This window comes from Pimephales promelas, chromosome 2 (assembly GCF_988280905.1).
Source record: "Pimephales promelas chromosome 2, fPimPro1.hap1.1, whole genome shotgun sequence".
NCBI lineage: Eukaryota > Metazoa > Chordata > Actinopteri > Cypriniformes > Leuciscidae > Pimephales > Pimephales promelas.
Window position 1 is genome coordinate 20,770,793 of NC_142770.1, and position 144,179 is coordinate 20,914,971.

Below are 144,179 nucleotides of genomic sequence, written 5' to 3' on the forward strand. Positions count from 1 at the left end.
GATAGATAGATAGATAGATAGATAGATAGATAGATAGATAGATAGATAGATAGATAGACAAAAATGATAGATAGATAGATAGATAGATAGATAGATAGATAGATAGATAGATAGATAGATAGATAGATAGATAGACAAAAAGATAGATAGATAGATAGACAGACATACATACATCCAGACAGACAGACAGACAGACAGACAGACAGACAGACAGACAGACAGATAGATAGATAGATAGATAGATAGATAGATAGATAGATAGATAGATAGATAGATAGATAGATAGATAGATAGATAGACAGACAGACAGACAGACAGACAGACAGACATCCAGACAGACAGACAGACAGACAGACAGACAGACAGACAGACAGACAGATAGATAGATAGATAGATAGATAGATAGATAGATAGATAGATAGATAGATAGATAGATAGATAGATAGATAGATAGATAGATAGATAGATATTTTTCATTAAAAGTTACATTAATGTATTAAATAAATATAACACGACTGCATGGCATTCAAACACAAAGACGTGAATCGTTTTATTTCTGTTCTAAAAAAGTTCTAAAAAATGATTATCATGAAAAAGTCGTGATTATCATGAATGAAATCAAATGTGATTGTTCTTTTCTCACCGGTATTTAAGTGTTCACAGCAACCGATAACTAAACTAAACACCCAGTCCGCCTCTCCTCCGGTCACTGAGGCGATGCGCGGTAACCTGTGACGCACACACACACACACAGCGGACAATCTGGCAAAGGTAAACCACGGGAGGAGGAGGGGGTGTGACGTCACATGAGTGATGTCATATCGCCTATAAAACCATGAGCCGAAATGACATCGAGTAAGAGTTGAGCTCGACACACCTCTGGGAGTAAATGAAGGCTTGTGATTGAGACACACTTAAACAACTGATCTTCTCCACTGACATCAGCTGCACTGAAGCATCCTCACGATGATCATCTCGCATTTGGTGGCTTGTGGACTTATTCTGACTCTTCTCTCAGTCCGCGCGGAGGCAAAACCACTAACGCTGGAAGAACAGAGGGTGAGTCTCATATTTAGACCTACTTAACAAATGATACAGTTTTTAATATAAAAAAAAAACTTTATTACAGTCTTTACAACTTGTGGAAAAGACGCTCTGCAGCTCAGACATGCAGTTACGCGCAAATTTACGCATTTAAATCCAGTGCGTAAAATGCGAGTGTTTGATTTTTGTTTTTAAATAATCATCTAAATTATTATTTTTTTTGTTTCTTTTTCCACATCTCATCAGTACTACATAATCATCACTATTATCATGCAAAAAAAGAGCAGATCGTTATTAGACCGCAGAAGTCTGAACACTTGTCTGGACGCAATGTTTGCCGCAAGACTTCTTTAGCCAAACTTTTTATTCCCTAATTTCCGCGACTTACATCATGGCATATCAACAGGTTCTCGTTCTCAAAATTAAAAAACAAAGCAAACGCGCTTTTGAGACGCATTGCGCACTGAATGTCATTCACATACAGACTTGTGTTAAATTCAGAGCGAATTTCAACTTTTAACTCTCACACTTTTCAGAATGTTCTCGTTTCTGAAAAAAGTGTGGGAAGAATGTGCCAAGAAGAGATAACAAAACTGATTGAGATTTTAATTTCGACTCAAACATTTAATCAAAATCATCAAATAAAGCTTCCAAAAGTGTGTGTTTTCCTTTGACGCGTTTGAAGAACTTCCATAAAGAGCCTTTCAGTGAAGCCTTCTTAAAATAAGCCCTTTTTTCTTTAGTGTGAAGGTTTAAATAATCGAAAGAACCTTTTGTGGAATGGAAAGATTCCATGGATGTTAAAGATTCTTTATAGAACCAAATATGCAAATAAGCTTTATTTTTAAAGAATGTTTTACTTACAGTACTTAGAAATCTCCTAAATTCTGAAATAACCGCATAGAAGCCATGATAAATACATTGTAATATAAAATATTTTGGACCTTCTCCGAGTAACCTGTTAGTCCAGACAGTGCTTGTGTTACTGAAGATGCTCCACTTTAAAACTTCTGTAATGATATTAATAAATAATATTGGATATTTGTGTATGAATTTAAAGGAACTTAAATGAAAAATCGTGTGAATAAAAGCACATTTTAAGGGTCTCTGTAAGTGAACAGTTTGACATTGACATTGATTAATAGTGTGATGTGAGGACGAGCGTGAGTACGGAGGTGTTTATCTGAGCGTCCTGTGTCCCCCAGTCCCTGCGGATGTTGCTGGGAGAGGAGCTGTCCGAGTTCCTGGCATCGGACGAGAGCCAGAGGCGGCTGGAGAGCCGGGCTCGGCTCCTGAGGGACCTGCGCATGGACACGAGGGCCCGGGGCCCCTGGGCCCGCATGCTGAACGAGCAGCCCGGCTCCCGCAGACTCAGAGCCGGGTCTAAGAAGGGCGGGGCCACGGCCAGGAGCGGATGCTTCGGACTCAAGATGGACAGGATAGGGATCATGAGCGGGATGGGCTGCCAGCCGTCTAACCCCTCCGTCAATAACCTCTCCTGGTGAGTGTCTGAGAGAGCCGCTACTGGGAGAACATACAGATGTGTGTTCCATCAATATTAGTACTAATGGAAATAGTTATTATAGAGTATTTGTGCACTGTAAAAAATATTTTCAACATTTGTTATCATTTTCTTTTGTCAAATCAACTTAAATAATTTATTTAGTTCAGATAACATATAATTTCGAGTTTCTGATGATTAAATTAATCTCCTTCATTGTATTATCTCACTTTTTCCAGTTCAATCAACTTAAAATATTAAGGCAACCCGGTTACTTACTTTTTTAAGTTAAACCATCAATATTTTTTACAATGTAGATATACTCGCTTTGAAAATATCATTTCAATTTATGATTACCGCTACACTTTGAATCAATATTTCATGCAAATACTGATAGAAATTATATATGATATCAAAGAATATATATACTGTAAATATATATATATATATATATATATATATATATATATATATATATATATATATATATATATATTATGTATTATATTATGTATATATTAGGGCTGTAAAACGATTAATCACATCCAAAATAAAAGTTTGTGTTTATGTGTGTGTAGTGTGTATAATAATTTCATATATATAAATATACAAATATGCATGTATATATTTAAGAAAATGTGCTATTAATATATAAAATATTTATATTTATATATAATGTTAATATTGTATAAATATATTTAAAGTATATACATGCAAATATTTCTTAAATATATACATCCATGTGTGTATTTATATATACAAAATAATTATACACACTACACACACACATATATTATATAAACACAAACTTTTATTTTGGAGTGATGTATACGTATATATATATATATTGTGTCCATAATAATTTAATATAAACCATAATAATTTAATTTATGGAAAATAATTAAAAATAAAAAACATTTATTAAATTATTATTTCATAAATAAATCTGTAGACATCTAAATATTAGTTATTTGTATGGGGTATGTTTTTTTTTTTTTTCAAATGACATGTTTTAAAATTGAAATAATTTATTACATGAAATCATTTATATATATATATATATATATATATATATATATATATATATATATATATATATATATAATTAGTTGTCTATTTATTTATTTTTTTAATATGTTTATTTCTGTAAAGTCTAAAACATTAGCAGATGTAATCTTTGGAAATCACATATGCATTTTAACAGTTAAATAAATGAATATACTTTTAATGATTGTTAATGAATGTTATATTTATATAATATTTAATATAAAATATATATTTGCATATAAACTCCTTGGGAATTTCATGGAATTAAACCAATTAAACAAATTAATGAAGCAAAACAAACGCATCTCTCTGATTTTGGCATTGCATTTGATGCATATCCTCTTATTTATGCCTATATTTATCATCTGTCATATAAATGAATGACTGACAATTACTGAGTTTCATGATGCCGAAGGCTTTATGATGTTTTTACAGGTGCTATATTATTACAGGGAGCTTTATAAGTGTGTCAAACTGTAATGTGTGTGTGTGTAGATAACTAACAGAGGAGCAGCAAGGTTTAGTTTGAATGAGTCATGTGTCAAACTGATGCGAAGGATATCTGACTCTGTGATGCAGGACTGTTGTCAAAGAATCTGACGTCAGTCTCACACACCCGTGTGTGTGACGCTGCGGTGACGTCACAGATGTCGGACCGAATCCGTCTAACCATATGCCGTCTTTTTTTCCCAGAGCGCATCACGAACGTCATGGATTATGGATAGAATGGACTTGGTTGCTCTTCTTCCATGGGAAACCTTAAAGAATCGGACTAATGGTACGAAGCCACTACGAGAACCATGTGTGGGGACAATGACACGTACAACTGAAATAAAGTAATTAGATAAAACATGTACAAAACAACAACAACAACAACATGATGTGGATAAAAGCTGTATATTGTTGCTGCTGCTGCTGTACATTCATGTATTTCATTCTCGCATAAATGTATTTATGTTTAAAAACCTATTTATATGTTTATAAAAGAGATATTTATAAATATGAGTTTTATTTATGTAACATTTTGAAATGAATGCAAACTGCAGGTCAATTCTGTTTGTAACTATTTTGTCTTTAATAGTTGTAAATGTTTTAAAAATCATTAAAACAAATGCACAAATGCAAAAAAGGTTTTAAATGTTACTTTTCAATAACAGATTATATTACTTAAATGGGTCTGAATGTCAAATCAATTAATGGTGATTAACCACATCTAACACAAAGGTTTGTAAATATATATTCACATACACAAATATATATATAGCCTATAAATAATCCGCACAGAAATCCTTGCCCTTCAAAAAGTTTAAATCAGTATTTTTGTCAACTTCATTTGTTTTCTTCATGTAAAAAAGAAGACAAAATAACAAATGTTATCTGAAGAGTTTTCAGATAACAATTAAGAAAGTTTTTTCTCTAGTTTTAAGTGCCAATTTAGCTTACTTGCGCTAATTCAACATATTCTCTGAAAATATTGCCGTAAATGCTGTCGGTTTAATGGGCTATATGCACGTATAAGTTCCGCATTTGACGCAAGGATGCTCGTCCATTTCCGGTTGTGGAGATTAAAGCGGAGGAAAACCGAGGAAAACGGGATTATGGCAGAATCTTCAAAATTTACTGTCCTCCCGTCTTTGAAACGAAACGTACATACGTTTAGATGTAATTTTATATATGTTTATTTAATATAATTTTAAAAAGAAGCACAAACACAACGAGGGGTGTCTGTTTTATCCGTTTTTGTGACTAACGTTTCTTTAGTTAGTTGGAGTATAAAATTCAATATAAATTCTTGGTATTGCATTGGATTCTACGATCGGCGGAAGTTATCGAGCATCCTTACACCTTCACCGGAAATACCGCCGTGCATAGCCCATTAAATGCATCTTGTTTTGAGGATGTTTGGATATTTCTTCTAGAAACACAGAATGAGCAAATGGGACACCCTGCGCCTCATGGGCTGTGTCGAAATCGCCCCCCTATATTGCCTACTACATTACTCCACTTATAGTCCACTTGAAGGAGTGAGTGAAAACGAGTGAGCGAATTCGGACACTTGAGTGCCGGATTTTTGTATTTTTGTGAAACTTGCAGCAATAGTGAGTTGAAAATATTTATCCTTAACTCTGTCATTGAAACTATCTACAAACCTAATCAAACAGTATAATAATCATTTTAAAAAAGGAATGTAAATGGATGGTTCGGCTGCGGCGCCATCTTATGGTCTGACGCGGGAATTCATTCAGTGCGCGAGCGCGACTCTCACAGACCATTGTGGGAAATCTCTAGCCGTTGAGCGCAAGTTCCAGACGCAAAGTGGGCATCCACATGCCCTATTCGTAGGGCAGAGTAGAGCCCCTGAAGTGGAGACTTTGGTTTGGAGTGAGCACGGCACGTGTGTGTTTGTACCATTAGAGTAGCCTATGAAGCCGTTTGAAACGCACTCTGTGAAGGGAACAACGAAAGACAACGTCATTTCCTCATCTTCACCTAATGTTCTCATCATCCCATGACATCGCACGGTGTCCATCAGCTGTAGGATATATCACAACATAAATGTCTTATTATTGCTGTTAACATAACTGTTGCAAATAAATAAACATTTATATACATTAATAAGTTCTTAAAATATGCTTTATGCGTGTGTGAGAGTGTAGGTTATTTCTCTGCTCTCAACTTTAAAACTTGCCGTCTCATCTTTGGACCCGCATTATTTTACGAATTTCAACTTATCTATTCATAACATGACAAAAAAAAATTGTAAAATATAACGGACAAAACAAAACAAATTGAATTGCTCGGTTTGTAAATTAGCAACTCTCCCGCCATCTAGCTTTAAAATGAATCACAGGTGGCCTATATTCACTGGGTCACATGACCATAAATCATCAAATTTCTTCCTTTAAGTGACCATCGCATGTATACCTTGTGGAAGGGCCTTTCGTGAAGGGATCCAGTTGTTCACTTTCGTTTGGAAAACCCCCACAAATGGCGTCCCCTTCCCGAAGAGCCCTCCGGAGCAGAAATAGCCTACTGTTTGGAATTTGCCCCGTTTTTCATTTAATGAGTGCACTTGATAATGTCCATTATGGTATCAAACACTACTAAAGGCTGTTCCCTCAAATTTAAGAGTATAGGGTGGGATTTGGGGCACAGCCGTGGACTTCACGGTAGCTGAGTCCAGTGTAAGTCTATGAAGTACATATAAGAGCCATGAAGACTTGGACACACCGTTCAGATAAATCTCTGAAAGTATTTTGCAGAATTTTATCTAAATCCGAAATGGCAAAAGGGAGTTTAAGAGCATTGCGTGCCACAATTAAGTTTGACCCACTAAGTGGGTAAAATACCAGATGTATTACACCGAATTAATGCAGTATACATGTGTGTGTGTAGAGTGCTTTTAAAGGAGAATTACACAAGGAAAGAAAAAAAAACAGTTTTGTCCTTGAAAGCCAGTTTCCTATGACTCACACTGGGTCATTTGGGTCTATTTATTGCAAAGGAAAGCAAGGGACGCTGTGACAGATAATTCAGTTAAAATAAATGAAGAGAAAAGCAACGTCTGATCATTGAACTTACCAAACAACCTGGGAGAGCAAGATTCAAGCACAGAGAATATATCAAAAATCAATATTTGTAATTTTAATGTTTAAATACCCATTTTAAACAAGAAACCCTTTCAGAGGGTACTATACCATTTGTAGTAATTTAAAATTAAAAGATAAAAATAAACAGGTAAAAATATATATAAAAAATAAGCTACAGAGAAGAAATGAGAAGAAATAAGGGCGATGATGTCTAAAAAAATGACAAGTTATAGTGCTGCAGAGATATCAACCTGAATTAAATTACCGTGGCCCGACAGGTGTCATAATAGTTTCGGCCATGGGGGGGCGGTATGCGGGAAACATAACCACCAGCCAAACTGCAATACACGAATAACTTGCACGACTTGTGGGTGGGTGTACTTGAACCTAATGTCAATCGTGTGGAAAGTACAGCCCACTACTACATTTCAGTTCAAGGAAGAGTTTTAAAAAAATGATTGGTCGATATTATGCATGAGGAATACATTTTGGTAAGTTGTACTGTATCTTTCAACAGTGTTTGTGTTCTTTTACCATTAGCTAGTAGAGATGATCGGTTCATTTGCGCTAGGGATCTGTCGTGCAACATTTACAAGTGCCAAAATGGTTTTTGTTGTTTGAATTGCGTACTAAAATTGACAGAATCTGAGAGCTGAGATTGTTTTAGGCCTATATCATAACTAACCTGCTCTGTCTAGTCTGTCGGTCTCCGTGTCCTCTTTGATTTGCAATTTTTCTGTGCGTGACAAAATTGATGTGTGGCGTGAGTGAGAGCGTGTGAAAAGTGTCAATTGCGTGTCTCCAGACACAATTAATATAGAGACATGCCACTTCCTAAATCCTCAATACATCTATAAAGGGAAAACCTGTAACACCAAAGATGGCGGTTGTACTCCCAGCTGGGAAGCCAATCGTCTGCTTTTAACAGTCAAGCCGGGAAACATTTAAGCCTATCGTCTGGTTCCACTGACGCATGTGCACAGTTGAGGTCTGCGACAGCGGAGACGAGAATCCTTGTGCATGCTTAGTAAAAGTATAACCTGTGGGGAAAAAGGCGTTTTAAACCTTGTTTTGGAGCAAAGGCATCAAAGTTTTTCAGCGATTTTTTTTAAATCATATTTTACTGCTGTTTCTATACATGCAGTTTTTATGTCCCGGTGACCAGTGAAAGTGCAGTTCTGACTCTCTGCCCATTCATTTAGATAGGAGCCTGGTCTTGTTAGTCCGAAATAGCTGCCCGGAGGCGTTGCCAAGATGGCGCCCGAGTGGCAGGACTTGCCTAAAAGGACTTTGGTGTCTCTCGCGGTGAATTCGTGAGAGTTGGCAGCTCTGAATGGCGCTAGCTTGGTCAACATCAGCAACGTCTGTCAAATTAATGTAATTCAAACTAATAATAAAAATGTAATATGAACAAAACAAATATGAACATAATCACTGGTAGGTAAATGGTCCATTTACCATTTAACGTTCCTCTGGAGTCAAAATGTCTTCTATTAGGAGTTGGCTCGGCTTCGGCTATGGCTCTAGGGTTGTTGTGAAGGTAGGGGTGGAGCATAGAGACTTTGTCGTTTCTCGTTTGTTACTCTAGAGTAGACCAACTCACTTTCTGGAGGTATACTGCCCCCATCTGGTTTGGAGTATGAATTGATTTTTGGCAGGCATTACACAAGGCACCTTTAATATATATCAAAACTTCATCAAAACTACAGTAAAAACAGTAATATTGTGTCTGAAATGTCTCCTCTGTCATGTGGAGTTCCCCAGGGCTCGGTTTTAGGTCCTATTTCGTTTTTATTGTTTAATAGCCCTCTTAGTGAAATAATTTGTCATTTTAAAAGTGTGTCTTATAACTTTTATCCTGATGACATTCAGTAGTACTGTTCATTCAAACAGTCAGAATTAATTAAGTCTGGAATTAAGAAACTGGTTAAACAACATTAACTACTTACAAATGAATACAAAAAAGGCTGAAACCTTAATCATTGCTCAAGATCAAAAACTACCTCAAATCAAACAGTTCGGTCAGAAACTGTTTCTATCGTTTGAGAAATATTTCTAAATTGAGAGCATTAAAGCTGACACGGAGATGATTATTCATGCCTTTATTTCTTCTCGTTTAGATAGTAATTGTCTTTTTACTTGTTTTAACAGATCTTCTCTGAGTCGTCTCCAAATGGGACAAAACGCTGCCGCCAGGCTTTTAACTGAAACCAACAGAAGGACACACATTACACCAGTTTCATCCACACTCCATTGGCTTCCAGTCAGAATTAATTGTGAAATTTGAGTTTTGACTGCATGGGCATCACAGACCTGTTGACCCCGTACTCCTCCTCTCGCACTCTCCGGACCGGTCCTCGGGTCAAAACCTCCTGATGGTCCCCAAAACACACTTTGAAAATCTGGAACAAATGAGTTTGTGTGTGGTCCAATCTGTTGATTCTTTTAAAAAGCAGCTGAAGACACTTTTATTTAGACAAGATTTAGTGGATTGGGCTTTTATGTTTTACGTTTTGTTTTACGCTCTGATAGTCTTATCTGTGTTTTATTGTTCTTTTATTTAAATTGTTGCACTTTGTAAAGCACTTTGTGAGTTTCTATCTGTGATAGGTGCTGTTTACTAAAGTTTACTTACTTAAAATAGCTGTTTTCTCAATATAGCCTACTATAAAATGTAATTTATTCCTGTGATCAAAGTTGTATTTTCAGCATCATTACTCCAGTCTTCAGTGTCACTCAATCCTTCGGAAATGATGCTCAAGAAACATTTTTTTTTTTTGTAGAAACCATTGGGTTTCATAACCCAACAAAGGGTTGATGACCCAATATGTTGAACCCAGATATTGGTACCGTAAACAACCTAAGTATACAAACATACAGAATAAGTGTATGAAGAATGGCATGCTTGATCCGATCTGCACCTTCACTGAATTCCTGAGAAACATGAATTTAAAACGCAATGATGCCATCTTGTGGTGATTGATAATCTCCTCATTGCCACAAAACCTGTGTTTTGGGATTTTTTTGAAGTCCACTAGGAAAGTCTAATTGCTTAAAAACTGAATAGCAGCATGATCTGAACTAATGTTGAGAGTTCGGCGATTGATCCAAGTGATTGATCCGATTGATCCAAGATGGCTGCTGGTTGGGAGGGCTGTGCAGTTCAGCTTTGCAATCTGTTGAATATCTTAAAGTTAACTTGACATCCAAGTGTTTGCTTATGATCTGCACATTGATGTCCAAGTAATGCTTAAAATTGCTGTATTATTTCTGCGGGTTTTGACCTTCTAAGCACTTACAGCATGTGCTTGGGTAACCAGGATATTACCTGAAGTCTCAGCAACTAGCAATCAGCAGAAATGGCTCCAAGTTTGGCAAAATAAATGGAAGAAGTTAAGCTGTCACTGAATGTCATATCAGAGGAGCTTAGTAAAGTGCAGACAAGCCTAATGCATCTGATTGGAGATATACAAACAACTGAAAGCCAGACAAACAAAGCCAGAGTGACATTTCAGTTTTTATCTTCCAAAAATCAGTATGATTAAAATGTGACATTAACAGTTTAATAAACAATAACTTAATTACAACTACAAAATGTTGCAAAATAATGTAACATATGAATGAATAATGGTCTAAAAAAACCTTTGTGGCAAAAGGGTTCTTTCTTGTCCTTATAGAACATTTTTTAGCATAAAAGTTCCTTTGGAGTTGAGTAAAGAACCCATATGCTGCATATATAGAACCCCAATGAACCTTTTTTTCTAAGACTGTACACTAGCTAAAGCTTACGAGATAGCCCACCGTCATGACACTACCAAGAGAGCTGCTTCCTATGTCACCAGCATCATGCAGCCAGGGGCCAGCAACCTCACTGAACGCAGACCCTGTGCCGCTGTTGTCAGAGAAAGGGACAAAAATGAGACTGTGACTATTACTACCTCTGCAGTTAGCCCATCCTCCAATCACTTTGTCCCACGCACACCTGCAAAAGCACTAAAGCAGCACAAGAACTTTAAAAGGGGTGACATTCGCTGCTATAACTGTAATGGTTGGGGTCGCAAACAAAGCCAGTGCTCGTCCCCTCAAAGAAACACAGAGACTTTCTTCTCAAAGGCCGCCAAAGAAAGCCCGCTGACCACCGTGTTCCACCTTAAAAGCCAGAGTCGTGAAATGAACATTCACATGCGCATATCTGAGCTGGAGGTATGTGCAGTCCTGGACAGTGGAGCACCACTCCACCACCACTCCAGTCATCCATTGTAGAGAATTTGCTCAGGGTGAACCAGGAGAAGTGTCAGTGCTTGGTGAGGCCAAGGTACCAGTCAGTATTAACAACTGTCAAGTTGAAGTGGACTTCCTGGTAGCAGACATAGAGGGCAATGAGGTGCTGCATGGCCATCCTTTCCTCACCCAAGCTGAGGCCCGCCTGGATTTCGGTAAGCACCGCATGGTTCTGTTTGGAGAAGAAGTGCCCTACTTTCACCCAGAGACTGTTCCAAAGTCACACGCTGTAAGAGTAGCCAGAACTGTTGTGGTTGAAGCGGGACAAGAGTACCTAGCCAAAGGCAAAGTGTATTTTTGCAGAGAAGCTCAGGGAGACATGATGCTTAGCCCTACAAAAGGCTTTGTTGAAAAGCATAGAGTACTCATTGCCAGAGCCCTAGTCAATGCACAGGCCACCAACATCATTCCATTACGTTTGCAGGCCTCCTCCAGCAAGCGGAAGCCTTGTCCCCGTCCAGTGTCCCCACCGCGGCAGACTTTCCAGCCAGCCCCCTGCAGTTCCAGAGCACTTCCAGGAGCTCTATGCCCAGAGTTCCACTAGTTTTAATGGCAAGGAAAAACTTGAATTATTGAACCTGTTGTGTGCCTATGAAAGAGTCTTTTCCAAGGGACCTGGTGATCTAGGCCGGACCAGTCTTGTGCAGCATGACATCATAACCCGGCCGGGACCTCCAGTGAACAGCGGATCAGTGAGGGCCTTCAGAGCGGCATTGCCACAAGCAGCCACAGCAGTTGGGTCTCGCCAATCGTTATGGTGCATAAAAGGGATGGGACTTATCGCTTTTGTATAGACTAGGGCACTCAACAACCTCACCATCACTGACGCGTACCCACTAAATCACATCCAAGAAACGCTGGACACCCTCGCCACTGCCAAATGGTTCAGCACTCTGGATCTTGCTGCAGGTTACTGGCAAGTTGAGCTAACACCAAGGGCCCGCCGCACAGCTGCCTTTTGCACCCGTAATGGACTATTTGAATGGAACGTTATGCCGTTCGGGTTATGTAACGCGCCGGCGACATTCCAACGCCTGATGGACGCATCCTTGCTGGCCTGCAGTGGGAGACCTGCCTCGTCTACCTGGACGACATCATCGTGCTGGCCAAGGATGTGCCCGAGATGCTGCAGCGACTAAGCCAAGTGTTCCAGAGACTTAAACAGGCAAATCTCAAACTGAAACCAGCCAAATGCTGCCTGTTCCGCCGTCAAGTTGTCTATCTAGGTCATGTTGTGTCTGAGCATGGTGTGGCCACTGACCCCAATAAAGTCAGCAAAGTCCAAGCCTGGCCCACTCCCACATCAGTCCACGTTTCATTGGCCTCGCTTCCTACTATCGCAGGTTTGTGAAAGACTTTGCCTCCATTGCTGAGCCATTACATAATCTGACTAAGAAGAATGCCCACTTCCAGTGGCACACTGAACACCAAGCTGCCTTTGACGCGCTCAAGCGCCACCTTACCCAAGCCCCTGTCTTAGGCTATTCACTGGCCCATGGTGGAATGATCCTGGACACCGATGCCAGCGACATCGGTATTGGCGCGGTCTTGTCACAAATGCAGGGTGGCACAGAACGTGTGTTGGTGTACGGCAGCCGCAAACTAACCAAAGCGGAGCAGAACTATTGCACAAGTTGCAAGCCATTGTCGATTTCACATCATGTTTTCGGCAGTACCTACTTGGGAGGCTTTTCCAGGTACGAACTGATCACAGTAGCCTGCGCTGGCTCACACGAATGAAAGAGCCGGAAGGTCAGTTAGCTCAACTTGGTCTCTCCCACAGGCCCTCCCACACAAGATGCAACCCGATGTTATGCGCCAAATGCACGAAGGACCAGTAGGTGGACATTTTGGTATTGAAAGGACTGTAGCTAGACTTCAAACCAGATACTACTGGTACCACATGAGAGAAGATGTGGCCCTCTGGTGCCGGACTTGTACAAACTGCGCATGCAGAGCCAGACCCCACAAGACTCCACAAGCACCCATGGGAACTGTCAGAGTTGGAGCCACCATGGAGCACATTGCACTGGACATTATGGACCCACTCAATGAGACAGAACATAAAAACAGTTATATACTCATAATACAGGAGTATTTCACCAAATGGACTGAAGCATTTGCAATCTCTGACGAAAAGGCTGTGACAGTGGCAAACGTGTCGCTTTGGAATGCCTCACTCTTTGCACGGTGATCAAGGGCACAATTTTGAATCAGAGGTATTCCAAGAAATGTACCGTTTGTTTGGCATTGACAAAACCCACACTATACCATCCAGACCACAGTCCAACGGTCAAGTTGAGCGTTTTAATGCCACACTACAAAAGATCCTGACCTCCACTTCCGAACACTGTCACTGGAATTGGGACCTGATGATCCCATATGCAGTTATGGCCTACAGAGTGACCAAGCACAGCGCTACTGGTTTCACCCCCCACTTCATGATGTTCGGCCGTGAAATAAGTGAGCCAGTGGACCAGCTACCGGACTCTGACTATGCAACCTCAGCACCCAAGTATGTGCAACAAATGAGCGGTTGGAACTGGCCCATAACATCACCCGAGAAGCCCTCAGTAAGTCAGTCACGCGCTCAAAAAGACAATACAACAAAAATGCTTGCCACACACAGTACAAAGTCGGCCATGCGGTGTGGTATCTTATCAAAGGAACACGTCATGTTCCTCCCCTCATACGAAGGACCTTACTTTGTTATGGGACATTTAGATGATCTAGTCTACTGGATTCAGAAAAGCCCCAGAGCTAAGGTCAAAGTCATCCAACATGATCAACTCAAAGCTTCCCGCAGTCATGAGCCCCTGGACAACGCTTGGGTCCTGGACCAATCCCAGAACTGGACACCTTCTGAGATCATGCCACCAGCTGTGGATGGGCACCCAGCAGACCGGGAGGATCTCGGTCTACACAGCCTCTACTCTACTGCCTTGGGTGATGGCCCCTTCTGGCTGTCTGCTCCACCTGCTACTAATTCTCACATTATCGGGTCTCTTCCACCCACTCCTTCCCATGTAATACTTGACTATTGGTGGGGGTGTGGTGGGAGAGCCACAACACCAGTCTCCGCGCGAACCTCGGCCCCAACGTCAGTGCCGGGGACCGCTCCAGTTTGGGGACTGGGTCACTGAAGCGCCTTTTCCACCAAAGCATTTTGAGAGCCGGTTCGGAGCCGGTGCCTACGCGCGAACCAGTTCTTTGTGTTTCGACAGCCAAAGAACCGGTTCGCGGCCGGGAAAACTGGTTCCAAAGCGGCACCAACTCTTTGCTTGACTAGAACCGTTCTTTTAGCACGTCATGTTTACGTCGGTGTCTGGGGCGGGTTTAAACATCTTTTCTGACCATCGCAAAGCCAGGAGAAACTGCAGAAACACGCAAGTGTTTTTATTTATTTATTTATTTTTAATTTGAAACATAAGCAAAGAAGAAAACAGTCACGATATAGAACAAATAAATGGAAAGAAAAAAGACACAAGACAGGGGTACATATCAGACAAGATTACATATCAAACGAAAAGATTAAAAGACTTACATATTTCAATTGTTTTTAAAGTTTTCTTGGTACATGAGTTAGAGATAATCCCAAAGCAATGTACTTGCAAGCGTTTTTAGGGACGTGCACAGTGACGTAACGACATCGTTCCCTGGGCGCTTTAGTCATACAGACATAGAGAGTGTGTGCTAGTATATTTAGATGGAATGGAATTAGTGGTAATTGCCAGTCCATGGTGGGGGTAGTGTTGTGGGATGTGTCTCCGATGTGTTTAGTTCAGGACAGCAACAAAAGAAAATTAAAAAGAAAATTAATTTTAAAGTGAGAAGAAAGTGGCAGATAAACTACACGTGGTAACAGCTAAGTTCAAGCCAGATAGCGAGTGAGAAAAAAGACAGTCAAAAAAAAAAAAAAAAAAAACCTTCTCAAATAAATTATAGACCCATCCATTAATATATAGAAATGAATTGATATACAGTATATATATATATATATATATATATATATATATATATATATATATATATATATATATATATATGAAGAGTTCAGATGCAAAAGCCTCTAAGTGCCATTTGAAATTTTCTTCTAGAATGATAATTTTTATCAAGCTTATATATTCTAGTTCAGTAATTTCACTTAAATGGCAATGATAATTACCTATTAATTGTTATTTAAGTCAAATTACTGAACTTAAATATACAAGTTTGATAAAAATCATCATTAAAGAAGAAAATTTCAAATGGCATTTAGAGGCTTTTGCATCTGAACTCTTCATATATATATATATATATATATGTAATCATATTAATATTAATTAATGTATATATATTTTACACCGCTTTCTTTATTTATTTATTTATTTAGTTAGGTTAGTTAGTTGTTGTTTTTCACTACATAATAGTCCATGTAAATGTCAACCTTACTTAACTATTCAGTAACTTTCATGTCGTTCGCGCGGGATGTGGGCATATGTGGGCCACGGTCATCTGCTGAGAAAAAGAATGACTGAATCGAAACGAACTGTTCAAACGAACCGAAGCTCGGAATCGAGTACTACGGATGACGTCACTGGGCGGAGTTCGCGGGACGTACTAAAAGCAAATCCGCTCGCGCTCCTCTGTCCTGTAGAGAGAAGAACCACGTGTGACTGAACGCTTTCAACCTGCGCCACTCTCACAGCTAAACCAGCTTTACAGCACAAACAGCATTCAGTCATGGTCAAGCTCGCTAAGGTAAGATTTCTGCAAACACGCAGTAACAATTCAACGCTCCACGTTAAGGGGCTCAAAATGCGAAAAAAACAACAACAAAAAAACATATATTTGTTGTACTGCTTGTAACAGGAAGGCCCACATGTGCGACACGCTTATTTCCATTGTAGGTATTTATAGCGTTGCGATGTAAACACAAAAGTGCAAATTGTGATTTAATGATAAAGCGTGACGTCTGAAACGATGTAATTTATATGTAATCGGTTTTTGTTTTTTTACCCGTTTTCCCGGGCTGACCATGCTTCTCCAGATTTGGTAGGCCTCAGCTGATAACTCATTAACAATAACGTTATGTGTTAGTTTTTAATATTACACGGCTTCTACACGTGTTGAGCGAGTAAATAAATCTTTCCGCGCCGGTCAACGATGTTTGCAGCGCTTTTATCGTGTCGTGGTTTTGCTGTAACTCGTGTGTTAGCCATGTGGAGCGATGCAGCTTGATGCTAAACGCCTCCATTTTGGCTCTTTGAAGTCAACGAGCAGACATTTAACACTGCATTAAACCGCATCGCGTTGTTCATGCATATTTACGCGACTCATACCAGTATTATATGTGAGCACGACCCGAGTTTTGCTTAATCTTGCATGTTAAACGAGAAAATGTGTATATATATATTTACTCTTCTGGTAGTGCGCATGTGGGTTTTCCACGTGTAACGCGAAACCACGTGGGTTTGTTCACGAGCGGAATTTCCACACGCAGGTTTTTGCTGTTTAAATAGTACTTTCAAACCCTAACTTTAAATTTCTTTTTCTTTATTTTAATTTTATGTATTATCTAAGGGTGTTAAGTTTAATTTAATTACGCACACAAACGTGTGCAAAATAAATAGACGCTTCGCGAGAGAAGCACGTGGTACTTAAATGATCCACAGAATATACAAAAATGTTTTGGCCATTTTGTTCGTTTTGTATGCATCCCATTCACCATTTTCTTTGTTTTTGATTTTGCTGCATCTCCGATCATTTGGACATTTGCGTGCACAACATATGTATAATTTTTTTTGACGTTTGTTGCGTAAACATTAAGTTAAATGTTTTTTTCATCAGTTATCTAAACCAATGTTTTCACCTCTAAATATGTTGTATTTCAAACGCCATTGCTGGATTTGCATTTTGAATATCTCTGTTTTTATGCAGTAGTGTTTGACTTTTTAGGAATTAGACCGCAGCATGAAATGTCTTTTATTATTATTAATTTGAAGCCTAAATTAAAGTGAAACTGAAACTGCCAGCATGTGATATGCACTTTACATATACACTGCTACATTTCTCATTCAGCAGGAAATGCACGCTGTGGTTTGCACGTTTTGTGTGCTTGACTTTGATCGCATTTTATGTCCTTCTAAATCCTTTTCACCCAGCTTTTACTTTGATTTAACGATTCTGTTAAATGTTAGTAATCAAAAAGCATCTCTAATTAATGTAATGAAACCTGTCAAATTTGTCAGTCCATTAAAGGGATACTTCACCTGGAAAGATGAATGTGTTTTTCAAATGGGTCATTTATGTAGAAGAAATAATTTTTAGACTGAAAAAAGCCAGAAATGTTTTTTGGGTTATGTGGATGAAAGACAACAACTCCCAGAATGCACTTACGCTGCCCTAGGAGGCCACGCCTACCGGTAACAGAGCGCAGTAGTTAAACTACAAGTCTAGGCTACTAGTGAGTCTTTGTGATGAGTCAGCCCGAAAATGTAAAGATTGGCCAAAATGTCCGAGATTCAGCTTTTGCGTTCTACCGTCACCATTCATTATGTTTACCGGGGCGAGTGAGGCCCGCGGGAGAACCGATGAGCGTCACCTGTGAGCAATCTCGTATCTCTCACGGAGGAGCGGGAATTTTCTAAGCAATGTTAAAACACACATCAACCGATCACTTGTTTAGTGTTCATGTAAACACTAAATTCAGATTCACCAATCGGAATGAATTCAGTTAGATTGAAACAAAAGCTGTACATGTAAACAATAATTGGCGACTGCAGAAAGCAAAAGCTGAATCCCGACATCGACGGCCGGACATATCCGAGAAAAAGAGGATGGCAACTCCTACTACTCCGCTTTCTCCACAGAACAAGAGCCTGCTAGCTTAGCTTCCAAACAAAGATGGCCGACACTATGCGTTCATTCTGTGAGTGAGATCGCCCTCTATGGGCGGGTTGAGAACATGCGGGACAGACCCGACTACTGACTGTAGTCTTTAGCCTCTGGACAAAAAAATCTTCCAATGATGCAATGATTTTGTGGAAAGCACGGTAATTTAAAAATACTGTAGCTTTTCTACTAATATAAAGCTCAATACTAAATCCTGAAGTATCCCTTTAAAAAAAGCGGCCCTATGAAGTGCTGTGTTTTTCATTTAATTGCCATTTTAAGGATTTAATCAACAGATTAGTGCTTTTGTCTTACATTTTGATTCATAATGTAGTCACTTAAAAGATATTTAATACAAAAATTAGTCAAATTTTCAAAATTAAATTTGTCAACTGAACTCGTGTTTTTGGTGGGTTGTCAATCCTTTTGAGATCTTTAACGGCGGACTTTCCAAGTGGTTACAGTAAATGCTGATTTCTATGTTTGCAGGCAGCGAAGAAAGAAGCGCCACTGAAGAAAAAGGCACCTCCACCTCCCAAAGATGTGGAAGAGGAATCCAGCGAGGAGGAGGACAGCGACGATGAGGAAGAGGTGACGACTCGACTGTGAATCTGCAACCGCTACTTTATTTGCAGCGTGATTCATAACCAACTTTAATTTCAGCAGGCTCCACCAGTCAAAGCTGCAGCAAAGAAAAATGCAGCTCCGGTAAAGGCGGTGAAGAACGGCAAAGCTGCGGCCAAACAGGAGAGCGAGGATGACGACGATGATGATGATGACGACGACGACGACTCTGGTACGCAAATCTTTCCTCAACTTTACAGTGCGCTTTGATCCCAAGCCTGACGTCTAACTAGTATTTGTCTCTTCTTTCTTCCCATTAGAAGAGGAAGCTCCTCCCCCCCCAAAGAAGGCCACCCCTGCTAAGGCCACCCCTGCTAAAGCGACCCCGGCTAAGAAAGCAGCGCCCGCTGAGGAGTCTAGTGACGAGGATGATGATGGTATGAAAACACTGGCGAAGAACAGTATGTTTAATCTATTTTCATTTTGGAGAGCAGATATCGATTCTTACATCCCAAGAATCGTTATTTGTTCAGTGTTTGATGTGTGAAAGTTCTCTAGCCATCATTTGTGGCGCACCTTCCATCTGATAGATCGCGATAAGCGTTATGCTTTTGTTTATATGAAAGTGTCTTGTTTCAAAATGTCAATTTTATTCTGAAATTCATTGTGATGTTGTATGATCAGCTCTTTACTACTAGTTATAGCACCAAATAGACATGAATGAACATCTGAAGGATTGTTCAAATACACTGAACCACTTAGTAAAAACACCAACTTTATTGAAGACGTCAAAGCGGCTTGTAAACTAAGTCGTGTAACGCTTTACTCGACCTAGAGCCGTTCAATGAGCAAACTTGTTAGTCTGCTATAAGAATGAAAAATATAAACTATTGCACTGTCATTCTGTGTTTACTTAACCCTAAAACTGTATTCTGGACAAATGTGGGCTAAATAGTTTTGACTTATTTTTAAAAAATACTTCCCTTGATCTGAGCGGTACAAGACTTGCAACTCAAGACTCAATTCTACAATGTTAAGTGGGTGGAAAAAAAACTCCTTAATCTTGTATTTGGGTCAAAAATGGGCACCCATAGAAATGAATGGGAAAAACTAATTTAGATCACTCTAAAATAAGCCAAAACAAGACACCAGGTGACAGCAAAGTCACTTCATCTTTAGGTTTTAGCTCTAAGAACTTGTTAGAATGATATTTTAAAATAGTTAAACAAATAAAACATAAATAAGCATAATTTACATTGAAGATAATATGGTACTTTTTGAAGTAAATAAATTTAAAAATACCCCCAAATAATAAAAAAAACCCATAAATGGATAGACAAAACTTTATCGAAGACAGTGATGTAACATTTATAATAAATAAAAATTAGGATCAGGTCTCTGTGCCCCGAGTCATTTGTCCACAATTACAGGATTAAGGGCTATAAAGTGAATACGGTTTGAGGGCTTAAATTAAGTGTGCATTTAAAAAGCAATTTGGGAGTAAAAACCAATTAAATCACTACTGTTTGTATACTAAAACATCGAAGGTTTAAACAATTGGTTTGTAATGTACAACTTTTATATATACATGTATTGCACATTTGATAATGACTTTGTTGGCCGTGGTGCTTGACAATTTGGTGTATAAACAGTTTAGAGCAGTACACCATAGTTTTACATTATGCATCTGAATATCAAACGTGTGCCGATGCACAACCCTCGTGTTCTGTGATTTCAAGACGATGTGACCTAACAACTCTATTTGCACCATTTCCTGTCTTGTGCAGAAGAGTCAGAGGAAGAGGCCCCCCCACCCAAGAAAGCTGCACCCGCCAAAGCCACGCCGGCCAAGAAAGCGGCTCCTGCGGCCAAAGCGGCTCCTGCCGAGGAGTCCGATGATGAAGACGACGACGATGGTATGAAACACTGACATCAGACTGCCTTAGGATCTTCACTCTTAATGCCCCTGTGTTGTAAATCCCAGTCTAAACTTGTGTTCCTGTTTAGATGAATCTGAAGAGGAAGAAACCCCACCTCCTAAAAAGGCGGCTAAACCCGCAGCGAAAGCTCCCGCAGCCAAAGCCAAAGCCCCCGCACCCAAGGAGGAATCAGATGATGACGACGATGAAGATGATGGTGAGAATGGCTTTTCTTTTATTATATATGTGTGTATGTTGCACATGATGAACCACAAGGGACTTAATGCTGAGTGATTTGGATGATTCTGTGGAGCTGATGTGTCTTTTTTTTGTTTTGTTTTACATCAACTTTTTTTTTGCTTTTCTCAAATGATTTTGGTTTTCTCAGATTCAGAAGAGGAGGAAATGGACACAACTCCTGCGCCCAAGGCCAAAAAGGCAGGAATGGTGAAAGCAAAGGAGGAATCTGAAGATGACGACGATGATGATGATGATGATGAAGACGATGATGATGAGGAAGAAGGTATGAGCGCAACACTGTTATTGTATTTTTGCAGATTGGCAGACGTTCGTTTCTAAAACGCCCATGTTTTGTTGTCCAGAACCCCCAGTCACTCCAGGGAAGAGGAAAGCGGAGGCTAAAAAAGATAAGGCGACACCACCTGCTAAGAAAGCTAAAACTGATGGCGAAGGTGAGACTTGCGCTCTATCTTCTTTAGTTCTTGCGCATTTAACTACATATGATGATCAAAAGGGACTTAATACTGATGAATGTGATGTCACCTTTTTTATCAATTCTGATGCTAGTTGACGGAAAAGTGTGTATGTCCTTGTCGTGGAATTGTGAAGTAACTTTGGTGTAAACTTTCAGGTTTCAGTCTCTATTTGGGCAACTTGAACTGCAATAAGGACTTTGACGAAATTAAATCTGCGATCTCCAAGTTCTTCTCAAAGGAAGGTCTTGAAATTCAGGATGTGCGACTTGGTGGGACCAAGTAAGGAGAATTAATTTTTTTTAAATCGTTGAATGTTGATTTGACTCTTGAATGTTGATTTGACTGTTAATTTGACTCTTGAATGTTGATTTGGCTGTTGATTTGACTCTTGAATGTTGATTTGACTCTTGAATGTTGATTTGACTGTTAATTTGACTCTTGAATGTTGATTTGGCTGTTGATTTGACTCTTGAATGTTGATTTGACTCTTGAACTTTTATTTGACTCTTGAATGTTGATTTGACTCTTAAATTAATCTTCCAAATGTCTTTTTGCAGGAAATTTGGCTACGTTGACTTTGCATCTGAAGAGGATTTGCAGAAGGCTTTGGCCCTCAACGGCAAGAAGCTGATGGGCCAGCCGCTGAAAATCGACCGCGCCAGGAGCAAGGAGGACTCCCAGGAAAGCAAAAAAGGTAATGTCCTTCAGCCGACACTTCAAACGCCAATCCAACCGAGTCTAGAAAGGATGTCAGCTTATCAAACACCTGAACTCTCATGTGGATACCATGATGGTCAAGTACTGATCTGGATCCGTCGGCGTGCTATACATGGTAACTTTCAGTTTCCAGAAGCCAATGTTTTACCGTCTTTCTCCCCTCAGAGAGAGATGCACGCACTTTATTCGTAAAGAACCTCCCCTACTCCGTAACGCAAGACGATCTGAAGGAACTCTTCGACCAGGCTGTTGATATTAGAGTACCGATGGGCAACAACGGTTCAAGCAGAGGGTAAGCTTAACCTGTGACTGTTTGTGTTGACGCAACTTGTTTTGAGCAAACGGTTGACTGACATCCTCCACTTTGGTGACAGAATCGCTTACGTTGAGTTCAAGACCGAGGAGATCGCAGAGAAGATGCTGGAGGAGGCACAAGGTGCCGATGTTCAGGGCCGCTCCATCACGGTAGACTTCACCGGGGAAAAGAGCCGGCAGAGCGGGAGATGTGAGCAACAATGCCATCTAGTGGTCTTAAGTTCCTGTTTTAGATTTGTTTTTATCAATGCTAATTAAATGCGTTTCTTGTTTTCTAGCTCAATCAACCGGTGGTGCTTCAAGCAAAGTCCTTGTCGTAAACAATCTGGCGTTCAGCGCAAGTGAAGATTCACTCCAGAGTGTGTTTGAGAAGGCCGTGTCCATCAGGATACCCCAGAACAACGGCAGGCCGAAGGGGTACGTCCAGCACTTCACTAGTGTCTTTGAGGATGTGTTGGAGTAGGCTCATATTACAACTCCCCCAGAGTTAAACAGTTGAGTTTTACCGTTTTCGAATCCATTCAGCCGATTTTCTGATATTTAGACTATCAGTAACCAGACAGTTTCTGGTCTCATTGACTTCCACCATAGTAGGAAAAAACCATACTATGGAAGTCAATGGGACCAGAAACTGTCTGGTTACTCATCGTCTTCTAAATATCAGAAAATCAGCTGAATGGATTCGAAAACAGTAAAACTCAACTGTTTAACTCTGGGGGAGTGTTAAAATGAGCCTATTTCCCCAAAAAAGTGGAGTATCACTTTAATATGGCTATCAAACTAAAGTTTAGAGTCTACAATGACGCCTAAATATTTAAATTCTTCCACTCCCTTGGTTTCATTTAGGTCAATTTTGATGCACTTTCTTTTCTGAAAGCACATAGAAACTGTTTTGTTATAATTTAAAGTTCAACGGTTATCCGCAGCCACTGGGAAACGCTGACCATTTGTCTAGTTAACATTTCTGCAGCCAAATGAGAGGTTTCTGCTGTTAAATAAATAGCGTCATCTACATACATTTGACAACCGACCTCCTTGCAACTTTCAGGTAGATCATTTATATACAGACAAAAAAAAAGCAAAGGGCCCAATATTGAACCTTGTGGTACACCTAGTTTGCATTTTTGAACTGATGACTTTAGACCACTCATTTTAACATATTGCTGTCTACAATCCAGGTATGATCTAAACCAGTTTGTTGAGAAAACAATGGAGTGTGCTTTGGAAGGCTATACCATTAACATCCATTTCCTGTGCATGTGTGACTTAATTTCAAAATCAATGGCTGTGCGCCATATTCTTAAGCCATTTGTTCTACAAAACGTTCATATTGTAAACAAGTTTGTCAAATCAAGCAGCATTTTTTTTTTCCTGATATTTTTCAGGAGAATTTAATTTTCTCTTGCTCTTACACTAAATAAAGCTGGTCATCATTTTACCGTATTTACGGTGCTAAGAATGTCTATCTGTAAAGGAGTGGTGTGTTGGGCAAGTTTTCGCATCACTAATGAATGGCGGTTAATGTCTATTGAGAAAGTAAAATGTTTTAATTTTGGCTCTAAACATTTGTGTGAAGCATCTTGGACTGGTCTAATGTCTTGTTTTGTTTTTCTAGATATGCATTTTTGGAGTTTGAAAATGTGGAGGATGCCAAGGAGGCGCTGGAGAATTGCAACAACACAGAAATTGAGGGCAGAAGCATCAGATTAGAGTTCAGTCAGAGCGACCGAGAGCGAGGAGGAAGAGGAAACTCTGGTTTGTGGATTTGCTGCTAAAGTTTTATCAGCTTAATATTGTTTGCAAACGCTTGGTAAGAATCAAAGCTCTAACCATTTCCACCCTTTGTAGGGCCTACAAAAACCCTGTTTGTCAAAGGTTTGTCAGAAGACACCACAGATCAGTCTCTGAGAGACTCTTTTGAAGGAGCCATTGGTGCCAGAGTCGCCATGGACAGAGACACCGGATCATCAAAAGGGTACGGATGTGTTCGATTCCCTCAAACCGATGTTTGTGCTTCTCATGAGCTCCTCTCTGTCAGTTCAGTGGCGTTGTATGGATTCGCACGAGAAGTAGATTCAAAGTCACACTCAAACAGGTGTTTCCAAGCGTTTCATTGGAAAGCACCCATGTCTGATGTGAGACATCTTTAGCCATTTCGATCCAGAAACTGTTTTTACCCCCTTGAATGTTCACTGAATATGGATTCGTCCCCCAGATTCGGCTTCGTAGACTTCGATAGTGAAGAAGACTGCAAATCCGCAAAAGAAGCCATGGATGACGGAGAGATCGACGGCAGCAAAGTGACCCTGGACTACGCCAGGCCCAAGGGCGAGGGCGGCCGAGGCGGGGGCTTCGGCGGCAGAGGAGGGTTTGGAGGACGAGGCGGCGGACGCGGGGGTTTCGGAGGCCGAGGGGGTGGCGGTAGAGGAGGTGGATTCAGGGGCGGACGAGGACGAGGCGGCGGAGGAGGCTTCAGAGGAGGGAGAGGAGGAGGTAGGTGTCAACTACCCAAAACATGATTCGTAACGAGACACAAACGCATTGTAATTAATGATTAGAGCACCAAATAGCTTGATTACAGAATATTTGAAAGTTCCTCTTACCCTACCTTTCAGTGGGATTGTGTAACATCTACAAAACTAACCATTTCCAGGCGTCATACATAAACTGTCCTAGAGTTTTAATTCGATCAACATCACATTTGGTGCATCTCTTCTAGAGCCCGACCGATAAAGGATTTTAAAGGCTGATACCGATACAAATATTGTTTGGTTTTAAAATCCAATACTTCGATATATCAGCCTTTTTTTTTATTTATTTATTTTTTTTATTTCAGAAACGCTCAACAAAACATGAACAGATTTCCCTAACATTAGTTATTTTTAGTTATTTATGAGTTTTAACTAAAATAATATGATAATGCATTTTAAAGCTACACTCTGTGATTTTTATCCCCATCTAGCGGTAAAAAGGTATATGACCATCCAGTGAATATTAGTTTCTGTTCCTCTCTATTCCGATTTCGTTTTAACTCCTACGGTGGCCAATGTAGTCCAAGATTATCATGGCTTCCAGTTCGACCTCGTCCATGAGTGTTAACTCAAACGTAAACGTGAAGCTTGAATAAACGGGTATGTCCCTCTTTGGCTAATGTACTTTCAAGATGGAGGGTCAACATGGCGACCGACATTAGAACCCCTTACCCCAATGTATTTTTCAATGGCATATTATACACTCACGAGAATACTTTATTACTTGAACGAAGTAAATATACATTAATGAGCACATATATTTTTGTAAGAACTAAGTGTTTTTAACTAAGAATAAACTAAAAGAGTTACACAGTGTAGCTTTAAAAAGAAACTTGTTAGCTAGTCTATGATGAGCCATAATTTAGCAATGGATAACGTCATACTGCAAATTGTAAAACATACATTTTCAATATAACAGGCCAAGGAGAGATGATTCGTCTCATTGCTATAACGGTCACGCGCTATTAAAGAAATACTTCAGTCACATTGTCAAAAGTTAAAATGACAGTCAGTCAACTACACTAACAACGTAACGTAACTATTGCTAAATAATTCCACTTCACTTTCGGCTTATTTAACAGCAGCAAAACTGGACATGATGGTCACAAATTTTGTGATTCTTATTTGAGTTAAGAGAACTGATGTGGATGTTCTTTTAATTGTTATTCAAGCAATGTCTGTATCGTGACCAACTCAACGAGTTGCCCTCTGGTGGACAAACTATACAACTCCAACGCTCGTGACATGGTTCAAGCGTGTTTCGTCCGTTTTTATTTTATTTTTGAAATATTCACTCTTCGGCCATTTTAACTACCGATAGTTTGGAAAATGCCTAATATCGGCCTGTCGATATATCGTTCTGGCTCTTCTAAAGGCATTTGTGGAGATCGAGTTTTCATGGCGGCTTTACGGAGTTTGTTTCGCCATGAAACTGGAAGCTGTAGTTACTCAAGCATATTCTGCAAGTGGTTGAAAGTAGAAAAGCTTTTTACACCCCGTTTACACCTGTATTAATGGTGCGGTCTATTATAGCCAACGAACCGACTCGGACTTCGGATATGACGTCACGTCCACACTTCAAGCGTTCTATTATGTTTTGCGTGTCAGAGATAAAAATGGACGCCACCCAGAAAGCTGTTGTAATGGTAGCGCTGGCCGAGTACCAGGCGCTTCAAAATAAGAAATTTTCATGTTAATCTTCTGTTAGCAACCTTAGTGATTGCACTCAAAACAACCGATTCCCATACCAACAGGGGACGCAGTGATACGAGTGATTATAATCGTCATTTAAAATACCAAAGCGATTTAAAAACAATGAAAACAATTCATACTTACAAGTCACCCAGGGCGCAGCCATCTTGAATTCTGAAACAATGCTTGCTCTGTGTCATTCGAGAGGAGAAATCCGTGGAAAGGGGGTGTTGCTAGGCAACATCTGTCTTCCGATTCGGAACTCTGAGACGGATGAATAATAGAACGCACCATAACGTCATCCACTTTTGATCCGATCAAACAAAGCATCTAAGGCTGTGTTTATACAGAAACGATTCTGAAGAGAAAACGCGAAAGTGGCGTTGCGTTATCACTTTATTCTGCGTTTACACGGCGTTTTGTGTGGGGAATCCGTGTGCAAATGGTGACGCAAAAGTGTGTGAAATTCAATGTAGTATGCACTTCAGGCGGCTAGGAGTGCATCCTACAACAACACCAAGTCCATGCGTCTGCGTACAACCTTCACGGTCAAGCAGACTTCTGTGTTTTCATGCTTTACACGGGAACGTGGCGGTGTTTTCGCTTCTTTGCGTTTTTAAGCCTCAAAAACGCAGTCGCCGTGTAAACGAAAGGCACATCCGATAAAATATTTTTACGTTTTCACCTGCGAGCGTTCTCGTATAAACAGGGCCTTGTATACCAGCTGTAAACGGCCATGCATGCCATCATTCAGAGTCATGGCGCCACCTACTGGTTGCAGAAGCTGTGGCACACGGTCATAATCCACCTATATTTACCGCTTTAAAAGCGTATTGCTGTTTTCTTCACTTTTTTCCTGAGGCCGCCTGGAGTTACAACAGCTTCCCGTTCATGGCGAAACAGACTTTGAAGATCTTGAAAAGCCTTCAGATGAGATTCACTAAATATGATGTTGATTAGATTAAAACTCTAGAATGGTTTAAGTACGACACCTAGAAATGCGACCAGTTCATTGATGTTTGCAGCTTTATTCCACTTAACTGCAATTTAAATGTTTTTCCCTGTCAGTTTTTATTAATGTTAGTCACTACATATACCAACAAACTATTGAATTATAAATTGAAACTTTTCTTTTCTCCCCCTCAGGTGGACGAGGAGGATTTGGGGACAGGCCACAAGGAAAGAAGATTAAGTTTGATGATTAAGTCTGTAATTGAATGAACTGTTTTCATTGCTTAAATCCACTTTTGTCAGAGCATTTCTAGGACATTCCAGAAAGCGTCAGTAACTGTACAGTGACCCCCGACCCCACGCTCCCCATGAACTGAGTTCTGAGAGGTCCCAACCATCCGAGTAAAAATGAAATGTGAATGTTGTAATTATGCTCTGCTGGTTTAGGTACATGTTGTACATGCTACGGTTTGTTTTGTTTCTTTTGTTAGTGTGTTTTCCATTTCTCCCTCAATTTTTATTTAATTTCATCAACTTTTTTTTTAGTTGCCTTTTAGGTGCAAGTTTAATGTGCAGTACCTTTTTAATGTGCAAAGCATATTGTAACGTATACATGGATTGACACCTATTTAGTAGTAATTAGAGATAAATCTATATGAGAGTTTTGAATGTTGAGGTTGGACAACAGCTCTGTGAGGATAATGTCAAATTTATATGTCCATTAAATTTGGCTTTTGTGACTTGAGGTTTTCTTTTTCCAGTTCAGATTTTTCATAATGTAAAGAACCATTTTGATTAAATATGGTTTTTAAACTGTTTGGTTGTGGTTTTTGAAAGGTGTGTATGTGTTGCAAATAAGATCTACAACTGTAATTTTAGGCTTTTTCCTAAATTTGAAAATCCAATTGACTTCATGCACAGCTGCACTACTTCCTGAACTTCAGCCAGCTCCTGGTTTCCTGTCTGCCATTATTGGATAAATTGATTAATTCAGGTGTGCCTGACCTCAGTCACACGGCAACAATAATTAGACACACCTGAATTAATCAATTTGTCCAATAATGGTAGAAAGGAAACCAGGAGCTGGCTGAAGTTCAGGAAGTAGTGGTGCAGCTGCATTCTTAAAAAAAGGGTACATTGGGGTTATATGAAGCACAGGTTTCTTTCCTCAACTCCAAAGGCACTTTCATGCTAAAAAAAAGGTTCTGTAATGACAAGAAAGAACCAAAAAAGGTTCATTGGGGTTCTATATATGAAGCACTGGTTTCTTTTCTCAACTCCAAAGGAACTTTTATGCTAAAAAAAGGTTCTGTAATGACCAGAAAAAACCCTTTGACACAAAGGTTCTTTATAGGCTATTATTCATTCATATATTACATTATACTGCAACATTTAGTAGATGCAATTAAGTTATTGTTTATTAAACTGTTGTAACTTAATATCACATTTTAATCATGCTGATTTTTGGAGGATAAAAACTGAAATGTCACTTGTGATATTGATTAATTGCATTTTTTTTACTCCCATATCTTGAATTTTGTTATCATTCACATGCATTGCATTTTATGGATTCCAAATACGTAGCGCTAGAACCTTTTACGGTTTTATATAGAACCTTTTCTTCTAAGAGTGTGTGCATAAAACCTATTAAAAGCCAAACTGGTGACATTTCCCTAGTCTGCCAATCAGAACAATGGAAGTGTAATGCATACCGTAAAGCCAACTAACGTTGATTAAACTTACTTTTAATGCTATTTACTCTCAACTATGAGAACAATGCCACAACATCAGAGAAGTACCGGAAAAACAACCTGTGTGAGACATTGAGTCCTTCAGACTACTAGAAACACTTGCCAGAAAACGCTGTGTTTGTTACAGATAAAACACATTAACATCAAATTGTTTGCTAGTTCAACATGACGGTTTTCAATGGCTGTGAGAGTTTTAACATCTTATAAATATGAGTTAATGATGACAAACGCAAACTAATGTTTCCAATGGTGGAGCTGCCTGCCGTTTAGTTTGTAGAGCGACTCAAGATGGCGCCACCGCTCCTGTTGGTCGAAGAGCGGAAATATCTTTGAGAATCGGTCGGACTCGGGCGTCTTCCACTACTTCGCTAGTTATTTATTTTTGTTTTTCTTTTAATGACGACAATTATGAACTAATTGACACACAGAAAGTCTAGAGGCAACTTGAGTTATAAAGTCATAAAAAAAGTGTTTTTAGAGCAGTCTTGGCCATAATCCCCTACTGTAATGCTAGTCACGTCCAAATGAGGGCAGTCTCCCCGAGAAAGAAGATCACGCGTTAATGTTTTTTTTTATTTTTTAACTACAGCAGGGAGATACTTCCAAAAAACAGTAATTGAACATTTAAAGACGGTCCCTGTGGCTTGTCTGAAAGGTAAATTAAGCTTATTTCCCCACAAGTTATCTGTTTATTAAGCTGCTTTGAGGTGGTTTATTTATCAAATCAGGCAGCGACCTGCTAAAGTGATGGTCTGGGTTTTTGTGTGTGAAATGTTTGCTAGTGCTAGTGCAAGTAAATGAAAATTGTTCCCTTAAAAAAATCTTTTGAATATAAGACAACAACGTTCACACCACATGTAAGTGTCAGCTCTGAGAATACATTTCGGGGTAAATGAGATGTTGTGTGGAATAGGCTACTATTTAACTTACTTAGGCCTACACAATAATTATTGATGACGTGCTAGCTCGAAATTTTGACATAGCCTACAAAAGTCAATATATGACATGCCGAGACAAAAAGTCATGTTTATATGTCCATGCTATGACATCATAGAAAGTTTAGGATATGACTTTCATTTATAACATTAACGTTTTGTCATAAATTCACCTTTCTGATTCTTACTCATTGCTCAGTGTGTCATAATTTGGCTAAGTGTGTTATAAGTTAGAACTTTTCTAATGTCATAATTTTGATTTGGTGTGTCAATTAAGATTTAGCAAGTCATAATTTCGATGTTTTTAAATCCATTTTATGACGTTTTAATTTCAATTTTCTGATCTGAATTATGACTGTATGTCATTATTTCGACTTTTTATGTCAATTCCTATTTCGTATGCCGTAATTGGAATTTTTTTTATCATAATTTTGACGTTTTTTTAATCCCATAGACCCATAATTATGATTTAGTATGCCATAATTGTTACTTTTATGTAATAATTACAAAATTTTTGCTATTATTTATTTTGGTCCATTTTGACTTGCATAATGATCACTTTTTGATTTATAATTTTGTCTTTTTGTCATAATTTAGATTCTTTTGTCGATTTCAACTTTTTGTCAATTTAGACTTTTTAATCTCATAATTTGACTAGTAATTTACATTTTTTGTCGAAATTTTGACTTTTTATTCTCATTATTTGACTTTTTGTCATAATTTAGATTTTTTTTTTTTTTGTCAATTTCAACTTTTTGGTCTCATTGTGACTTTATGTCATAATTGCGAGTTTTGTCAGTTTAGACTTTTTAATCCAATTATTATGATTTAGTATATCATAAATATGACTGATAACTTTTTGTCATAATTTCGATTTAGTATGCTATGTTATAACTATAACTAAGCATGTTTTGCTTGTTTGGCTTCCATAAGGATTGTTTAATGAAGTTTAATATCTCTTCGTTTTATTAAGGTGAACTTCTTTGATACTCTGTTCTGTCATGTCATTGTTCATTTTTATAACCATACTTAATTGGACATCGACACGTACGCAGAGTGCTGAAATAGCCCATGGTGATGACACTTGACACTTGGGCCCAGTAAGATGTTTTCAAAGAAATGAATACTCTTATTCAGGAAAAATGACATTTATATCTATTTCAAATAAATGTCATCGCTACTCCTCAAGAAACAAACTCACAGAATCAGAATCAGAATCAGAGAGAGCTTTATTGCCAAGCCACTTTTCACAGTATGGACACAATTGACTGAATATTATTTTCTCAATGGATAATGAATGAATAATTTGGTCCATGCCAAACCCAGTCATTCCTAACTTTAAAGATTAGATTTCAGTAACGGAAAGCTGCATTGCTTCATTCCTGTGTTTGATTTCATTCTCAGTCATGTGACGTGGCTTTGTGATATAACCGGCAGAGTCACCATCTAGATACTACAGTGTCTTATCTACAGTAGAAGTCAAAAACTCTGCTGGGAAGTGCCAAGATGTCTATGTCTGTGTAGCAGTTTATAGAATAGACCAACAGTTTATCTATGTTCTTTTCCAGATGTTTGATGTTCACTTTTTTTGTGTGGGTTCTTCAATAGTGTTTTGATTTTTGATTTTTTTTTACTGGGTATACCATCCTAAAAACATATACAGTGAACTTTCACATTTTTTTCTATCTTAGTATTCTAGACAATCTCGTTTGTTGACTTCTATCTACTTTAAAGGGATAGTTCACTTTGAAATACATTTTTGATACGTTTTATCTTACCTCAAGGGCATCCGAGAGGTGTCTTTGTTTCCGCAGTATTTTCAATTTTTATATTTTTAGGTCAAACCGTTCTTGTCTGTCAGTCGTACAGATACTCGTACTCGTAAATGTAAGTACACATTGATGGCCCAAGACACGAAACGAGCGGTTTGTGTGAGAAAACTAACAGTATTTATATAGTTTTTACATCTTGTAACCACAGCCACAAAGCGCCCGCGCCCTCAGATCACTTGGACGTGGCTGTGGTTTCAAGAGGTAAAAACAATATAAATACTGTTCGTTTTCTCACACAAACCGCCCGTTTAATGTCTTAGGCCATCAGTGTGTACTTAGATTTACGAGTCAATAAATCATGTTTAATCTGGACTTCTCTGTGCATGCTCTTTGAGGTGGTGACCATAGACCTCCATTATATGACTGACAGACAAGAACGGCTTGACCTAAAAATATCAAAATTGAAAATACTGTGGAAACAAAGACACCTACATCTTGGATGCCCTTGAGGTAAGATAAAACATTTATTTCAAAGTGAACTATCCCTTTAAACACTGTTTAGTTGCTATAGTACATCTTGTTCTAGAAAAATATGCAAAATAATACCATCTATTGTGGGATTTGTTTTAAAGGGTCAGAAGGTGGAAATCTTTTTACACATTAAATATATTGTACATTTTATATCAATACCTTTAAATCAAACCTTTGACAAAATATTGTGTATTTCATATATGAAATATATGCTATAGATTATTGTATTTTAAATATTTGAATTGTTTTGTAATGTGTACATTATGAATTCACAAAATCCCAAGTAGAGACAACATATTAGGCCTATAAATACATTTATATATTCTTATGTTATATTGTGCTATGTGTCCGTGTGTATTTGTGCGTGCATATATTTAAAATGTATGTTATATTATTATATTTTAAATATATATTTGAATTATGTTGAAATGTACTCATTATTAGAAGCTTTGAAAACAACTTTGAAAATCAAACCAAACTTGTTGAAATACAATAAAATACACTTACACATACAATTTTCTAACTAATGCTATTTTTTTTTTTACTTGACGTCTTGAGGAAGACTAAAAATGCTTACTTTCCCCCTTTTAGTTCACTTCGGACACTTCAAAGGATATACAATCAAACTAAAAAAAATTTTTTTTGAAGAAATGTTTATTTACAAATAATAATCCATGTTCATTCTAGTCATATTCTACACAATCAGACCTTGTAGTTCTGATTACAAATGTAAGTGTTTTGCGTAACTTTCAAGTACAGTTAAATATCATACACCAGACTCCGCCCCCTCTGATCCATGGATGTACCAGACAGTTTGCTGTTTCACAGTTTTAAAGTAAACCCTCTACCAAACGCATCTCAAGTCTATGGGAAAATCAAACAATGCCAATGTGTAAAGCACACAACAATACGCTCTAAATGATGCAACCTCTCGAACAGTAAGATATATGTAAATTATGTTATATTAGAAATGTACATCATCGCAGTAACACATGTAATGAATCCACTCTGAAAACACGTGAAGGTAACATTCATCCACAGAGGGGAAGATTAAAACAAAAACACTGAGGTAGAGACTAGTTTCCTTTTATTTTGGACAATTACATTTTGTCTTTGATGTATGACTTAAAAGTAATTGTTCACTTAACAATGAGAATTATGTCCTTTTTCTTGTCTATACATTGAATGTCAATGGGATCCAAAACAAAGAGCACTTTGGCGTTCTTGAAAATAATTTTGGGTTCCACAGACGAGTCAAACGAGGGTTGTAAATGTTTTGCATTTCAGGTCTCTGTAGCCTAAAGGCCTGTTCACACCGGGAAGAATTTTGCGTGCGATATTCACCGACGTTTAACGCCTCGTGACTAAACAAAGGGGGCCAATGTGAGTGTGCACACCGACGCGTAAAAAACCACATGTAAAAGCGTCATTTAAAAAAAAAAACGCCTCAGATTCGTTTTTTTTTTTTAGTTTGATGCGCAGTGTCAAACTATCCGACCAATGAGATTGCCGTTTTTGCTCACGTGTTTCGAGCTTCTGAAGTTACAGTAAAACACAACTTGGGGGCACTCAAACACAAAGCGGTCTTGGCAAGCACACATATACGTAACGGCGAAGAAGATCTACGCCATCTACACAGCCAGGAATAAATAAGACGAGGAAGATGAGAGGCAAGATGAATGTAGAGCTGCTGTTCTCGTTGGTGCTGGAACATAACGAACTATTTGACAAACGCGACAGCGACTACTAACATCTTGATAAAAGAAATTGATATGGAGTGGTATTGCAGAGTAAATCGGCGCCATCTAATGTCAGGGAATGAATTGGCATGTTCATTTGGCCCATCGTCAGTGAAAATCGCTGGGTGTGAACACAAAAAACACGTTGAAAAAACGCGCTGATATTCATCCCGGTGTGTACGGGCCTTAAAGATTCCCAAAAAAATCTAGGTTACCAAAAAAAAAGAAGAAAAAAAGACCTCTCACATTATTTACACTATCCACATTACATACTATGTCATTTGGTACATAAATTAAAAAAAATTGTCCAGAAATCTCCTCAAAAAAGGAGTACTTTATCTTCGAGTCGCCTCAAAGTTCTCTCTCCGCAGATCCTTCATTTCATTTCCTCCAATGGTGGATGAAGATCCTTCGGATTCAGAAACGACAGCAAAGTCTCAGATTATAGGAACTCCGATTTCTGCGAACAGATCAAGTCACTGTTGACCAGTTTCCACATGTTTATTAGATCCGGCGGAAGCAACTTATGTACCACTATCATGCTCTTAAAGAAGCACGGCTCCCTGTTCAGCCGACTGGTTTTGTTCTTCACGAGCCCGAACGTTTTGAAGGCGTCGTGTTTTACCGGAGTCACCTGAAGCACCTCCAGGCACATTCCCAGGAACACGTCGTCGATGGGATAAAGCTCCAGAGTCTCGCAAGCTTCGTAGAGTTTCCGTGCCAAAGGACCGTCCATCAGGAAACCCCCTCCGCCGGCGTACGGCGGGTACAGCGTCTTGTTATACAAGGCCTGCGGGATGTAGTACTTGTTCTGCTTCTTGCGAATAGGCTTGGCTTTGAAGAGAACGTCTCCGACAAAGAGGTCCTTCAAGTCTTTGCTGACTTCCAGATACTCCAAGATGTTGGGAACGCTGACAAACACGTCGTCGTCTCCTTTAAAGATGTATTGGGTTTTTCCACAGTACGTGGAGAACCATTTCAAGAAGTGGATCTCCTTGAGGGTCAGGTTGAAGAAGCTATCCATGAAGTCCCATTGCAGGATGTCTCCGTAAATGTAATCCTCGTATTCCAGGAGCTTCTGATGATTTGCCCGTTCTTCAATGTTGGAAGACGTTCCGAGAAGGAAAATGGTCTTGATTCGCTTTCCGTTGATCACTTGTTCTTTGCCCCAAGTTTGCCGAATCACCTCCCGCCGGTCGTGCTGCGTTATGACCGACTTGATGACCATGAGCAGGTCCACGTCTCCGGCGCACTTCTCCGGGTGGTTCATGAGGATCGGGAAGTAGCGGCAGTGCCTGTAGACCAGGAACTCCTTGAAGTTGGCTTCGAGACCCGTGAACCAGTCCTCTGAGGAGAAGTTGAGGTTGATGCTGCAGTTGGAGGAGGTGACGTCCCATGTGGTGGGCCTCTGCTTTTTGGTTGTGCTCGGACCGTTGGTGCTCAACCCGAGCCGTTCCTCGCTCTTCCAGAATTTGACAGCAACCGAGGCGTTTCTCTGCAGCTCGCTGTCCGCCATGAGCTCCATGCGCGTCTGCCTCGCGATGTGGTCCGCCTGGAGGTCCTGCAGCGAGGTGAGGTTCCCTCTCTGGACCACGGTGAGCGTGACCACGGCCAGGAAGAACATCAGGCAGATGCGCTTGTAAACTCGCCATCGCTCTCTGGTCGTCATCCTAGAGTCGAGAAAACGAGAACTGTGATCTCCTTCTAATACATTATAGACAAACAGCTTCGGCATAAAGCAAACTCTTAAAGGAGTGGTTGACTTTTAAAAAAAAACTTTTGCTGATAATTTACTCACCCCCATGTCATCCAAGATCAGATGTCCATGTCATTCTTTCTTCAGTCGAAAAGAAATTAAGGTTTTTGATGAAAACATTCCAGCATTTTCTCCATATAATGGACTTCAATGGGGACCAAACGGTTCAAAGTCCAAATGACAGTTTCAGTGCAAACTGTTCAAAGGGCTTTAAACGATTCCAGACAAACAATAAGGGTCTTATCTAGCGAAATGATCACTCATTTAATAAATAAATAACAAAGTTTAAGTTTTATAAGCACACATGGTCTGTTCTGTGATGAGCGTTCGTGACTCTCCTGTTCGAACTCGTTTATCAAAATCAACAAATCTTTTTTCGAGTCATGACTTGAAGGGGCCTAAGACCCTTATTCATCGTCTGGTGTCGTTTAAAGACATTTGAAGCTGCACTGAAACTCTCATTTGGACTTTGAACCGTTTGGTTCCCATTGAAGTCCATTATATGGAGAAAATCCCGGAATGTTTTCATCAAAAACCTTAATTTCTTTTCGACTAAAGAAAGAATGACATGGACATCCTGGATGACATGCGGGTGAGTAAATTATCAGCAAAAGTTTTTTTTTTTTTTTTAAGTGAACTACTCCTTTAATGTAACACCTTATTGTAAAGGTTTACCGTTTTGTTTATTTTCTATTCACTTAATTTTGCAGTCATTGTTAAATATGTTGCATGTACTTACCATAGCAATAACAGTATGTTATGCACAATTACATGCAACAAGCCCTCAACCAAACCCTAACCCTATAAGCACATGTAGCTGATTAACATCAGCACTGAAGTATAAAATTACACTGTAACAATGACACCTTACAATAAAGTTAAACCGTTGAAGGTGTCATTGTTACAGCATTATACATGGAGTTACTGAGTAATATTAATGAACAATATGCACTTATTATAGAGTTAGGCTTTGGTTTATGGAAAGTTGTTATAACTTCATTAAGTACACGTTATATATGTAACAAGGACACTAGAATAGTGTTACCTGCTTCTTTCCTTTTTGTTAGATGAACTTAATCGATATTAGATTTAGTATTTTAATATTATAGACCAACTCTCTCATGTGCATGTTGTTAATTAATGTTATCCAGTAATTACATGTATAATCAATAAAGCAATATTTAAAGGCTTGAAACATAAGCAAATTATACTGAGTTCCATTGAAATGTAGATTTCCATCCAAACAATGGAAATATTGTTATCTCCGATGATCAAGTGCATAAACAAATGTTTAGATTATTTTCCGTGGAATAAAATTATGTCTTTGTTTTTTTCAAAGGGTTTCAGGTTTATTACAGATATGTGATATCCTGTGAGCATTTGATAGTTTAGTTTTAAAAATGACAAAAACACAATAATGTAATCTGAATATTTGAATTCCACTATGACTGAAATGTGTAAAAATCAATTGTGTTACGTTTATTTCACATTATTTTTTTTTACAACACATCATAAGGCATGAGTTAATCAGTTATTTGAATATTATATTATAATGGTCACTATTTAACATGTTAATGTACCATTTCATGGCATCATTGAATGAAGTGTATTTACATATTTCATAATATTTTGCAGTAATGAATGCGGTGTGATTTGAATATGGCAAACCACAGATGCTGTTGCTAACCCATATCCCGTTGCCAAAGCCTATATTTTATAATATTAATATGGTTTTCTAAATATAATATCGATTTCTAAAGAAAAAAAGCAGGTAACACTTTATTTTAGTGTCTTTGTTAGTTACATGTACTTAGCTATAACAACTAACCATGAATCAAACCCTAACTCTAAAATAAGTGCAAGTTGTTACTTATTATTTCTCAATAATTAAATGTATAGACTAATCAACTGTAAAACGGACGCCTTAAAATAAAGTGTAACCAACTATAATATTAACAAAACGGTAGACTACTTTATAATAACGTCGGATAGGTTAACACTATTAAATGCATCGGTTAACAAAAACAATATCGATTTAAAGCATTTATTAACCTCTGTTAATGTTATTGAACATATAATTGTCCATCGATTGTTCACAGTAGCCTACAGTACATTAACTAATGTTAACAAATACAACTTCTGACATAATAATATAGGCTACTAGTAAATTATGAAATTAACATTAAGTAAGATTAATAACTGCTATTGTTCAGTGTTAATTCGTGTTTCCTAATAACAAATGAAACCGTATTGGAAAGTGTTACTAACAACACAACAAACAAACACTTCACGATCAGATACTCACATTTTTGAAAGTTTGTCGTATATGATAGCTTCTGCTAATTGAAAAAGGTCTGCTGTTCTTCAGATGAATGACAGGGTCTCTTTAGACAATCCGGTAAATAGTTTCAATAAAGACAGAAAAGAAACGCAACAAAACTCCGAAGCAAAGAGTTCACATGAAGACGCGAGAGCAAAGCGCAACATCCCCGAAGCGCAGCCGGTTTCTTTTAAAGCGTGCGTGACTTATGCAAATGAGGGCAGGGATGACTCCGCCCACCGCCCACGCGGTGATTTACATTGAAAATAAAATATAGTTGCTTTCACCTCAGACACAATAGAGATAGCTCAAAATGATGTGAAGTTTATTTTGTTATATATAGCCTATAACTCTCAAGGGTGAATTTTTTTCTTGGAAGTCTTAAGAAAAGCAAAAGTGGATGTTACATCTGATGTATGTGTTTATACTTAATCCCAAATTCAACCCCAGCGGTCTGACGTAAAACTACGAGCATGTCTCTAATATCCACCATGCTTCGGTCTGGATTTATGAATTGACATAATATGTCAATAAATTGGCAAACAATTGTGCGTCAAACACTCCTCCTTCAGGCTTGCTTTGTGTGTGTGCAAATCCAAATGGTTGAATCAACAACAGTCAGAATAATAAAAGAGTTGTCTATATACACTTACTCTGATGCAAAATCCTGCGTCATTTTCCTTCTGGCACAGTGGAGTAACTTTGTCATTTTTGATGCTGTAAACCTTTTCTGTCTTCTTAAAAGAAATTCTGAAATCACATTTAAACAATTTTCCATTTCTTGTGAGATAGTACAGGACTGTTGGGATTTGCTTTGCCTTTGAGCTCTTTAAAAGACATTTGTTTGTGATGTAATGGCCCTCTTTAACTCTCTTTCTTATATTTATTTTTATTTCTCTTTTTTTGTGCTGTTGTCCCCTGCTATTATGGTTGATTTTATGTGATGTATGCTTACTCTTTTGTATGTTCCTGTTCTGTGCAAATAAAAAAAAAACTTGTTTATATTACATTAAATTCATACTAAAGCTGAATAAAACTTATGGTTTATACGTTTATCAAATGCACACATTTTACCATAATATCTCTCTTTCAATATGTAAGAATTTTTTTGATCATCATATATTTGGAACGGAAGTGTATTGCATTCACTTTAAGAAAACAAATCTACTCTGTTTTTCTGAATTCTCAAAATTTCATGGAAAAAAGTTTTGGCTCTGTTTTTCTGAATTAACGCGTTAATTATCTCAGAATTACAAGATGATTTTTCATGGAAAAAAGGTTTTGCTCTGTTTTTCTGAATTTACAAGTTAATGATCTCAGAATTACAAAATTATTTTTCATGGAAAAAAGTTTTTGTTCTGTTTTTCTGAAATAATGGGTTAATTATCTCAGAATTACGAGATAATTTTTCATGGAAAATGTTTTTGCTCGTTTTCTGAATTAACGAGTTACTTATCTCAGAATTACAAGATCATTTCTCATGGAAAAAAGTTTTTGCTCTGTTTTTCTGAAATAATGAGTTATTTATCAGAATTACAAGATCATTTTCATGTAAAAAAAGTTTTTGCTCTGTTTTTCTGATTTAACGAGTTAATTATCTCAGAATTACGAGATAATTTTTCATGGAAAAAAGTTTTTGCACTGTTTTTTGAATTAACGAGTTAATTATCTCAGAATTACGAGATAATTTTTCATTTAAAAAAGTTTTTGCTCTGTTTTTTTCTGAAATAACGAGTTAATTATCTCAGAATTACGAGATAATTTTTCATGGAAAAAGTTTTTGTTCTGTTTCTCTGAATTAACAAGTTAATTATCTCAGAATTACGAGATCATTTTCCATGGAAAAAATTTTTCGCTGTGTTTTTCTGAATTAACGAGTTAATATCTCAGAATTACGAGATAATTTTTCATGTAAACAAGTTTTGCTCTGTTTTTCTGAATTAACAAGTTAATTATCTTAGAATTACGAGATAATTTTTCATGTAAGTTTTTGCTCTTTTTTCTGAATTAAGGGGTTAATTATCTGAGAATTACAAGATGCTCTGTTTTTCAAGATGCTCTGTTTTTCTGAATTAGCAAATTAATTATCTCAGAATTATGAGATAATTTTTCATGTAAAAATGTTTTTGCTCTGTTTTTCTGAATTAACGAGTTAATTATCTCAGAATTACAAGATAAAAAAGTTTTTGCTCTGTTTTTCTGAATTAACAAGTTAATTATCTCAGAATTACGAGATCATTTTTCATGGGAAAAAGTTTTTCTGAATTAATGACTTTATCTCAAAAACTCTTTTTTTCAAGAAAAAATATCTCTGAGATAATCTGATCTGAATAATTTTGAGATAATTAATTCGTTAATTCAGAAAAACAGAGTAGATTTTGCAAATACACTGTGTAAGATATGTGTATGCAATATGTGTATGCACTGTGTATACACTGTGTATGCAATACACTTCCGTAATTTGATATAATGAAAAAACAAAACATCGTAAAGTATCTTTTTCTAGTTCCCTAAACGCAATGATCAAGGCTTGGCTAAACACAGATTGTCCTCCGTGCATCAAGTGCGTTTAGCTGTTTAGTCAAGGAAATAAAGTCAAAGGACAATATGAGGAAACCAGCTGGACATAGTGAGTCACTGTGCAGGTGTGCGTATCTGCCCGGCATGGGAAAGAGTACAAAATGCAACAGTGATCAGATGTGTATTCATTTTACAAATCAAGTGTCACTGTGTTTTCACTGAAGTGCACTGCAGGCTTGAGATCAGGTCTCAGTGTCGCGGGGAAGGGCCCTCAATGTCAGTGTGGTGGAGGACAATCCATCAGCCGTGTTTATCTGAGCCGGCGGTGTACTTTACTGATAACACACACGTCCCAACGTGGCTTTACTTTCTCCAAACGTTTCTTTGGGTGCTTTTGTGTTCCTTGGATGATGTCCATTTTTTTCCGGTTTGTTGCGCGAAGGTCACATTAACGTGAAATCTTTTGCTTTCATCATTGCAGTAATCGCCTTTTATGTTTAGATTTTATGGTTTAACGATTGACCCAGAATCCATCATAAAAATGTTCTGCAACACTTTTGGAAACTGAATGCTGCAGCAGAAATCGAAACTCATCTCGCTCAGTTTGAACTTCAGCAGATCACGTCTACATGCCAATTCACACGACACCTGTTTCAACTAAAAACGTAAAAAAGTTATGCATTTTGGCCGTTCGTTTAAATGAAAACTTTTGAAAACGGGTTTCCGTGTAAACAACAAAAACGTGGATCTCTGAAGGCGGTGATGTCATGCACATATTGCGTGTACAGTGTTTCATCGCCATCTACTGGCCTGGAGCAGAATACAGCGTTTTTAGTCGTTTTTGCATTTCGTGTAAACATGCCCTAAATGCATGGAGTTGCTGCAATATGATTGGCTGATTAGATATTTGCGTTATTGAGCAGCTGAACAGGTGTACCTATAAAGTGTCCCGTGAGTATGTGTGTGTGTGTGTATATAAAGTAGGCATAAAGATCTACCCCTAAAACTAACACATCAGTGTACATATTCATATGTACTTCGATTCAAATTCATATGTACTTCGCCCAAGGCGTAAAATAGTCACTTACACTTTCTTCTATTATACAGATGTTGCATACAGACGTTGAGGTTGCCATCTCGTAAGAGAGAATCTGGAAGACTTTGGTCTGTGTTTCACAAAGGAAGAAGATAACACTTGGCATTTGCACTTATACAGCATGGATGCCTTCCTCTGGTCCTTCCTGAGCAGTCTCTGGCTGACGTAAGCGCGCTCAAACTCACACATACACACACACACACACACACACACACACATATTTCAGAAATATAGATGTCCTGCAGTCATAGTACGAAGCAACATTAAGCCTAAAAGCCTAATCTAAAGCAGTATTTGTCTATTTTTCCCAGACAATAAATTATGAATTGTTTTCCAGACAGTAATAATTAAAGGAGTAGTTCACTTTAAAAACAAAAACAAAAAAACAAAAAACGAACGTTTGCTGATAATTTGCTCACCCCCATGTCATCCAGGATGTCCATGTCATTCTTTCTTCAGTCGAAAAGAAATTAAGGTTTTTGATGAAAACATCAAATAGCGACACAATTGGTCATTTAAACAATCGGCGACCATTTGAGCTTATAAAACTTAAACTTTATTATTTTTTTTATATATATCCAATCGTTTCGCTAGATAAGACCCTTATTCATCGTCTGGAGTCGTTTAAAGCCCTTTGAACAGTTTGCACTGAAACTCTCATTTGGACCTTGAACCGTTTGGTTCCCATTGAAGTCCATTATATGGAGAAAAATCCTGGATGTTTTCATCAAAAACCTTAATTTCTTTTCGACTGAAGAAAGAAAGACATGGATATCTTGGATCACATGGGGGTGAGTAAATTAACAGCAAATGTTGAACTACTCTTTTAATTTCACATAAGTTTCACATGATAGATGTAAATTAGTAATGACTGACATGATTCATTGACATTAAACATCCAGGCTTGAAACTCAAGAGGGTTTCTCACACTTTATAGAGTGAAAACTGGGCCATTCTACATCCGGGTAAACAGAAACCTGGCTTCACGTTTCACACTGCACGTAACTGACCTGGGGTTAACATTGTACATTTCTAAAGCCTGTGTTAACGTCCTAATTTGCTGTGTCAGTGTCATTTACTCGATGAACGCCGCATGCGTTTCCCCATGAGCAAACGCAATGTCACGTTCCCTCATATTAGTTAACAGAAGTGCGTAACCAGAGACGATATGTTTACATAAATGCTTTGAATACTGATATTACATGTGACCGCCTATACTATCAAGTTTAACCTGGGGCTGGTTGCATTAATCACTAAGACTAGTCTTGCAAGACTGTTTTTTAAATACACAAAAACATAGATTGGCCTACTTTCATACAGAAAAGTCAGACTGACTGCCCCTGTTTTTGCAACCGGCACCAGAATGCTCTTTTCAGACTATAAAGGTGAGAATGAAAATATCTATTCTTCACCCCAATTGTCATGCCTTTTGTCACCATTTGATATTATTTCCCCTCTCATGCTGACATTAAAGGAGTAGTTAACTTTTCAAAAAACTTTGCTGATAATTTACTCACCCCCATGTCATCAAAGATGTCCATGTCTTTCTTTCTTCAGTCGAAAAGAAATTAAGGTTTTTGATGAAAACATTCCAGGATTTTTCTCCATATAATGGACTTCAATGGGAACCAAACGGTTCAAGGTCCAAATGAGAGTTTCAGTGCAAACTGTTCAAAGGGCTTTAAACGATTCCAGACGATGAATAAGGGTCTTATCAAGCGAAACGATCGCTCATTTAAAAAATAAATAACAAAGTTTAAGTTTTATAAGCTCAAATGCTCGCCTTGCTCTGGTCTGAGATGCACGTTTGTGACTCTCCTGTTCGAACTCGTTCATCAAAATGAACAAATCTTTTTGTCATGACTCGAAGGGGCCTTGATAAGACCCTTATTCATCGTCTGGAATCGTTTAAAGCCCTTTGAACATTTTGCACTGAAACTATCATTTGGACCTTGAACCGTTTGGTTCCCATTGAAGTCCATTATATGGAGAAAATCCTGGAATGTTTTCATCAAAAACCTCAATTTCTTTTCGACTGAAGAAAGAAAGACATGGACATCTTGGATGACATGGGGGTGAGTAAATTATCAACAAAAGCTTTTTTTTTAAAGTGTACTACTCCTTTAACACCAGAGGTGGAAAGAGTATTAAAATATTCTAAAAGTATAATACTACTAATTAAAATTAAAATTAATACTACTAATTATAAATTATAAACTACTAATAATACTACTAATTTAAATTAAATTTGACTTAAATACAAATAAAATTACTGGTCTAAAATGTAAAATTTAATCAGTGTAAAAATTACTGAGTTACTTTTTTAACAGCATATTATTAAATAAATAAACGGTATTATTCAATATGGTTATTATTATTATTATCATCATCAGTTAAATTGGAAACAGATTAATGAAAACAGGTTTTTTTTTTGCTATAACAAACTTGAAACCATTTGTTTGTTTTGTTTATTAAAATTTCAATAAATCATGTCTAATCAATTCAATTCGATAATTGATAATGAATTAGATTAACAACTTATTTTTAACATGAATAATTTATTAAAATGAATAATAAATAATATGAATAATATAGTCCTATAAAATGTATTTTATTCTGAAAATTAATGTTTCTTTTTATGATTTAAATATCCAAATATATGATCAAAAACGGTGTTATTTTAAACATGTGTCCTTTTATTTTGGGGGGAAGCGCTGCAAAAACAGATTTTCTGAATTAAACTTTGGACAAAAAATTATATTCCTTTAAATAATGTTTTAAAATGTTGTTATTATTATTATTTTGAGAAGTACATTCTATTTTATGCCCAATATATTTCTGAATTTCTCCTAAAACCAAACTTTTATTTTGACAGGTTGTAGTGAAGACCTGTTTCAAAAGTGTATTTGACATTTTTTTTTCTCAAATAAAATTATGAAAATGAACATTTCCAGAGCTGCTCTGAGAGAACACTTAATGAGCATGTATTCATATCCTCAAATTGTTAGAGAGACGCTGAGAAGACCATGAACGTCACGCGTACTTGAGTATGTAGTAGACTTGTGCTTAAATATTCTCAGACCATGTTGTGATTGGATTTATTGCACAGTACTTTCCATGTATTCATCCATCCATTATTTTGCGTGTTTTACATGACATCTGCTTTTTTTCTTTTAAGTTTGTGTATTCATTCACAAATAATACCACTACCAGCAAATTCTAATACAGCGGGGGTACTGAATCAGAATTTGGTATAGTGAATGGGTCCCCCAAAGAAGCTAAAAAAAGCTTGTGGATTTCAAAATTCTGCTTTCCCCTTGTTGTTGATTAATTTCATGAAAAGAGACACTAGTGATTTTGCCAAGAGATCTCTCGTATATATTTATAGAAGACATAGGAGGAAGAGACTACAGACAGAGGTCTTCATTCTGCATCGTTGTCATCTCTTCTTGCTTTTCGGACAAAAGGGTTCAGTCTTTATAAGAAAAAAAAAACTATATCACCATAGTAACCCATACATTACCACAAAAACATGCGTTTCCCATTAACAATGAAATGTACTGTATATCCAATCCCAGTGGAAACTGTACACTGCATTTACTTTCAGTCTCTAACTCCAACATACATTCAAACATTATAATTCACAAAATGCAATGATTACAAATGATTATGTATGTATACAAAAAGTAATAAAACAGATACATAATCTGATTATGAATATTAATTAAAAAAATAATAACTAAGAACAACATTAAATTGAGAGATTTTCAATCTTCAAAGCTTCTAGATAGGGCCCATAATTTATGAAAAGGAATGGTACAGACATGGTACACCGTTACCACCTGCAACCAAACAACCAATGTAAGAACTGAAAAGCAGAACTGAAAGCATGCAAAGCAAACCAGTACATACATAAAAATACATACACATACAATCATACACATACATCCCAGTAGTCCATTAAAAGACAGTTATATTATATTAAATATAGGTTGATGGATAATATATTTTTTAGTTGTCTTTTAAAGGTGGAGATAAGGGGCAACACCCTAAAGCCATCATCAATCCCGTTCCCAATCTGCAGCCCCCTACAGACAATGCTCATACTGGCACGAACATGTCAGCGATATTTTCCAGATATGAGTGGTTTGGTTCTCGTTTGGTATATGTGCTGGGGGCTGGATTGATGTAGGTTTCAAAGGTTTTTAAAAGCGGTGCTAACTCTACCCTAGAGCAGGGTTTCATTAGCCTGGGTTAAAAGCGGTGCTAACTATGCCCCAGAGTAGGGTTTGATTACCCTGGGTTAAAAGCGGTGCTAACTCTTCTCCAGAGTAGGGTTTCATTACCCTGGGTTAAAAGCGGTGCTAACTCTTCTCCAGAGTAGGGTTTCATTACCCTGGGTTAAAAGCGGTGCTAACTCTTCTCCAGAGTAGGGTTTCATTACCCTGGGTTAAAGGCGGTGCTAACTCTTCTCCAGAGTAGGGTTTCATTACCCTGGGTTAAAAGCGGTGCTAACTCTTCTCTAGAGTAGGGTTTCATTACCCTGGGTTAAAGGCGGTGCTAACTCTGCTCTAGAGTAGGGTTTCATTACCCTGGGTTAAAAGCGGTGCTAACTCTTCTCCAGAGTAGGGTTTCATTACCCTGGGTTAAAAGCGGTGCTAACTCTTCTCCAGAGTAGGGTTTCATTACCCTGGGTTAAAAGCGGTGCTTACTCTTCTCCAGAGTAGGGTTTCATTACCCTGGGTTAAAAGCGGTGCTAACTCTTCTCCAGAGTAGGGTTTCATTACCCTGGGTTAAAAGCGGTGCTAACTCTTCTCCAGAGTAGGGTTTCATTACCCTGGGTTAAAGGCGGTGCTAACTCTTCTCCAGAGTAGGGTTTCATTACCCTGGGTTAAAAGCGGTGCTAACTCTTCTCTAGAGTAGGGTTTCATTACCCTGGGTTAAAAGCGGTGCTAACTCTTCTCTAGAGTAGGGTTTCATTACCCTGGGTTAAAGGCGGTGCTAACTCTTCTCTAGAGTAGGGTTTCATTAACCCTGGGTTAAAAGCGGTGCTAACTCTGCTCTAGAGTAGGGTTTCATTAACCCTGGGTTAAAAGCGGTGCTAACTCTGCTCTAGAGTAGGGTTTCATTAACCCTGGGTTAAAAGCGGTGCTAACTCTGCTCCAGAGTAGGGTTTCATTACCCTGGGTTAAAAGCGGTGCTAACTCTGCTCTAGAGTAGGGTTTCATTAACCCTGGGTTAAAAGCGGTGCTAACTCTGCTCCAGAGTAGGGTTTCATTACCCTGGGTTAAAAGCTATGCTAACTATGCTCTAGAGCAGGGTTTCATTAGCCTGGGTTAAAAGCGGTGCTAACTCTGCTCTAGAGTAGGGTTTCATTACCCTGGATTAAAAGCGGTGCTAACTCTGCTCTAGACTAGGGTTTCATTAACCCTGGGTTAAGAGCGGTGCTAACTCTGCTCTAGAGTAGGGTTACATTACCCTGGGTTAAAAGCGGTGCTAACTCTGCTCTAGAGTAGGGTTTCATTACCCTGGGTTAAAAGCGGTGCTAACTCTGCTCTAGAGTAGGGTTACATTACCCTGGGTTAAAAGCGGTGCTAACTCTGCTCTAGAGTAAGGTTTCATTGCCTCGAGTTAAAAGCAATTTTAACTCTGCTCTAGAGTAGGGTTACATTACCCTGGGTTAAAAGCGGTGCTAACTCTGCTCTAGAGTAGGGTTTCATTACCCTGGGTTAAAAGCGGTGCTAACTCTGCTCTAGCGTCATACTCAGATTCTAGTCAGAATGTGAGTCTAATACTGCTCCATTGGGCTGTGATTATGGGGCGTGTTTAACCGAACCAGGAAAGAAAATACCTCTGCACTCAATTGGATCGACAAATGCCTTGATTGCAGTTCTCTGTTCCTCTTTTAAAATGAATTCGCTTTCTACATCTTCTATAACAAACACGATGGCTGAATCTACACATCTAAATTCTCCAGCGGTAGCCATTCTTTGTTGTAAATGAATTCAACCCAAGCGCTCTTTGGTGACTTGGATGATTACGTTACGGTTCATCATCTGTCCATCATCGTTTAAATCCCGGCCTGACAATTTGATTGGTCTGAACAGCTCTTTGGTTCAGGCATATTTGCCTCACAACGGACCAAGTCCAGACCGGACTTCCCCTCCTCAAATGGTGTGGGCGTGGCTAAGTTCGGCTGGCATCCAGGGGTGCGTTTTCCGAAAGCATCGTTAGCCAACTACGTTAGTCACAAGTTCCGTCGTTATCTGCATAGTTCAACGAGTCGGTGTTTCCCGAAACCAACGTTCCAACGAACATTCGCAAACAGCATCGCAAAGTTGGGTGATTTGAACGACAGCTCTCGACCTGTGGTTAGAGGCATCGTTTCTATATTGCGTGACATTTGGAGGTAATAAATCCTTATCTTGAGCAAAATAAGCAAGCTGACATTCAGTACAACCGGTGCCTTTTTTTTAGAATACATACAAATGTAATTTACGTCTTTTAGTTTGTCAAACGATTTAAAGTACCGTGTTTGAAGAGTGCGCATGTGCGAACGTGCTCGACTATGTAAGAACGAGCCAAATATTGAGTCTGGTAATAAAGCACAATAACTGAGAACAATTAGAAAAACTCCTCAGATGACATGTCTGTAATTTATATGAAAAAATTTACCGTTAAATGAATCTCAAACAGTTTCATTAAAAGTAGTTATTACTCCACTACGTGCGAAACCAACGTGGTTGAACGATACTTTGCGACAATGGGTTTCGGGAAACAGTCGTGACGAGCTAGTTGATTTTTCCAACGATGCATCGCACTACGGTAGTGAAGCAGCGAACTACGTCGTTGTATATACGGGAAACACATTCCAGGCTAGGGTTTCATTACCCTGGGTAAAAAGCGGTGCCAACTCTGCTCCAGAGCAGGGTTTTTTTCATTACTGTGGGTGAAAATCCCTAATTTGTGATTCCATTCTTAGTACAACACTTTTTTTGGAAGATAAAAAACTGCATTGATAATTAAACAAAAGTTTAACATAAATGATCAGAATTACAGGTTGATCAGCTGCTTAATTTTTTTTCGAGCTTTTGTCTGTAGAGTTGTCACAATGCCAAGGCCTGCAGGAAATCTGCAAATGCAAGGTACAACACAGCTGAGGACTCAGATGTTTGGTACTCCATCATGCCGAGCTCAGCTTGAGCTCATAAAAACATGTCCAGAGGGCTCGTCTCCTGTGGACAAGTGCAACCTTACCAGGAATTCTGTTCCAAAGAGCATAGCGCTCCGTAAGCAGGACAGTTTCCGCTAAAAGGACACTGCCATTCTTACCCTAACTTGTCATCTCCTGATCTAGTAACTCGGCAACCTTGCTTTGGGATCTGCTAAGACAAGCCCAGTTTGTCCATCATTAACAAATAACTTTCATTTGGATTTCCTCATTCCCAAGAGGCCGCAGGTCAGATTGGACAATATAATCTGTAGGGCACACTTGTCTGCCAAAAACTGGTGGCAAAGGATTTGTTGTTTTAGGAGACAGAAACAGAGGGACCTAAATGGTCCATTTTCAGGTCAAAGGTTGGGGATGGGGGGATACAGGAAAAATCCCCCTGAAGCACAGGATGCACATGGACGGACCATGACAGGCAGAATCCAGCAGGAAATGGAGAGAGAACGAAAGGAAGAGAGGATTGTGGGACACAGCTGAAGTTAGATTAAATAATTCCTGTTTTTCAGTGCTGTTTTTGTGCCCAGTTTGTGTAGCGCACTATGCAGGAAGCTGGAGACACAGTGCTGTCGTCACAACTGTTGGGTTTACACTTGTTGACGGTTAGATAGCAAAGCACTGCCAAATAAAACACATTAGTCACTTTACTTAAACTGCATTTACTGAAGAAAATGTGAGTGGTGTATGCTTTGAAACTCACTGCCACTCTCAACTACAGTTGGTGTTTGCCAAGTGCGTTGCATTGAGTTTGCTCGGGTGTCCTGGGTGATTGCTATAAACAACGCATCGGTCTGTTACCTCTGGGTGGATTTTAACATCACTCCAGTGTTCTGAATGGTTGCCGGCCCGTGTTAAAATTATTGGCCCATGTCAAAAGAGCCCACAGGGAAGTCTCTAGGTATGGTTCAGATCCCTCCTTGACTATGTCGAAAGAACTTTTGGCATGTTTTCTATGTACTCACATTGACTTCAGGAAATGACAGTGTCATTGTGGACCTTTGATGTTATATTCAAACAAGTCAGTTATTTATAGTGCCATCCTCTCTTCTAGAGAAGGCTGCTTAACATTTACTTGCCATTTATTCAAATCAGGTTCTTTTATTACTCACACTTCAATTCATTTCTATTCAAAATTATTTGTGTAGCGCTTTTCACATTACATATTGTTTCAAAGCAGCTTTACAGAAAGTGACAGAAATAATACAGTTAATCATGTATTAATTTAGGGCAAAACATATCGCCGGCGTTTAATCATCTCATCACAGGTGTTGGGGCATCTGAAGTCTCCGTGAGAGGCTGGATACAAAACTGGAGCTGACGAACGCTATTTACCTCGGGACTAGCGTCCCAAGATAACAGCAGAAAAGCAGATAGGAAATAATTAGCATAGCTGCTGTTCATAATATTAAATGTATTCGATCTGATTCAACAGAGGAACAAAAGGTATAGCATTGTGTGAATGCTTGGCTAAAGAGATGCGTCTTTAATCTAGTTTTAGACTGGGACAGCGAGTTTGAGCCTCGAACAATATCAGGAAGGCTATTCCAGAGTTTAGGAGCTAAATGCGAGAACGCCCTCCCTCCTTTAGTGGACCTAGATATCCTAGGAATGACCAGAAGCCTTGAATTTAGTGATCTTAAAGATTGTAGGGTGATAGAAGGTCCATTAAATACACAGGGCTTTATATGTCAGTTACTTTGTAATTTACACTGAACTTTAAAAGGTAACCGGTGATAAAATTGGTGTTATATGATCACATAAGAACTTTCCCAGCCACATTTTGTAGTACTGTAGCTATTAAAACTGCAGCTTGTTTATTGAGGATGAAGGACAACCAGCTAATAAAGCATTACAGTAATATAGTCTCAAGGTTACTTCATAAACAAGATATTTTATGGGCAAATGGGTAACTCAATATGTGGAATAATAGAAGAAAAGACAGAAAGTGGATTAATGAATCCAAAATAGAAGCATTTCAGACATGTGTTGGTGTTCGCTTGAGGTTTCAACACTGTTATGATTTGCGCAGATGTTCAGACCAACTGGGGAAAGACGTGACACACAGTAGGACTTCTCATCTGCTGTCAGTTGAGATCAAAATATTATGGGGAAAAAAAACTGTCTGGTAGGAGCGTTTTACACAACATAACCAATGTAACAATTTTGACATCTCAATAAGCCTTTTGCCTTTAATATCTTTAAACGATATAAAAAACACAGTCAAAAGTGCAAATTTGTTGGCTGCTCATCCATGATGGGAATCTCCCATTCCATCACATCCTAAAGCTGCTACTGGGTTGAGACTTGAGACAGATTGGTGACGTTTAGTAAACTGTGTATATTTTCAATATATTTTGTAATTATTTTCTTGTGGTTGTAAGGAGGCCCAACAAATGTATCAATCTGAAATGTTTTTTTCTGGTCCCTACATCTCAGGTCAATAATATCATTGTCATTGAATCTATGTGAATTTGATGTCAGGAAATACGATATAAAATTGATGTGAAATTTATGTCAAAACAATGTCTTAAATGTCTGGATTTTTTTTTTTAATTTTATTTATTACCCGGTGTAAATTAATGAGATGCATTTTCAACAGCTAAAAGACTTTGACTTTTAGATGACAATTTCTTGAAAAAATTAGGCATAGGTCTATGTATTTTGCTAAGGAGAACTCCGGCAAACAATGAACCTTTGGTCTAATAAAACATCTGTACCTATTAGTCAATCGTTCTCTAAAATTTGTTTTCATGATAATCGAATGTAAAGAGTTTTATCTCTAAAAACTGTTTAGTGTATAACGCTAGTAATGGGGGCATTGATTAAGTAAAAAGAAATTTAACTAGTTTATACCACTAACAAGGCTCAAAATAGCCCCACACTAACACAGTAACATAATGAGGCTCCATACATGCATAACGAAGCATTGAGAACTTTGTAAGTGTACAGACCGTTCGTGTATACAGACAGGAGCCATCTTAGAAAATAGTCTCGATAAGTCAAACCACGAACGTCGTGCTGAGTGATCTGAACTGTATGAAGTTCAGCGAACTTCTGAACTGTATGGCGTTCAGGGATCGTCTTATCGAGACTATTTTCTAAGATGCCTCCTGCTGTGTATACACGAAGTGGACTGTCTTTATAAAGTATCTTCTTATTAAATGGTCTGTACACTCACAAAGTTCTCAATGCTTGTATGTATGGAGCCTCGTTATGTTACTGTGTTAGTGTGGGGCTATTTTGAGCCTTGTTAGTGGTATAAACTAGCGATTTCTTTTTACTTAGTCAATGCCCCCATTACTAGCGTTATACGCTAAACAGTTTTTAGAGATAAAACTCTTTACATTCGATTATCATGAAAACAAATCTCAGAGAACGGTTGACTAGGTACCGATGTTTTATTAGAACAAAGGTTCATTGATCGCCGGAGTTCTCCTTCAAAGTTTGATGTGTTGAGCATTCAGAGATGCTCTTCTGCTTAAAGGGGTCATATAATGCCATTTTTGTACAAGCTAATATGAATGTTTAAACTTTGAAATATACTTTTATTAAAAATTCTCATTAGTATTTTAAGAAAACACCATTTTACCTGGTGAAAATCAGCTTTGTTTTCAGCACTCCGTTTCAGTGCATATGCCTTTAAATAATAAACCCCGCCCCTCTGTTCTGCAGGCGTGAACGCGTGGAGTGTTGTCTTGACAACAGTTGAAGGTTTTGGAGAGAGAATGGCAGCGGGAGGACTCATCTGTGGAACCGTATCAGTTTGAACCGGTGTCGCACCAGAACAAGATGGCGGCCGCAAAGAAGTTCGACAATTAAGGTTTGAGGACGTTTCTGAATAGTTGGTTTACGAACGCTGTGTTTACTCATGTAATGTTACGTAAGTTCATTGACAGATTGACGTGGTCATTAAAAACTTTTTCCCGCGATTTGTAAAGATTAATATAAAGATTAATAAAACTTTAGTTGCAGAGGGAACGTAAATAGTTGGTACCGATTAGTTTTTTCAGGAGCAGCTTCTTAGCAAAACCAGCTTTATACTGATCTTCCTCGTTTATAAAGCAGTCTGGTGAGAAATGATTTGCGCAAACAATAAAGTATTGATCGTTGACCGTGGGGAATAATCCCTTCGTAAACAAAACTCAGCCACTGCGTCTTCAGCGGTTCAAATTTAGGAACATCAGAATGATTTCTATGTTTGTTATTGCACTGAAGAACAGAACAACACAATCGCTTAGACGCAATTCTGCTCCAGTGTATCAACAATGACGGACTATAGTCTGTGATGACAGCTCGCTCAGGGCGGGTCTGTGTTGAAACACTGCTGTCAATCAACAACCGCGGGAGGGGCGTGCGACCGTGTGACGTCACACGGTCGAACGGCTCGATTCGAGGCAGGGGAAAACATATAAGGAGATTAAAACAAAACCACTGGATGGATTTTTATCATTAAATGATGGTTGTGTACAGGCACCGACAACACACATTGCAGTACAATCAACTTGTAAAAGTGCATGTACCATTATATGACCCCTTTAACGTTTGGTGTGTTGAGTGTTCAGAGATGCTCTTCTTCAAGGTTTGGTTTGTTGCGTGTTCAGAGATGCTCTTCTGCTTCAAGGTTTGATGTTTTGAGTGTTCAGAGATGCTCTTCTTCTTCAAGGATTGATGTGTTGAGTGTTCAGAGATGCTCTTCTGCTTCAAGGTTTGATGTGTTGAGTGTTCAGAGATGCTCTTCTGCTTCAAGGTTTGGTGTGTTGAGTGTTCAGAGATGCTCTTCTGCTTCAAGGTTTGATGTGTTGAGTGTTCAGAGATGCTCTTCTGCTTCAAGGTTTGGTGTGTTGAGTGTTCAGAGATGCTCTTCTGCTTCAAGGTTTGATGTGTTGAGTGTTCAGAGATGCTCTTCTGCTTCAAGGTTTGGTGTGTTGAGTGTTCAGAGATGCTCTTCTGCTTCAAGGTTTGGTGTGTTGAGTGTTCAGAGATGCTCTTCTGCTTCAAGGTTTGATGTGTTGAGTGTTCAGAGATGCTCTTCTGCTTCAAGGTTTGATGTGTTGAGTGTTCAGAGATGCTCTTCTGCTTCAAGGTTTGATGTGTTGAGTGTTCAGAGATGCTCTTCTTCTTCAAGGTTTGATGTGTTGAGTGTTCAGAGATGCTCTTCTGCTTCAAGGTTTGATGTGTTGAGTGTTCAGAGATGCTCTTCTGCTTCAAGGTTTGATGTGTTGAGTGTTCAGAGATGCTCTTCTTCTTCAAGGTTTGGTGTGTTGAGTGTTCAGAGATGCTCTTCTGCTTCAAGGTTTGGTGTGTTGAGTGTTCAGAGATGCTCTTCTGCTTCAAGGTTTGATGTGTTGAGTGTTCAGAGATGCTCTTCTGCTTCAAGGTTTGATGTGTTGAGTGTTCAGAGATGCTCTTCTGCTTCAAGGTTTGATGTGTTGAGTGTTCAGAGATGCTCTTCTGCTTCAAGGTTTGATGTGTTGAGTGTTCAGAGATGCTCTTCTGCTTCAAGGTTTGATGTTTTGAGTGTTCAGAGATGCTCTACTTCTTTAAGGTTTGGTGTGTTGAGTGTTCAGAGATGCTCTTCTGATTCAAGGTTTGATGTGTTGAGGGTTCAGAGATGCTCTTCTGCTTCAAGGTTTGATATGTTGAGTGTTCAGAGATGCTCTTCTGCTTCAAGGTTTGATATGTTGAGTGTTCAGAGATGCTCTTCTGCTTCAAGGTTTGATGTGTTGAGTGTTCAGAGATGCTCTTCTGCTTCAAGGTTTGATGTGTTGAGTGTTCAGAGATGCTCTTCTGCTTCAAGGTTTGATGTGTTGAGTGTTCAGAGATGCTCTTCTTCTTCAAGGTTTGGTGTGTTGAGTGTTCAGAGATGCTCTTCTGCTTCAAGGTTTGATATGTTGAGTGTTCAGAGATGCTCTTCTGCTTCAAGGTTTGATATGTTGAGTGTTCAGAGATGCTCTTCTGCTTCAAGGTTTGATGTGTTGAGTGTTCAGAGATGCTCTTCTTCTTCAAGGTTTGATGTGTTGAGTGTTCAGAGATGCTCTTCTGCTTCAAGGTTTGATGTGTTGAGTGTTCAGAGATGCTCTTCTGCTTCAAGGTTTGATATGTTGAGTGTTCAGAGATGCTCTTCTGCTTCAAGGTTTGATGTGTTGAGCGTTCAGAGATGCTCTTCTGCTTCAAGGTTTGGTGTGTTGAGTGTTCAGAGATGCTCTTCTTCTTCAAGGTTTGATGTGTTGAGTGTTCAGAGATGCTCTTCTTCTTCAAGGTTTGGTGTGTTGAGTGTTCAGAGATGCTCTTCTTCTTCAAGGTTTGATGTGTTGAGTGTTCAGAGATGCTCTTCTGCTTCAAGGTTTGATATGTTGAGTGTTCAGAGATGCTCTTCTGCTTCAAGGTTTGATGTGTTGAGCGTTCAGAGATGCTCTTCTGCTTCAAGGTTTGGTGTGTTGAGTGTTCAGAGATGCTCTTCTTCTTCAAGGTTTGATGTGTTGAGTGTTCAGAGATGCTCTTCTGCTTCAAGGTTTGATGTGTTGAGTGTTCAGAGATGCTCTTCTTCTTCAAGGTTTGGTGTGTTGAGTGTTCAGAGATGCTCTTCTTCTTCAAGGTTTGATATGTTGAGTGTTCAGAGATGCTCTTCTGCTTCAAGGTTTGATGTGTTGAGTGTTCAGAGATGCTCTTCTGCTTCAAGGTTTGATGTGTTGAGCGTTCAGAGATGCTCTTCTGCTTCAAGGTTTGATGTGTTGAGTGTTCAGAGATGCTCTTCTTCTTTAAGGTTTGATGTGTTGAGTGTTCAGAGATGCTCTTCTTCTTCAAGGTTTGATGTGTTGAGTGTTCAGAGATGCTCTTCTGCTTCAAGGTTTGATATGTTGAGTGTTCAGAGATGCTCTTCTGCTTCAAGGTTTGATATGTTGAGTGTTCAGAGATGCTCTTCTGCTTTAACGTTTGATGTGTTGAGTGTTCAGAGATGCTCTTCTGCTTCAAGGTTTGGTGTGTTGAGTGTTCAGAGATGCTCTTCTTCTTAAGGTTTGGTTTGTTGAGAGATGGTTGTGCGTGAAAATCCCAGTAGAGCATCAGTTTCTGAAGTACTTAATACAACAATCATGCCACGTTCAAAGTCAGTTAAATCACTTTTATTCTCTACTCTTATGCTCTGTTTGAACTTCAGCAGATATTAGTGATAATGTCTACGTCTAAATCCATTGAGTTGCTGGCATGTGATTAACTGATTAAATATTTGCGTAAACAAGAAGGTGAACAGATGTACCTAATAAAATATCCAGTGTGTGTGTGTGTGTGTGTGTTACATTGCTGGTTATATTATGACATAATATGACACAAAAGGACCTTTCTTTTTATATAAAATTTATTATATTTAATGTAAAAAAAATATTCACAATCTATGACTTCAAAACACTTTAAAGCACAAAGCATAATTTTAAATGGCAAAATACATATCCAAACATCAACCTGGTAGTTCAAAGTTACCTGTGTTAGTTTCCTCCATCAGGTTTATTTTACACAGCACAATCATGCAAAACAAACTACAAGTGAATTCAAAGTTTTACGACTCTGCAAGCTAGCTGAAACAAGGTTACATAAGCTGCGATACAAACGACTGGGATACAGAAAACACAAATCAACATTGACTGAAAACATCTTCATTCTTCTATGTTTTTAAATACATCTGCTTCCTCTGAGAGAGGGTGGTCGAGGTTCATGAGTAACAAAGCCGGCGTGGATCACCAGGCGTTTGCAAGGTTGTGGGATAAAGAAAGTACTTGTTGTGATGATTGCTGAAGTGTGTTGTGTTACACAAGCGCTCTGTGGCAGGGGCTGAAAGGTCCTTAGGAGCCACAATCCTCAGCTTTGTTCCACAGGCCCACGGCCTGATAAGCAATTTGGATGCTGTTACAGGATGCTCCTCTGCCGGTAGGCTTCTGCTGAAAGCTTCCCTTTTTCACTTTCTGTTCGACTGGCTGCCTGGAAGGGGAAAAGGAGATGTGGAGTAGAATAAACATGTGTGTCATGTTTATAACTAATCACTTGAATTAGACATTAATGCATTCTTTGGCAAAGTTGTAATCTCTTTAAATCTAATATTTCAGGTGAAAAGAATAAGAACAGTATTAAATGTAAAAGACGATTGGATTTCTGGGTAAACCCCTAGACGCGGGCTGTGAAGAAATAAATCATCATCATATTTCAGACAGTTATTTAAATACCAAATACAGAGTCTTTCATACTATGGCAAATGCAAAACAGCATGGAATCAGGATCATACAGTGAATTACAACATGCATAAGAAATATCCTAAATAAAAATAAATTAATATATATTATAAATAAATTATATATATATATATATATATATATATATATATATATATATATATTTATTTGAATTTGTATTATTTAAAAAATGTATCACTGTTTTAATGTTATTGAGAATTGAAATGTTGGCTTGGCAATAAACTGAAATAAGCATAAGTTGAAGCACAAAAATTATTAATTGGAAATAAATAAAAACTAAAACTGAAATACAAATAAAATTTTACCCAAATAGAAATATATATATATATATATATATATATCCCTAATAAAATGAAAAAAGCATGTTACGTGGAGACGGAAATGATAAAAATAACAATACATTAATTGGTGCAATAGAAATGAGTGCAAATATAATGCTTTTTGACCTGTACATAAGAAAAGGTAATTTTTTTTTTCTACAATCAGAACAATGACAGAACGGACCACAATGGGCCTGCAGATTTTTTTCATCTGCTACAATCATGCAATGTCTTTGAATCGTTTTTATCTGAGGGCTTTTCTTAATAAAAATGCATGTGTATATTTTATGACTTGAATTGGCATTTTATGTAATTATGATAAAAATAAAAAAGCCATAATTTTGAGACAAAATATGACCCATAAATGTTCTTGACAGGTTTTGTAAGCTTCAGCCTTCTAGCAGTGATCTTATCTTGTACTGTTGTATTCTTAGTTCAATAGCCATATTTCCTGATGTCTTAACTGATCAGATTGTGGTCGGAACAGACACACTGAGTGCCCTTTTCCAATTTGTAATACTAAGATCGGTGAAATGAAAAGATCTTAAAGCCCTTAACAGGAACTAAATATAATGTGGAGCTTTGACCATGTGTGCATTATGGAGGATAATTGATTTTCCAGTAATGCATCAGGCAGGAAGGAGTCACCGTCAAATACACTCAGACCTCATAGTGGAATGGATATAAAATGTTTGATATGGCCTTATATATATATATAAATACAACCAGATTTCTCTAAAAACGCATACCAACAACACAAACACCTAGCAGCCATCCAAAACACTCTACAAATCAACCAGATTTCTGTAGAAACCACCTACCAACAACCCAAACATTTAGCAACCACCCAAAAACACTGTATCAATCACCCAGAATGCCCTAGAAATCACCTACCAACAACCAAAACACAGCAACCACCCATGGCACTCTATAAATCAACCAGATTTCTCTAGAAACCACCTACCAACAACCAAAACACCTAGCAACCACCCAGAACACTCTATAAATCAACCAGATTTCTCTAGAAACCACCTACCAAACAACCAAAACACCTAGCAACCACCCAGAACACTCTATAAATCAAGCAGATTTCTCTAGAAACCACCTACCAACAACCAAAACACCTAGCAACCACCCAGAACACTCTATAAATCAACCAGATTTCTCTAGAAACCACCTACCAACAACCAAAACACCTAGCAACCACCCAGAACACTCTATAAATCAACCAGATTTCTCTAGAAACCACCTACCAACAACCCAAACTCCTAGCAACCACCCATAACACTGTATCAATCCCCCAGAATGCCCTAGAAACCACCTAGCAACAACGCAAACACCTAGCAACCACATAGCAACAACCCAAACACATGGCAACCACCCAGAACACTCTATAAATCAACCAGATTTCTCTAGCAACCACATACCAACAACCCAAACACATAGCAACCACCCAGAACACTCTATAAATCAACCAGAATTCTATAGAAACCACCTACCAACAACCCAAACACTTAGCAACCACATACCAACAACCCAAACACATAGCAACCACCCAGAACACTCTATAAATCAACCAGATTTCTCTAGAATCCACCTGACAACCCAAACTCCTAGCAACCACATACAGGGCTGTCGCGGTTATGGAATTTCCCTTGCGGTAATGTTAAGTGGCTCAATAGCGCGATATGCGGTATTACCGCCATTTATTTATTTATTTATTTAATTTATATGTATTTGTTGCTATATAAATAAAGTTTACGATGTGGACAAAAACGAGGACATTTTCAGTAACCAATGTAACCGAAACTAAACAGCGTCTACAGTATATGCGCATTGAAAGACTTTCACTCAGCGCGCATATTGTTATGACAACAGACTTCGAGCGAGTCATTGAACCGTTCATTAAACGAAGACGTTTAAAATAGCTGATTCATTAAAAGAGATCTAAAGAAACAAGATGTTAATTATTTTTAACTTTGAGGTTCAACTTTTCAAGGCTCAGCTGAGTAGCAATGCGTCGCATGGGCAACGCTGAAGCTGATGCTTCACTTATTAGACACCCATATAGCATTGATTTAATGCGTGACTCACTGATTTTATTTCCCCGCGGCTTCCTTGTGCTGTTGAATGCTGACCAGCGCTGCTGCTGACGCGCATTTATGGGAAAATACCCGTGAAGCGAACATTAAAATGATGATGCGACAAATATTTCGCTTCCCTTTGACACGACAAGCTTTCCACGACTTCAAAGACAGACGCAGGTAATTGCACGCGCCCTGCCGATCTCTCTCATTCACTGTCTGTGTGAAGCCTGTAGGCTACACATCACCATGATAAACAGTCTTGTTATCATTAGGAACTTGTTTAACATTCAATACACATGCATTAAGTTCAAAACAAGGAAAAAAACTTGAATATCGCGGTTGCTGCGGTTACGTGCAATCCTCTGCGGTTGACATGTCAGAAGCGCGGTACTACAATATTGCGGTTACCGCGACAGCCCTAACCACATACCAACAACCCAAACACATAGCAACCACCCAGAACACTATAAATCAACCAGATTTCTCTAGAAACCACCTACCAACAACTCAAACACATAGCAACCACCCAGAAAGCTATATCAATCCCCAGAAAGACCCTAGAAACCACCTACCAACAACACAAACTCCTAGCAACCACACAGAACGCTGTATCAATCACCCAGAATGCCCTAGAAACCACCTACCAAAAACACAAACACCTAGCAACCACACAGAATGCTGTATCAATCACCCAGAACCCACCTACCAACAACGCAAACATATCTAATATAAGAACACCTTTGTCAATCTTCAAGACGCACTGTCCTTTGACGTCATAAAACACTGTTTCGCAGCTGTGGTTCATACTGCTTGACATCTGTTCCAGTAAAAACAAGAACAAACGACTGAATGAGAGAGCAAATAAATAAAGACACTTTAAGTGTTCTCTTTACGTCAAGTCAAATATCTCCATATTTGCATTTATAGAAATTTCTCTTTTTTTCTAATATAATCTCCAATGACTGTCCTTCAACAATTTACTTCACTTTATTATTTACTTATCATGATTGTACTTTATCACTTCATGTAAAAAACAAAAACAAAACCTGAGCTTAAACAGTAAAAACCATTGTAGACTCAAATGTAGAAATCAAATTCTCAGGGGAACACCGGTCAACCTAAACTTGTTCAATGAAACTCTTTTCATTGTTCAAATGGGATTTCTATGAGGATCACGTTTAGTATAAGGAAAAGCACGTTTTATGAAGAATGAAAGAGAAAAAAACCTAGCAAGAAAAATAGAAGTTTTGGCTATCAGACAAAGTGGCACTTTAAACTTTATTACATATTTTCTGTTTGTAAATAGTTTTAAGTGAATGTTGTATATCACAACACTTATAAAAAATATATTTATCTTCAACAGTTTTTTGTGTGTGTGTTCTTGTTTAACCAACAGTGAGAAAACCAAATGTCCTTACAAATATAGAGCAATGTGTAAATGTTGACATTGTGGAGGCATCCGCATGAGCAAAACCACTTATAAATCATCACAAGTGATGTTTTTTAAAAAAAAGTAAAAATGCAGAGAGTTTGTGTCTGTGGTGAGGCGGTATAGTAGGGGGATAAAATCTACAGTTTTAACATTTTTTAACAGTAATAAAAAATTACGTCTATGGAAAGTCTACATAAAGATTTAAAAACAAGTTTGTGTGTGTAGTTAATATATAATACTGTAATTAATTTATAGTGTTATGAGGCAGTTCAGTGAATCACAAGTGTGCAGCACAACCAAAGAATGACTCTTATGAGCCGGCCCTGTTTAATGAACCAAACACATTCAACACCGTCAGTGTAATCTAATCTGAACAAATTAATTTTAGTGAATCACATGCATACATTATTGCAACCTATGCAGTTTGATTCCTAAACAAATTACACACGATTCATTTTGTATGTATGTTACATTTACATTTAAAGAAAAACACTAATTAAATATTGATAATTTAAAATATTGTAAAGGCCAGTGACTGGATTGCATTTATTTTGCATCTTTAAACACAGCAATTAACAAATTAGAGTATACAACTTATAAATTAAACTCAAATGTAATTTTCTCCCTAATTAGTTCTTAGAAGTATTAAAATAATCGTTAACACACCTAATAAATTAAGGAAAACACTTAATGCGCCTGTTAAAGAATTATAGGGTAATCTGAAACGGAAATGTTAACACTCTTTGACCATAGTAAAATCACAGTGAGCAATGGCCTGCCATCAGTGTATTTGCTTTATAAGAGCTCACAATGATGTTGCACAACATATGGTACACACGAGAGTAAAAGTATATAACAAAGGCGTTTTCTTTTTTATACTGCACACATACAAAATGCCAAGTAGCCATTTATATTACATAATGTACATTAAAAAGGGATTCACAGGGATAGTCCTCAAACATGGGTGGGGGATTGGTGACTGATCATATAGATAAGATAAATGCACACAAGTTTTGTTTGAGAGACAACTTAAGAGTGTTGATTTTGATGGTAAAGTTGTGTGCATGACTCACTTAGTTGGCCGGGCCGCCCCCCGGAGCTCCCCGTGGACCCGGGCCGGCTGGCGCTCTGCTGGGGCTCGCTGTTGGAGAACTGGGGGGCCAGGCGAGACCTGCCAGTGCTGCCTGCGTCACTGTCAGGGGTGCGAGGAATCTTTGGCCGGCATGCAAAGCCCACGGTCTGGCCACTAGAAAGAAGAGAAGAGAACGAAAGAGAAGCCAATAAGTGTTCATTTGCAATTTGCCTTTTGTCCAGTGCTGCTCAGAGTGACTAGCAGGCTCATTTGAATCCATTTGGATTTGCCTCTCAATCAAATGTTTCTAGCTGAGGGATTTTCTTTTTACTGTAAAATTAGAGTTTTTAATGACATAGTGGGCTTTGTATAAACCAGATTTCGTTAAAAACAAAGAAATAGCATGTTAGCTTAGCATACAGCTAAATGTTGATGACAATTTAAAGGAATACTCCACTTTTTTTTTGGAAATAGGCTCATTTTACAACTCCCCCAGAGTTAAACATATGAGTTTTACCGTTTTCGACTCCATCCAGCCAATTTTCTGATATTTATAAGAAAATCAGTTACCAGACAGTTTCTGGTCTCATTGACTTCCATAGTATATTTGTCCTACTATGGAAGTCAATGAGACCAGAAACTGTCTGGTTACTGTTATTCTTCGAAATATCAGAAAATCATCTGAATGGATTAGAAAACGGTAAAACTCAAACGTTTAACCCTGAGGGAGTTGTAAAATGAGCCTATTTCCCAAAAAAGTGGAGTATCCCGTTAAACAAGTTACTATTTACACTACTCAAAGTTTGCTTCAACAACCAACTGAGTGTAAAAAAAACAACTTTAAATGATGATATGTGGATTAGTTATGAGCGAAATTATATCTTTGTACTGATTTAAACTAGATTTGCGCGTATCATTTAAAGCGTTCGTCAGCGTTGGTGTCTGTTGTTGTGTCTCCAGTAGTTTGTTGCAGTGATGTTCGACTCTTGAACGAATCGTTCTTTGAAGCTGGTAAACATTTGAGCCGGTTCACAGAATCAATCTGAATTGTGCTTTAGTTCCGGGCTGATGGCGGTAGATGAGGATCTGAAGTAGCGTGCACAGCACCGAATCAGCCAATGAGCATGCAGTAATGCAGAAGGATGGAAGTCCAATTCACACTGGACCGACTCGGACGATTGAACATGTTCGATTGTCAAACAAGCAGTGAGCAACAACAACAAATGCTGATGGGTAACGCACTGATCCGACAGAACTCGACAAAGCGTCTGTTGCTGTTGGTCAGTGTCTATTGGTGCAGTGTGTATTGGCCTATAGAATTGTTTGCATTCTGTTTTGATGTTTCCACCGCAGGAACTGGGGACTTCGGGGTGTTGATTAGTGTGTTTCCACCTCAGGGATCAGGGTCTAAATGAAGTTCTGGGTAAAAATGTCCTCTGCAGAAAATCCCTGCTCGAGAGGTAGTACTTATTTTAGGGATAAGTTCACCTCAAAATGAAAATTTCCTGATACTTTACTCACCCCAATGTCATCTTTCTTCTTTCTTCAGTGGACAGAAAGTTTTTTGAGAAAAATTTCAGGATTTTTCTCCACACAATGGACTTCAACGGTAACCAAATTGTCCAAATCAATGGAAGTACCACCCCATTGTTTTAAACTTCCAGGATACACACACAGAATGACCATTTTAAACATTTTAAACATTAAACTGACACAAAGACATAAATATGTTATTCAACATAAAATATAATTGAATGATCCACGCTTGTAAACAATGAGGTGGTACCGCCTACGGCCACCATGACAGCGTGACGTTTCCAACATGATCACGTAATGCCTGGCGCTTCGCAGACCAGCACAAGATGAACAAATGTGGTTAATAAGTATAATTTTTTTTTTTTAAATGACCGATGGTTTGGATAGATAAGACCCTATTCCGCAGCTGGGGTCGTGGAGAGCCGTTTGAAGCTCTTCATGGCCCTTCGTAACTGCATTAATTTGGACTTCAACAAGAACTTCAACAGTCCATTGTGTGGAGAAAAATCCTAAAATGTTTCCCTCAAAAAAACTTAATTTCTCCACTGAAGAAAGACATGAACATCTTGCATGGCATTGGGTGAGTTAATTATTAGGAAAAATGGGGGGCAATTTTGGTGGAAACACGGCTGTGAGTGTCTCAAAAATAAATGAGATGATGAATATTTCAGCTCATACTCTTGATTGGAAGTTTTCCTGTTGAACGAAAGTGTAATTATAGCTTCACACAAGAGAATGTGGTGCACGTGTGTTCAAAGAGTCATTACACACAGGTCTCCAGGAGTCAGGTTGGACAGGGATTTGGGAAGAAAGGTACCTGAATAAGCCCTTTGTTTAGCAGTTGTTGGATTCTCATGACAAACTCTGTCCTGTGGCAATGCAGACTCAAGGTTCGATGCCTTGCACCCACCCCAAATTCCTTTGGTCTCTCTCTAGCTCGCTGCCTTTCAGAGCTGAGTTACAGCCTGCGACATGCTTGATAACACTGGATCCTGTGGACCTTTACATTTTAGATGTGCCATGCCACAGTGAGCATGGAATGTCGCACCCGGATCCTTAAACCTCTTGTTAATGTAAACCTGGTGTGGAAGATCCCAAGATGAGTAACGTTGGGCTAAAAATACGCTGAATGGGCAGCAAACCCACCTGTAGGATTGGCCGTTGGTGTTGTCCTCGCCTGGTGGAGGCACACGTCTCTCCGGGGACCCCGCGAGCCCCGATTCCACAGAGGAACGCCAGCATTCAGAATCAGAGGCTGGTTGGAGAAAGACTAGAAGACGTCACACACACCTCACATGCGGCTGACATTATTAACACACTCGTGTCACAGTGAAGAACTTAAGGGGTGTTCACTTTCACAGGGAAATGCAAAGTGGTCTAGGAGAGATGTGCAATATGGTTGCTGTTCGAAAGGAAATTGAATAGGAATAACTACTAAGAGAGAAAAAGTAGGTGAGAAATAAATTAAACAGGTGTCCCGTATTTTGATGATACACTAGAACCACTACAAAGACAAATGCTAAAAAAGAGAGGAAATTAAGTAATTTTGACCAAGTTTTGGTAGAAATGTGAGATGAGAAGCTGATTTTTACAAAACAGTATTTTTACAGTATTACACTAGTTAGTTGGAAACTGTACAACAGTTCAACAGCTTTGAACATGGCTCATCCAATCAGATTGTAGAACCAGAACCATACATGTTATGGTGATTTCCAAAAATTGGGTACACATTGACATCAAATGACTTGAAAGCAAGGGACAGATCCCATATGTTGACCAAGTTCAAGCATTTAACCATGTTACTAAAGTTATCAAGCATTCAACTCTTACTAAAGTTATCAATGATTCAACCATTTTACTAAAGTTATCAAGCATCCAACTCTGCTACTAAAGTTATAAAGCATTCAACTCAGTTCCTAAAGTTATCAAGCATTCAACTCTGTCACTAAAGTTATCCATGATTCAACCATTTTACTAAAGTTATCAAGCATTCAACTCTGCTACTAGTTATCAAGCATTCAACTTTGCTACTAAAGTTATAAAGCATTCAACTCAGTTCCTAAAGTTATCAAGCATTCAACTCTGTTACTAAAGTTATAAAGCATTCAACTCAGTTCCTAAAGTTATCAAGCATTCAACTCTGTCACTAAAGTTATCCATGATTCAACCGTGTTACTAAAGTTATCAATGATTCAACCGTGTTACTAAAGTTATCAATCATTCAACTCGGTCACTAAAGTTATCAATCATTCAACCATGTTACTAAAGTTATCAGTCATTCAACTCTGTCACTTAAGTTATCAATGATTCAACCATGTTACTAAAGTTATCAATGATTCAACCGTGTTACTAAAGTTATCAATCATTCAACTCGGTCACTAAAGTTATCAATGATTCAACCATGTTACTAAAGTTATCAATGATTCTACCCTGTTGCTAAAGTTATCAAGCATTCAACTTTTACTAAAGTTATCAATGATTCAACCATGTTACTCAAGTTAACAATGATTCAACCCTGTTACTAAAGTTATCAATGAATCAACCCTGTAACTAAAGTTATCAATGATTCAACCCTGTTACTAAAGTTATCAATGATTCAACTCTGTCACTAAAGTTATCAGGCATTCAACCCTGTTACTAAAATTATCAAAATGATTAAACATTTAACTGCCACATCAACCTGCCACATTTTGATTGAAATCCACATCAAAATGATTTCATAAGGCTGTGCATTTGGAACGCATTCATGAAACACTGAATCATGGAAATTAAATATCAGGTATTTTTATTCAGAGAAAAAAACAATACAAAAACAATAAAATAACGCAAGACATTCTGGAGCACATTTGTAATTTATGACAGTGGTCGGCACACGTACCCAGTGTCTGGTGCATGGATTCAGCAGTGCTGGGCCGACTGCCGCTGCGAGTGGGGGGGCGGGAACTGAAGCGAGAGTGGGCGGGGCTTTCTTCACTTCTCAGTCGGGTAATGGGGTACGCTCCGTCCCCACCAGCTCTGCATAGGCAAACACATAAACACACACACATGAAGACCTCCGATGTGAAAGCCACCCGTGTCAAAAACAAGATTAATAAAATTGAGTGAATGCTCTCTGCACATTGGTTCATCAAATACTTTCACTTCAATCTCACTAAATCCCAGCCTCGGGTCATTCAGAAATGTCAGTACTTGGGTAGAAACCTATACACGGGAGCCTAATAAAAATGTTTATATTAAAGAAAAGCGTTAGACAGTTATTTTACATTTTCATAATATTTAACAATATTACTCACAATATTACTTTTTTGTTGTAATCTTTTTCTTTTAAAATCGTACCGATCCAAAACTTTTGACTGGTAGTGTATGTAGGTTAATATTAATGTTTACAGTATGCATTGTTTGCATACATTTGTGCTTATAAATTAACAGAAATAAATATACTGGTGGTCAAAAGATGGGAATAATTACAATATTTTAATGTTTTTGAAAGAAGTCTCTTCTGCTCACCAAAGATGAATTTATTTGATCAAACAAACAAACAAACAGTAAAAACAGTAATATTGTAAAATGTTAGTAACATTTAAATAACCGTGTTAAATTTGAATATATTTTAAAATGCAATTTATTCCTGTATGTCACAGCTGAATTTTCAGCATCATTACTCCAGTCGTCAGTGTCAAATGATCCTTCAGAAATCATTCTTAAATTGGTCTACTCCAAGCGGCCTTTGGAGATGCTAGTAAATATTATCTTAACAAACACGCACTGATGAATTCAATTCACACTATTTTCCAAAACAGCAAGGTCATTGACAGTCACGCAACCAATTGTCTATGATTGTTCCCATCACCGATCCTTATGCTTCATTCAGTAGAAACAATGAGGATATACCCAACTGAGGAAGGAGTCTTGTATATCCTGCTTGCACCTTAACACACTATTTGACTTGAGGGCAGAACTATTGACTTCTCCGTCATTGACGACAAGCCCGTAGGTGAATCTAGACACATTTGCAATTCATATGTGAGCGAGAGTCACAATGTTTGTGGTATTCTGTATAATCATCTATTACAATATATTAAACGCCTTCAATGATAACACTTTAATAACTATGATAAGAAAAATAACTATTTGTGGACCAAATACCAACTAGGAAGCATAGAACTTATTAAACACACATAGAACTTACTAAAGTAACAACCACAACCACATAGAACCATATCTGGGTGTGCGTTAAAATTGCACACAGCTTGTAAAAATTCATAAGATTTGTGATGGCTAGAGGAAGATTTCCGAAGAATAATTGCACCAAATTTCATGATAGTATCACCATTTGAAAAAATACTATGTACACATGTAGTTATCATGTTAGTTCACAGGTATTAGGGCCACCATAAAGTGGGACCGTTAAGGTCAACCTTGTTTCCAAATTTATTAAAATGAATACTTTGCAACCAAAGTTATCGTAAGTAATCAATCTTTCACTGCTACCAAAGTAATCTAAAACTATCAAATTATCAGTCCTGTTTTCAAAATGATCAAAGAAGTACTTAACCCTGTTACTAACTGAGACGGTCTGAACAGACGCATTAACAGCCGTCGATTTATTTTAAATTGATGTTAATCGCAGCGAATTTTGACACCAAATATCCACCTTATTATGATCAGGCGTTCAGAATGAGGCTCTTACATGGAGTTTTTGTGAGAACTGGGCGTAACCGGCCGCTGGAGGGGCTCGTCTATGTTGTGAGATGATGCAGGATAGGATCTTCTCTTTATCTTCACCAAGTTGGTCATTATCTACAAAGCACCAGAGAGACACTTATCACACAGAATACAGCTGACACATCTCAAATTAATCGCAAAACCACAGTTTCTCAATAACTAATGCACATGCACCAGTTCATCTTTTGCTTTGACTACCGTGAATATGTTGATTTCCTACAAGAGTTTGCGGATTTTCAATGTGAGATTTTAACATTCAGGTACAAAATAAAAATGATGCATTAGGGGCTGTGTTTACAGATTTACTTAACTACTCTGGGAAAACGAAAAGCAAAACTCATCATTTTAATCATACACTAGATTTAATTATATTGCATGGAAGTTGAACCAGTCCTACTGATGTAGATATTCAACGCAAAGTGATGATGTCACTGATCACTACCTTGTAACGTGCATACTGTGATATTTGTCATATTGTGGCATGTTATTGTCCAGGTAAAAAAAATCTGATCTTATCTGTCTCAGCTTCTCAGTGTACCCACACACACACAACTGAACTAGAGGAAATGACACAGTTTTTGCACCATTTTCTCTAGTACATTATAAACTATTGCACCAATCATATTGCACTGTGGTACAGCAGTATTACTCACGCTATCAAGAGAGAAACTCGTAATGTAGAGCGCAAATGAAGACAGGCATCAAGGTGGTTTAGATCGTACCTATCAGACGTTACCATTTTTGTCTATTTAAATGGGGAACAATCTAAGATAATATCAGTAAATTATGGAGTGCCGCAAGGATCTGTGTTAGGTCCTCTGCTATTTTCAATATATAAGAAAACATGGGATATATAAATGTATTATGTACTTCATCACGACTAGATGAATTCTCTAAATGTAAAGTTGATGAGTGTGTTTAAGATATACAAATATTAGATGACTTTTTCTTCATTTTCTTGAAGACTGAGGTATTACTTATTGGACCAAAAACCTATACAAAGAATCTCTTAAATACAATTTGCATTTGGAAGGATGTAGTGTAACTTCATCCTCTACAGTTAAAGACCTGGGTGTTATTAGACAATATGGTATGAGCTTCTGATGCAGAAAATTTAGTTCATGCATTCATGACCTCTAGACTAGATTACTAGCTGGTTGTCCATTATATGATCACTTCGTCCTCAATAAACAAGCAACAGTTAGTCCAAAATGCACCTTCTTCAGTTTTTAATGTCATTAAAATATGATCATATGACACCAATCATGTCTATAACTGGTCACCTATTAAGTTATGTTTCTGAGTATTGCTACAGACCCTTGGTCTCAGCCTTGGTGGTCTCAGTCTTGGTGGTCTTGGTCTCGGTCTTGTTCTTGGTGGTCTTGGTCTTGGTGGTCTCAGCCTTGATGGTCTCGGTCTTGGTGGTCTCAGTCTTGGTGGTCTTGGTCTTGTTCTTGGTGGTCTCGGCCTTGGTCTCAGTCTTTGTGGTCTTGGTCTCGGTGGTCTCAGTCTTGGTGGTCTCGGCTAGGGCTGCGCGATATTGGTAAAAAATGGCATTGCGATATTTTATATTTCCGCGATATATATTGCGATATTACAACACTTTCTCCAGATGACTTGAATAGCTCTATTTGGAAAGAATGAATCATTCTAGAATGACTGGGGTGGTTTTGTCATGGATTAAATCAGCATAGAAACTAATATTAATTGAATGTTTACTAATGTTGTTAACAGGACGCAGCACATTAGTGGTGGTTGAGGAGAGTCCCCTTCCCCCTATATAAAGCACTTTGAGTGCAGAGAAAAGTGCTATATAAATGTAATGAATTATTATTATTAATGTAGTTTACTAGACTTTAATAAATGGAACCGTATTGTAAAGTGTTTCCGATTTATGTATCTTGAGTTCAGTGTTGAATAGATCAGTTGTTTTAACCATTCATTAAAGTGAATCGGTTCAAATGAGTCATTAGTTCGCGAATCAGACGTGTCATTAACGGACCACGCCACACGTTGTGTGATTATCCAGGCAGGTTAGAACATCGCACAAGATTTGTGTCAACACAGAAAACATTTCATCACTCGATAGCATTTTTTTTTAAATCAAAGTGTGGTTTATGTAATGTCATCTGAATGTGTGGAACGGCAAATCACAACCAGTGGTAGATTAGAAAAAAGAAAAAACTTGTCTTCCGACCTTTTACCGTCATGTATTCTCAAAGATATTCAGTCAACTCAAATCATTGATATGTGCGAGGGCGGGAGAAAGATCAAGACAGATTGAAGACGGTGAGAATGCATGCGCGACCGGGACTTTCTCTCTCTCATTTAAACGAGCGCAGAAGTCACTCATCGTCATCTGCATCACACATCTACAGTGCATCATTCACTGGTCAAGCTTTGGCGGGACAAAAATGCGCTTTAGTAAGACTGACAGAAAACTGCGCGCAAGTTCCAGTCTTCATGCACTTGATGTTTAAACTGACAGGACTTGCAAATTGATAAACTCGCACATTATGATGGTTAAACTTTGCATTTAATCTGCGAATCACAAGCCTTACGGGCCAGGGAGCTGCTGGCACGTAGCCTACTGATCACGAATCACAGATTAACTACGATCCCTATAAGTGACATCACACATCCTTGCGATGTGACTATCTTGGATTCGCACATCGCGATATCGATGTTAAAGTGATACATCGTGCAGCCCTAGTCTCGGCCTTGGTGGTCTCTGCGTTGGTGGTCTCAGCCTTGGTCTTGGTGGTCACAGTCTTGGTGGTCTCGGCCTTCGTCACGGTCTTGGTCTCGGTGGTCTAGGTCTCGCTCTTAGTCTTGGTGGTCTTGGCCTTGGTCTCAGTCTTGGAGGTCTCGGCCTTGGTCTCGGTCTTGGAGGTCTCGGCCTTGGTCTCGGTCTTGGTGGTCTCGGTCTTGGTGGGCACAGTCTTGGTGGTCTCGGTCTTGGTCTCGTGGTCTCAGTCTCGATACCCTCTGGTCTTGGTAGTGTCTTGGTCTCGGTTTAGGAGGTCTTGACTACAGGTCTAACTATCAGTACTTGCAAGTATATATAAAAAAATATTACAATTTTGTATATAACTTGCAAGTACTGATAGTGTGCAGGAGTTCCTAATTTGCAGATTTGTCAACCAACCTATTTGGTCCTCTTTTTCTACGCACCTGCAGGTGTGCGATGGTGTTTGTTCGTAGAGCAGTGTACTAATAATTGCTGCTGTAAAGTCACTAAAGATGCGTAACTGCTTTCAGATTTTTGATATCTTAAATGTTGTTTCCTTTGCGAGGAATTTAATTAATGACAAAAACGGAGGTGTGACTCTTGACCAACAAGACCCTTAAGTTCTTAGCCTGGATTTGGTTTCTATCGTCATATAAATGTTGTGTGATGTTTTACCCCAAGATACTCGGTTGTGAGTAAAGACTCTCCACTAAGCTCTTTTGGCTGAGACTGCAAAACTTCTTCTTTATCTAGGTCTGCCTCCATAACATCTTCCTGTTAACAAGATTAAAGAATTACAGACAAATCAAGTGACTGGGCAGTAAATTACATGAACACCGCCAATACCAATAAAATACAAATAGCAGTGATAGCCTTTTCTGTAGATTATAGCAAACAAGAAATCGTGTTGAGCAATAATCTTTCTCAGAAGACAAAATCAAAGTGAATTACTGTACCTCGTCATCATCGTCGTCATCATCCTCTTCATCACCTGACTCAGGTTCTTGCTCGGGAATGTCCGCTGTGTACGACAGTATTATGAGGCAAAAGAATCACTGAAATCCGTCCCATCTAAACCCGTAAGACATCCATGGAACACAACATATTAATTGTTAAATGTGACAAAAAAGCAACGTAGAAGCGTTGTAAAAGTCCGAATGACTCATATCCTTTATTCCATGACACATGGACTGCGTTTATGATGCATTTATGGTCAATTATTTATTTCTGAAGCTGATAACCCAGTCATCATTAACTTTATCATACTAAAAACTGTGGCCATGATATTATCCAAAAAGGCACATTGTGTGCTCCACGGAAGAAAAACGTTACAAAAACGTTGAGTAGGATGAGGATCGATCTTTTGTTTTTAAGTGAACGTTTTTTCCGTCTTACCCGAGTTAAGCAGTTTAATGATGAATTCGATTTGTCTGTTGAGTTCAGGGTTTTCCTCTTTACTGTAACAGCATAGGGTCTCTTCCAAACTCTAGATGCAACAACAAAATACTCACATTATTTGTATTCTGTGAAGGAACTATGGAGCACAACAGTGACCACTCACTGTTTTGGCAGCCTTGGTTCCAGCAGGATTTTCTTATATGCCAGTTTGACAGTGACTTTTCTGATTGGTGGATGGACATAACTTTCAATTTTTGGGAATTTAACTATCAAGTGTCTTGCTTGTGACATCTACATGGGCACACATCACTGTTTAACTTTCAAAGGTTTGCATGTTATCACCAAAGTGATGATAATGAATGGGGAATTTATGAACGTTGAACATTGATTAAACACGTACCATCTGTTTCGCTTCCTCTCGTATCTCTGGCATGGACAGAATGCTGTATAAAGCTCCATTCACATAGTACCGAATCTATATTTACACACAAGAAAACAAAAATTCAATGATCCTTTGGACATTTTGAGACATCTCAAAAAACAAAAAAAAAAAGCTTGAAATGAGTTTTGTACACAATTTCATAATTATGACACTTTGCTTCATTTACACAGTCATTCAACTGGTTTGGATCAACTAAACTCATTTTTATTCCGTTAATTACCGTAAAGCTGCAATAAACAATGTTTATTTTATAAAACACTATGACTTTACTTAAAAATAGTGCCTATTTTTAATTTAATGGGTGAACTGGACTGGATATTAAAGTAAATTCAATGATTTATTATATGTCTTTTAATATACTATTATTGTTCTGTATTTATTACACAATGAGTCTGCAATGACACTATTAAGTTTCAATATTGCAAAGCATTTTTGAGGCCGGCAAGCAAATTCATTTCTGAAAATAATATAAAGTGTAGGCTTGACTCTCCACTTCTAAAGTTTCAAAAAGGGAGTGAATCGGTAGACTTGCAGGACAAACTTTTTAATCCAAAGTTGACAAAAGCCCTCTTATTCGAGAACTGGTTGACGTAAAAAGGAATAAGCTGATTTACGCCTTCAGTTTCAGTCATCACGAAGGCTGTAAGAGGAGAACAAGCTCAAATAACACACCTTGTTTGTTGATAGCGGATGAGTAATTAGCAATGTACCTCATGGTTTTCATGTCCCAAGAGCTCCGTCAGCACTTTCAGGACGTGTTTGGCCTTCTCCGCGCACTTCTTCTTTCCTGAAACATAAAGTAAACATTGATTTGCTAATTTGAGCAAAGCAAATAAAAGTCTAAACAAAGGAAGGTGAACACAATACAATGGTTTATTTGTATCTTTTTGTCTTTGCTATGGTCATTGATTTAATAACTCATTGTGTCACCTTGAGTGCGCAGGCAGAGGTTCATGAGGAGGGAGATGGCGTATTCAAGTGTGTAGTCAGAAAGGCAGTCGGAGTCGTGGAGCTCTTTGACCAACCAGCCAATTAGACCATCTCTGATCATAGCAGACTGTTGGGCTCGCCTGCTCACAGCAGAAAATACACACACACACAACAGCTTTTAGGAGTTTAATATGATATATAGTAAATAATAACATATATTTTTGTAAAAAAATAAAAAAATTAAAAATTAAACCATTGGATGTTTAGTACTGAAGCTTGTTTCCACCACGGAATAAAAACTAGGCAACTCTGGCTTTTTGTGACAATTCAAAAATCCATTTTACCCCTTGCAATTGCAAGTTTATATCTCACAATTCTGAAAGTCAGTTCAGACTTTCATGTTTTCATTTCTTGCAAATTACAATTTTGTGCCCCAGAATTTGAAACAAGGCAGAATTAGGAGAAATAAATGCAAGTTTATATCTCACAACTTGGACTTAAAACTGGCAATGGGAAGAGTTTCCATCTCACAATTCTAAGAAAAAAGTCAGAATTGCGTTATAACTCGAAACTGCGAGAGAAAAGACAGAATTGCATTATAACTCGCAATTGTGAGAGAAAAGACAGCATTGCGTTATAACTCGCAATTGCGAGTTTATATCTCACAATTTGGACTTAAAACTGGCAATGGGAAGAGTTTCCATCTCACAATTCTATGGAAAAAGTCAGAATTGCGTTATAACTCGCAATTGCAAGAGAAAAGACAGCATTGCGTTATAACTCGCAATTGCGAGTTTATATCTCACAACTTGGACATTATAACTGGCAATGGGAAGAGTTTCCATCTCACAATTCCAAGAAAAATGTCGGAATTGCATTATAACTCGCAATTGCGGGAGAAAAGTCACAATTGCGTTATAACTCACAATTGCGAGTTTATATCTCACAACTTGGACTTAAAACTGGCAATGGGAAGAGTTTCCATCTCACAATTCTAAGAAAAAAGTCAGAATTGCGTTATAACTCGAAATTGCGAGAGAAAAGACAGAATTGCATTATAACTCGCAATTGTGAGAGAAAAGACAGCATTGCGTTATAACTCGCAATTGCGAGTTTATATCTCACAACTTGGACTTTATAACTGGCAATGGGAAGAGTTTCCATCTCACAATTCCAAGAAAAATGTCGAAATTGTGTTATAACTCGCAATTGCGGGAGAAAAGTCACAATTGCGTTATAACTCACAATTGCGAGTTTATATCTCACAACTTGGACTTAAAACTGGCAATGGGAAGTGTTTCCATCTCACAATTCTATGGAAAAAGTCAGAATTGCGTTATAACTCGCAATTGCAAGAGAAAAGACAGCATTGCATTATAACTCGCAATTGCGAGTTTATATCTCACAACTTGGACATTATAATTGGCAATGGCAAGAGTTTTCATCTCACAACTCTAAGAAAAAAGTCAGAATTGCGTTATAACTCGAAATTGCGAGAGAAAAGTCAGAATTACGTTACAAAAAGACATAATTGTGATTTAAAAAGTCAAAATGACCTTCTTTTTTGTGGCAGGAACAAGCTTCCAAATTTAGTTTACATCACAGCCATTAACGTACTTGCTAGTTTGTTGCAGGTAGTATTGTTCGGAAAAAAACATTTGATTGGGAAAAAAAACTGGAATCCCTAATATTTATTTTAAATGTTTGTTGATACTTTATTTGAATGTGTCCCTGTTAAAGTGTAATTATACAATCAAGTGCTGAGAAACAGTAATGTAAATACTATAGAATTAGGGTTTTATTTACGATTTGTTGCATGCAATTATGCCTAATTTATAGTGATTACTATAGTAAATACATGTAACGCATAACAAGGACACATTACAATAAAATTTTACTGTAAATAAAAGTAAATTTGAAACCTGAATTTGTCATCAAACAAAAAGAAACAACTGAAAGCATATTGTTACAGTCTGCTTACTGTATTACCATTTAACAGATGACACACCTGAGGCTGAGTTTCTGCAGAGCCGCAAGCACATTTTCTCGAGTTACAGACTCTTTCTCTTCATTCTTCAGACAATCAAGCAGAAACCTTAGTAAAGAGGGTATCTGAGATAGATACATGCGCCCTTGGGAGAGCAACAAGCCATAAGATGACAATAAACACATTTCAAAACTAAACAAAGAGATGTATAGACAATGTATTCAATTGTTGGAAAAAATAATTAAAATGATAGAATGTAAATTATATAGAGTATGTTGCCATTGTAAACATGTTGAACCAAAAATGTTGAGAATTGAGAACCAGAAAGGAATTTACATTTTACTTTAATCTGTTTGGGCCAGGGCCAAAAAACACACTGATGGGGAAAAAAAGGTCAATTTCCTAATGTGAATAGTGATATCCATCAACACAAGAATGTAGAGTAGCATGTGAGTGGAAATAATCTGCTGTACACAGAGAATTCTAGCATGGGATTCACAATAATGTGCATTCCTATTGAAATGACTACATTTAGCCTGTGGAAATTTGACCAAACAACAGTAAATGTAACCATATGTTACCTTGTTAGGGTAATTCATCACCATTCTCAAAATCGGCTTTCAATAAAAATCGGCAATGCGGCAGAATGACGAAAACTGAAATCGTGCTACCCGGACTGGAGAAAACAGAAAAAAGGCTGTTGTCTTCCCTTTTGCCAAATAGGGGATAGACCCCAATAATGCACTTGGCATGCTGTTTTCCAAGACCACTCCCAGTCTAATCCGATTGGATACCCTTGACCAATGAGTCAAATATCGGCTTTCTTGAGTAGGAAATACTCCTTAGCAAACTTTTAGACACAATAATGTTTACTATAATAATGAATGTTTTCATATTGTTCTATTTTTACCATAATGCAGTTTATTTTCAGTGATAAACCTAATTTTACAATAAGTGTTCTCTGTCAAATCAACTGTCTGTGGAAGTATAATCTGTAGTCAAGTGTTTTTTTTTTTTTAGATCAAAGTAACATGGAGAATGGATATTGTTAATTTACATAGACTACCAACATTGTAACAGTACCAAAGCGGATTGAAAATTGGCAAAGTTACACTTTAAATTCAAAAAAAGTTTATTTCCACCAGAAAAAAAAAAAGTGGAAATAAAAATCCACAAGTACAAATGATTCAGGGGAAGATTTTTGATTCTGGCCCATACAGTTCTGGAGGTACTTAACAACTTTGCTTATTATAGCGCCACCCAGAGCGATGGAGGAATGTGTGCGTTTCCTTGTTTGCTCAAGGAACAAAAAGAAAAAAAATAGTTTTCACTTACCATCACACAATGAGGCAAAGGCATTGATGAGTCTTGCCATATACTGTCTGACAATCTCATTTTTGGATTTTATTAGACGAAGAACGGTTTTCTGCAAAATACACAAAACGCTTATGTAAAAAGTTACTCTTGGTGCAATATGTTGATTGCAAAGGACAATTTCATTTATTCTGGATTATAGTAACATGAGATATTATCTTCCAACCTGCACAAAGATAGGACAGCTGATTAGATTGTCCCACAAGGAACTTGATGACACGAGTTTCGTTAACTGCAAAAACCTGATCATCCACATTTATCATAAATACCTGAGATAACACATTTTAAACCGCAGTAGATCATAGACTGCACACACTTTGTTTTAATTATTTTGAGTGCTGGAATGGTTAGTTTCATAACTGTCCTCATCTAAAACTCCCAAAAGCAATCACATATTAAAATTAATGTTTCCAATCGAAATGAAATTTGAATACATTGGAATGATATAAAGGGTAGATTAAAAGGGGTCTATTTTCCCATCTGATTTTGCATACTACTCTATCTGATATGAACAATCCGATATGAATAACCCGATAACCGATTATTCTTTATATTTGAAAGCCGATAACCGATATATCGGCCGATAAATCTAAATCCAAATTATTGTATAATTTTTGAGAGCCTGGACACAAAAACAAAAGTCTCAACCTTAAAATCCATGTCCCAACCACACAATTATAATGTTTCTCATAATAATTGTCTGTAGCCGATATGACAGACTTGCATCTCACTTAACTATATTTTCTTTTTTGAAGTGATTCCAATCATATTTCAAGCAATTCAAAACACATCATGTTGAACAGTGCGCATCTGAAATGTGTCCACTGAAGGAAATAATACATTATCAGCTTCAATATATCTGCCTAATTTTCTTATTGGGCCGATAACGAAAACATTAAAAATGAACATTTATCGGCCGATACTGATTTGGTGGCCGATATTATCATGCATCCCTAATAACTATCCTAAAATATAGTCCAAATAGAGAATGGACTAAAAATTTTAATTATAGTAACATAACAGAAAGAGAGATGTTAAACAATGAACATTGATAAGCATTCAAAAATGAATCTTTGCGTATTTGCATTGAGGCAGCATACAGGAGGTTAAGTGTTGTGTCAAAATAGCTAAATATAAATGATATTACTTTAAATATTATTTTATAATTGTAAAATTATCCAACATGCAGTTTCCCATACAATACACAAAAAACGGTTGTTAGCACAAACATGACAAGGAGTTTGTTAAGTACCTGTTTGGTACTGTACCGCTCCAGAAGATCATTGCTGATGAAGGCCTGTAGAATTGTGTCTCTTTGCTCTCCATGAAGAGATCGAGTCAACCTCTGCCGAACAATGGAAAATTACAAGACAATTGGCATGTAATGCGAAAGCCAATTTGTGTACCTCAATGCATATTCCAAAGGACACAAAATACCTCAAAGATGGAGATAAAACAACAAAATATCCCTTACAAAACTGAACTAGGGCTTAAAGCTTGGCCATGTACACGCTGCAGTGGTTCTTAGCATGTGTCTGTGCGGCTGCTCTGGTATTTCAACGCATTCTCATCCCAAGGCGTCATATACGACGCTTTTGCCAAAGCGTAGACATCCAACGCACATGGCACCCTTTAGCGTCAATATAACACGTACAGAGTATGGGTAGGTTTAGGTCTGGGGTAGGGTTAGGGTTAGACCACTAGGAGGCACCATCTGCCCCTTCTGCGTCTCATATTGACGCTAAAGGGTGCCATGTAGGGCTGGGTAATAAATATTGATTTCTCGATATTAATCGATTCTCATTTTTACGAACTGATATCGATTCTTAAATCTCAAGAATCGATTAGTCGTCCTGAATGAATGGAACATTGTATCGCGGCTGCGCGCATTCCAAAAAAAATTCGCAATAATTTCAATAATAATTTCAAATTACGTCCATTTTCTTTAGAAATTCAAAAACATAAATAACGTTTTGGCGCTGTGGCGTGAGATCGCTCTGGCGCAGCTCAAGAGAAGCAGCAGCACATGATCATTAATAATACCAGTCACAGCGCGAAATAAATATGAATGAGCATCTGAAAGTGTGTTAAAAGATAGAGTACAACTTATCGAAATCTGTATCATGTCACATTGATTCGCTCAATCAGCGTTTCAACCGTGGAAAGACGTCAGTGTAATCAATGTCATGTATCGTCATATTTACCTCAGAAAACCCACATAAACTCGTTAGTCAGCTAGAAAAAAATAACTCCAGAGAGGAGCATTTTGCTAAATATATACACAATATTACATTATAATCTTAATGTTTTTCAATATTTAATGCATATTTGAATAAATCTGGCAAGTTTTTTATGACAGCCACCATTTAAAGGTTTATATTTCATACAATCTTCTTATTATAAAAATAAATAAAAGTGTAATTTAAGTGTTTGTATAGCTACAAAACAGTTCATTATTACCTTCATATTAGGCTAATAAAGCCTAGTAGGCTACACCTAGACTCCCATAGTTTACAGCATTAGAAAATTTCCCATTTATTGTAACTGATATCCAAAATAATCAATATTGAATCGAAATCGAATCGAATTGCAAGCTTGTGAAACGAAATCGAATCGAATTGTGAAATTTGTGTCAATACCCAGCCCTAGTGCCATGTGCGTCGGATGTCTACGCTTTGGCAAAAGCGTCGTATATGACGCCTTGGGATGAGAACAGACTGGGTATTTTCAATGGTTGTCAAAAGATCCCACTCCAAATTTCTACTATTTTCTTGGGTTTCTTGTTTTTTAACCTATTTTATCATGTTTGAGCAATACTAACAGTGATCCTTGACTTAGAAGACACCTCTAACTGTAGTAATTCTGATATTGTGGCAGAAACTATGGGAAACATTGGCATTTTTGGCATCATTGGTTATAGAGATCACACAAATGTATTATTTTTAAAATCCAAGACGTTGAAATTTACTGATCTGGTTTATGTTCAAACAGCACAAATAATTTATAAAGCAAAAAATAACCTACTCCCTGGTAATATTCAACAACTGTTTTTTTAATAGAGAAGGGAGATATAATATTAGGGGTTAGAGCAACTTTAAACAATTATGTGTACGTACAACATTAAAAAGTTTTTGTGTTTTGATATGTGGAGTGAAGTTGTGGAACAGATTATGTTCAGTACTTAAACAATGCCCAAGTATGACTCAGTTTAAAAAGCAAAGCATTGTAAAAATATGATATTTGCAAGGTATAGAGAGGATGAAGATTATTAGTTAGGTGATATATATTTTTCATTTTTTTCTCTCTTTTTATTATTATTAGTTTTTATTTATTTTCTCTTATGTATTTTTTTTTTTTGAAGATGTATATACACATAGGTAGATATGTATGTTGTTTTTGTTTTTGGTGTGTAGAGACAAATAGATCAAAATATTCGGTCAACCGGTTAATTAGTTAATTAATTAGTTGAAGATGGGGTAGGATTGAATAAGCTTATGCTTCTTCCTACTCCTTTTCGGACATGTATAAGTAATTTTTTTTTTTTTTATGTATTTTTTGTTTTTGTTTTTTTCTACATGTTCGAAATAAAAACTTTTCATTCATTCATTCATTCATTCATTCATTCATTCATTCATTCATTCATTCATTCATTTTAACTAGGGATGCACGATATAGGATTTGGCCGATATTCGATATGCCGATATTTTCAAACTAAATTTGCCCGATGCCGATATATTTGTATTTTTTTAAGTGCAAAAAATGCTTATTAAAACTTCTATTAAAGTTCTCAGTCAAGAGCAGTGAGTGATTTCCTCTGTGTTTTGTTGTTTTATTAATATTAACCCCAAAAATTTAATTGTCATCATTTATTACTCTCTCAAGTTTCTTTCTTCTGTTGAAATTATAAAAGTTATTTGGAAGACTGAGGCTAACCAAACAGTTGCTGTACTCCAGTGACTTCCATAGTATATTTAAGCACAAGAAAGAAATGAATACAGGTTTGGAACAACATTAGAGTGAGTAAATAATGACAGAATTTTTATTTCTGGGTGCAGGACATGCGGCAGCTCTTTAAGAACTCTTTAAGTCTCTTTAAGAACTGCACGTGAACGCATCTCTTGATGCGTCTAATATACACGCATTTGACAAGGAGATTTTCTCTGTTTGCTTTCACTTTAGACATAACCAACTTTGTTTATGTAAACCTTGTGTGTATTTGACAGTATCAGCGCAATAAGACTGCCGATGATGGTCATTTTAAGCTTTTATCGGCCGATACCGATGTTGTCCCGATATCATCGTGCATCCCTAATTTTAACCATTCCAATATTATCAATTCCAATAAGGTAAAAAAATAAAACCTTAGATATAATTCATATTTATTCTAAGTCTTCTAGAGTCTTCATGCAATTGAATGGTTTCAAGTCATATTAAAATGCACACACAGGAATAGATTGGGATTTTATAACATAAGATTCCCAAGCCATGGACCGATGCCAGCATGTTTTTCATTTACAATCAGTAATTCTGAGTTACCCAGCGCAAAGCTTGAAGCAGCAAAGCCTTCAGTCGATCTGATCCGTTCACCAGGTCTTCCTTCAGCTTTTCGTAGTCGAGCGAAGGCAGCAACGGCACGTCTTTGGGCCTCCTGCCAGCAGGAAATAAAATGGTGACAAATCGACACATGACACCTTGCTCTTCACGTTACTGCTGGGAATTGTGTTGAGAAAAAAAAGGTCATTTTTCCTCAAGTTCTGGTTGGATTGCATTAATGGAATAACATTTAAATGATCTGACTCGGAAAGTACAAGATGCCAAAGTTAACAAGCTGCTTGATTATAACTTAGATCAAAATGTAAAACATTTAAAGAATGTTTTACCGTAATGATATTTTAGACTTTCCTCGGGTCAATGACAATTATTTAATTCTGGGAAGAAAATAGTCTTTTTTTATATTCCACATAACGTTTTTCCTCAAACAATGAAAAATTATATATTTTACAAACGGGGCCATACAAACAGATCCCCATAATTAGGGGTCTGGCATAAAAATAAATTAAAAAAAGTGTGAAAACCCCTGATCTACATCAAGTTATGAAATGTTTAGTAGATATCCCCTCGATTACTCCTGAAATCAGCAATCTCAAAGTCAAAAAGCAACTTACTGAGGTGCGACAGACGCCCGCAGCAGTGAGGACGCCTAAAAGAAGAAAAAATGTTTTATTTGTTGATACGTCGGCTTGCAGATAAAAACAAAATGGCTGTGCGTGTGTGTTAGTGAACTTTTCGCGCTCAATGTGAGTATTCAGAAATAAACTAGCATGCGTTTCACAACAGTTGCGACCGCATGCAGTACGGGTGGGGTTACGAGTACATGCAATGAATGACCTGAAGCCAATAAATGACCTGAAAGTTTGGAGGACGGGGTGTTAGTGAAAGGAATTCCCCAAGATCATTATAGCGCTGCACCTGCGGGATCTAATTTCCAATGGAAAAAAAATCCTGGCATCTTAAGGATGCAATTAGACTCTTGGCCTTGGGGAGGGCTACAGCGACCCAAGAGAAGGTGGCTCGAGTGAGCATTATTTGGAGTATGCTGGAAATAGTTTGTTTTACTGTATCGAGGTACGAGGCATGAGGACCTTTCCCAATGTAAACATCCGTCTTATATCATGCACGTTTGACTTCGAACTGGTTTGAGGAGAACTTTCTGGATAGCCAAAGTTATGTATGCGAACATTCCCAAGTTTGGCTAATCTTAAGTGTTTGCTTAGGATATTTGCAGTCGTCTGCGGATGTGGATTTCACAATGAGAGTTTGCACATAATGAGCATATCCTGGTCGAAGGAAGTCTCCTTTGCTCACAGAGGCTGCATTTATTAGTTAAAATACAGTAGAATCAGTGACACTGTGAAATATTAGTACAATTTACAATACTTGAATATGTTAAAGGGATAGTTCACCCAAAAATGACAGATTTCAGATTTCAATCCCCATTGACTTCCATAGTAGGAAAAAATACATACTATGGTAGTCAATGGGGATTGAGATCTGTTTGATTAAAACATTCTTTCAGATATCTTCCTTTGTGTTCAGCAGAACAAATAAACACATAGAGGCTTGGAACAACTTGAGGGTGAGTAAATACTGACAGAATTTTCATTTTTGGGTGAACTAACCCTTTAAAATGTAAAATGTCTCAAAGATGGATTTCAGCATCATTACTCCAGTCTTCAGATTCACATCATCATTTTAATATGCTGATTTGATGCTCAAGAAACATTTATTACTATCAATGTTGCTTAATATTTAATCAATGCCACGCACCAGGCATATTGAGTTATTATAAGAATCACAATTGATTCTTAAAGGTGCAAAAATTATTGTTGTCTTATTGTTCTGTAAAAATATACAGGATATTATTTTTTTTTTAGGGTAATAAGAGTTATTTTTGCTGTAATCCTTCCTCGTTCCTTCTTCAACACAATGCGTTGACTCATGTTACTGAAGAACAAAAAATAGCACTGTTGATAAGCCTAGGCGAACATGAGATTTGCTTATCTGATGCCTGGTAGGCAAAGACTATTTCAAAAGGGAAAAGGAAATATTTTTCATGATATGACCAGCAATATATAGAATTGTTGTCCACTCTGGGGAACTAGAGACAAATAAGTGAAACAAAAATACTAAGCGGCCTTCAAAGTAATCCGTATTATGTGCTTCCTTTGAGATACAGCAACAATGCACATGCCTGTTGGATCACTCTTAGACTGAACAAGAATGTACGTCCCATGACACTAAGGCGTTCTAATGGGAACTAGATGAACTAGAAAGGCTTTGGGACGAAATACAGAGGAGGAAGAAGACAGGCAGGGCTAATGGTTACGCAGGCAAGACCAGGACGGCAGGACGTACGACGATGAAACATTCAGCAACTTACATATCCATCATCATAAGGGCTCATGGAGTAATATCCCTTCATGAGCAGATGGTCAGACACACACAAACAAACACAGGAAGATATGATTGAGGACACACTAGCTCCGCAAGCAAGTCAATTATCAAACATTTCAGGGAATGTCAGATTATGTTTAAATGTCAGGTTTTGAATATTAAAAATACTCATCACATAGGCTACATTATGTAAAACTATATATATATATATAAATATATATGGGCTATATCCATAAAAGCAATTATATTAAAAAAAGCTCTATTTGGTGTATCTCTAAAGGTTCGACCACATTAGTAAACTTTGTAAAGTAAAAAAAAAAATAGTAAAAAATGTAATTTCGCCGGCCAAAGGGGTTCACTTTTTTGAAAGTGTAGCGATGGATGAACTACAGCTCACACAAACCGAACGAATTACCTTTAATCTCAATGGTAATTCATTACTGTAATAATATGAAAAAGAGTTTTTATTTAAGGCGAGACATGGTAGGCAAAAACGTCGTTTTTTTTTTTTTTCACTGGTCAATTTTGAGATTTTTGGATATTTGTCTTCAATAACATGTCATCTTTCAGACTTGTGGTGAAAAAAAGTCTGAAATACACATTAAGGTCTTTATTTTACTACACTTTGTCTGTTTGCGTCTGTAGATTTCTCATCAATTCTTCAAAAGTTGTCGTTATAAATCATCCTGTAGCTCAGCGATCGCGATCTGCACCCTGTCATCACACACCGTTAGAAAGCTCGTTCTCCTGGACAACGCTGTCGGATCCAAATACGGTAATTTCCTTTTTATCAGCAACCAATCGTCAAAGTAAAAGGGGGATTTAACTCTAAATGTGCGATCTCATTGGATGATGCTAAATCTTTAAAGCCAGTTTTCTCAAAATGACTTTTCTCTCATACTCCAAGTCCGAAATCTCTACTTCAGTAGCGCCTATATACACCAAACTTTCCAGTCTTGTACCTAGTTTTATCATGAAGACATTTACAGAGGGATTTGTAAATATTTTGTTCCTAGCCTGATTTATATAACATTGTATTCCAAAAAACATGGCAAAAATCATTTTTTAAGGCAATTGACAGTATATTTGGATTTACAGGAAAACAAAAGTAGATATCCATAAATCCCTCTGTAATTTTTTTCTCATCTAATATGTGAACACAATGAAAAAAGAATTTTGAACCTGGCTTTATCCAATACTCAGATTTTTTTTTAAATATATGCAAATTAGCACATATTTAATTAGATAATGCCTAATTTGCATATTTAAACATTAAATTACAGAAAACTTGTTATATATTTTTTGCTCATCTTAATGTAGGTAATCAACTGGGAAAGTTTCATGGTGATATCTGCTAGTTAAAAAAATTACCCTATTCACCTGTAGTGTGTCGCCTTAAATGAACATTAATTAAGGTGACTTATAATAGCTTATAATATAATAACTTATAATAGTCCGTTTTTAATTCACATTACGGTAATGACAGTTTGTAAGTAAATGTGCTTAATTGTTTTCAAATATAGTCACGATGCAAAAGTCATAAGAGTTTTAAAATAAGCGTACAATATTATTGATATTTTGATTTTGGGGTAATACACCAAATATGAATCACACTATCTGAATACAATAGTGAAATTTAATTTGTGCGTGGAAATATTTCATTTGGATTACTATTGAAATGACTGGATTTCGTCTGCGAAAATTCACAGAACAACGGTAAATGTCACCACAGAACGTGCTTCTTTTTCTTTCCTTTTTTTAATAAATGTAAGAAATGGGGTAGTGGAATGAATAATAATGAAAGGTACATCTTTTAGAACACCTGGTCAAAGAAGAAAATTAAGAATTACTATGATTTTTGCAATTGTTAATCATTATCTTTATGATAATCAAGCACATTCCTTCCAAATTGTCATTACTGTAATGCATAAAAACCTACAGTGATGACAAAAAAATTACAAATTACATATTCTGGTAGTGTACGCCACATTAATTTATGCTGATTTAAAAAAAAAAAAAAGCTTTTAAATGTTATTATATTAATGAATCACAATTGAAAAAAATACATATCAAACATAACATTTCTGGATGCATTATGGTAATGAGAATGGATTTTTTTTTTTTGCACATAAGACGTGAGGCACACCGGGCAACGTTTGTCTAGCGCATGTTTACATAGAAAACGATGGAAAAGCAGAGTGATGGAATGAAAACAAAACCTAGTTATGTATGCAAATTCATAATTGTGATTGAGTGAGTTGCAGAAGGTATGTCATGACGGAAATATGCAGATTTAAAATTTCTCGGTTTCTGTGCTCTCCACAAAATTTGACTCATTACTGTATGGAAATTAATAGTTTTATTTTTAATTAAAGTGTCTAATAATACCACAATCACATTTCGGTAATGAGAATGACATTTTATGCATTACGGTAATGACAATTTGTGAGGAATTGTGTGCTTAAATGTCATGAATATGATCTATGAAGATTTAAGGTACAATATGATTTATTATACCTTTATTTTGAATTCGGGGTGGATCTAAGTGAGTACCTCATTTAATTTTAAAGTGCACTACTCCTTTAAGTAGTACAGACTGAACAAAGAGTCATTTGCTTGAAAAAGAAATTAGCTTTGGGTGCGGTGTGAACAAAGCCTAATATTTTGAACACTTTTTGCATTCTGGTAGCCAAACGCATATAGAGTTGTGTTCCCGTCTAGGATTCTTCATAAAAGCACAGAAGCGGTGAACGCAGAGACTCACAGTGCCGGGTCTGGTGAAGTCTGCACTCTGAGCAGCGCTCTGTCTCATGTGACTGTTGAAGAGCTGCATACACACACCCTGCAGGTACTCTGGGGAGATCTGCAAAACATAAACCACATTCCCTTGAGCGTTTTAGCTTTTCATGTGCAATTATCTGATTTATAAATGTGGGACATGATGTTTGCTTGCCATCTTCCCACGGACTGTGGCCTCCAGTGAATCCACCAGCTCGGCCGTGACGCCGATGAGGTTGTGATGGTCGGCCTGCAGCTTAGCGAATCTCCTCATGTAGACGGTGGCCTTCCTTTCTGCCTCGGTCACATGGAGCTGCATCTGCTGAATCACTTCTGGATGACAAAACACACAGAGTCAAATCAGGGGTTGGTGTGCATGCATGAGGCAAAAGAGTCATATCAGGATAGAAAGTTAACAATTTCAGGGCATTTCGACCTAAATGAACACTAAAACAGCCAAATAAAACCATCATAACACAATTCTACATATTTTTATTATTATATTATATTTAGTGCCGATTAATCGCAATTAATACCATCTGACATAAAAGTTTGTAAAAATGTGTAGAAAAAAAACATGCGATGTTTGTTAGATGCGATTAATCACGATTAATCGATTTGACAGAACTAATTAAATTATATAATCACACTTTATTTTACAGTGTCTTTGTTACATGTTGCATGTACTTATGCAACTAATCCTCAACCAAATCCTACCCGAACCCTATAGTAAGCACATGTAGTTAATTAATATTACTGAGTACTTACATGTATAACTACACTGTCAAGTCAAGTATATTTCTATAACGCTTTTTAGATTGCATAAACGCAGCTTTACAGTATCAATCAAAACATAATACAATGTTCTTTACACTGTAACAATGACACCTTAAAATAAAGTGTAACCTCATATTATATTATATTATAAAAAATGTAATTACTTCCATCACTGTGATTTACAACATGACTGGAGATTCAGGAATAAAACTGCTTCCTTTATTTTCTTCCCTCACCCTAAATTACAACAGTCATTTGTGTGATACTAGATAAAGATTTTTTTTTTTTTAAATCTTCACTATATATATAAAATTTATATGTTAACCAACTAGAAAATATTGCAAAATTGCCAGGTGCAATATCATATGCACAGAAAACCGGAAACAATCCCATTATTAGGGACACAATTATGCCAAGTTGAATTAAATAATTGATTAAATATTATATTAAAATTTAGCTCATTCTGGGCTCTAACAATACAGTACCAATCTAGGACCTGCTTCAGAATAACTCACCTTTGTTGCCTTTTCCACCATCGGTCTGGTTTCTTTGTGTTAAGTTGTGCCAACAAGTCATTTTTCATTTTGATGGATCAATTTTCCTTCTACTTAACCTTCATCAGTTTGCTCATTAAACATCATTCAGAAGACTTGTTTTCACAATCCATTGTTCTAACACAACACCAGAACATGTGCATTTTATGACAATAAACAATACACTTGCACAATGTTGAATAATTATGCAACCATAATCCTCAGGCTTTCCTATATTTACGACAGAGATTCAGCCATCAATAGCTGAGGAAGACCATTTTTTTCTTTATCGTACAATAACGTTTATTGTAAAGCGGCTTTGGTTGATGTCATAAATTCAAAGGTGCGCCGTTCAGTTTCGCTTAAACAATTCATTATTAAATGCTCACGGCTATTTTAGGTTTCAGGTCAAACTTTTTAAGAGGATTGACGTGTCATAACATTATCTGTTTCAAAGGCACTTTTAATATGGCTGATACTTAGGTTCAGTGATTTAAACTATATTTGCTTTCACTATTGCTTTATAGTAAAAGGATATACTACATCCGGCCTTTAAAAATGTATTCAATCGTGCTCACAAATTATGCATTTTGTTTTTTAGAATGGAATCTGTAAAAACAAAGTTTCAGAAAAAAGAAAATTTTATTTGAAATAAAAACGTGTAACATTCTAAATGTGTTTACTGTCACTTTTGTCTGTTCATTTGAAGTATTATTATTTTATTTTATTTTTAAAAAACGCACTGACCCCAAATTTTTAAACGATAGTTTATTTGCTCTATTAAAACTTATTCTAATAATATGAAATTCTTATGTAATTATTAGTTTATGTACTGTACGATATAAGTGAGATGAAAGTTATTAGTGTCATATAAGTGGACTAGAACACATTTAATCAAAAAAATAGTATGTCCTCGTGTTGGCCGCCATGTTAAGATCACATGACCAGCAGAATACTGGTTTATCTTCATATTAGCTTCACTATCAGATACTTTTGTGCATTCAACACTACTGTTATATTAACCTGTAAAACACTGTTAAATGTATCTTTTAAACCGTTAACAATATACAACACTTCTGCTTTATTCTGCTTTCCACATACAGAAGCAGTTGGGATGAGATTAGAAAAGGGACATTCGATAAGGTTCAATGAGTCAATAAAAGTTAAACATTCTCATTGAGAAACCTTCTGAACACAGAACAAATGTAATTATTACCCAAGATTAATTAAAACTACTTTAAGTACTTCCCACTAGACAAAATTGGGTGTGTGTGTATAGATAAATATATAAAAGGATACATATAAAGTCAAAAGCCTCGGTTTGTTTGACGCTTTCAGAGTCACTGAAAGAAACTTCTCCAGCCTTTCTCTCAACTCTGGCATCCAGGAATCCTATGATCAAGTAGAAAAAAAAAAAATGACAACACGTCAAAACTGCTTCTGCCATCTCCATCAGACAAGTGCTCAGTGTAGCTGATGTTTGCCACACATAAATATAGGAGTTTCTCAATATACTACAGTATGATGTACCTATAAGACTGTATCTCTTCTCCTATTCTATTCTAAGATGTCAAAGCATTTTTTTTTTTTGAATCAGCTGGTGTTCTGGCGATTGTACCTGGAAGAGCTCCTGGAAGGACGGGTGGACCGTGGGATTGGGCACAAACGGCAGGGCGTAGAAGGGCAGGAATTCAGTGGTCTGGCTCAGCGCCGCCCCTCTGGTCTCCAGATACTGTTTAAAATGTGTGATCCTGTTCTCAAACTCTCCTTTATCCTGCATCACACAGTTATGTTTTCACATTAAGCAAAAATGTAACTTGCATCTTGATTGAAAGCATTTGACTGAACGAGAGGATTGCTTGAATATGTTATTTAATGGGGACACCTGTTGGTCGAACAGCGTACATGCATTGTATATTTATCTACGTATGTCAATACAGTCATTTATTTTTAAAAGTAATAGGTCATTTGATTTCCATTACCAAAGATAAAGTGCACTTACGTGACTTCCTACATGGGATTTCAGTGGGTATATTGTGAAATGAATTTGTAAGTAGAATTCCAGTTTCTGTGCCACTGGATCACAATCCCGGATCTCTGCAGGAATATGTTTAGCCCACAGCTCGGAGAACACCTTATAGTCTCCATCGTTAAACGAGCTGAGACAATCATCCTATAGGAAAGAGAAGGAGACAAAGTTTTCAGTTGCTTTTCAATTTTTTAATTTCTTTTCAATTTTTTTTTTTTTTTGTAATCTTTTAAAAATCACAAATACCAGCACTCTGATAACTACGTAAATATTGTAAATGAATTATACTTCATTTTAAACTCTTTTTCTAAATTTGCTTTGGCTTGACAGGAAATGACAGCAGTTTTTTTTTACATTTTACATACAAATATGTTTTTTTTTTTTAAAATAGATAAAAATGTTGTTGCTTGACAAAGTCTAGACAGACAGACAGATGGATGGATGGATGGATGGATGGATATGACAGACAAAGAAATAGATAGATAGATATATAGACGGACGGACAAACCAAATGGATGGACGGACAGACAGACAGATGTGATAGACAGATAGATAGAGACACAGATAGATAGAAATACAGATAGATAAACAGACAGACAAAGAGACAGACAGACAGACAGACAGACAGACAGACAGACAGACAGATAGATAGATAGATAGATAGATAGATAGATAGATAGATAGATAGATAGATAGATAGATAGATAGATAGATAGAAACACAGATAGATAGAAATACAGACAGATAAACAGACAGACAAAGAGACAGACAGACAGACAGACAGACAGACAGACAGACAGACAGACAGATAGATAGATAGATAGATAGATAGATAGATAGATAGATAGATAGATAGATAGATAGATAGATAGATAGATATGACAGACAGATAGATATGACAGACAGATAGATATGACAGACAGACAGATAGATAGATAGATAGATAGATAGATAGATAGATAGATAGATAGATAGATAGATAGATAGATAGATAGATAGATAGATAGATAGATAGATAGATATGACAGACAGATAGACAGATAGACAGATAGATAGATAGATAGATAGATAGATAGATAGATAGATAGATAGATAGATAGACAGACAGACAGACAGATGGATAGATAGATAGATGTGTGGATGAGATCAGAAACTCTCACATAGATGATGGCGGTTCTGGAGTCTCGGCATGCCGCCCCGGAGCTTTTGAGGGCAGGTTTTCCTTTGCGTTTGATTTCCTTTTCAAATATTCTCGCAGTCTCTTCAAACTCGCCAAACTTCAGATACTGTAAACCATTTCGTTATTTGTCATTATATGTCTATATTTGTGAAATATTACTTAAATAAATGAACTGACAAAAGTGTTGTAAGCCCACCTCATGGATCATAGACAGGAGATCACTTTCACTGGCCAGATTCTCACCCATCTTTTCAGATTTTCTGGAGCTCATTGATCCACACTCTAATAAAACAATATAGACAATAATACTGGAATACAGAGAAAAGCATAAAGAAAAAAGTCGAAGATGTCATTGCTAAATAATAAATAATACTTTTATTTAGTAACGTTATAATAAACAGCTTTTTGCTGGCTAGGTTTTATGTAATTTCTGAGAAAACCGACACAAAACAAACAAGCACTTGGGAACTGTTTTCCTATCTTCAGTCCAAGGCAAAACAAACGCTTAAACCGACTTGTATATATATGCTGCTGAAAACACTACACATATTTTTAGGTATATTATAAGGCGCAGCATTCACGTATGACCCATACAGTTACGTTAGCTAGCTTGTTTGATAGCCTGTTTACAGTCTGAGCATAACCGAACTCACCTCGTTACGAATATTTTAACCGACGATCAACATATTTGATGTGTTATATGTCAAATCTATAGAAATATAGTCTATTAAAGATGATTTCCGCGGAATAAACAGACGCTGTTTGGCTAACTGTGGCGGTAACCATGAGGAAGACGCTTTCTCCTAACAACCGCAACGAAACTACGGTTGCCGGAAATTAGTGTCGCAAATTTTTGTAGTTTAACTTGAGATAAAATGTAGTCTTTTATATTTTTTCTCAACGATACCTTTGGCTCGAAAGTTTTTTTTTTCCAGTAAATTAAAATCATTGGTTTATTTCTTTGAAAATTGAATTATTATGGTCAATATTAGAATTATTATTATTTTTTATTATTATTTTATGTTTCATTATATTTATATATTCTTATTTATGTTTTTTTTTTTTTTTTTTACTGCTAGTGTGTAATTTACTACGGCGGTGGAATATTTATATTTGAGAGCAAAGTAAAATTATATATTTAATCGTAGTAAATTCGCGCCATGAACCGGATGCAGTAGTAAAGTAAGTCACGTGGCCGGAGGTGAAGCACATTGTTTCGCGGCATGTTTCATATTCGTATGAATGAGGAGAGAGTTGTTTATTTATGCAGTTGTTCTCTCACATTTTTAGCTGGAACGATATCACGCACCCTATATCTGGAGAAAGTATGTCATATTTGCAGAAAAGCGTTTATTTAAAACGCTATGTATAATGTACTTGATGCTAACGACAGTGATAGTGTGAATCTTTATGAAATAACGTTCGATATTCATTCATATTTTACAGAGTCACGTGTTAAATTTTGCCCTCCTTATTTTGTTTGACCAGGATAATACCTCGCCAGTTTGAGGACAGATGGCTGGGATTCTGTTTGAGGACATCTTTGATGTGAAGGATATTGATCCGGATGGAAAAAAGTTTGACAGAGGTGAGAATATGAAGTTAATGTTTACTACTTTAAGAAATACTATTTTTCTTTCGGTCTAATTTAGTTAATTAGTATTTACTTTACACTGGTGGGCAAAAGTTTGGCATAATCAAGTTTTTTTTAATTTATTTTTGTAATAGTCCAATATATATCCTTATGGAGTAATATTTCACAATATGACTGTTTTAACCATATTGTTTGAGCAAATAAATGCAACTTTGGTAAGCAGAAGATACTTTTTTCACTAACATAAAAAATCTTAATTATTCCAAACTTTTGACATTGAGTGTAAACATTAAAAAATATTTAATAAGCAAAAAATATAGTTTAGTTAATGTAATTAATGTAAATACTCTCATATGTAAATGCTAAATTCATAATTGATACTGAGCTTTTCAATATTATAACAAAAAGTTTAAAATTAAGTACAAACAAATAACAAGAAAATTTAAATATTTAACTTTTTACCTAATTTATTTTAATGTAAATGCTACTTTAATAACTAAATAAAAACATATTTTGCTCAGCTCTATGCTATATCCACTACAAAACACCTTCAAGGCCAGAACAATATTTGGTGTCACTTTATTTCGATGGTCTATTTTAGACACTCTAACTTTGCAAATACATGTCCGCTAACTCTCGTTAGAGTATTAGTAGACTACTTACACGTAACCTGAAACTAATACTCTACTAATACGACTGCTAGTTGATGTCTTTGCAAAGTTACTGAAGAATGTCTAAAAAGTTACTTTTTTAATTAAACTCAATGTTGTCCAAATACACTGGCAATCTATAACATCGAAATATTAAAAATTCATATTTGTTTTTTTGTTGCTAGTATCTCGTCTTCACTGTGAAAGTGAGTCTTTCAAAATGGACCTGATTCTTGATGTGAACATCCAGATTTATCCTGTCGATCTCGGTAAGTCATTGATGTTCAAATATATATATATATATATATATATATATATAATATGTGTGTGTATATGTGGGTGTAAAGTACACAAACATGATGGTTCGGTACGTATCTTGGTATTTTTTAAATTTTTTATTATTAAACTATGTGTCTCTGTGTTTAATTAAATTATATTATAATTAAAATTTTCTTAAAGATAATTTTTTTTTAATCTTTGCTAATGCTGTAAACTCCATAGGGAGCCCTTAATTACACATTACTATAATAGTAAAGTTTACAATTAACAACAGAGCCCAAATTATTAATTCAGTTGCTATTTAATTTTAGAAAGGTACTTTAAATTGCACCTACGGCAGGTTTTGCATTAACTTCTAAATATAATTATAAAGATAATTTTCTACACCAACTATTATGAAAAATAATCATTTACACAGTGGCTGTCATAACTCGCACATCCCAGACAGCGCACAGATATTGACTTCTCTTTCAAGTTTTGTGCTTGGACAAATTTGGATGGACAAATTTACACAAAAATGATGTCAACATGCCCATCCTGGTAAATATCCCAGCACACCTTAAAGGAGTAGTTCAATTTAAAAAAACAAACAAAAAAAAAAAACACACTTTTGCTGATAATTTACTCACCCCCATGTCATCCAAGATGTGCATGTCTTTCTTTCTTCAGTTGAAAAGAAATTAAGGTTTTTGATGAAAACATTCCAGCATTTTTCTCCATATAATGAGCTTCAATGGGAACCAAACGGTTCAAGGTCCAAATGAGAGTTTCAGTGCAAACTTCAACTGTTCAAAGGGCTTTAAACGACTCCAGACGATGAATAAGGGTCTTATCAAGCGAAAAGATCGCTCATTTAAAAAATAAATAACAAAGTTTAATTTTTATAAGCACAAATGCTCGCCTTGCTCTGTTCTGTGATGCATTTGTGCTTATAAAACTTTACGTTTTTTATTTATTTTTGAAATTACTGATCGTTTCGCTAGATAAGACCCTTATTCATCGGGTTTGCTTTGGAAACGTGCCGGAAATATTATAATAAGATCTCTTTCCTACATCAGAAGGGGAGCAAAATCTGATCAGCTTATTTTTTGACATGCCTTACCAAAACTAACTTACTGTTTGTCCCTTTCACATTTTCTGGGTTGGTAAAAGCACCAGGACCTTGAAAACTAATGTTGGTCCTGCCAGAAAAACACTTTATTTTATTTGTGTCTTTGTTCTATTGTATTTATCGATGATGTTATTGGTGTAGTTTGGATATTTGAACCGTACCGAAACCGTGATACAAACCGAACTGTGAGTGATTTGACACGTTACACCCCTAATATATACGCACCCTGTTCTCTCAGGTGACAAGTTCAGGTTGGTGATCGCCAGCACACTGTATGAGGACGGGACGCCGGATGACGGAGAATACAACCCTCAAGACGACAGACCGTCTAGGTGGTTATGATATCAAATATGTTACTAAAATCACAGATCACAGGGCTAAATTGCAGCTTAAAGAGAGTTCACTTTGAAATTAATTTTTGATATGTTTTAGCTTACCTCAAGTTTTAACGATAATATCTGGTGATTGTTGTTCCTTTGCAGGGCTGATCAGTTTGATTATGTCATGTATGGAAAGGTTTATAGGATCGAAGGCGATGAGACCTCCACAGAAGCGGCCACACGACTGTGAGTGCGTCCAAGCTTTTCGACATTCATGAAATGCTCGTTTTAATGGGAAATGTCTCATTGTGACTGCAGTAAATGAATAAAAAGGTGTGTGAATGTGTGCACAGATCGGCGTACGTGTCTTACGGAGGCCTGCTGATGCGGCTGCAGGGAGATGCCAATAACTTGCATGGATTCGAGGTGGACTCCCGGGTTTATCTGCTGATGAAGAAACTTGCTTTCTGAAGGGTTTCCCGTCGCATCTGCTGATCCCCGTGGACTCTCACTTTTCAGGACCGAGGAGACCTCTCTTTTTCTTTTCTTTTTTAATATGACGTTCTTTTGATGAGACACTGATATTGCTGGAAACCGTGGGAATTTACATGGAAAGCATTTAGATTATATGTTCAAAACTTTTTCTCATTGCATGTGTTGGCCAAACGTTTTAATCCAATCCCTTTTGAATCACATTTAGATACATGTAACATTTTGTACCTTTGTTTTCTTTTAAACTGTTTATCAGTAAATGAGAAATTGTCTGAAAAAAGTTTAAAATGCTGCATCCTGGGCCTTGAGAATTTAAGCGACAGCAAAAAATGACGTCCCAACACAGAATGCAGTTTAATGTAATTTAAAGGAAATAAAAGCGTCAGTGTGTGACAGTTTGCACTGAGAGACCTGTAATGGAAATCATAAGACAGAAGAGGGGCTGGATGAAATATTTAACCCGACGTTGTCTTGACTGGCAAAAAAGAGAAAATAGTTTGAAATATTTTTTTGAAAGGAGATTTTTGATCAACAATCAATGTCAAAATACACTTTAAAACCCTTATTTGTTATTGTCTAGCTATAGACATTTAACAAATTAAACAATAATATTAAAATAAATTATATATATTTAATTCAATATAATTATAAAAAAAAAAAAAACTGGGATTTTCACGCACAACCATTTCGAGGGTTTACAAAGAATGGTGTGAAAAGGGAAAAACATCCAGTATGCGGCAGTCCTGTGGGCGAAAATGCCTTGTTGATGCTAGAGGTCAGAGGAGAATGGGTCGACTGATTCAAGCTGATAGAAGAGCAACTTTGACTGAAATAACCACTCGTTACAACCGAGGTATGCAGCAAAGCATTTGTGAAGCCTGTTGTGGAAATTCTTTTATCAACACATTAAACAACAGTTGAAGAGCAAATGAAGATCTCGAAAGTTATAAGTGTTAGTATTTATTTCTTGCAAGAAAGGCAGTTCACACACAGACAGAGTCTGATATGAGTAGGGCAAATGTCTTCTCATTTTACAGAGTTTATATACCCAAAAGATCAACCTCCTAGATGTACCTCCTCCTCGTCTTATCTTTGGACTAAGGAAAGAAACAACACCTAACCAAACATGTCTTGCTCTTGATGCACTCAAAGTTATCTATTGCTAAGAAAGACAGACCATTCTGTCTTTTTGTACTGTCCTATTGACCTCTTTGCAAAGCGGACACTATTGAACTATTTACATAGGAGATGATGATGCATCTTGCAACTTCACAAACCTCTCAATCAGATATATGTTTCAAGATATACAAAGAAAATACATTTTCTATTACAAGCCACAACACGCATAACCTTGAGGTGGATGGGCTACAACAGCAGAAGACCCCACCGGGTACCACTCATCTCCACTACAAATAGGAAAAAGAGGCTACAATGTGCAAGAGCTCACCAAAATTGGACAGTTGAAGACTGGAAAAATGTTGCCTGGTCTGATGAGTCTCGAATTCTGTTGAGACATTCAGATGGTAGAGTCAGAATTTGGCGTAAACAGAATGAGAACATGGATCCATCATGCCTTGTTACCACTGTGCAGGCTGGTGGTGGTGGTGTAATGGTGTGAGGGATGTTTTCTTGGCACTCTTTAGGCCCCTTAGTGCCAATTGGTCATCGTTTAAATGCCACGGCCTCCCTGAGCATTGTTTCTGACCATGTCCATCCCTTTATGGCCACCATGTCCCCATCCTCTGATGGCTACTTCCAGCAGGATAATGCACCATGTCACAAAGCTCGAATCATTTCAAATGGGTTTCTTGAACATGACAATGAGTTGACTGTACTAAAATGGCCCCACAGTCACCAGATCTCAACCCAATAGAGCATCTTTGGGATGTGGTGGAACGGGAGCTTCGTGCCCTGGTTGTACATCCCACAAATCTCCATCAACTGCAAGATGCTATCCTATCAATATGGGCCAACATTACTAAAGAATGCTTTCAGCACCTTGTTGAATCAATGCCACGTAGAATTAAGGCAGTTCTGAAGGCGAAAGGGCGTCAAACACAGTATTAGTTTGGTGTTCCTAATAATCCTTTAGGTGAGTCTATGTATACAACATCTATATATATATATATATATATATATATATATATATATATATATATATATACAACTTTTTATACGTATTATAATTTGTTAAATGTAATTTTAATAAATTTAAAAAAGAAAAGTGAGATTCGGGCTGTTAATCGGGTGTGTAAACCTTTCTAGATAATTTGGCAGTAGGTGGAACTAATGGTAACAACCGGAAGTGACGCCAGGATGACGGTGCATCTGTCACCGCGGCGACGGTTGTTAAAATCACTGCCGTCGAATAATGCACGGTATCATAACTGAAATACGATATTATGTTGACTTATGAGAGTTATTCTCTGATTTACATCTCAGCGAGGCTCGCGGTGGCCGGGTCAGCCTGTGTGGGTGATCTTCCGTGCTGAAGTATGCTCTTCTCTAGTCGCTAGTATGCAGTGTGCAGCGCTGTCCCTGGACTGAAGTAATTGGTCGCAGTGTCCTGATCATTATGTGCAGCGGGACGCGATGATAAAATGAGTCAAAGTCGCTGCGAAAAGTTATAAATCGTGTTAAGAGGGTAACATGGACTATAGACGCAAGAGGAGACTGACCTTCTTCACGATTGGACTGATCTTCTTACTGAGCGGCATCGAGTACGGTAAGTTCAGTGAGAAGTGTTTACATGGGAGAATTACAGTATCAGCACTTTAACTCTGCATTGATGGTATCAGACGCTAGTAGCCCAGTAAATCAGTTATTGTCATTAATATTAAGATATATTTCAAGCTACTGGTAAGTTACTCCACACTAGCATGACATTACTATGGAAAATGTTGATATTATGGTACCATATCATATCTAACAATTGAAATTCCTTATATCAAAATAAATGGATACATATAAATTTATCAAATAATAATTTGGCAAAATGTATCATGAGAATTTGAATGAATCGATTTGAATTGAAATAATAATTTACCACACGAAGAGAACGAAGAATTGGAAAGCGAATTGATTTAAATGGCATTTGCCATGCATGTATGGAGGACCAGGAGTGCCACTTAAAAATCAAATGAAGATTCAATATATCAATTTAATAATTCACACATAAAAATGTATATAAATAAATCACTTTTAAATTGACAAATTAATAGACATTTATAAAGTTGTTTATTTAATTAGTGTTTTAAATGTATTGCAATAAAACCATAAAACAATAAATAAATAAATCAAAATTAAATGTATAAATAAATAGACGCATTTAAAATTGTTTATTTAATTCATGTTTTAAAACGTAGATTAATAAAACAATAAAAACATACTTAAATAAGTGATTTTAAAGGCACATGTTAAATCACCTTTTTAAAGCATTTGTCAAACCATTTCTCTATCTATTTGCCAAACGCTTTTCTTTTTCGGTTTACCAACTGCTTTTCTTTATCCATTTGTCAATCGAGTTAAAAAAATGCCATTGGACAGTACACACGTGGGAGCAACCAATCACCTTTCGCCCATTTTTCATGCAATACATTTAAAAACACTAATTAAATAAACAACTTTATAAATGTCTATTAATTTGTCCATTTAAAAGTGATTTATTTATATACATTTTTATGTGTGAATTATTAAATTGATATATTGAATCTTCATTTGATTTTTTAAGTATGGAAGGCATTTTCTGCCGAAATTAAATAAATAAATTAAACGATAAAAATTAAAAATAAAACAAGTTTAACCATTTCATTACAGAAAATGGTACGCAGAATATGTGACAAAATTGATAATGAAATTAAATGATTTCATTTTCATTTTCAAGGTGATAGTGCATCATCCCTGTCAAATTGAAAAATAAAATGCAATTGGTGATTTCACGTTTCATTTTCACTACAATCTCGAGACAAGACTGCCAATATTAAAATGAAAAGGCAAAAGTGAAAAGAAACTGCAAATACAGTTTTCACAAAGCTTTTTTATTAACATTCACGCTATAATATATGGAAGGCATTTTCTGCCGAAATTAAATAAATAAATTAAACGATAAAAATTAAAAATAAAACAAGTTTAACCATTTCATTAAAGAAAATGGTACGCAGAATATGTGACAAAATTGATAATGAAATTAAATGATTTCATTTTCATTTTCAAGGTGATAGTGCATCATCCCTGTCAAATTGAAAAATAAAATGCAATTGGTGATTTCACGTTTCATTTTCACTACAATCTCGAGACAAGACTGCCAATATTAAAATGAAAAGGCAAAAGTGAAAAGAAACTGCAAATACAGTTTTCACAAAGCTTTTTTATTAACATTCACGCTATAATAGTGACAGAAATCAAATTCAATTGTAAAGTTTAGTTTTAAATTTTAATCATTTTATTTCCTCTTTTATTTAACAGTTTTGATTTTCGTTTTCATTTTCAAAGACAACCTGTATGCAAATTATATGTTAATGAGTGGGTGTGGTTCGCAACGCCGTTGCGTGGAGGAGGGAAAATGTCGGTTATGACCAGTATAGCAGCAGAGTTAAACCAGCTTGCAAATATTTCGGATGATGATGACTTCATTTCGCTTCGAGTTGAATCTATCTTAGACACACTTGGGCACTTTGCAGCCGTCACAAACTCCGATGTCGATCATCTAGTTGGTAATAATCTAGGTGAGGTTGTGCAGTGCCTTCAGGCAGTAAATTGTCCGGGGAGTCTCGTCGGCCCGGGTCGTCCAAGGTATGACATCCCATTAGAAACGCTAAGGATGTATCTTCTAAATGGTTTTACTGCTCAAGAGGTAGCAAACTTATTCGGAGCGAGCGAGAGAACCATCAGACGGAGGATGAAAGAGCATCATATGAGGTAACAGAACTGAAGCGAACAGCTTTCACCTTGTTGCACGTAACGTTATATTTAAAATGGACCCTTTTCAGTTTTCACGGACTGGTTAAGTTACATTTCCACGTTTAGTAGTAACATCGTAAAAGTCAGCAAAGCGTTTTTCATGTAAAATATATATTGTGCACTTTATTTGTAATTTAATGTAGGCCTACATTAAACGAGACTCCCCGGACAATTTACTGCCTGAAGGCACTGCACAACCTCGGAGTTTGTGACGGCTGCAAGTGCCCAAGTGTGTCTAAGATAGATTCAACTCGAAGCAAAATGAAGTCATCATCACCCGAAATATTTGCAAGCTGGTTTAACTCTGCTGCTATACTGGTCATAATCGACATTTTCCCTCCTCCACGCAACGGCGTTGCGAACCACACCCACTCATTAACATATAATTTGCATACAGGTTGTCTTTGAAAATGAAAACGAAAATCAAAACTGTGAAATAAAAGAGGAAATAAAATGATTAAAATTTAAAACTAAACTTTACATTTGAATTTGATTTCTGTCACTATTATAGCATGAATGTTAATAAAAAAGCTTTGTGAAAACTGTTTGCAGTTTCTTTTCACTTTTGCCTTTTCATTTTAATATTGGCAGTCTTGTCTCGAGATTGTAGTGAAAATGAAACGTGAAATCACCAATTGCATTTTATTTTTCAATTTGACAGGGATGATGCACTATCACCATGAAAATGAAAATGAAATCATTTAATTTCATTATCAATTTTGTCACATATTCTGCGTACCATTTTCTGTAATGAAATGGTTAAACTTGTTTTATTTTTAATTTTTATCGTTTAATTTATTTATTTAATTTCGGCAGAAAATGCCTTCTCCATTAATATTAACATATACTTGTTAAGTTAATGGGAATTTATCGTAATATTAACATATACATGTTAAGTTAATGAGAATTTAACGTAATAACATACTTGTTAAGTTAATGTGAATTTAACGTAATATTAACATACTTGTTAAGTTAATGTGAATTTAACGTAATATTAACATACTTGTTAAGTTAATGGGAATTTAACGTAATATTAACATATACTTGTTAAGTTAATGGGAATTTAATATTAACATATACTTGTTAAGTTAATGGGAATTTAACGTAATATTAACATATAATTGTGACGTTAATTGGAATTTACCGTAATATTAACATATAGTACTTGTTAAGTTAATGTGAATTTAACATAATATTACTTGTTAAGTTTATGGGACTCCAAAGTGCCGACCTGGTTAAACATTCATTAAATTAAACTATTCATATTGCTATGGTTTAAAGAAAAAAGATGTTCTTTATTATTAGTGTGCTATTTTATCTGGATTCCTTATATAAAATAAATGTTGCTAAATGTTTCAGTAGTCTGGAAAATGCCTATTGTAAACCGCCCTTCTTCTTGACTCCATATAATAATAAGGATACTGTCACATTCAACACAAACATATAACGTGATGTTGCTAATAGCCGTGACTGGATTGTTACTTGTTTCTAATACACTTGTTTCTTGTATAAGAGACGTTTTCGGACATTCTTGTCTCAGAATCGCTCTTTGTCTTCAGAGATTCTTCCGATTTTTCATTATAGTGAGTCACAGAAGATTCTGTATTAATAAACTGGTATAAATTACTAAGCTCTGACTAGCTTTAAAGACAATAAGATGATATCATATCAGATGTACCAGTAATATTCACATGCACATGTTTTAATTCCAGCTGTGATCTTGCCCACGATATGGCGGTATCTGCAGACGCTGAGTGCGCCGCCGTACTTCCTTGGCCTCAGCCTATCAGCGTTCAGCTTCAGCGGGCTCCTCGCCGGGCCTCTGTTCGGCCTGTGGTCCGACCGCACGCTCGGCACCAAGAAGATCATCCTGTTCGCCAATGTCTTTGAGATTGTCGGTAAGCCCGAACCTAATGGACACCACGCTTGCAACATCAGTGGCTTGTGGGTAACTTCTTGTTCTGTCTGTCTTTAGGTAATTTCTTGTATTTTATGGGATATTCCAAATGGTTATTGCTCGGCAGTCGTCTAGTTGCAGGTGAAGTTTCAGTCTAATTTCTTTAAGCGTGTGTGTGTGTGTGTGATGCTTTAGTAATGAAACTGGCTTCTGCTGTCCTAGGTATCGGCACTGGTGCTGGATCCTCTATCTTTGGCTTCTTGACTCGAAACACGGCCCCTGAGGACCGCTCGACCGTGTTCGCTGCCGTCATGGCCTGCCGTCAGGCGGGGCTTCTTATTGGTAGGTGCAAAACAACCATTAACAACCAAACATGGGAATTAGAGTTGTGCAATGAACATAGTCGAGACCCTTTTAGACTCAGCAACTATTCTGCTGAACACAAAAAAGGGGTATGATGCTATTATTTAATTTATTGGGTGTAGAATAGAATAGGCTTACATGCTTTAAAGGGATAGTTGACTTTAAAAATTAACTTGTTTGGTATGTTTTATCTTACCTCAAGGGCATCCAAGATGTAGGTGTCTTTGTTTCCACAGTATTTTCAATTTTGATATTTTCAGGTTAAACCGTTCTTGTCTGTCAGTCATATAATGGAGGTCTATGGTCACCACCTCAAAGAGCATGCACAGAGAAGTCCAGATTAAACATGATTTAATGACTCGTAAATGTAAGTACACATTGATGGCCTAAGACACGAAACGAGCGGTTTGTGTGAGAAAACCAACAGTATTTATATCGTTTTTACCTCTTGTAATCACAGCTATGTCCAACTGTTCTGACGGCACGGGCGCTTCGGTCTGCGCATGCGCCGGAAGTGATCGCTTGCGCGTCTACGTCACTCATTCTTTATACAAAGATTTCGGAAGTTTTATTTTTCACTGCGAAGATCTAAACATATTTAGATATACAGGAAATCGCAATGGAAGACGATTTCGATATATCAACAGACGTCGTTAATTTTTTTTTCCCCCCCGCAACCGCGCAAGAGATCACTTCTGGCGCTTTCTGGTGCTTGCGCAGACCGAATCGCCCTCGCCCTCAGATCTCTTGGACGTGGCTGTGGTTACAAGAGGTAAAAACGATATAAATACTGTTCGTTTTCTCACACAAACCGCTCGTTTCGTGTCTTAGGCCATCAATGTGTACTTACATTTACGAGTCATTAAATCATGTTTAATCTGGACTTCTCTATGCATGCTCTTTGAGGTGGTGACCATAGACCTCCATTATATGACTGACAGACAAGAACGGTTTGACCTAAAAATATCAAAATTGAAAATACTGTGGAAACAAAGACGCCTACTTCTTGGATGCCCTTGAGGTAAGATAAAACATATCAAAAATTAATTTCAAAGTGAACTATGCCTTTACTGCTAATTTGTTTTTCACATACTGTACATTATTGCAGCACCTCTATTCCCAGCCTGTCTGAAACGCGCTGATTTATTCAAAGCCCCTCCTTTTGAAAAGCTCAGTGCTGTGATTGGCCAGCTGACCCAGTGCGTTGGTTGTGATTGGTCGAACACCTCCGGCGTGTGTCGGAAATGTATTGCCCCATACGCCGCCTTCACACTGGCAGTTGAAATCAGCTCTGATACAGCTTCGAAACGGCCGGAAGTCATTCATTTCCTTTGGCGATTCGCAGACCGCGTGCGAATGGGTCCGAAACGGGTCCGACCGAGTGCGGTGCAGAAAAAGTCGTGTCAGTTGGTCATCCTGATGCGTTCGAAAAATGTAACTCTTGCGAAAGGCGGTTCCAGCGGAAGTTAGCGTTGCTATGGTACTGATAAACAAACCTGAATTCTTAACTTTTAATAAAATAAATGATTTTATAATGAAAAATTGTCATTTAATTTTTTGGATTTTCATGATTTTCTAACGTTATTAGGACAGTTAATGCAATTAAAATGTATAATTAAATATTGTGGCCGTTTTCCCACACTCCGCTCATTCACATACAGCCAGAAAATTCCATGATGGCATATCGTCGGCTGGTCAATGCGCTTGCTGTGGCTGGAGACGCAAGCAGAAAAAGAAGAGATCTAATCTCTCCACCATTTGTTCTACTCTTCCAAAGCTTTTCAGTGGTGTAGTTCGCCGTCCGCTGGGGCCGGCGGCGTTACCGTAGGAACTCAAAACACACAGTTAAAGGGATAGTTCACCCTAAATTGACAATTAAATCATAATTTACTCACCCTGGTGTAGTTCTAATACCGTTCCAAAATAAAAGTTTGTGTTTACATTTATGTTTACGTTTATAATATATGTGTGTGTACTGTGTTTCATTATTTTGTATAGATACACACACATGCATTTATGTTTAAGAAAATTGATATTAACTTTTTTGCTCACCAGCCACTGTGGCTAGTAGTTTTCCAAAGTCACTTAGGAATTTCACTGCCCACAGTTTGGACACCGATCCCATAGGGGAATAATTACCACTATAACTACTAACTATAATATATAGATATTTTTAATAGCATCTCATAATTTGGCCGTCGGTATATTAGGCTACTGTCACTTTAAGACCTGACGCACGGACCCATTATACAGTTTTTATATGGCCTATAAATCTGCGGGAATGAGTAAAAGGATGCTCAATGGTGTTAATTTAGTGTTTTCCGCATGCTGACTTTTGTCTTCTAGGTCCCGCGTTCAACATCTTTCTCCGGCTCTGTGACTTCCAGGTCGGGCCTTTCACAGTGAACAAATTCACGTCCCCAGGGGTGAGAGACTGAAGCTTCATCGCTGAGCGCGTTTGCGCACACATCCCCCTGACGGATCTGTTGTGTTTTTCAGCTCTTCATGTGTCTGCTGTGGATCCTCCTTCAGTTCGTAGTGCTGTTCATGTACTGGGACTTCACTCCTGAAGACGACAGGCGTCAGAGGAACGGAGAGGTGCGGGGCGACCTGGAGGAGGAGGACAGCGAAGAGGCCAAGCCTTTGGTTGGGCCCAACGAGCTCACCGGGTCGTACGGGACGGTCACCAGCGTCCAGTCCAGAGCCTCTTCAGTGGCCAATGGAGAAGTGACTTGTGCTTCCCCTCCACCGGAGGACGTCAGCTCCAGTCCCCTTAAGAACTTCAGTGCCAGCCGAGGTGAACGCAAAAATGCATATTCTCAAAATCTGAAAAAAATTAACCTTAATTTGAACTAGTCAATTAGTTTGTCTGTCCTAAAGTCGGCATGAAATGGAAGTTGCGCGAGTCTTTTCTTCCCTTTTGTGACGTATATCCCAGGAAAACAGCACATGAACAAGAACAAATGCAGCAAACAAATAAATACAGCAATATTCCATAAAACAACAAATGTTCATTTTGATTTCTAATGACGTTTAAGTTCTTTTTAGCTTGTGTGACCTATAAAATTTATATTAAACATTCTATTATGGAGGATTTTTTTAAATGGGAATTTAAAATTTAGAGTGTTTTTTTGTTTGTTTTTTTAAATCAAATGAGACCATTTTCATCCACTTACTCCAATGTATGTGTGTAGGACACCATTTTAAAGTCAGGTATGCCCAATTCTTTTAGCAATCCAAAATGGAGACTTCAAAAGTACATTTGGAGACACCAGTGACTCCTTTTAGATAAATATCAATAACGTTTTTAGAACGAGTTATCCAAAAAAAAAATCGTTTTGCCCCTGTTTACAGCTACAAAAGAAACATTCTGAAGGGAAATACACCAAACAGATCCTAAATTATAATATAAATATAATATAAATCTGACTTTTTATCCTAAAATTGTGAATAAAGACAATAAGATATATGGAATATTCCACCACTGTGTTAAAATTTAGAGTGGTTTTTTTTTTATCAAATGAGACCATTTTCATTCATTTACTCCAATGTATGTGTGTAGGACACCATTTTAAATTCAGGAATGCCCAATTTTTTTTAGCAATCCAAAATTGAGTTTATTGATAAATATCAATAACTATTTTTTTCAATGAGTTATCAAAAAAAAAAAAAATTCCCCTGTTTACTGCCACCTAGTGGAATCGAAAGAAACTTTCAGAAGAGACAGACAAAACAGGATCAAAGTTGCAGATTTTCAAAAGAAAAAAAAGTATAAAAAATGAGATTTTATGTGTTTATCAAAAAATTGTGAATAAATACAATAAAATATATGCAATATTCCACCACTGTGTTAAGATTTAGAGTGTTTTCTGTAAAATGGGACCATTTTTATCCATTTACTCCAATGTATGTGGGCAGGACGCTCTTTTAAATTCAGATATAATCGTCTAAAAAATTCAAAATATGCTGCAGAGTTGAAGTGGTTAATTGGAATTGAAATTGAATTTGCCACACATTCCATAAAATGTTGTATTGGAATTTGAATCGATTTAAATTGATTTGATTTAGAATTTAAATTGAAGTTTCCACCGAAAATGCAGCATTCTTCTCCATAGAATTTTTAATTGGAATTTTAATCCATTTTAATTTGATTCTAGCTGAATTGAAATGGAGACATTTATGAATTTAGTGGAATTTATTGAATTTTATCAGCCAATTGCAGTTTAAAATACTAAATATATGTATTGCTTTATTTTGATTTGGTATGCTAATAGGATTACTGTAGAATTATTTTATTAGACTTTCAAAACTGCTTTACTTAAAGGAGAAAGATCTTAGCTTGTTAGATGTTTGTGTGGTGCTGTAGAAAAACACACTTAATGCTCATTAGTTTGAATCTCACGTTATATGAATTAAAATGTCAAACTAGGCTTCCAGATTCATAGTTTACCAACTGTATAATAAAATCCAGTTTATTGTACTCTACATTTCTGTATATGAATCATCTTGGTTTCGTTTACATGTGTGTGTTGTGTGTCATCTTAACTTCCAGAGTTCATCAGAGAGGAGGTGGTTGTGCTGTTGGCAGCTCAGTTTATCACACTGTTTAATCAGACCGCTCTAGAGGTACACGCACACTTCACAATTTTGAATTTGAATTGATTGAATTTTATTTGATTTGAATTCCAATTGAGTTTGCCACACATTCCACAGAATGTTGAGCTGAAATTTGAATGGATTTGGATTTGAATTGAATTAAAATCATGACAGGATCATGATCATAATTTACTCACCCCCATGTCATCCAAGATGTGCATGTCTTTCTTTCTTCAGTCGAAAAGAAATTAAGGTTTTTGATGATTTTTCTCCATATAATGGACTTCAAAGGGGACCAAACGGTTCAAGGTCCAAAAGACAGTTTCAGTGCAAACTGCAAACTGTTCAAAGGGCTTTAAACGATTCCAGACGATGAATAAGGGTCTTATCAAGCGAAACGATCGCTCATTTAAAAAATAAATAACAAAGTTTAAGTTTTATAAGCTCAAATGCTCACCTTGCTCTGTTCTGTGATGCGCATTCGTGACTCTCATATTCGAACTCGTTCATGAAAATGAACAAATCTTTTTCCGAGTCAATTTGTTCATGTCGTTCGTTGAATCAACCAAATGACTCGAAAAAAAGATTTGTTCACTTTGATGAACGAGTTCGAATATGAGAGTCACGAATGCGCATCACAGAACAGAGCAAGGCGACCATTTGAGCTTATAAAACTTAAACTTTATTATTTATGTTTGAAATGACCAATCGTTTCGCTTGATAAGACCCTTATTCATCGTCTGGAATCCTTTAAAGCCCTTTGAACAGTTTGTAGTTTGCACTGAAACTCTCATTTGGACCTTGAACCATTTGGTTCCCATTGAAGTCCATTATATGGAGAAAAATCCTGGAATGTTTTCATCAAAAACCTTAATTTCTTTTCCACTGAAGAAAGAAAGACATGGACATCTTGGATGACATGGGGGTGAGTAAATTATCAGCAAAAGTTTTTTTTTAAAGTGAACTACTCCTTTAAATTCAATTTCAATTACTATTTTGCATCAAATTAGTCACCTCATTTCAATGGTTAATTCAGGCATTTATAGCTTTTATTTATCCGTGGCTGTTAGTAAGTTCACCGTTGTCCCTCTAGACTATGGTGACTCCTCTGACGCAAAAGTTCTTTAACTTCGGCGAGCTGGAGAACAGCATCATGTACTGCATATGTGGCGTGGAGGTGATCGCGGGCTTCGTGTTCGTGCGCTGGCTGAGCAAGCGTGTGGCGGAGCGAGTCGTGCTGGCCGTCGGCCTCATCCTCTGCAACATCTCCTGCGTCTGGTGCCTGATCTTCCTGGCCAATCCTCAGGGTGAGGAAAAGGAGCACGCCGTCTCGCATGTTGCGCTCAGAAGCTGGGAAATCCCACACGGCTCACACACGTTTCTTTGGTTTAGGTGGATTTGCGTGGCAGCTGGCGGAGTTCATCATTGGTGTTTTCCTTCAGGTCCTGGGCCTTCCTTTTGTGGCCGTTGCCCAGGTCTCGCTCTTCTCCAAAATTACATCACAGAAGACGCAAGGTCAGTTAGTGGTAAAAAAAAAAATGAAGTGAAACGAAACGCATTACAATGCATTGAATTCTGAAATGATCACTATTAGTGGCCTCCATCTTCTGTTAGTGAAGCGCTCTGGCTTTTTTTTAAAGGGGTGGTTGATTATGATTTCACTTTTCTAACTTTTGTTAGTGTGTAATGTTGCTGTTTGAGCATAAACAACATCTGCAAGGTTACGACGCTCACAGTTCAAAGCAAAGGGAGATATTTGCTTTTACAGAAATGGCTTTTTAAGGACTACAGCAAACGGCTGGTAGGGACTACACAAGCTTCCTCCCGGGTTAGTGACATCACTAACCCTAAAACTTACATAAACCCCGCCCCCAGAACGCGATTTATTGATTGACAGAATATGCTAATCAAGAAGATGGTTAAAGGGTTAGCTTGGTATTTTACACTCCATTGACTTGACTTGGTACATATACAACCATTTTGTAGGTTGGGGGGTGCTAACACAGAAACCGAAAACTCGGGACAGGGTTAAGCTAACCCTAACCCTAACCCATTTGTCCAAATTTCAGTCTTAACCGTTCTATTTCATCATAAATGATCTTAAAACAGGGCTTTAGTTGTAAAATACCGAACTAACCCTTTAACTCCACATCAGCAACATAAATTCATCAACTAAACATTCAGAAATGTCCTATTACATTCAACATGTTGTCACTTCTTCTTACGTCTCTCCATCTTTGGGCTAAAAGGCTAAAAGTTTTTGAAATTTTCAGTGGGTGTCTGCGTGAGGTAATCGGAGCTGCTAACACGAGCACACACTCACATACACACACACACACACTGGCCTTCTGTGCTGGGAGCAGCAGCTCATTTGCATTTAAAGGGACACACACACAAATGGCGCGTTTTTGCTCACCCTCAAAAAGTGACAATTTTAACATGATATAAAAAAAATTTGGGCTGTCAGTTAAACACGTTATTAACTGCTTTAACGCAAACCCATTTTAACGACGTCAATTTTTTTTATTGCGCGATTAACAGCCTTTTTGCCCTAGCAAACTTTGTAGTTTTTTTGCACTGTGCTATGAAACCCATTCATTTCATTGGCTTGTGCCGCGCGAGTGCTTTGTTGACCAAAGCGCAAGCGGATCTAGACCGTAAACAAAACAACAGGCACGCCGCACACACTCGTTTGGGCTTGCGAGCCGGCCAAATAGTTGGTTAACGTTAAGTTTTGAGTGGATGGCGAGCGCGAGACGCTGAAATGGATGCCAATTAGATTCTGAATGGAAAGTTTACTTTAAAAATTTGTAGGGCCCTATAAAATCCGTTTTATTTTTTCCCAAATTCTGTTATATTTTTTCCCAAATTCCGTTTTTTCCGTTTTAATTTTTGCAAATTCCGTTTTTTACGTTTTAATTTTTGGGAATTCAGTTTTTTTTACTGTTATTTTACTTGTAAAAAGAGCTTTTAATGTTAATGATTAAAATGTACACAATTAAAATAGGCATTTACTCTTAAAATGACAAATACTGCATGATGCAACATAGCACTGCACTCTAAGTACTTTAAGTAACAACAAAATATGGTTATGAGCTTTAAAATGTCCTGTAAAATAAATTATATTAGTTTATATAAGTTAAAATAAAAGTCACACTCTAGCTGCGTCGTAATGTGCATACTATCCATCCTAAATAGTATGTGACATTACTGTCAATACTATTTCTGGCATAGTTTGCACATTGGGATGCAGCTTCTGTCGAGCGCGCTCTCGGACACACTCGGTTTCTCTCACGCGCACTGTTGAGCGTGCTGTCTCGTCTCTCTCGCGCGCTCTCGACTCGGGCACACACTCGGTCCGGCACATCATAGACAGACGTGGACGGAGGGGACTTTGTGTTTGCGTGTGTGCGACGAGTTTCTTAACTTTTTCGCCGACGAAAGCAGAGCCGTGGAGAGCCGCTTCGCCATGCTTTCAGTGGAAATACGGCTGTTGTTTTGATGCCGTCATGAGCTGAAATGACGGGAGGGGTTGTGTCGCCCAGATTTGCTTCCCCGTCTCTCTGCATTTTCCCCAGACATACGTTCTTCTCCCACACAAAAAAAACGAATTTTATTCCAAATATGTAAAATTCTGCGAAATTCCGTATTAACACTAGATTCCGCAGACTGATCTCATGAAGTAGCGTGTGTATGACACGCCAATTCGTATTTCCATTTTTGGCGTGCTATCAAGACGCATAATCGCCTTTCAGGGTGTTTATGAACGCCGTTGACTTAACGTTATATAAATATATGACTTACCTCAACCCCGTCCCTAAACCTAACCATCACTGGGGTTAATGGCATTTATGACTGTTCCCTTTCCGTCCTAGGTAAAAAAAAGATATGACTTACCTCAACCCCATCCCTTAACTTGACCGTCAACTGGGGTTAATGGCATTTATGACTGGAGATTTGACTGCGTGTACAGACACGTGGAATGACGCGGACGTTAATGGCGTAGACATATACGCATACACGCGGACACACGCGGATAGCACAAAATGCGTGGAGATAACACGCCACCTGACTCGAAAGTGGCGTATATGTTTACGCAAAAGTCATGATGTCATGTTGGATTCCGCGTTAATTGGCCAATTCCGCGATTCCGTTCACGATTCCGTGATCGCGGAAATTATAGGGCCCTAAATTTGCCAAATGGTTAAACTGACAAGACCAAAGTGATCTGTGTGTTTTGTCGTTGTGAACTGAGCTATCATCATCACAGCACGCCCAGTCTAAAACAGCACTTGATGATGGCCAAGCACACACACAGAGCTGATGCGAATTCTCCGCCCCCTTGTCAATATCAGGACCTTTTCAGTGTTTCTTTCACCCTTTTATTGATGGACAGTGTTACATTGTGTGACAGATTATTTGCTCCAAGTGTTTGAACACAGTATATGGCAATGTTGTTTTCAATAAAAAAACATTTGCACAAAGCAAGCCGATCCACTTTTCCATGTTGATAAGAGCATTAAAATGAGAAAAAATAATAATGTGACAAAGAAATCAAGTGACATTTAGAATAGATAAAAATGTGCGATTATTTGCAATTAATCGCGAGTTAACTATGACATTAATGCGATTAATCGCGATTAAATATTTTAATCGTTTGACAGCACTAAAAAAAATATCTGTGGGGTATTGTGCTAAAACGTCACATATGCATTCTAGGGACATTTGAGACTAGTTTTACATCTTGAGAAAAGGGCATTAAACCACCCCTTTAAACTTTTAGGCAAGGCTTTGTCAAGCAAAGTTCATCTAGACAAACTTTTCTAGTTTTTCTGGTTGTCTAGTCGATGTTTGCTTAGACGAAGGGCTTGTTTGTTTGTTCTCAGGATTCAGCCAGGGGATCCGCCGCTCTGTCGGAGGACTGGCCACCATCCTCGGTCCTCTCTGGGCCGGCGGCCTGACCTCTAACCTCTATGTGATGATGGGGGTGATGATGGGTCTGCTTGTCCTGCTCACCGTGAGTCTTGTTTGGAGAATCTAGTGCACACATGAGAGTGTGAAGACACACGATTAAGACAGCTAAACGCTAACTGCTTGTGAATGATTGACAGATCATGATGGTGGTGTCGTATGAGCGTCTGGTGGAGCCTGTAACGGTGGACAGTCCGACAGACGCTGAATCTGAAGACTGACAGGTACGCCACACCTTGAGCTTTCGACTGCCCGCTTCTCACATTTTTTAGATGCATAGATGTGTGAATGGCCACGAAATGGGAGAAAAAAACCAAAGGTCCGTCTAGCGCATGTTTCCATTGAAAATAATGGAAAAGCATCGCAGTGGAATTCTGTGGAAACAACCGTGTTGTTTCTTCTGTTTTGTTGTTGTCTGGAGTATCTGAAGCATTCGTTGTAAAGGCTCCGCCCACTCCTGGAAAGGGGGAGGGGAGCAGCAGCTCATTTGCTTTTCAAGATACACACATGGAAACGGTGTGTTTTTGCTTCCACCCAAAAAGGGGCATTTTGGGAATGGTGTAGTAAATGATCTGTGGGGTATTTTGAGGAGAAATGTCACAGACACATTCTGGGGCCTAAAAGGTTACCTTGCTTACATGACTTAGGCCCGTTTACACGAAGGGAAGACGCAGATACTTCCTTCAGGGTTCCCGCGGGGTCTTAAAAAGTCTAAAATTTAAAAACCATTGCTAAAGTATTGTGTTCTAGGTCCTAAATCATTTTAAACGCGTCTTAATTTTTTTTTATACGTCCATGTAAATCCCATTGAAATGCTCCCGCAGCGCTTTGGAATGTTTTTTTATTTTATTTTTTTATTCCATGGTTGTAGTTCTTTTATTTTTCTTGTTCAAATATAATTCGCACTATTATGGCTACAAAATAGTAGGGGTGCACGATTCAGAAAATGTCACGATTCGATTCGATACCGATTTTTTTGTCTCGAGATTCGATTCAAAATCGATTTTCGATTCAAAAACGATTCTCGATTCAAAAAACGATTTGCTTTTTGAAATGCTTTTTCCTATGTGATTGATTGCAGTAGACATAATTTAAAAGAAAAGTTTGATATTACTTATATATATATATATATATATATATATATATATGTCTTCATACAAAAAACTTTTGCAACTAAAAAGTGCAAAGTGCCAAGCTTTGGCCAGCTTTTAAATACATTTAATTCAAGTTTAAAATAAAACTTAAATAAAAAGCTTTTACATTTAGCTTTAAAGTGCTGTAGTCAGATCAAACAAACAATTATGCTAAATGTGGTTTAAGGAGTAGGCCTACTTCAGCTATCAGGTTGACTGTTGAAATGTGAACTCGACTGGGCACATTGAATTTCCTAAAAATATATACTAATTTCATAGAACCCTTGCGAAAATATTTTAAATAGATTTAAAAAAGCCACCGCTACTGGTAACATCTATGGTTAGATTGATTTGTTTAGATCCAGTGAAGTCGTTCATAGGCGCGTAATTTGCGGGTATCTCCAGTTAACTAGCAGAGCATTCATTTAGGTCGCTATTAAATAAGAGACCTGTTGTTTTTGAAATCAAGCTGAGCGCTCGTGTCCGCTGCGATCAGTGTCATGGATACAGTGTTCTCTGTGGCTCGCGCAGTCTTCTCTCGGACGCACGCTTCAATCTATCGCCGTTGTGGAGACTCCGGTGAAATCACAAAATAAAATGCACACAAACGTGATGAACATATTCGGTTTTGATGAGAGAGAGAAAAAACTATACGAGTGCGGTTTAGAACCCGTAACCTCTGACACGCTTGGCAAAAGATCTACAGAACTCAAACATAAGATCTGCGGATCGATGCATTTATTTACGGATTGAGCAGAGTGGCTGCACAGTTTGACCAGCGGGCGGCAAGAACTTGCAATAACTATTTATCAGACCGGCCCTCACAACCTCGAAACCATAGAAACACTACCGGACCACCGGTAAAAGTCTCGACTCACCCGATTGCCACTCCACCCCTGCACGCCATTAAAAAATATAGCCTATATATATGAATCGATTTTTGGAATTCTATGAATCGATTCTGAATCGGTAAAGATTGAATCGCGATTCAAATGTGAATCGATTTTTTTGCACACCCCTACAAAATAGACCAACATGCAATAGCCAATCAGTTTTGAGGTTTCATGATATTGGCGCGTATCACAGATACCACAGGCAGACACAAAACTGATCTTATTCAGCTATGGGGAAGTGGAAGTTTAGCGATACTTGGCTTAAAAAATCTGAATTTTGGATCAGATTTTGCTGATTTGGATTTTGCTTTGGGTCAGAGCCAACACTAAAAGCGGAGGTGCTCTGGGTTCTCCACACGGTGACAAGACGCCAGTCCTACATTGTTTGAAACGATGATTCCAGACTCTGACATCGCTAAATCGTTAATTAATAATTGTTATTCAAGCAATGTATGTGTCGTGACCAACTCAATGGCCCTCATTTATCAAAAGTGCGTACACCAAATTTCCAGCGTACACCTTGCGTACACCCAAAACCACGGTGACTTTGAGATTTATCAATATGGACGTTGGCGTACGGCACGCTCAAATCCTACACCAGCTCAGGAGGTGGTGTGCGCACGTTAGTGAGGAAATGCGGAGAAAAATTCCTAACACCACTTAACGCACTGAAAAGATATGATTATGGCCCACTGTAAAAAAAAAACAACAACATGGTAATTATAAACTTTGGTGTTTATTTTTGTGCAACGTGGACTTCAATGTTTAATTTGTGTGACTTTAAAAAAAAGCATTTGATTTGTAAGCATATGTATTCCTTCAGTTGCGAGCCTGTGGACTTTACCCTGCCGTTTCAGGATTATCCCGACAGGTGCGCACGGACACGGTTCGGTAATAAAAGGCTTTTATTGACCAAAAAAATAATTCAGACTGACAAAATAATAAAAAATAGCTACATTCTTCTTCTTTTAAATAATAATAATAATACAAATAATAATAACGACATCCTTCTTCTAAATAACAATAAGCGTCATTAATACAAATCATATAGGCCTAATAATAAGAATATTACAAATTGTCTTGCAATTATTAATGTGAATGAATGGTACTTCACATCACATCATCATCATCACTATTATACATGTGACGTGATTCGAAATTGAATGCTAATTTCAAAAGACGTGCTGTAAAATAATGCATTGTGATAGGTCATTTCGGCTCCACGTCGGAGAAGTTTCTCTTCTTTGCCGTCTTCCGTGTGTCCATGGCGTAAAATGAGGGCGTGGGGGGAGCGGAGACTTGAATATTTAGGGGCGTGTTATTCTAATGACGATCGTTTTCGGCCACGGGATTTATCAAGGGCAGGCATTGCGTACACCTGGATTTCAAAGGTACGCACATCTTCATAAATCAGGCGGTGAGAGGAGCGTAAGCATAATATTACGCCAAAATATACGCCCGTTTCTACGCAACAATGATAAATGAGGGCCAATGAGTGTTACCAACATGAACTGTGTAGAGTGCCCTCTGGTGGACAAACTATACAACTCCAACACTCATGACATGGTTCAAGCGTGTTTCGTCCGTTTTTATTTTATTTTTGAAATATTCATTTATCGGCCATTATAACTGACGATACCGATAGTTTGGAAAATGCCTAATATCGGCCGATAATATCGGCCTGCCGATATATCGGTCTGTCTTAATGGGCTATATGCACGCATAAGTTCCGCATTTGACGCAAGGATGCTCGTCTGTTTCCGGTTGTGGAGATTAAAGCGGAGGAAAACCGAGGAAAACGGGATTATGGCGGAGACTTCAAAATTTACTGTCCCCGTCTTTGAAACGAAACTTTCATACGTTTAGATGTAATTTTATATATAGTTATGTTTATTTAATATAATTTTAAAAAGAAGCATAAACACAACGAGGGGTGTCTGTTTTATCTGTTTTTGTGACTAACGTTTCTTTAGTTTATATATGGAGTATAAAATTCAATATAAATTCTCGGTTTTGCATTGGACTCTATGATCGGCGGAAGTTATCGAGCATCCTTACACCTTCACCGGAAATACCGCCGTGCATAGAGCCCATAAAGGACCATCAGCCTTAAATAAATAAATAATTAATTTGTTTCTAGGTGTGTGCCGCTGTTGGTGAGCAAGCTGTTTATTGAACTCCAATAAATCTTTTGGAAGCGGTCAAGGGTTGATTCACCGGTGACTACTGAAGAGAATCTGCATTTACTGCACGAACAAAAGTAAGTGGCGGTGAATGCAGCCTTCAGGAGTCGGGTAAGAACAACATGACTACGGGAAGCGAGGAGGGTCTTCATCTCTGCTCTATGCAGAGTCTGATCAAGACAAAGACTTTATACATCTACATTTCTACTATATTTCCTGTGGAAATTGCAGTAGATCAAATGTTTTATGATTAAGAATGAACAGGGCACATTCAGAGGGAACATCCATGTGTTTCATGATGATTTTATAGTAATAAAGAGATTTATGCATTAAGTTTAGGGTTATAGATTTTGGAGCTGCTGATTGATGATTGAAAAAAATATATTATTACTAATATGTTTTTGAAATGATGAATTGGGTCATGGGTCAATTTTAGATAGCATTAATTTCCTTTTTTTTCTCATTTGATAAGACTTCTGCTACTTTCAAACGTCATATTTTAACACCTCAGGCCTAAACTACCATATTATGTAGATTATAATTGAAGAAGAAATAATAACCTCATTACATTTCTTTCTCAAAAATATTTTTGAAACTCTGTTACATCTGAAATGTTTTGGGGTTGAATGTTACAGGATTCAAAATCAGAATATTTCTCATTTAAGCATATATATATATATATATATATATATACTATTCATGATCCTGGATTATCAAAATATATAAAATATTACTAAAATAAAGAAACCAGTGAAAGCACAAAATTAAAATTTATTAGAAATTTTAATTATTATATATTTTTTTTAATATCCCTTTAAAATGCATCAGTGTTTAATAGGGACATACTCATTGTACTGTATTCAGATAAATAAAAACTTAAACATTTCATTATGTTTGTGTTGATAAAATATTAAATAGATGTTAATAGCCTGTTCAACTGTGTAGAATACAGCATTACACCAACCGTACACTAGAGGACACCCTTAACCCAGAACAAAACATCAGAAACCTTTAAGAATGAGAAATATTGTGGTATTTCTGAATCCATGATCATTTAATACATCTCTTTTTTCTCATTTGCTTTAGCTGATTGTAAAATGCCAGTATTTGTTAGTGAAATTGCAATGATGATCACTATGCAACGACATTAATAATCTGTCAATTCATGTTTATAAGAATGACATTATAGTTTTTGATTTGTTTTTTCATATTTTGTCATTCACAAACATAGAATGAATATAATTGTTGTTTTAACACATTTAATATATGTGTCATAATGTTTTTCATGAATTTGCACTAATTAAGTGTGTGGCCAGATATATAGCTTTATGTGGAACCAACCATATTTATTTATTTTTTATGTGTATTAATTTAGTTTTTAGTGCAATTATATGTCTTGTGTTTTAAACTTTTGATTAATTTACATTGGTCACAATTTATTTTGTCAGATTTTTATTTGACAGGGGTTCATTAATACAAAATATTTTTTTTTTTATCCTAGAGACACAATGCTCTTTAATTGAAAATAAAATTAAATTAAAAAATAAATAAAATAAAATAGCTTCTTAAACATTTCCATGCCGGACTTAACGGAGTCTGTGTCAGCCATAAAATGCAATGTTTGACTCCTCTCTCTGAGGATTTGATGTCTTTTCTTTTGTTTTATGTTATCTTTCTCCCATGAAACCTATTTTTACCCCACACCTCTTAATAAACTGACCTTGGAAAAATGTTGCCAGGATGGATACATTTGGATGATTCAGTTCTGTTCCAAATCTCAATTTCTTTCTATTTTCTTTATCTTTATAAAAATAAGAATGCTCCTTTTATATAATATCACATTTTGGTTAAAAATATTAATTAGAAAAAAAACTGTATATAATCAGTATCTAAACATGTATTTTTTGTTGTTATTGTTGCATATTTCTATTTATTTTCATTATAAATTATAATGAAGGCAAAATAATTTTAAATGAAAATTTGAACTGAAAAAATAACCAGATGTTTTCCAGCAAGATTTGGGGCATGTTCTCAAGAAATCTTAATTTTGTCAAAATGTTTGACATTTTTCAGAATCTCGCAATTTGTTATTTCCAGGAATTAATTAAATATTAATTGCAGATTTTGTTGTACATCATTGGATAAAATGCAAATTTTAAGTTTACTGCAAAAAAAAAAAAAAAAGATTTTCTTTCTCAATATTTTTGTCTCGTTTTCCAGTACAAATTTTTAAACCTCCTAAATCGAGAAAGCTACTTCAGATGCTAAATGACTACAGATATTATGTCTGATTTTCTGAAAAATAAAATTGAGTGAGTTTATCTGCCAATGCAGGCAAAAAATAATAAAATAATAAAAAATAATTCTAATTTTTTTATGTTTTAAGCCTGGAACTTATTCAATTTTGATACATTTTTAGTAAAACAAGACATGAATCAAGATACATTTAGCCTAGTTGATAAGCAAAATGAGTCAAGACATTAAGAATGTTTAGGTATTTATTGGAAAATATGGATATAAGAAAAAATTATTATTTTGGAGCTGGAGCTACAATAATATTGCATTGATATTTATATTTCTTATTATTAAGCTTTATTCACAATTACAAATGAGTTCTCCTAATCATGCAAAATATAATATGAAAAATTTATTCAATAACAAATATTATTATGCATTTTTACATGAGGCTTAAGCTGAAGAACATTTAAATGCTGAATTTTTGCTGTTATATGAAAATTACACAGGGCTCTAATGAAAGTATCAGAAAAAAAGTTACAATATTAAAAGAAAATGTTATATTTTTACATGAAAGATTTCTGTTTTCATCCATAAAAGAATGATCAAATAATGAAGAAATATATATATATATATATATATATATATAGTCTGTTGCTCTGTAATAATGTAATTATTATATAAAAAGTAATACTTTCAAAGCGCTCTTTATGATTTTCCAGCCCAGCAACAGGTGGCGCTGTGTTTCTGTGTGAAGAAACCGTTACGCATTGCGAGTCGCTTTACGATGGGCGGAGCAAAACTCTCTGAGGGCGGGGCCTATTCGCTGGCCTTTCTGTGAACCCTGAATCTAGACTGAGGAGGGGGGTGGTTGTGAGTGAATGAAAACACGGCATGTTGGCAATGGCGAGGTATTTCGGCTATGTTTTAGAGAACCAGCTCCTGGCCCGCAGGAGGGGTCTGACCGAGCGGTGACCCAACGATCCGGGCCAGAAGTTCAGAAAATGTCACGTCATAGCTGACGTGAAAGTCTGTGATTAGGTTTGAGCCCCCCCCACCCCATGTATATCTATGATACCAGAAGCATGAACTTCAGATGAACCTTGTTTAATTCTTCCATGGGGACAACAAGGGTTTTGTTTGGGTTTATACTTTGTTAGAGATTCAACGTTTAAAAAACACTTGAGCAATATCGGATTTTATCAGCTCATCCGAGAAGTTGACCGAAGTTTGACCTCGCGCACATGCGACAAATTCGGCCAGATTTCGTAAGCGTCACTAAGATGCCATTTTGTGTGCTTCGTGTTTACGCACTTTACCAAGTCAAAAACGCCACTATGACTAAGATTTGCAGAGGGCACTGCACTATAGGTTTTTCAGGCAGACTTTATTAAATATTAAGATTATACAGTAGTGTTGGAAAATGCTTTTAAGAGTTGTAAATCAAGTAAGTGTCACAGCCTTTGAATAATCTATCACTGGAAGTGCGGTGACACGTGCAGTCGAGGGATATCCTCCTCGGTAATGGATGCGAGATGCATGAAAATCTTCAAATCACGAATTATGGGGAGAAAGATTGAGAGAATGTCGAGTGATTCGAATTTTAGGGGGAAAAAGTCATGGGTGTCATGAAGGCGTTTGGATGCAATTATTTAATTTTTGGCTTTGTATACTCAGCTTTTGTAAATAAGTTTCTTTTAAACTTTTTAAAATTTTAGAACATTTTTTTATAAAGAAAAAAAGTGCAATACGATTAGTTTTTATTTGCATAGTGCATATTATTGGATTATTCATTTTTTTGTCATTTACTTATGTTTTTCTAAATTTGTGACTTGTTTTACACAGCAAGAGATATTTTGAACAATGTACTCAAGCAAAAGTATCATAAAAGCAAATTGTAAAAAGCACCGTAAGTCCATATAACTTCTATAGTCCATATAAAAGTCCACTAAAGCGATATATTAGATTTGTTTGAACATTTAGTTGAGTTAGTTTTAAATCATTAAGTCAGATTGTTTAAAACATGTTACCTGTTAAATGGTTGTAATTTCATGAATGCTTTAGAATAGAAACCTTTAGTTGTTCTCTTTTTAAAGAAGACACTCTTTAGCAGATTATTGCATCTCTATATTGTGTAAAAAGTGTAAAACATGAATTGAAGTTAAATTTTAATTTTAAAATTTAAACATTTTCTATTTATTTTTAAATTACAAAATTATTTAGACTCTAAAATTGCTAGAAAATCAAAGCTATTTGTCTAACCAAGTTATGTTCCAAATTTGAAGTTAATACCACAAAAATGTAGCCCGCCAAATGTTTTAAATTACCGCTTCTATTGAAACACAATTTCAAAACTGTTTTCACAGGATGATTTCTGAGTGGTGGGAATGATACCCAATTTATGATGGATACTATAATATTTGATTGGGAAAATTTCAATTAAAAAGTGTACCAAATGTCCCACAAACAGGCAGTGTGTACCTACACGAATTTGTATGGAATGGTGAAACCGTAAATAGCATTATAGCTATGACAAATCATGCAATTATATAAACTCCTAAACACCAATTATATAAACTTCTAAACCTAACCATGAGTTTTTTTAGAAAAACAAAAGTTAGTCAAGTTTTCGATCAATTTTTGCCAGCTCATACAAATTAGTGCAATTTGCTCTAAGAACGAGTAATGAATCAAAACAATTCAAGGAAGAATCAATCAGACTTTTTGTGAGTTGGATAAACCAAATCACTGAAAAAATCCATAAAAAACCATTCTGTCGCAATTCGAATATCAATTTTTATTTATTTATTTATTTATTTATTTATTTATTTGTGTGTGTGTGTGTGTGTGTGTGTGTGTTTCACCTAAGAAAGAAAATGTTTGGAAGGACAATAGTGTCCGCATTAGTGCTGGCGATATCTAACGGGATCTTACAATCGTTCAAAACGGAGCGTAACCTCGTCCTCTTGATTACGAGAGAGTCTTTAGAACAACTAATTTGTCCTCGCCTATTTGTGTCGTGTTTGATCAGTTTAGTTGGTGTTGAGTAGCAAACACTTTCACAACAGCAGATATGTTTATACAAAATCCTCAGCTAAACAGTCGGCTAAACAACGTTCATTAGTCCAGAAAACAAAAGCAGTTTGTGCAAAGTGTAAAGTTCCCTGTGCCGGCAGTGCCTTCGTGTCAGTTTAGTGTCAGTGCCCCCGTCCTGCCCGTGGGGGGGGCGAGGATTATCACCCCATCTGTGTCACCAGCGCAGGGTCACGCTGAGCCGCCAGTCCTGTGCTCCTCCATTGCTAACCCTGATTAAGTTGATGTGGCGTTCAGCGGAGAAACAGTGTGAAAATCAAAGGGCTGGCGCGACCCACTGCCCTGCCGCTGAACCCAGAGAACATCAGCGCGAGAGAAGCCACAACACAACACACACATCAGACCTGAGACTCGCATGTTACTGGGGCCAATGCACTCCATCAGAGCTAATAAACTCTTCCTGAATTACTCCGAAAGCATTTGAACTTTGCTTTGACTTCATACAATACATATATATTATGTAAAAGTAGATTTTTCGTTTTTCAAAGTTGTTTTGAGTGGTTATTGGTGTGTTGTCATGTGGTTTGCTTAATGGAAATCATATGATCACTTAGAAAAGTAATATACTTTTCAACATAATAAACATTTGTCATCATAAGGTGATTGTGCACAGAGGAATGTGCTGCCCGTGACTCAGGAGTGAAGCTGCTTCTCTCATAAAACAAGGGTCTCTGTTGTGGGCTTCTGTTGTGCAACTCTGTCCACCCGCCCGGGGTCCTCCTGTTTTCAGCTGGACTCTCAAGACAACTCCTTGACAATTCAACTGTGATTTTGAAATAGTCAAACTATATCATATAAAATGTTTATTATATTCATTTTATAAAAGTGTTGTTTTTATTATTAAAAACAATTTATTATTTAATAATTGTTTTTATTATTAAATAACTATTTTTATTATTATTCTATTAGATAATAATATAGTTATTTAATAATATTCATCATTATAATTTTCTCATTTTAAGTTGATAAAGAAATTGTTGAAGAAAACTAACAATTTAACAGTGATTTTGAAATAGTCAATAGTTTCCTTATACTCTATAGTATAAATTTAATATTTTAATAAAATTAAAAGTGTTGATATAAGTATGTTGTTATTTGAATAACTATTTTTTATTATATTAGATGATGATGATAATAATAATAATAATAAAATTCAAATTTTCAGCTTGGACTTTGAAATTGAAGTTGTTAAAGAACTTTTAACATATAATATAAATCAATATTATATAATATAAAATATATTTTATACTATAATCAATATATTATAGATATGTGTGTGTGTGTGTGTATATATATATATATATTACTATATGTATAGTATAGTATATAGTATAATTATGATATAATTTAGTATAATTATATTATAATTATAGTATATATTTACTAGTGTTGTTACATGTTTTTATTATATGAAATTATAATAGTAATAATAATATGAAATGGTTATTAAGTAATGATCATTCTAAATTTCAGCTTGGACTCGAACACTCTTAACACAATTGAAGTTTTCTTAATTAATTGTTTAATTTAATTAATTAATTATTTTGTTTACTTTTTATACTTTGTATAAGTATTGTTATACATATGTTAACTTTGTTGTTGAACAACTATTTTATGTTAATGTCATCATTCTTTAATAATTATTACATTAATGTAATTATTATTAAGATTAAATAATTGAATTTATTTTGCTAAATGTTTATAAATGGTTAAGTGTCATATTGTTATTAATATACAAGCTAATCATTATTATTATTATTATTATTATTATTACTGTAATTATGCTTACAAATTATTAGTGGGTTCCAAATAATAATAATAATAATTTGAATTAATTAAATAAACAATATTATTTTTAATTGTATTTATTTAATTAAATACAATTTTCATTGTTAATATATCAACAGCAAAAATACAACATAATGAACCAATGAATATGTGAACTGTGAGAAACATCGAAAGCTCACATGATAGAGAGAGAGAGAGAGAGAACGCAGAAGTGTGTATTGTGGTCCTTCAGGATCTCGGTGTGTGTGTGTGTGGAGGCATGTTCACATTAGAGCGCTGACCCGGGAGTAAATGTGCTGGACTGAGGCAGTTTGATGTGATCAGGCTGTGCCATGTTAAATCACTCATTAAATCCAATTAGCTGAGGTGATTTTAATCGGCCCAGTGCTTACAGCAGCTTAACGTAGTGCACTACTCTCTTAAAAACAACACCAAATACAATACAATACGAATAAAAACTTTATTCTTGTTTATCAGGATTTCTAGAGCAATTCAATTCATGCACAAGATGTTCTTCATAACATCCCCGTACTGCAATGAATTGAATGAGTTGTATTAAATTTGAATAGAAGTGGTCTTGGCTGCTTTATTAGTTATTATAGAGTCGTTCCATCTATTTGACTAGAGATGTATAGCTTTGCTCAGCCAATGTTTTCATTTTCTGCTTCATATAAGTGGAAAAGCATCGATCCCAGAGATCTGACCCAGTTTTGGGTCTGATCTGTGCTGATGGAAATAAACTATTCAGCAGGGACGATGTTGTGGTTGTGTGGAACAAAAACCGCAATGTAAATACACACACCTGTAAGGAGCATATATTTCCTGTGGTCCACAAACAACAGAAAGCAGAAAGAAATTACATGTACGTGTTAAATGTTAAATCTATTTCGAGAGGTGAGAGATGCTGTTAGCACACGTCGTGTGAAATGTTGAGATCAATATTTAAAATGTCAAGAAATATCTGAAGCGACTGCTACATTTAAAAGAAGCAGCACATATTTTGATGTGATTTATGGGTATATTTCCCCATTTAAAATGAATACTATACTATACCAATTATTTATTATATTTAATAAATTTAAGCTTTTAATAATTCGAAGTTGTTTGTTCAATTCTCCTTATTTTGAATTTAATCCTAATATTTATTTATTTATTTTTACTTAAAATATTGACTTTTCTTGGAGCCTAGATCAAATATCACACAAGAATAGCCATATATATATATATATTCACAAAAGAGAGACATTATTTCTAAAATCACTCATAAATCAAAGAGGAATGAACTAAACAAACAAAATATTTGTAGTAGGTTTGTGAATTTTGCATTGAGGTTTACAGGATTTTTATTTAGTTTTTTTTCATAAAAATCTATATCTATATTACTACAACATATCTGCTAAGCCTTTTTTATTTGCCTTAGCTATGTTGAAATATAAATATACTGGAAATATCTTTAAAGAATACAATCTATAAATTGAATGCTAATCTAATGAATGTAGCTATGTTGTTTTGATTGAATTTAATTTTGATATTTAAACACTAACGTGTGTATTAAGGTGCTATAATCAATACAGTCATCCTTGATAAAAAAAATACTGTTTAAAATAATGAATATAAACTGTTTTGCAATATTATTTAGTTTTAAATGGTATGTTTTGTTATTAATATTCAGTAGTGTAAAACAATTATGCTTAACTGCAGTCATTTGATCATTTTATTTTAAAATATACTGATTTATAATTGCAACTTGCTGTGATGCTTACATTATTCTGTAATTGAAAAGGTCACTCAATATAGCTCACAGTGTTTCATTTGAAAACATTTAATCGATTATTTCATTAATTATGAATGGTCAACTTTAATTCTAAAGTCTACTACTAACTTGCAACAAATTATCCACAACATGTCTATGTAGATGCACTAAAGAGATTTGTATTTAAATAAAAAAGAGCTTAAATCAAGACATTAAGTTGCAGTATGTCCATGTTGTTATTCACATCCCACTTTCACTATCTCACGACCAATTCGTACGAATTCGTCGAATGAATAAAAAGTGTCTAATTCGTACTAATTCATACGACCTCACTCGTACGAATTCGTACGATTTGTCTAAACCCACGTGATGGGTAGGTTTAGGGGCGGGGTGAGGGGTAGGTCATTCGTACGAATTTATACAAATTGGCCAATTCGTAAAATATGTACGATTTAGCAAAATCTTACTAATTCGTACGAGTGAGGTCATATGAATTGTTACGAATTAGCCACTTTTTAATCATTCGTCAAATTCATACGACTTGGTCGTGAGATCGGGTTGTTTATATCCAAGATGACAGAATATTACACAATAGGGGTGTGCAAAAAAATCGATTCACATTTGAATCGCGATTCAATCTTTACCGATTCAGAATCGATTCATTGAATTCCAAAAATCGATTCATAGGCTTTATTTTTAATGGCGTGCAGGGGCGGAGTGGCAATCGGGTAAGTCGGGACTTTTACCGGTGGTCCGGTAGTGTTTCTATGGTTTCGAGGCTGCGAGGGCCGGTCTGATAAATAGTCATTGCAAGTTCTTGCCGCCCGCTGGTCAAACTGTGCAGCCACTCTGCTCAACCCGTAAATAAATGCATCGATCCGCAGATCTGTTTGAGTTCTGTAGATCTTTTGTCAAGCGTGTCAGAGGTGACGGGTTCTAAACCGCACTCGTATAGTTTTTCTTCTCTCTCATCAAAACCGAATATGTTCATCACGTTTGTGTGCATTTTATTTTGTGATTTCACCGGAGTCTCCACAACGGCGATAGATTGAAGCGCGCGTCCGAGAGAAGACTGCGTGAGCCACAGAGAACACTGTATCCATGACACTGATTGCAGCGGACACGAGCGCTCAGCTTGATTTCAAAAACAACAGGTCTCTTATTTAATAGCGACCTAAATGAATGCTCTGCTAGTTAACTGGAGATACCCGAAAATTACGCGCCTATGAACGACTTCACTGGATGTAAACAAATCAATCTAACCATAGATGTTACCAGTAGCGGTGGCTTTTTTTAAATCTATTTAAAATATTTTCGCAAGGGTTCTATGAAATTAGTATATATTTTTAGGAAGTTCAATGTGCCTAGTCGAGTTCACATTTCAACAGTCAACCTGGTAGCTGAAGTAGGCCTACTCCTTAAACCACATTTAGCATAATTGTTTGTTTGATCTGACTATAGCACTTTAAAGCTAAATGTAAAAGCTTTTTATTTAAGTTTTATGGTAACACTTTACAATAAGGTTCGTTAGTTAACATTAGTTAACTACATTAGTTAATATGAACTAATAATGAATAGCACATATACAGCATTTGTTAATCTTTGTTAATGTTATTTTCAACATTTACTAATACTTGATTAAAATCTTGTTAACATTAGTTAATGCACCCTGAACTAACATGAACAAACAATGAACAGCTGTATTTTCATGAACTAACATTAACAAAGATGAACAAATGCAGTAACAAATGTATTGCTCATGGTTAGTGCATGTTAGTAAATACATTAACTAATGTTAAATAATGAACCTTATTGTAAAGTGTTACCAGTTTTATTTTAAACTTGAATTAAATGTATTTAAAAGCTGGCCAAAGCTTGGCACTTTGCACTTTTTAGTTGCAAAAGTTTTTATTTTTGTATGAAGACATATAAAGTAATATCAAACTTTTCTTTTAAATTATGTCTACTGCAATCAATCACATAGGAAAAAGTAAACTACATTTATGTAGACCTGCGAATCGTTTTTTGAATCGAGAATCGTTTTTGAATCGAAAATCGATTTTGAATCGAATCTCGAGACAAAAAATCGGTATCGAATCGAATCGTGACATTTTCTGAATCGTGCACCCCTATTACACAATTCCCCCACAAAAGTAGTTGTAGTTTCAGCTTCATGATATTTAACCATGTACAAACTGATTAGATGTCTTGAGAAGACCAGCATGGCCATGCATTATTTCTGAATTGCTGTCATTCTAGAATCATATATAACAAAAATCTACACGTAAACAGCCCACCTTTCTACTTAAGTAGTCAGAAATGATCATTTAATTTTTTATATAGTTTGGTAGAGTAAATAAAGAGCCAAAAATAGGGAAATAATAATTAAATTGGGCCTAGTACAGAGCCAGGTGCCACCCCTACAATATTTCTGTTACCACAGTCCTTTACACTTCATTGAAAAGATACCACACATTATCATGACTTGTCTATGTAGATGTTGCTTCTCACTGAAAATATCACAGCACTGTGCACTTCAAGGGCCACAGAAGTCAAGACTGAACTCTTGACCCCATCAGTGATCCGGGTTTAAATATAGGCGGACCAAACTGCCGCAGTCGACGAAATAACAGCACTGGTGACTCGCGCTTACTTAAGGGCAAGAGCTTGGAAACATACCGTGGCTCAGTGTCCTAATTACATCAACATGTGAGCGGGCTTCTTGTGGGTCACTAGTGCCAGCTGTGAGGCTGTCGCCGTTTCTCGCTCGCTCTATCTCTCCGTCCAGCATATCCTGCCGTTATTGCCTGGATTCAGGAATCATCACCGTCACATCCTTTTTGTTGATGATCAGTGTAGGATCTACAAGCAGATTAAATGCATATTTGGGCCAATGTTTAAGCCATCAAACTTCATAATCTTTTGATATCCAAATCAAGGTCAGAAATTAACCAGGACTGGGGGCAGAAATGCCACATATGTGACGGTAAAAGCCCTAGATATGTAAAATATGCCCGGAGTCAATTCCCTCTGTCTCTGTGTCATGTGTCTGGCACTTTCCACGAATAGGACACAAAATAAGGCCTGAAGTGCAACAAATGGTCAGTGAGAAGAGGTGCACAAACTTCCGAAAATGTTGATTAAAGAATTTAAATTGCTAAAATAAAGCAATTTGTTTTTGAGTAAACATTAAATAAACAAACACCATGTTAAAAATCGAAATGCGGTAACACTTTTATAACAAGGCATAACAATATAGCATTTATTAATCTTATTAATCTTATTATTATTAATTTCAACATTTTCTAATATGTTATTAAAATCAAATGTTGGATTTGTTAACCTTAGTTAATGCACTGTGAACAAATAATGAACAGCTGTATTTTTATTAACTAACATTAATAAAGATTATAAATACTGTAACAAATATATTGCTCATGGTTAGTTCATTTAATATAGTTAGTTCATTAATACATTAACTAATGCTAACTAATTAACCTTTTTGTAAAGTGTTACCCTAAATTAAATTGAATTAAATTATATATATATATATATATATATATATATATATATATATATATATATATATATATAATTCAATTGAATTTAGGGTAACAATAATGCTGGGTTATAATAATGCTGGTTATAATAATGGGTTATAATAATGCTGAATAACCCCAAAATATCCAAAATGTCTTGTTACCAGTAAAAAGTGTCCTACATTATTGTAAATATATCTAGTCAGTGAAAGAGTGCAAAAATATTCATCTGAAAAAATTCTGTATATTTTCATGAATTTTGTTTTTCTGGCGTCTCTATTGTCCTGTGCTTTGGGTTTCCAGCCAAAACATCAATCATGTTCATTTACACACACAATTTAATATCGAATTCAGCATTTTAATCGACAGTAATTTTTTTGTTAACCTTTTACCATATATCTTCAGAGAATCAACAATAATATTGTTACAGCCCTATTTTGTGTTTTAAAATCTAGTCATGGGGTTTGCCACCATATCTATAATTCTTTTGATTAAAATATATATTATCAAAAATATTCAACAAATATATATATATATATATATATATATATATATATATATATATATATATATGATCTGAAATGAAACCAAGATATGTAATATTAGCACAATACAATATACATTAAAAACTAGAACTCAATGCATGTCTGGTATATATATATATATATATATATATATAATTCTTTATGTTTCCATTTTCTGTATGCGCACTACTGAGCATCAGCCTCTGCTTCTGTCCACATTCATGCTGCAGGTCAGCTGTGTGGCAGAATGTCATATGTCAATTACAGCACATTTACTTTAAGATGCAACAAGCATGAGTAATCCAAGCTGTGGGGTAAAAGTGTGTGTGTGTGTGTGTGTGTGAGTGAGATAGAGAGAGAGGGGGAGAGGGAGAGAGAGTGTGTGGGTGTGCATGCGTGTTTCTAAAGTACTGCTTGTGTCTCATGTTGTTAAAATTGTCTTCATGTTTGGATTTAATGTTTCGTAAAAAGCCCACAATCCATGACCAGGTAAAAGGAAGGTCATTCATTGAACGTGGTAAAATATGCAGCAATATGTTGCAAGAGATTTGTGCTGTGAAATCTATAACACATACAAGACAAGGACAGACAGACACTAATAACAATTACACATTTGGGCATTTTAAATATATATATATATATATATATATATATATATATATATATATATATACATATATATACACACACACTATTGTTTCTTTTTAACTCATAGTTTAAATGGATATTTTCTCATTGAAACTTTATTTTATTGACTGCAATTATTGCTGCATGCAATAATAAAAGTGTATAATAAATCATATAAAGTAATAATATATCATTAATAAATAATATAAATAAATTGTTAATAGTAAGTATTAAATAAAAAAAAAATATGTGTGTATATATATTATTGTATAAGAACAACTATAGTTTAAACAACTATATATTGAATTGTGCTAGTTATGTATCTGATTTATAATAAAAGGATTTTTGAATTAAATACATAAAAAACAATCAATTTTTACTTAGATATAAAAGATAGTCCTAGTGTCAGTGTGGGTCAGTAACTGGAGTGTAATCCTGTAAAAAGCGAGCGGTTGGATTCTTTTGACTATTGAAGCCTGACATTGACTGGAGAATCAATTCAGTGTGTCTGCTGAAACATTTCACCTTCTTCTGTTGCGTTTACAGTCTCAACATACACAAGCCCAGACACTACAGTAACACACACACACACATCAGAAGCCAAACTTGTCAAAGAAAACATCTCTCTCACAATTCACAGCAAAACCAAACCAACATTGACAAGAAACAACAGGGCAAAACTTACAGCTTTATCCCTATATTATTTTTATTTTAAATTTTTTTTCTGGGTGTTGACAGTTTTTTCTAATTTATGTAGTGATAAAAAGTGATTTACAAAATTATCATAATTTTTTATCATAATCGTAAATTATAACATTGCATGAAATTGCACTTATATATATATGAAGAGTTCAGATGCAAAAGCCTCTAAATGCCATTTGAAATTTTCTTCTTTAATGATGATTTTTATCAAACTTGTATATTTAAGTTCAGTGATTTCACTTAAATGGCAATGATAATTACCTATTAATTGTTATTTAAGTGAAATTAATTAAATAAAATATACAAGTTTGATAAAAATCATCATTAAAGAAGAAAATTTCAAATGGCATTTAGAGGCTTTTGCATCTGAACTCTTCATATATATATATATATATATATATACCGCAAATGTATTTTTCATAAGATAATGGCTCATTTTCATATTTAGCCGCATCATTTTAGAAATGTTGTAACAAACCAATTGTCTAATGTACAGTAATTAATCGTCTGGGGAAGTGTGTGTGATTCTCATTTTTCTCAAATGCAATTTTAGACGATTGTAAAATTGTAATACGTTTCTTTTAAGATTCAAACAAACATAAAGTCATTTTGTTTACCATTGTGTAAAAATACTTTATCGTAAATGTAAATAAATCCAAAAAAATAAAAATACAGCCTGTCAGTCTTCATAGATAAACCTGTAAATCTACAGATCTGTTTTCATTTTCCACACTGTTGCCAAAATGTACTTTTAGCAAAAATAAATTTGAAATATAAAATCATTCTAATGCTCTGCAAATGTGATATAATGCTACAGTATGTACCATGCAGAGCAATCCACGTGTTTGAGTCTCCACTAGAGAGCAGCACACGACTTCGGCTTCACACACTGCACTCACGTCCAAGCGTTATTGAACTGAAATGAATGCGATTGAGTGAATGATGACCTCTTGCTGAACCGCAGCTCTGGAGAGATTCCAGCACAAGTATTCACGCTGATGAAATGTGCCCGAAAACCCTATAATTGAACAAAGAAATTGCAGATTGTCGTGCGTTGCGTGTTTGTGTGTGTGTGTGTGGGGTGGTGCGATGGTTAGATGATAGATGTGTATAGGCATGTTTTGACAGGGGGTTCATGTCTGTCAAGCACAACCTCTTTGAACCGGACCCTTATAAAGTCTGTGTTGAAGAGGCACAGGAACAGTAAATGAGGACCATTTGTGTCCACAACATTTCACAGAGAACACCAAACACACAAAATCTGCTGTTGCTTTAAGTGCCTTGTCTTAATTCTAGTGTATTTCAGTTTTATTTATTTAGACTTCACAAAAGACAGATCTGCCTGATTTTTATCTTTTCTGATGAGTCCAGTTTGTGGTCCTGGTCCTCGAATGGTTAGAGTCTCTCACTCACACACACACACACACACACACTGTGTGATTTGCGGGAGGATTGGGGATGATCTTGTGGCTCTTCAGTAAAGCTGCGATCGTGTAGTTACGTCTTTGTGAAGGACGCGTGACTCAAGACACGTACAAGATTATCCTGAAGGAAAACGTTCTTCCTTCTGCAAATGTATGCTCTAAACGACAATATTTCGATTTGAAATTTGGAAGAAATGTTGCCAGTGGTTTGTAGAATAAATCAAAAATGTGAATTTTACTCAAACAGATACATTTCAATAATAAACCTAGAGAAACTGCTATTCATGCAGTGGTCTCTTTATTTTTTCCAGAGGTTTTTTAGAGTAGCAGTTTCTCATCCATCCATCCATCCATCCATCCATCCGCATTTAAGGCCGTTTACTTGCACAATAGAGAGATCTTGTGATTTTTAAGAAACCCAGGCAGAATCACATAAATCTGTTCCTCGGCCTACAGTACTCATACTGGTATACTCCGGTGACGAGCGGCACTCTTTCTCCAGTTTCTCTCTCTCTCTCTTTGTTTTGAATCCTGTTTTTGTGGCTACGTCATCTTTTATTTTAGTTTAAAATGTTTCACCCGGTCTTAATTTAATCATTTGTATTACTTCACCTTGAGATTGGCATTACATAAGTGCTAATAATTGTCTGATAGAATGCACTTTAAAAGTGAGCAATTAAAAAATGGAATAGGCACCCATTTCATAGAAGATGAAAAAAAACATACCTAGTCGTTTTTATAGCAGATTCAATTAAGACAATTTGAACTTGGCCAGACTGTTTCCAAGAGCAGTCCCCATTTTCTTGTCTTTTCTTCCCCATCTCCTCCATTTCAGTCCATAACATGGGCCAGGAATTGTAGGGCCATGATTATAAGCCAGCTAATTGGGTACAGATCCGAATTTTGGATCCCAATCAGAGCAAGAGTCCCACATCCAAGTTTTGCACACTTCCACGTCTCAAGAAAGCTCGTACAAAACCCAGAGCTTTCCACGCTCTACCACCAACATACTCGCTCTAAAAACAAGCCCCCATGCCAAGCCAATATTAGTCTTTTGTCCAAGTTGATTAGACTTTGGTAATTGACCGGCAGTCCATGTGGTTTGTTAATATTCACACCGGGATGGAAGTACGGTTGGGTTGGGATAGTGTGGCAGCAGTTTGATCTTTTCCTGAAGGAAGGTCAGTAGGACACGAGAGCCTGCCGGTCGCTTTCAGCATGTCACGCTTAATGCGTCTTGTCAGCAGGCCTCCTGTTTTGGTATTTCTTTGGGATTCTGATTGGCCCTCGAGTTGGCAGTTTGTTTTGTTATTGCTCGTTTTGACTTATCGCAGGACATAATCTGCCGTATTTCTAGTTTGTAATATTGTGCTAAATGTATAGCTCAGAGCGGAAGGGGGTCTGAAGAAATGAAGGAACACCTGCACATTTGTGTAATGTGGAGTTTGGGTTTCCATTGTGCGCCGTTATCAGATTTCAACAGTTTTGCGAGAGAACGCAAATGGTTTACAAGATTACACAAAGTTTCTTTAGGGAACGCAACAATTTTGCAAGAGAACGCAAATGTTTTGTGGGATTACGCAGAGTTTCTTGGGGGAACGCAACTGTTTTGCGGGATTATGCAGAGTTTCTTGGGGGAACACAACAGTTTTGTGAGAGAACGCAAATGTTTTACAAGATTACGCAATGTTTCTTAGCGGAACGCAACAATTTTGCGAGAGAACGCAAATGTTTTGCGGGATTATGCAAAGTTTCTTGGGGGAACGCAACTGTTTTGCGGGATATGCAGAGTTTCTTGGGGGAACACAACAGTTTTGCAAGAGAACCAGATGTTTTACAAGATTACGCAATGTTTCTTGGGGGAACGCAACAGTTTTGTGAGAGAACGCGAATGTTTTGCGGGATTACGCAGAATTTCTTGGGGAATTGCAACAGTTTTGCAAGAGAACGCAAATGTTTTACAAGATTAGACAGAGTTTCTTGAGGGAACGCAACAATTTTGCAAGAGAATGCAGATGTTTTGTGGGATTACACAGAGTTTCTTGAGGGAACGCAACAATTTTGCAAGAGAACGCAAATGTTTTGTGGGATTACACAGAGTTACTTGGGGGAACGCAACAGTTTTGTGAGAGAACGCAAATGTTTTGTGGGATTACACAGAGTTTCTTGGGGAACGCAACAGTTTTGTGAGAGAACGCAAATGTTTTGTGGGATTACACTGAGTTTCTTGGGGAACGCAACAGTTTTGTGAGAGAACGCAAATGTTTTGCGGGATTACACTGAGTTACTTGGGGGAACGCAACAGTTTTGCGAGAGAACGCGAATGTTTTACAAGATTACGCAGAGTTTCTTGTGGGAACGCAACAGTTTTTCAAGAGAACCAGATGTTTTACAAGATTACGCAGAGTTTCGTGGGGGAACGCAACAATTTTGCGAGAGAACGCAAATGTTTTGCGGGATTCTTGGGGGAGTTTCTTGGGGAAACGCAATAGTTTTGTGAAAGAAAGCAAATGTTTTGCGGGATTCTTGGGCGAGTTTCTTGGGGGAACGCAGTAGTTTTGTGAAAGAACATGAATGTTTTGCGGGATTTTGCAGTTTCTTGGGGGAACGCAATAGTTTTGTGGAAGAACACGGATGTTTTACAAGATTACGCAGAGTTTCTTGTGGGAACGCAACAGTTTTTCAAGAGAACCAGATGTTTTACAAGATTACGCAGAGTTTCGTGGGGGAACGCAACAATTTTGCGAGAGAACGCAAATGTTTTGCAGGATTCTTGGGCGAGTTTCTAAGGGGAACGCAGTAGTTTTGCGAAAGAACATGAATGTTTTGTGGGATTTTGCAGAGTTTCTTGGGGGAACACAATAGTTTTGCGAGAGAACGCAAATGTTTTACCAGATTACACGAGTTTCTCTGGGTTTCAGAGATAAGAAATGTCACACAAATCAAATGCAGAAATTGCTTTCCAGAGGCTTCGGCAAGATTTGCATTCAAATTGACACGATTATATTTGATGTAAGGATAATTTTTTAAAAAACACAATCCTACAACAGTCCGCTGTTCACTTCCTCACTACCCCATGATGCTGCACCCTCTCAACCATTAGCTTTGGCCAAACACAACATCCCAATTGCCTTGAAAAGCGAGAGGGACTAAAACAACGGTTTTCCTGAGGGCACAGCTAATCAAATTAACAATAAAGAAGAAGTTGTTACATTGCCTTGTCCTGAGCAAGACGGAAGGGCCGAGTTGTGATGGACTGTGGCTGCCTGTAGAGATCTACTGATAGTGGCCTGAGAAAAACAGGCTTGCACGTTAATCCTGCCAGGAAACTAGAGAGAAGAAGAAAGAGGCCGTCTTCAGCCCTTTAGAATACAATAATAACTAGCTTGGCTCAGCGCTGGTCCTAATCCAACCCAGGCCTCAGAACCCACTGAACAAGTGACGGGACCTGTCTGGTTCCAGTTATAGGCCCGCTGGAGGTAGCACAACAGATGGGACCTTATCTACGGCTGGGATCGCTGCTTGCCACACATTCTTAGACATCTCGGTAATGCCGCTGTTGTTAGCTAATGCTAACTTCACGTTGAATTACATGCCGAATTAACAACGCGATTCCAAGCCTTTGCTCTTACCATCGGGTGACAAACACGTGCAAAATTGTTTCATAACCACACACCTAAAGGGCTCCCATAACGTGCATGTTATTAAATGATGTTTCGAGCATATGGCTTCACATGAAATCTGAGGAATAGCAATGCGTTAAATGTAGCAAAACGTCACTCGGCTCTTAAATTGTGCAGTCAGCGCTGTCCAAGAAAAACAACATCATAGTGCTAAATTTTAGTAAAAATTGCTTTTCCAGAAATTCTATGTAGAACTGAAACATAATACATGGTTGTAATCTAATTGGAAAAACAATTTAGATTTAAACTAAAGATAATGGTACTAACTATACTAACATGTATGCAATAGCAATGCAATAGCAATATATTAAATTCAATGGCACATTATAGAATTAATCCGCATTTGGGTGACATGATGCTATTTTTTTTTTTTTTTGCCTAATTGGTTAGTTCAAATATCCATTATGAATGCAAATCATACATCCAGTGACTTGAAAACACCTCTTTAAATTCAATAATAATTACATTTAGTTTAAATGTTAATATATTTACAAAGCCAGATCAATGTTATGTAGTGCAACCAACAAGTAACAAACATTCAAAAATATCCATAAACAGGAAAGTACGTCATAGAGAGAAACCCTATCACGGCAAGTTTAGTTCAGGCTGTAAAATGTCATGTAGTGCAACTCCCTAAGAATTATGAATTCATGATATTTGTAAAAAATATATATATATATAATTATACATTGAAAAAATATCTAAAAACCTAAAATTATGATTAAGATGTGCACACTCCTTTTAAATGGTATGGAAATGTTTTATTATGTTATTTTTATTGCTACACCACATTATATTTTATAGAGTCATTCAACTTTTCTTGAAAATGGCATAAAGGTTTTTCAAACCCATATGAAACCAACGTGGAGACATGGTTTTAAACCAGATTTTTATTTTATTTTTATTTTATTTTTTTTGTGGACAAATTACAATCCCATTTTAATTGGTTGGTCATTAAATAAATATAATGAAAAATATAGCTTTATGGGTGACTAAATATTTATGGGCAGTAAATTGTCTCGTTAGCTTTGATGATTGTTTCACTGTAGTTATACCAGTCTTGACCTGTCCTCGGATGTGTTTACAGTATGGCTGTGTGTGTTTTGCGTATCCATCAAACCCAACTGCGGTAGAAACACAGAGCTGTCCATTCGGCACAGAGCCACGAGCTTTCGTGAATATTCACCAGGTCATTACTCCTTCCTGACAGGGGTTTAAAGAAGGCTAAGCCAAAGGAGCCGCTACCTTGGCCCGGGTTACTGCTCTTGTCAGAGACCCAAAAAATTTGTTATCTGGCCCTTAGTAATAGAGAATTATTTTTACATGTTATTAAATCCTGTCACTCACGGAAATACCTGGAATACCGTCTGTGTTGGAGCCGTTGGTGAGTGAAGCCCTGTGCGGGGCGAGGGCGAGTGAATGGTGTGGTACAGCACGCACTGGATGAACGCCAGCTGCTCCGCGGTGGGGGTGAGAAGTTCACACTGGGATGGTCCACCAGGCCGGACGCCACACAGAGATGCTAACTGTGAAGCGCTAACCCGTTGCTTTTGGCTAACACCACCGTCATTTCAGTCTGTCTTTAATTGGTGGACTTGTTGACCTGTTAGCTTGCGGTCTCGCACAGGAAAAAGAAGAACGGTTGTGAATATCACAAATGCATGTCTAAGACCAAAAAAAAAAAAACCCTCAAATGACAAAAAAGCTTCTATTGTAATATACAGTAGTCAACATTTGTTGGGTATTGTTCAAAATTTATGTATAACTGTTTAGATCTCCTTCCTGTTGAATTTTCAGCATCATTACTCCAGTCTTCAGTGTCACATGATCCTTCAGAAATCACTCTAATATGATGATTCAACCCGATCTCACGAGAATTTGCACGAATTTTACGAGGTGGCTAATTCGCAACAATTCGTACGACCTCACTCGTGCGAATTAGTGAGATTTTTGCTAAATCGGACATATTTTACGAATTGGCCAATTCGAATGAATTCGTATGAATGACCTACCCCTGACCCCGCCCCTAAACCTACCCATCACGTGGGTTTGGACAAATCGAAAACCTTCATACGAGTGAGGTCGTATGAATTAGTACGAATTAGCCACTTTTTAATCGCTCGTACGAATTCGTACGAATTGGTCGTGAGATAGCGTAATGCTGCGTCATATTTTTTGGTGGCAAGTTGTGTTCAGTTCTTTTTGACCTCCTTTTGATTTCCTTTTTACTAGAAAATGTTACTTAACGAAATTGCCTTGGACTAAAACTTCCACACAAATAAATTGTGAGATTTTTTTATTTATTTTTTTGTTACACTTGTGGTGTTGCTGTCAAAAATTATCGGCCTACAAAAAATGCCTTATAAATCTCTCATTACTCTATATTATCACCAAATATTGGTTTCAATATTTTTTGACAACTTATTTTCACTTAACACAGGTTTTGAATTTCTTGAAAAATTAAATACAATTATAGGAAATTTAACCAAATGAGGTCACCGGTTGCAGGAATTGAGGGTTTATCTACATGAAATGCTGACAGAGCTGAGAAAGGGATTGTTTGGGGAGTAGTGGAGTAGCAATGTGCCGATGTTTGGACACTTCCATCATGTGGAGTCAGAGTGAGTGGGTGTAGATTGTTGTCAAGGTGTTTCAAGGTTTCCTGTTGCTGCTTTTGTCTAATCGGTGCTGAGAACCACTGCCAACATACACATACACAACAGTGGCATTCTGGACAAATGCCCACGAGGGCAAGGCCACCCAGTGAGAGCAACTGTGACTTTGGCATGGCACTTCTTAGAAATTGTATTAGTATAACACAGGTACAATACCAATGTCTCATAGTAATACCATAATATAACAATAAGATATTTATTCTGTAGATTAGTATACTGTATATTCAAAGAAATCATGGTAATACAATTTGGTGTTGTCACTATACTACAGTCCCAGGGTTGAATTTAGTTTTGTGGGCTTTTTTATTTATATATATATATATATATATTATTTTTCACCATTTCTTTTATATTGTACAACACAATCCACTGAAGTACTGTGGTTGGAAAATTAGTTGTACTCTGAGTAGTTAATAAGGCTGAGTCCTCTTTATGGTGATCAGTGTTCACATTGGGGTTTTGCGTGTAACCAGGCAATGTAAGAGGAGAGTTATTGTAACACTTCTGTCCCACGATGTGCAGCTGAGCTGGCGAACGTCCTGCCAGCTGTCACTGTTCCCTTGTGGACAAGACCAATGGTACCAGTGCAAATCCGGCTGGAGACAGTATGACGCTCAAACACTGACACACACACACTTACTCCAGCAGCGGTCTGTTTGATGCTAAATACCTTGAACTCAACACAGACATGTTTAATTAACCAAACAGGAAATTAAACAGGTTACAGTAAACATTTTACTGGGGCTGGGAACTTGAAAAAAAAAAAAAAACTAAAAACATTGCAAACATAAAAATTGTAGAATCTTCTTGTAAACATATTTATCCATTCTCCCGACACTTGACAGTTATTTTATAATTTAATAATTGTCAGTCTATTCGTCAGCCACCGCCAGCATTTTGATTATCTTCACATAATTATCATGGCCCCCAGGATATTTTGTTGTATGAATATTTGAACACGCAATATATTAAAAGAAAAAACAGAGCATCTGACTAAAAAAACTAAAATGTTTCATTTTAGTTTAAAGCTACAATACCTAAGATTTTATGCCGCTAGAGGGCGCTACATTCAAAACAGTCAGATGGGAATGGAAAATTAGTTGTCATGGATGAGGTAAAGTTCGATTTCTATAACTGTTGCGTTTAATGACATGCTTGTTTTTCATTATAAAATGAAATAACCGCAAGGAAAGTAAGGTTTAAAAGTAAATTAGTTATTATCACAGATGTTAGGGGAGAGCCTGGACGGTTGAAACACTTTTCAGATAAACGTTGTTTTCTAAGATACAGCCAACAGTTCACATTCCGAGAAGTATTCGCGGTGAATATGACCTTACGATTTTTCACATCATATGCATCGACAACAAGACATTCCAACAATAATACTAATTGTTTTGCATCATTTACTGACATGAAATTTGAATACAGAAGAACACGGTGTTACTCACCTGTCAAGTAAAACACATGCAAAATCGGCGTCTCTTTCTAGTTAGAGTTTTTCACGAAGTTCTCTCCATTTAGGAAATGCCACACCGATGTTGAGCTGGTTTTATTTCTCTTGTCCCAAATTCTTCTTGGGTCGTTTGGTTGACCCGTTCGTTGACGCTTGCGTTTATGAGACTTGTCTTTGTCGACAGAACCAGGTGCAATCGCTAAAGAATATTTGTGCTCCATTCCATAACAAATGCGCGAAACAAGCTGACGTTTGTTGCTTGATAGACGCTAACGCACAACTACAACTTCCAAATTTGTCCAGGACTACTCGCAGTATGAGCTTACCTAAGACGAGGTAACACAGATATGGCGCGATTGACTGGCTACAGTTTAGCCCAGGGTTTCTCACATCTGGCACTGGAGGGCCACCGTCCTGCAGAGTTCATTCCCAACCCTAATCATAGACATCTGAGCAAGCTAATCAAGGTTTGATCAAAGCTCTGTAGGGCAGTGGCCCTCAGGGCCAGATTTGAGGAACCCTAATATTGCCAGTAGAGAGAGACCGTAGAGGGGTGGGATGGGGGCTTTGATGACCTTAATGTGGACTAATCGTGATGAATTGGAGTTTTGTGAGATGGGACTAGACAAAGATGTAGTCTTCATAGAGAAGAGGTAAGGCAGATGATAACATGATATCACTCAGAGCAGAAAGGAGGGATTGGGTTCAGGGGGGCAGGTGGTTTGTGCCTTATGATATGTTGTAGTATGTTCTTATCTGAGAAGGTCTCCAATAAGGTCAGCAGCATAGTGGTTGGCATGTCGATAGATATTGTCAAAGGTCTAGACGAATGAGTTGTACGTGATGGCCACTTCACTCTTAAAGTGACTCATGTGGAAGCAATAAGTATGAGTCGGGGAGAAGATTGAAACAGAGAGACAATGAATGACAACAGCTTCCCCTGAAACACTGTACCTGCCCTCTTGATCTCAATTGCTCCCTTTTCCTTCAAGGAATATCCTTTGATCATCTGCTTTGCCCAATCTTTTTAATGACAATTCATCCTATGCCTAGAGGAGGTAGTCTCATTAGACTTGATGCTTGAGTCAAAACTGATTCTGGAATGGAAGTATAATTCTGAAGAAACCTTGCATCAAAGGTCTTTATAGGTATTAATTTCCTTCCATTTTTTCTGTGGGGGGAATAGCTCAGAACAGAATCCTGTTGCTGGAGATCTAACTTGCAAAGTTAATCTCCAACGCTAATTTAAATCAACTAATTAAAATCTTCAGGAATTTTTGGAGCACAGTTTGAACTGAACTCTGCAGGAAGGTAGATCTAAAAACAAAAAAAGGTCAAAGGACAACAGGTTCTAATGAGATGGTGAAATTCAGGGTAGAAGCTACAGTGTCTGCAGAAATTTAAGACAATTAGTTGGTGGTTTATTGCAAGATAATTGTTGAGGAGGTGGAGGGTGACATGGGCTGAAAGTTGACCAAGTGAACAAGAAGGGGTGGGAAGACAAGGAGGTCGCGAGAGGGAGACAACAGGAATGAGATGAAGAAGTGGGTGTCTCTTGAAGGTAGGAGACTAATATTGTAGACTTTAGATTAGACAAAGGCGAGACTTGGTTGTTTTTCTGCCTTGTTCCATTGACATATACATTAGCCGTGTTTCCACTGCCAGGCTAGGGCTGGGCCAGAGCTAACAGCGAGCCGAGCCGAGCCGAGCCAGTGGCTTCAGGCCTCAAGCACCGGGCTTGGGTTTCCACTGCCGGGCCAGTAGCCCCACAGCGCCGCCCTAAACCCCGCCCCTAACACGCCTTTCTGGATCAAACATCATACATACAACCCAACCCATTTCAGCGGGTATTATGAATTAATTTATTTTTTTCAGTTAGGAAGATAGCATGTGTATTAACTCACCGGCCGTGGCTGCAATAGTGCCCCGATTGTCTCGCGAGTCGCCACTAACAGAGGGACGGTGACCCAGCACATCGTCCATCAAGTCGAACCATGGAAAAATCCTTCTCTGAACTCCGCTTTGTCCATTGTGCGTTTTAATCGCCTTGTACAATACTGCGCCTGCAACTTTTTTTTCCTGAATTTGAAGCGTTGCTCGCTGAATGCTTAGCTTAGAAAGTTTAGCATCAATGTATTTTGTAACATCCTCATTTCTTCACACGCCGTCAAATTGACGCCGTACCCTTTCTTCTGCCCAAATGCTCAGAAGAGCTTTATCTTCGACAGACCAGTACAGGCGGTTCTCCATTTCAAGCAGCGATTTTTTGCGCGATATAAAAAAAGTCAAATGTGCATCTTGCTTCAGATCATAACGTTTCATAACACCAATAAACTCGTATTCGACGGGCCAGAAATCCTAGCCGTTGGCCCCGAGTAAGCCCTGGTCAAGTGACAGTTGAAACGCGACTGGCCCTGGCACACACTGGCTCGGCTCTGGCCCGGCAGTGGAAACGCGGCTATTGGCAGATGTTTTTATCCACAGAAACTTCAAGGTTTTGTCACTACATATGTTCCCTGGGACCCAATCGATGATCTTGGCATAGCTAGCACCATTCACTGCCAGTTGATCTCCTGGAGGGCCACTATCTGGAAAAGTTTCACTTCTAATTAGCACACCTTAACCAACTATTCAAGAACTCCAGGATTAAACTTCCCGGCTAGGTTGTTGGGGGTGGGTTGGTGCTAAACTCTAAGTCTGCAACAAGAGGAGTGGGAGAGGGAGCCTAACCCTGAAATGCTGAAGATGATCCAGTCTACTGGGATCTTTGATTGTTGAAAAATGGTCCCATTAGTCTTTTGATATCCATGCAGTGACAACGATGCAATGAGTGGACTTGTGAAGTGGGGGTGGTGATGGCGCAGTGGATAAGACGCATGCCTTTGGCGTGAGAGACATGGGTTCGAATCCACTGTGAGACACCAATGTGTCCCTGAGCAAGACACTTAACCCTTAGTTGCTCCAGAGGCTTGCGACTTCTGACATATATAGCAATTGTAAGTCGCTCTGGATAAAAGGGTCAGCTAAAATGAATAAATGTAAATGTGAAGATCACAAGAAGAGAGATGTTGTCAAGGGTTATCCAGGGTCCAGTAACATTAGAGAGGAGTAGATATGTGATTTTGGCATTGTTTGAGAATGTGTGCTGCCTTCACAGTGAAGTAGCAGTTTGATGGAATCCTGAATCTGAAAGGTTAGAAGTTGAAATATGTCCTCATCTGAGAAAGTCTTAAGTTTAACAGCAGGTTAAAGTTAATTAGGTTAAGGGTTATAAGGTTAGCATACAATATTGTCAGAGGTCTTGGAGAATAAGCCGTGAATGATGGTC

General features: G+C 37.1%; 6 protein-coding genes, 1 long non-coding RNA gene and 1 other non-coding gene across 14 annotated transcripts; 6 read left to right on the forward strand and 2 right to left on the reverse strand.

The window, feature by feature from the left end:
* The first annotated feature begins 870 nt into the window (after positions 1-870).
* On the forward strand, positions 871-4,721 carry nppc (natriuretic peptide C). The gene is made up of 3 exons (XM_039650119.2): positions 871-1,059; positions 2,250-2,545; positions 4,286-4,721. Coding segments are annotated over exons 1-3 (390 nt in total). The 5' UTR covers positions 871-966; the 3' UTR covers positions 4,287-4,721.
* An 11,314-nt stretch (positions 4,722-16,035) lies between these two features.
* On the forward strand, positions 16,036-28,557 carry nucleolin (nucleolin multifunctional protein). Of its 4 annotated transcripts, none has more exons than XM_039649642.2 (17): positions 16,036-16,203; positions 18,826-18,927; positions 19,000-19,132; positions 19,221-19,337; positions 20,688-20,816; positions 20,908-21,036; positions 21,208-21,342; positions 21,422-21,511; positions 21,691-21,814; positions 22,093-22,229; positions 22,418-22,544; positions 22,627-22,757; positions 22,846-22,984; positions 24,183-24,322; positions 24,416-24,542; positions 24,783-25,060; positions 27,937-28,557. In XM_039649642.2, the coding sequence occupies exons 1-17, from the start codon at positions 16,186-16,188 to the stop codon at positions 27,993-27,995; spliced, it is 2,115 nt and encodes a 704-aa protein (XP_039505576.2). In that variant the 5' UTR covers positions 16,036-16,185; the 3' UTR covers positions 27,996-28,557. The 4 variants fall into 4 exon arrangements, with proteins under 4 accessions (XP_039505576.2, XP_039505560.2, XP_039505567.2 ...); XM_039649626.2 differs by having other exon boundaries at positions 16,046-16,203; positions 19,221-19,361; XM_039649633.2 differs by having other exon boundaries at positions 16,046-16,203; positions 19,003-19,132; positions 19,221-19,361.
* LOC120461854 (small nucleolar RNA SNORA75) lies at positions 24,579-24,713 on the forward strand. The gene has a single exon (XR_005618257.1). It is a non-coding gene; the product is annotated as a small nucleolar RNA SNORA75 (small nucleolar RNA).
* Positions 28,558-29,688: 1,131 nt separating the features above from the next.
* On the forward strand, positions 29,689-53,207 carry LOC120461471 (uncharacterized). The gene is made up of 3 exons (XR_005618172.2): positions 29,689-30,147; positions 42,173-42,326; positions 53,062-53,207. It is a non-coding gene; the product is annotated as an uncharacterized LOC120461471 (long non-coding RNA).
* b3gnt7 (UDP-GlcNAc:betaGal beta-1,3-N-acetylglucosaminyltransferase 7) lies at positions 34,257-38,721 on the reverse strand. Its single transcript, XM_039649656.2, has 2 exons — positions 38,531-38,721; positions 34,257-36,139 (listed from the first exon to the last, which is right to left on the reverse strand). Coding segments are annotated over exons 1-2 (1,230 nt in total). The 5' UTR covers positions 38,533-38,721; the 3' UTR covers positions 34,257-34,911.
* A 3,732-nt stretch (positions 53,208-56,939) lies between the features above and the next one.
* On the reverse strand, positions 56,940-92,756 carry armc9 (armadillo repeat containing 9). 4 transcript variants are annotated; one of them, XM_039649701.2, is made up of 26 exons: positions 92,568-92,756; positions 92,111-92,196; positions 91,895-92,020; positions 90,708-90,878; positions 90,324-90,479; positions 90,005-90,097; positions 88,688-88,712; positions 87,571-87,725; positions 87,382-87,480; positions 84,604-84,639; positions 82,829-82,863; positions 82,200-82,311; positions 78,916-79,008; positions 77,625-77,715; positions 76,311-76,434; positions 74,303-74,442; positions 74,083-74,159; positions 73,331-73,405; positions 72,928-73,018; positions 72,489-72,553; positions 72,208-72,306; positions 68,767-68,876; positions 66,955-67,091; positions 65,223-65,331; positions 62,542-62,714; positions 56,940-57,360 (listed from the first exon to the last, which is right to left on the reverse strand). In XM_039649701.2, the coding sequence occupies exons 2-26, from the start codon at positions 92,183-92,185 to the stop codon at positions 57,338-57,340; spliced, it is 2,490 nt and encodes an 829-aa protein (XP_039505635.2). In that variant the 5' UTR covers positions 92,186-92,196; positions 92,568-92,756; the 3' UTR covers positions 56,940-57,337. The 4 variants fall into 4 exon arrangements, with proteins under 4 accessions (XP_039505635.2, XP_039505612.2, XP_039505623.2 ...); XM_039649678.2 differs by having other exon boundaries at positions 87,571-87,728; XM_039649689.2 differs by having other exon boundaries at positions 87,571-87,728; positions 92,111-92,222; positions 92,568-92,744.
* A 342-nt stretch (positions 92,757-93,098) lies between these two features.
* Positions 93,099-96,768, forward strand: polr2h (RNA polymerase II, I and III subunit H). The gene is made up of 6 exons (XM_039649720.2): positions 93,099-93,239; positions 93,403-93,502; positions 94,344-94,427; positions 95,787-95,880; positions 96,031-96,114; positions 96,222-96,768. The coding sequence occupies exons 2-6, from the start codon at positions 93,430-93,432 to the stop codon at positions 96,337-96,339; spliced, it is 453 nt and encodes a 150-aa protein (XP_039505654.1). The 5' UTR covers positions 93,099-93,239; positions 93,403-93,429; the 3' UTR covers positions 96,340-96,768.
* Positions 96,769-98,660: 1,892 nt separating this feature from the next.
* On the forward strand, positions 98,661-119,085 carry mfsd8l1 (major facilitator superfamily domain containing 8-like 1). Its single transcript, XM_089117823.1, has 12 exons — positions 98,661-99,085; positions 103,032-103,217; positions 103,295-103,357; positions 103,439-103,558; positions 105,926-106,005; positions 106,079-106,376; positions 108,132-108,205; positions 109,269-109,482; positions 109,568-109,690; positions 113,062-113,192; positions 113,287-113,370; positions 117,313-119,085. Exons 1-11 carry the CDS (start codon positions 99,010-99,012, stop codon positions 113,365-113,367), a joined length of 1,446 nt encoding a protein of 481 aa, XP_088973949.1. The 5' UTR covers positions 98,661-99,009; the 3' UTR covers positions 113,368-113,370; positions 117,313-119,085.
* Positions 119,086-144,179: the final 25,094 nt, after the last annotated feature.

What these genes read in the sequence shown, in the direction of transcription:
- nppc (XM_039650119.2), top strand. Translation starts at nt 967, where the DNA reads ATGATCATCTCGCATTTGGTGGCTTGTGGACTTATTCTGACTCTTCTC. An exon ending in TAACGCTGGAAGAACAGAGG is followed by an intron (nt 1,060 to 2,249) that starts GTGAGTCTCATA and finishes TGTGTCCCCCAG; the next exon opens with TCCCTGCGGATGTTGCTGGG.
- nucleolin (XM_039649626.2), top strand. An exon ending in AACAACGGCAGGCCGAAGGG is followed by an intron (nt 22,985 to 24,182) that starts GTACGTCCAGCA and finishes TTGTTTTTCTAG; the next exon opens with ATATGCATTTTTGGAGTTTG. An exon ending in GACACCGGATCATCAAAAGG is followed by an intron (nt 24,543 to 24,782) that starts GTACGGATGTGT and finishes TTCGTCCCCCAG; the next exon opens with ATTCGGCTTCGTAGACTTCG.
- armc9 (XM_039649678.2), bottom strand. Translation starts at nt 92,185, where the DNA reads ATGAGCTCCAGAAAATCTGAAAAGATGGGTGAGAATCTGGCCAGTGAA. An exon ending in AATCCCATGTAGGAAGTCAC is followed by an intron (nt 90,480 to 90,707) that starts GTAAGTGCACTT and finishes TGTGTGATGCAG; the next exon opens with GATAAAGGAGAGTTTGAGAA. An exon ending in CGAGGCTTTTGACTTTATAT is followed by an intron (nt 88,713 to 90,004) that starts GTATCCTTTTAT and finishes CAAAGAAACCAG; the next exon opens with ACCGATGGTGGAAAAGGCAA.
- polr2h (XM_039649720.2), top strand. Translation starts at nt 93,430, where the DNA reads ATGGCTGGGATTCTGTTTGAGGACATCTTTGATGTGAAGGATATTGAT. An exon ending in GATTTATCCTGTCGATCTCG is followed by an intron (nt 94,428 to 95,786) that starts GTAAGTCATTGA and finishes CTGTTCTCTCAG; the next exon opens with GTGACAAGTTCAGGTTGGTG. An exon ending in ACAGAAGCGGCCACACGACT is followed by an intron (nt 96,115 to 96,221) that starts GTGAGTGCGTCC and finishes ATGTGTGCACAG; the next exon opens with ATCGGCGTACGTGTCTTACG.
- mfsd8l1 (XM_089117823.1), top strand. Translation starts at nt 99,010, where the DNA reads ATGGACTATAGACGCAAGAGGAGACTGACCTTCTTCACGATTGGACTG. An exon ending in TCAGGCGGGGCTTCTTATTG is followed by an intron (nt 103,559 to 105,925) that starts GTAGGTGCAAAA and finishes TTTGTCTTCTAG; the next exon opens with GTCCCGCGTTCAACATCTTT. An exon ending in TACATCACAGAAGACGCAAG is followed by an intron (nt 109,691 to 113,061) that starts GTCAGTTAGTGG and finishes GTTTGTTCTCAG; the next exon opens with GATTCAGCCAGGGGATCCGC.